This window comes from Camelus ferus, chromosome X, assembly GCF_009834535.1.
Source record: "Camelus ferus isolate YT-003-E chromosome X, BCGSAC_Cfer_1.0, whole genome shotgun sequence".
Taxonomy (NCBI): Eukaryota; Metazoa; Chordata; class Mammalia; order Artiodactyla; family Camelidae; genus Camelus; species Camelus ferus.
The window spans coordinates 46,168,365-46,312,543 of NC_045732.1; the positions used below are offsets into that span (position 1 = coordinate 46,168,365).

Below are 144,179 nucleotides of genomic sequence, written 5' to 3' on the forward strand. Positions count from 1 at the left end.
CTCCAACAAAACAAAGGTTATTCTCTATTTTGCAACTTGCCATCTCTACAGAAGTGCAGGAGTGCTAACATCCTTAAAGGTCAAAGCCCCGAGAAAAGGCTCTCTTGTATATTTCAGGCTAAAAGCAACATTGTTTCACAAAAGATGCAGAGCTAGCAAGACTAAGCCTAGAAAACAGGGCACAGTGGTCAAAACTAAAGGAACAGGTCCAATATGGAGTCAGATTTGTTCTCTATTGCACTATCTTAAGATTTCGTGAGTATCTAGTAAGAAAACCAGTAGATGAACTGTGTCAAACACCCTGGAGAGGGTTTGGGTTTCATTTCTATGGTTTCCCCCTTCTTGTCCTGGGCCCTGGGTCCTGCCTCCCTCGTCAGCACCCTGCCCCCTTCCCCATCTTCCTTTCCCCCCATCTCCTCTGCTTCCCCTCTTCATAAAGCTGTTACAGGCCAGGACATGGCCACTTCCTCTGCCTACACAGGCACCACTTGTTTATGCTGGTGTTTTTCTGTGACCTGGACAACGTGTCCCACTCCAGGGACAAGCTGGAACCAGTGCTCCAGCCGCTCCACCCCGGAGAGGGGGGAGAGCTGGTTGGCAGGAGGCCAGTCACAGGCAGGGCCCAGCTCTTCCCTTTCCCCGCAGAGGGGAGGAAGCTAGGAGCCCAGGGCTCTGCCTCCCAGTCAGGAGCCTGGGACCATAAATTGCTCTCATTTGACAGCTAGGAATTTGTCCAAGGTCATAGGAGCCAGTCAGAGGCCCTGACAGGAACTTGCTTGCTTCTCCGGACTAGGAAGCACAGCTGGGGTGGGGCTGGGAAATGAGAAAGGGTATCTACACTTTAACAAGGAAGCAGGAAGTGTCGTTGTGGTCACCACAATCAGTGCACCCAAAGTGAAGCAGAGAGACCGGCATCCCACTGCCCAGGCCTCAGTCCCTCTCTACTCTGAGCAGCGATGTTTTTACTCATTTATAAGTTCTCTGCTGCCTTCTGCCAGCCAGCAGGGTCAGCTGATGGTTAAGTATAGTAGCCCAAGCACCAAGGGCCCACAAAAATGTTTTTTTCCTATTATTGAAGTATACTCAGTTTACAATGTTGAGTCAATTTCTGGTGCACAGCATGTTTCAATCATGCATATACATACATATATTCCTTTTCATATTCTTTTTCATTATAGGTTAGTATAAGATATTAAATATAGTTACTTGTGCTATAGAAAATTTTTTAATTTTAATTTAATTGAAACTCAGAGGAAAAAAATGAATATAAGAATAGCAAAAATATAATGATTAGTCCAGCCCAGACAATATTTGTCTTTGTACCTATGCAGTTGTAAAATAGATTTTTAAATATTATTTGGGACAGAAGGGCCCGTGAAGGCCAAAGTAGCCAGGGCCATGCAAATTCATCTGCGGCCCCGGTCTCCACTCAATCCCAGGCCTTCCCCTTGGGCTTGAGGCACCATCTGCCTGTCTAGTGGTTGCATGTGGCTACCCAGGGCCCTTCCTGGGCATGGCAGGGACCCTGGGGGCAGGACAGGCCAACCCTTAGTAGGATGCAGGGGTGGCCTTTGGGCAGGGGAGGGCTGTCTCCACGATCAGTGTGCATGCCTGCAGCCCCACCCCTCTGCCCTCCCTCGTGGTCTCTCTCCTCTTGAGCCAGCTTTCCTGAATAGCTTTTCCTCTCTTGTTCAACAGCTCTCACACCTACCACTCCCGGTTCCTTCCCCACTGTTCTCCCACCACCCCCACCAACGGAAACGCCACTTCCCCCCAGCCGGCACAGCCCTGCTCCCCATCCTCCCCTCCGCAGCAGGCTGACACTACCAGCAGGAGGTAGGAGCATCTCTCGCTTCATGCTGGACTGTAGTGGGAAGAAGACAAGCTTTGGAGTCTGGGCAAGAAGTCCCAGCTCAGCTGCTTACTTGCTGTGGACCCCAGGGCGAGTCTACTTGCCTCTCAGACTCTCAGATCTCCGTCCAGGACAAGTGCACAGGGGACTTTTGAGGTTGAAAGGCAGGGCAGGGGGCCTGGTATACAGGTATGGAGTAGGCGCTCAGTATCCACACGCTCCCTCCTGGGTGGCAGAAGGGCTCAATGCCATCCTCCCTCACCCTTCCTCAGCTTCCTTTGAGCTCCTGTACACCTTCCCATCGTCACAGACCCCACGTCATGTTCTCTCATGTCTCCATACACACCACTATTTTGCTGCATTCAGCGGACACTCCCTGAACTCCCGGACACTGGCTCTTCTCTACCAGATCCGGTGCTGGCCACTGGGCCTACAGAGATGTCTCTCGCCTGGTCCCTGCCCTGGATGTTGTAGCCTAGGTGAGGAGATGAGCTTATACAGTTGAGGTTAGTTTTATGTGATGAAATTCCACTTAAAAAGTGATTCATGAGTACAGGGACAGGTTTGTTAGGAAAGGCTGGCTGAGTCTTGAAGGGTGTGAACAGCTAGAGAGGAGAAAAGGGGACAAACCAAGTCGCGGGGGCGCGGGGGTGGGAACCTTCGAGAATAAGGGCTTGGAGTGAACAAACCAACACAGTAAACAGTGAGGAAGTGCTCCCTCTACACCTGGGACTGTACTGGGTACTGTGCTGGGTGTGTGGGCTCCTTGCAACTCCCTAGTGAGGAAGGCATTCCTGTACCCATTTTATAGATGAGAAAACTGAGGCTCAGAGAGTCAACTTCATGCTGCTAAGAAGTGGCAGAGCCAGGACTTGAACCCACTTCTGTGACTCCAGATGCCATCACTGGGCCTCCCTGCCTCCCTGAGCTGGGTGCTGTGAAGGACTCAGAGATGAACTCCGCCAGGATCCTGATCCCAGGGGCTCTCAAGCTAATGGGGAAACTGGGAGTGTGACTGGTGCTAAAAGAACCATAAGAGGAGGCATAAGCAAGATGGAGGCCTTAAAACAGATGCAAAGGGCAATGACAACTCAGAGTGAGGACAGAACAAATGTTGCTAAAATTTGGGGAATGACTTTTTGGAGACATATTAGAGTTGAGTGTTGCCAGACTGGTGAGGTTGGAGGGTGATCATGCTTTGTAATAATCAACCTACCTCTCTCTGAGCATCATCTTACTTATGTATGGGGAAACTAGGGCCCCAAAAGGTTAAATTGTTGGTTCATGACTCCACAGCTAAGAACTGGCAGAGCTGAGACTTGAACCTGGGTCCTCTGAGTCCAAGTCAGTCCTACATCCACTCCAGGCAGAGAGAACTAAAGGCGCATGCCCGGGACACGTCAGGAGAAGAGAGGTGAATGGAGGAAGAAACTTGGTGGACAGGTAAAGGCTGCACTTGTGGGGTCCTGGATGCCACAGTTTGGATTGTCAACTGTGGGGGGCAGAATGGAGGCATGGGTGGTTTTTGAGTCAGAAAGACATAGGGTGACAATCGACTTTAGAGCGAATGACCTGGTACTAAGTATAGATGGAAATTGGTGGAAGAAGAGAGACAGGAGGTGAGGGTCTCTCCTAAATATCCATGTGGAAAGGAATGCCAAATGAGCTGGCTGCCACAGACCCTGAGGCTGGGGCTGGATACAGGGCACACCGTGCAGGGGGACTCAATTGGATGTGGCTACTTCCCCGTTAGGCCCAAGACATCTGGCCCTACCTCCCTGACCCTATCTCCTCCCCTTTCCCCTGCTCCCTGCACCCCAACCACGCTGACCAGCTGCTTCTCCTGGAAAATGCTTACTTTTGTCTCCACTCCAAAGCCATTGTACTTGCTCACTCTTTCCTCTCCCCTGGAACTTTTGACCCTAGATCTTTTCATGCCCCATTCCTTCTTGCCACGTCTTGGCTTGCTTACATGTCACCTGCTCAGAGAGGCACTCTCTGACCACCCTATTGGAGTAAGCACTCAGTCACTACTACCTCATCCAGCTCTATTGGCTTCATCACCCTTATCATAGCTGAAGTCAGCCTGTGTATCATCCACCTCCTTCCACTCACCCATTTACTAGAATGTACACCAAAGGCAGATGGGAACCTTATCGGTCTTCTTCCCTACTTTCTTCTCTGTGTCTCAACAGAGTCTGGCATATAACAGAGAGTTATATGGCAGAAGGGATGAGCATTTGAAGGGATGGATAGAGGCACTGGTTGAGAGGGAAGGAAGGATCATGGCTGATTTGGGGATCTGAGCTGGGCAGCCAGGAAGATAAAACTGCTTCAAATCGAGACAAAGCAGGCAGCAGGGAGCAGACTGTGTGTGGGAAGATGGTGAGTTTGGCTGGGGCCTGTTGCATTTGATACACAGGTGGGGCCTCCAGGTGGAGAGGTCTACTCCTGCAGTGGGAAATACTGGCCAGAGCCAAAGGAAGTGATGGGGCTCTTGGTACGGATGAGCGGGGCAGGGGGATTTGCACAAAGGTGTAAACAGAAGCAGTGGATGTCAGCTAGGTCCCTAATAAGCACAGTGAGGCAGAGAGGACAGGATAAGGAAAGAGTGCTTCAAGAAGGAAGTTATCTTCCTTATGGCCATGGGGCCAAATTCACAAGGAAGAAGTAGAGTGAAAACGAATCAATAGTTCAGATGCAAAGAGGTCACTGGGCTCTTTAGAGCCTGGTGAGGAGGTAGGTGTGTTCAGAATGGTGGGAGCCAAGGCTGTGGGGATCTGGGAGCCAAAAGAGTAAGTAGAGCGTTGACACCAATCATGAAAAAAATCTGCACATGCACCCCCACCCACCAAGCCCAAGCCCTCCTTACAGAGTCTAACTGGCAGGGAGGAGGCAGGAGGAGGCAGGGCAGGGAGACTATCATTTATTCATGTCTGCCATGTGTGCCACTGCACAGCCACCTTCACAACCACTGGCTCCTTTAGCCCTGATGACAACCTTGCAAGATATAAACCATCATTAGCCTCAGAAAGGTTACCTGTATCACTTAAGGTCACCCAGCTAAGTGACAATACAGTGAGATCTAAGCCTGGGTCAGTCTACCATCTCCCCTCAGCCACTCTGGCAATAAGGCACCAGGGACTAGCAAATAAGAGATTGATTGTCCAGTTCCCATGTGGGATTTGGTCTGGCTTCCTGGAGGTAGTGGGTCAGGGGAAGCATAAGAGGAGAAAGTATAGGCAATGGGGTAGGGAATTTGAGGGTGAGAGTTCTCTGGCACCAGGGAAAAGCCATCTCAACGTGGATCGAGGTACAAGACTGAGGGCTAGAAAGGGCCATGGGCAGCGCTTGTTGGGGGTGGAAGTGAGGGGCCTGGGCGGCCTCGTCCTTGTGACATCTACTCCGTGTCTCTAGGCCGTGGCAGTCCATTCACAGACTGCGTGGTGGGCCAGGCAGAGATGCAGGGATGGAGGGATGGAAGCCTCTGCTTTATGCAGGGGGGACAACACTAAGGCCTAGAAAAGCTCCCTTGCTTGATACTACCTCTCCCAAAATGCCACACATAGAGGAGCCACACTGGGCAACTGGTCCAAGGCCTCAGAGGCCAGAGCTGAAAGGTTGGAGGAGTTCTCTGGCCCTTCCAAGAGCCTCCTTTGTTACTCTTTTTCTGTCCCCTAGTGACCATCACCTAGGCAGTCATTTTTATGCCACTCATTAACAACATGCTCAACCCCATTCTCTGCACCATCACCACAGCCTCCTTCCATGACTGGGTGGGACAGCACCAGTGTCAGTAGGTCCCCGGCTGCCTGCCTTGAAAAGTACTGGCTCAAGCTTCACACCAGTGTCCCCTAACACTAGTGCTGCTTGAGTGATCTCCAATCCAACGATCATAGGCCGGATGCCTTCATTGTTTTCCCAAAGTCAAGGGGCTGATAGGCCCTCTGCTCCATCTCACTCCCTTCCAGGTGGAGCCAAGACCCTCCAGGCAGCAGCAGTGAGGAAAGGCCAGAGGCATGTAGGTACAGCTGAACCCAGAAGAAGAGACTGGTAGAAGGTAACAGAGAAGTGGGACCCCAATCTGTTCAGGCTGGGTTGGGGTGCAGACTGGGGCAGGCCATACTGAACACTGACTGAGCCAGACTTGTGATGAGGTTATCCCCAGCCTGTTTGGCCCCAGAGGAAGCTGAGGTTTGGAGAGAGAGAGTAGGACTTGTTTGCCCCAGGCTGCTGGACAGCACTCAAAAGCTATGCGGACACAGATTGGTTGCAAAGCCTGTACACTCTCTTCAGCTGCCCCTTGGAGCTTGGGGATTTTATGATTATGGCAATGTGGCAAGGAAAGCCTTTCCTGCAGGAAGTCCAGATGAGAGGGCCTCTCTTTACTGGCCACTAAAGCCAGACCAGGGGCTGCCTTGAAGCACTCAGACCTGTATTAGGCTGGCTTATGGGTAGAACAGGGTCCCCAAGGCTCCTGAGGCTGGGTCTCCACCCTTCATCTTTCAGCCTGGGTTGTGTGCAGCAGGGGAAGTAAGGAGAGCATAGCCATGGGCAATCTCTCCACAGGGCTTTTGTCAGGATGCCTGAGGTCATGCTTGTGGGCTGCTCAGATAAGGGCTTTTGGTCAGGTCAGGGAATGGGGTTTGCAGCTTCTGCCCAAGCCCTGGCTTCTCAGAATCCCACCTGCCCCACCCCCAAATCACCTCTCAAAGAGAAAGGCTGAGGCCCTTCCCATTTCTCCTGCGGTCTCCCTGAGTCCTATGCTGGTACTGCTCACAGCCTCTGACCCTAACACTGAGCCTGCATTGTAACCTGCCCCTGGTCCCTAGCCCATCGTCTCAGCAAAGACAGCTACACAGACAGAGTACGTCTCTAGTAATGCTTTATTGCTCCTCGGTGGTGGGGGGGTGTCACGTGGACCCACTCTCCACCTCCCCTGTCGCATCTTAAGTGCCCTGCCCCTTGAGGCTTTCCAGACCCCTGCTCCCAACCATAGACTATGGTACATTCATGATAGAATATGTGTGTGTGTATATATAGATGTGTGTGTGTGTGTGTGTGTGTGTGTATATATATATATGTATCTATATATATATACAAGTACATTTTTATATCCTGACTGTACAGTATTTATAGTTACAAATAAAATAGATAGGTTTAAAAATTGCAACTGGTTGGCTGGAACCCATCCCACTACAGTTTATTCAGCCAAAAAATAATAATAAAGCACCAGTTGACGTTGGGCACTCGACTCTCTACATGAACCAAGATGGCTGGTGGGTGGGCTAGGTCAGGTGTGGATCAAGCCCTGGCGGGATGAGATGACATTAGGCCCTTCCATCTGGCAGCCTGGCCACCTGAACCAGGGGCCAGATCTCTTCTTGAGGAAGGGGCTGTCATGTAAAAGCAGGAAAAGGGACACCGACACGGATAGTGTCTCCTCTCACCATCTGCTTTTGCTAGGCCTGTGTGGTAGGAGCAAGGGTGTTTACTTTCTAGACACGGCAGTGCGTGGGCAACAGATGCACAAGACCGCAGGGAGTGGCAGATAAAGTGTGGGGCCCGAGTCTGGGGAGACTGATTCATTGGTCTCCTGAGACCTGAGAAAGGAAGGTTCCCCCCTACTCTCACATCCCAAGCTATCCCAAAATCGTCATGTCGCCTATTGGGGCCTGTCAGCACCCACTCTTTAAATGAGCCTCATAAAAGTCAGCATCGTATATACACAAATCAGACAGCTCACAAGGGTTGGGGCTACCCTGTGCTCTGCCCCTGTGCCCATCTGTTCCAGTCCAATTTCTCTGTATAAGCCAGTTCCAGGCCAATGTTGGCCCAAAGGCAGGACCGTAACCTCCTGTCCAACTTCAAAGGGACCCTGGCACCAAACAGGATGGCTTGGCCTCTCAGAACACCAGAGAGCTGGGAGCACACACTGTTCTCTGCCTCCTTGCCCCGCAGGTTGAGAGATCCAGGAAGGCTTAAGACCGACTGGTGGCTTTGCAGACCTAGAGAGCAGTAGCCTTCTTCTTGCTCCAAAATGACTCCTCTCTCCCGGAAGGGCAGAACACAGGTGTAGGGGTAGAGGTGGAGTAAAGACTGTACACTGAAATTCTCTTTTCCTCCCACGTATGTGCGGAGGAGCTTCAGGAAGTAAGGAGGACCACACAGGCTTGCCTCTGCCCCTGGAAGTGGCATCCATTGTGGTGGGGGGAGAGGCTCTGCTCTCATCCCCCCACTAATCCTGATTAATGCCTTGGTGCTGGGGGAGTAGGGCTCAGTCTGGGAGCAGACTGAGGCTCACAACTTTGTCTCTGGTCCAGCTGCCTGCAGGGTAGGGAAGGAGTCCCGGATCTTTGCCACTTCCATGGCACACAGATGCCCAAAGACTTTGTTGTACCAGTCAGGAGAACGGCCCCTGGGGAGGTAGAAGCAGGCAGGTGTAAGCCAGGGGTTCTTCCCTGGAGCCCTTGCCAGGGACAAGGAAGCCAGGACTTGCTGCCCTCCCCTCACCGGGGGTCAGTGGCACAGGGCAGAGGTGGGAGGGCGTCTGGGCTGAGGAGGCTGGTACCTGAGGTCAGCACGGCAGATGTGAGTGAGCCGGGAGCGGCCTAGGCCGCAGGGCTCCATGAGGTACTGGGACGTGAGCATCAGAGCCCGCACCCCCGACTCCGGCACAGGTTGCTCAGGATCCAGGGACTGAGAGAGGAGCAGGCAACCCCCGCGGGGTAGGTCAGAGCGCCACATCCTGTGGACAAGGGAGACATGTTCAGCTTCCTGGCGCTGGTTCCCATCCCACCTCCCTGGTCCCCTCAAGCACAGCAGGCTGACAGCTAGGGCCTCTCACCGGAGCACCACAAAGTCACGGCAGGGGTGGGGTGCCATGCTGTCGGTGACGTAGTGGTACAGTTCCACCCCTGGCATCAGGGCTTCAAGCACCTGGGCCCGCAGCAGGTCCTCATCCCAGAGAGCCCTCTCCCGCAGGACACGGTGTAGCACGACGGCCGGAGGGGCCGCCACCTCCGTGGATGCCTTCCACACACGCAGAGGGTGTCCGTCTGATGCCTGTGAGCCACGGGAGTGGGGACAGGGACAGCTGTCAGGGCTGGAGAAGCCCCACTCGACCCTCTGGCCCCGGCCTGCCCTCACTCCGGCCTCGGACAAGGGAAGGCTGCACGGCCACCCCACTAACCCTGGCCCAATCCAGACAGGCCAGCCCTGCGCTCCCTGTCCTCTTTCTCCTTTCTGGGTTGTTGCTCCTCCACCTGCTCGGGAGCACAGAGAGATGATGGGACACACATTTTCTGAGGCCTACTAGGCTCTTCCGTGAAATGGGCACAGTGCTTGGAATTTCTGGAACTGAACAGGAAGAGAAGATGGCAGTCGTCCTCAAGGAACTCCCCATTTAGCTCAGGAAGTGGAATGCGTGCACTGCAACAAAAGTGGCCACTTCCTGAGCCTTTTTTAGGTGTGAGCTTCTCAGCCCCACCATCTAAGGGAGGTTTTACTGTGACTGGTTTATCCATGGCCAACCTCTGGCTTGTGGTCTTACAATCAGAATCCAAGAAAGGACATACCTAGTGTCAAGAGCTGGACAAAGAAGTGTCACCTCCAGCCTGGGGCATGGCTGGAGGCTCTGGATGGAGAGGGGGCATATCAAGTTGGGGCTTAAGATGGCTTGGGAAATAGAATGCTCGGGGCAGGTCAGTCCAGGAGGAGGACAGCAGGGGCAGAAGTACAAAGGGGAAAATGTAAGAAGCTCAGCATGACTGTGCCATGGGGACGGATGGCAGGTGAGGCTCTAGAAGTAATGATGGGTCCGGAGGGGACTTCTGGAAGGTAATTCTGGCAGGTGCTTCCTGAGAGAGATCTCTGGTCTCATTTGCTTCCCACTTCCTTAAGGTACTTGCTCTACCACCTGATGTTCTCCAAGTGTCCGACAGAAGCACAGCGAGACAGGCAGGGCAGCTCCTTCTTTTGGGGATCCCTACACACACACACACACACTAATCTGCACCAGGCCCTCTCCTGGCCCCATAGCAACTCTGGGCCGCGTGATACCCACCTTCTTGCAGGCCAGCTCTGTGTGCTGGGGCCCGGGCACACTCATCCAGCCCTTGAAGCGCTCGGCAGCATCGCGTAGCAGCTCCTGGACGCTATCTTCCATGTAGAAGCTCAGGCTCACACCAGCGACTCTGGCCTGCCGCAGCTCAGCCAGGGCCGGGCCCGGAGGGCTGAGCTCGGCCGCACTGTAGGAGCTACACAGTTGCAGCACCATGTCCTGGGGCACCTGGGAGGGCACATGCACACCAGGCTGGGGGCCGTGGGGAGTGTCAGAAGGTCAGGGACCTCCGGTCCCAGAGCCCCTTGGGTCTGTCTGGTTCATTTGAAGGGACTGGAGAAGCCTGGCTACTGAAATGCAGTGGATGAGAAACCTTGCAGGGGAAGAGTTGGAAATGGGTGGTCAAGGAGTATGCATCAAGATGGACCCTAACTCTGACTTAGGGCACAAAGATTAGGCCTGATGGTTCTCCCGGGTCTGGAGTGACTCACCTGGAAAAGTTTCTTGCAGTCACTGATCATGTGTGATAGGCCCTGGGTGGCAGCCATATTCTCACTCAGGTCCCTAGGGCCTGGCCGGCCAATCAGGCTACGTTTGCTTTTGATCCTGGAGGGAAGGGCCGAGAGGAGAGGATGGCACAAGGGCACAAGACAAGCTCCCCAGAAGCCCGCTTGCCAGCTCTAAACACAAAACAACCTGCTGCCCTTTAGAAGGACCTGCTTCACAGCATCCAAAGCCTCCCTGGGCCCCTGAGGAGTCAGGCTGACCTCTTGTGGTGCTACCTGGGAACTGCAGCGCCGGCCATCAAGGGCCAACAATCCAACGGGGCCCCAACCCTCCCTGCCTAGCCCAGCCATGCCCTGCCCTGTTTCACCTGGGTGAGGGGTTATCCTTCTTGGAGACGTTGAGGTGGAAGATGGAGGGGGCCAGGCACACTGCCAGGTTACCAGCTGTCATCTGGTTTTCCTCAGCAGAGGCAATGTCACTTAGGAAATAGAGCAGGGTCTGCAGCACCTCTCGGTTCTCATCGGGGAGCAGCAAGGTGGCAGCTTGCGCGGCTGCCAACCATTGATCCTTGGGGAGGACTGTAAGAAAGGCATGGCAGAAGGGCTTCCTTATTCCCCTAGAGCTTCTGGCAGCAAGCCTCTTCTTGCTTCGAGGAATGCAGACAGTACAGTGGTCCCAAGGGAAGTTGGTGAGGGGGAAGGGCAAAGGTGGACTCGGGTCTCAGGTGACGTGTAAGCTTGGGTGAGTCCCTGCCTCTCCTCAGGGCCTCAGTCTATTCTTTTATATAATGGGTGTGGGGGAATAGAATGTGGTCTCTCTGCAAGGACCATTCCAATTCGGGATAGTAAATCTTCCAATGAGCTTCTGGGTGTGGTTACATTTGCCTACACCGGGTTTATCTTCCACAAGCCCTGGGATTCAAGGAGAATGAGAACGGAACAGGTTATTGGGGATCGGGTCAGGGGACTCACGCTGGTAGATTTGCAGGAAAGTGGTAGTGAGCTTGCTGGTGAAGATAGGCTCAGGCAGATCCCGGAAATACTGTTTCAGCAGGTCAGCCACATCATAGGCTGACTGGCCGTCGTAGCAAACATTGTCAGGGGAAGTCTCATTCATTTGGCGTAGGTTCTGGATCCTGGACTTCACTCCAGACTTGCGGAAGATGCCCACCTGGCCCATGCAGGGGAGGGAGGGAGGGAGACAGGTTGGGGTGGGAGGGAGACTGTGAGGCCAACCCTGGACCGAGGGTCAGGAGTGTAGCACCCACCTCCCTTCCCCACCAGAGCTTTCCAAGACTGGCAGGCTTCCTGCTGGGTAGGGCAGGAGAGAAATGGCAAAACAAAAGAGAAGAATTTTTACAGCCCCAAGGCCAAGGAGAAAGATGGCTTTGCGTGGAGATGAGTCGGAAAAGGAGGACCTAGGCTAAGGCGGGCTCCTGGAAGATGGGGACTACTATGCCTGGGCCATAAAAGAGCTGGCACAGAGTGGGACAGAAGGGTGTTTTGGGTCCATCCCTGTTGGGCCTTCCTGAGGATAAGCAAAGTCTCTAGCATGCCAGCCCGACCCAGGGGGAAGCCCAGAGCAGCTCCCCTCCCCAACTCCCCAGTCCAAGGAAGCCTTGGACTTCCTTCCCAGCACCATCTCTCCTCATGCGCCCTGGAAGGCCTCACCTGTTCCAGGCACTGGCTGCGCAGGTAGCGCATGGCTTGCTGAATGCTCTGGGGCAGTGGTTGGCCGGTACGCTGCACATGGATGAGGGGTGGCACCCCAAAGACCTGCTGGCCCCGGTAGTCCGGTGTCTTGTTCCTTTTCATGAACTTGGGCATTGACCTGTTTGGAGGAGTGACCAGAGATCAGAAAGGGGGATGGGGTAGGACCGGAGACAACTTGGAGACTCTGCCGGCAGTCTCAGGGGACTCAGGTGGTGGGGAGTAGGGGGAGAAACACACCATGTCCCCAGAGTCAACATACACCTACAGTTGAGCACCTGCTCTGGGCCCATTCCCAGGGAGTCTCAGAGACACAGGGAGCTCTCAGTCTGGTCAAGGAGACGATTGCCACAACAGGCAGTGATAATACCTCTGGCCAGGAGTGGGCCAAAACTTAAGGGGAGACTCACGAGGGAGGGAAACTGTACTCAGTGGGTCAGGGAAGGCTCAAAGAGAGGGTAGAAATTCAGCAGGCTCTTGAGGGATGGGTAGGCATTGCCCCAGAGGAGAAATGGGAAAAAGTTATTCCGCATTCTACGTAGAAAGAGCAGTACGGGCAAAGGCAAAGAGACATGAAAAGAATGTGCACAGTCAGAGAAGGGTGACCAGTCCACTGGCCATGTGTTGGCATTGCTTGGGACTGGCAGGCTAAAGAGGTGGGGTCAGAACATTGAAAGGAACATGATAGGAAGGAAATAGGACCTTCTTCTTTGGCCATGGAGGACCACAGGAGGGTGTGTCAGGAAGTTGACAACCAAAGGTGCATATTAGGATAATCCTGCTAGTGGCAGCATGGAAACTGGGATTGAGGAGGTACCACTCATGGACCTGGGGACCCCCACTCCCACCCTGCCTCCCTCGTGGCACACATACTCCTGTGACTCCCATGTGCATCCCCCACAGATGTACACATGCTGCCTGGAGCCACGGTGACCTCTCCAGCCTCCTAGCACCTCCCACTGCTCCAGTGGCCTGGAGGCTCTACCTGCCTGCACCACCTCCTGAGGGGGACCCTCCCAGGGCCCTGCAGTGGGGGCAGGGAGGGATCCATGCCCTGGAAGAGCAGCTGTGCCACCACAGTGGCCCAGGAGGACTCACCAGACCCAGCCCTGTTTGTGGGGGACAGTGTACTTGTCCATGAAGGCGGTGAGCCGCAGCAGCGAGCCCTTGTGTAGGAGGTGGATCTGGCTGGCAAACTGCCGGTTGATCTCCAGTGACTCTGAGTTGAGGCTGGGCCGGTGAGAGTTCTGGAAGCTGTGCCAACGGAGCTTCCTGGTGAGGAGTGAGGGGGCGGAGAAGGCCAGAGGAACAGGTTTGGGGAAACCTTAGAAAAGGTTGTGTTCTTTTGGTTCCCCCTTCCCGCCCCCTGCCAAAGAAAGAACATACAAGGAGATGGGACCACTGTCACCGATGCTACTGGGCCCCAGGGTGGAGAAAGCTTAGTCTGGGTTTCCGGGGCTACCCAGCAGCCCAGATGCTATCAGGGAGGGTGGCACAGATCGCAGGCCCACCTAGTGCCCACAAGCAGTCCCAGCCCCCCTTCCCTTCAAGACTGCGGTGGAGGTGCTGCTCTAAGAAGCCCAGGATAGCAAAGCTGGGGATCAGAGACTGTCTCCTCTAACGCCTTTGATTTACACATGGGGAAATGGAGACCCCAAAAGAGCTACAGTTTGCACAAGGCCACAGCAGAGGCAGGTCCTGAACCTCACATTTTGGAATCCTGAGTCCTATACTCTTTCTATTTCTCTCTTGGGCCTGGTTGCTGGCAGGCAATCACCCAGCCCCTAAGAACTTGCTCCTGGGCCTTGTGACTAATAAATGGGCTTGGGGGAAGGGAGGGGAGAGAGAGGGGTAAGGGAAGAGATGAAGAGATGGGGGAGGCACAGTGGGAGTGGGGAGAGACAACAGAGGCCACTGCTCCCACCCCTACCCTGGACTCCCACCTGCAGGGTCTGGTCAGTGAGGCACCAACACCTGAGTCTCGTCGTTCACGCGGTGCTGATGCCTGGAGTCCAGCTGGGGACCCTGTGGCTTCCGCCTCGTTCATGGAGTTCCCGCTACTGTCCAGTTCACTGGATGAGGCCACAGTGTCAGAAATGGAGTGGCCTTCTTCCACAGACAGGCTGGAGGCAGAAGTGGGTTCCCCTCCTGAATTTGCCTCCTGCTCAGGATCCTGGGCTAAGCTCGGGGCCTCGGCCTCTGCCTGTGCCCGGAGCTCCGACTCAGCTGGGACTTGAGCTTGAGCCTGAGCTGGGACTCCTAGCTGGACATCCACCTGGCCCGGGGCTAAGGACTCCCTGTGGGCTGGAGCCTCTCCCTGGGCCAGAGCCTCAGCCCGACTTTCCTCTTCACCCGTGACTATTTCTATTGATGAAGTGGCCTCCTCCTCTTCTTCCTCATCTTCTTCCTCTTCCTTATCTCCAGGCCCCAGGTCTGGGTATATGGCCCGAGACCAGAGCTCTACTCGCTGCTGCAACCCCCACACATGCTGGAGGATGTCGTCCAAGTGAGTGTAGCTGTCCCCACCCTCCTCCTCTTCCTCTTCAGCCTCAGTCCCAGCCAGGACAGGCTCAGCTGGGGACAGTTCGGGCATGTTGTCATAGGTGCTGGCATGGCTACCCGTGGAGCCACAGGAGCCCCGGCGCCCTTCGTAGCCCCAGCGCCTACCTGGTTGCCAATCTGCCAGGCGGTGTCCATCCTCAGGACACAGGCTTTCAATGGACAGGGAGCGAGGGAATGTGCCTGGTTTGTGGTCCCTGGGCACATGCACCAGGCAGTCACCCCGGTGCGCCCGCTGAGGATGCTGGAACGTGGCCACAGGCCAGGCCTCCCAGGCCCTCTGAGTCTCAGCACCACCACCACTGGCTGAGGTGGCCGCCTGGTTTTTGGCCCTGTAGAATCCAGCTGAGAGGAAGCCACGGCGACTTCTAAAAGAGGAGGCTTTGGTGGCCTTCTCTGAGGTGGCCGAGCTACACTCGAGCTCTGCTTGCTGGCTGCCGCCCTTTTCCTTCCGCCTCAGAGACTCCAGGTGCTTGAGGAAGCTCCGGGAACGGTGCTTCTTGGCTTTGCCCCGAGGAGCCTCCTGGCCCCGAGAGGGGCTTAGGAAGGACTGGTCACTTGGGCTGGGAGCACAGCCTAGGGAGGGAAGGTCCACTGGCTCGGGCAGGAGGCTCACAGTGATGGCTGGCAGGGAGGTGGCACTAAGCTCCGTGAGGACGCTCTCACAGCTGGAGGTCACTGGCAGGCCAGGGCTCGGTGGGGCCAGCAGGTCAGAGGAGCCCACACGAGACCAGCATTTGCTTTCTCGCTGAAAGGCCCAGTGGTTGCTTATGGTACACTGCTCTTCCTCCTCTGAGTCTTCATTCTGGGAAGAGCACCACAGGCTTGGGTCAGAGAAGTCCAGCCTCCAAGCCTGTGCTTGGGTTCCACTCCCTGCCTCCAAACTCTTGGGGGACTTTGAGGCAAAGGGCCCTGCTCTCTGGCTGAGGGCACATTCTTGAAGGGGAAGCTGGCTCTGGCAGTGCTGGAAAAAGCCCGGAGTCACAGACAAGGCCCAGATGGAGGGTGATGGTCATCTAAGCAATCTAATCCCTCCCCGTTCTACAGATAGGGAAACCAGACAAAGGAGAAACCATTTGCCCAAGGTCATACAATGTCAGGCAGTAAGTTAGTGGCAGTGACAGACAGGGCTGGAATCCAAGCATCTTGATTTCCTGTCCTCAGCAGCCTCCCAAGTCTCTAGGCTATAGTCTCAGATTAGAATCCCAGAATGCCAGAGCTAGAAGGGGATTTTAGATTTTCTAATTTTCCAATTTGCCAAGTGGGGAAACTGAGGACCCGAGAGGGGAATAGGCTTGTGCAAGGTCACCAAGCAGTGAGTGCAGACCCAGAACCAGGCACTAGGGGTCTCCCGCTTCTGGGGCCAGGGCTGGGCAACTTGGCTGACCCACCCGACGGCGGGCCTCTGGTGGAAAAAGCCCCAGAGAAAATCCACAAAGCCTGACCCCAGAGAAGGATGGGGTCATCCGGCCCACATTCCAGGGACGCATGCAGACCAAGAGCCCTCTCAATTTCTGCAATCCCCAATCCGGCCGCATTAGCAAGGCCTTTGGAGGCTATGAATGCTGCCTCCAATTCACTGTAGAAACGGAGAAAATGAAGCTCAGTTGATAAGACCTCATGGGGGTCAGGTTGGGGACCCTGACTTCTAAGATCATATAGGCCATGTTTTTCTATCACGTTATTCTGTCTCCACTCCCTAGTCAAGGAATTTTTGCTCTCACAGAGCAGGGAGTGTAGGCAGCTGGATTTCCCTGAGGAATGGTCACCACTAGGTCAAGTTATTTGTAAACCCAAGAAGGAAGGGTGAGCAGAGGGGGGTGGGTGAGGCCATCCAAGGAACAGGGTACTTGTTCTCAAACCCTGGCTTCGAGACCAGACTCGCCAAAACCCAGCAGCCTCATAAAGCCCCTTACATCCCACTCCCAGGCTGAAACAAGGCACTTCCCTGGGACAGCCTAGACTCCTGGGGACCCTGTAGCTCAGTTTATAAGTGGTCTGTGGCTGTCCTGGGTTCCCCACAGCACCACAAGACCACAGACTCCACACTTGCCATGACTCACCTGCTTGCATTGAAAATGAACCTCCAGTTTCATCGAGGCACAGTTGTTCAAGGTCATCAGCCTCCTGCAAGAAAATGAAGCAGGGTTCACCCAAGGGTCTCAACCCTCAAAGCCTGCAGGGCAGAGCCTGCTGAGATACTCCCCAGACACCATCCACTGCTTTCCATGTCCAAGACATCAAAACTTGTCCCAAGTCCCAGACTTCATGAAGGTTTCAGTGACGGACATGATGCTGGGGAGAGTATGGCCTCTGACCTTTGGGAACTTACAGATGTGGAAAAAAAAACCACTACAGAGATGGGACAGGTTCAAGGACAGAGGAGACAGAAGGCACAGCAGGCACACAGAGGGTGGGACAAGGAACTTCCATCAAGGCAGGGGGTGCAGTCAGAGAAGGTCTCCCTGAGAACAGAAATAGGATTTGGAGGGAGAGAGAAACAGAGATTCCTATCCTAGGCTTTGATGAGAGCCCGTGACAAGGTAGAGAGGGAAACAGTCAATAAATAGACCTCTATGTATGTCAGGGGAAGACTGAGGCTGATAAGGTCGGTCAAAGCCAGGCTGCAGTGGGGAGGGTATAGCTCAGTGGTAGAGTATATGCCTAACATGCATGAGGTCTTAGGTTCAATCCCCAGCACCACCATTAAAAATAAATAAATAAGCCTAATTCCTTCCCCATCACAAAAAAAAAAAAAGAAAGAAAAATAGCTGGCCTGCAAAAGGCCTCGGGTGTCATGCTAACAAAGCTTTGGACTTTTCCCAGCAGACAGCAACGTATTTGAAGCAGAAAAGCCGCCACTGGGAAGCTGACTCTAGTGGGTGTAGGGATGCTGGATCAGAGCGAGGAGTGGGGATGCAGAGATGGATCCAAGAATGGTTTGGCCTCAAACAAGTAGAGAGGGGACACATCCGAGGAATGTCTGGAGGATCTAACTGAAGGGAGAAAAGAACTGAGGCCAGACCATGGCTTTCTAGTGACTGGGTGGGTGAGGATGTCACAGACACGGAAGACAGAGTGAACAGCGTGACTACAGCAGATGAACTCTGATCACAGGCAGGCTCTTCCTCTGTCAGAGGGAATGAGGATTGCTTTTTCCCATGAGGAAGTCCCAAGCCAGGCCTTTGACCTCCCAGGCCTGGCCCTTGGCCCCATTACCTGCACAGGGCTCCCAAAGAGTCTTCGTCCAGAAAACTGTGGTCCTTCTTCACAGAGCCAATATCCAGGGGGAACGAACCATCTGTATGGCAGAGAAAAGCCAAGATGAGTCGAGGGTGGTAGGTCACTCAGCGCCAGTGACCCTTGAGTGAGAAGAAGGGGGCCAGGGAAGTGGGGAAGCAGGCAGGCAGTAAAAGAGGGGCCGTGGAGCTCATGGTTGGCCACTGAGGGAAGGTCAAGTAGGGGCCAGGAAGGTCGAGCTGGACAAAAGGACCCATCCATCGGTGAGGCAGGTCCATGGAGGTTGGCAGGCCTGAGTCACTAGGGAGCTGCCAAGAGCCCACCCTAGCTCCTCCAGTCCCCTCTGCATCCTGGGCTGCTCAGATAGAGCCCTTCCTCCCTGGCCACGGTGAACTGTGGGGAGCAGGGAGAGAGTGAGGACAGAGGACAGAGGACAGTGGGTAGCCATATGACACTTCACCTCCCCTGCTTCTCAGAGCAAGGGCGCCCACTCCCTGGAGCTTGGGGAAGGGAGGGGAGAGAGGGAGGAGTGGGGGAAGGGAGAGAGCATCCCCGACATCCCACACTTCTCTGCCTGACTGGTAAAACAAGCCCATTTACTCATTTATTAATATTAATTGAGCACCTACTTTGTGCCAGGCTCTGGGGATACAACAGGAAATGAAACCAAAATGATCCAGGCCTTCACGGAGTTCACACTCTTATGGGGGCAACAGACAGTAAACAGTATGTGAGAGAAATGAAATACGTACTTATAAACGCCGGCAAAGATACAAGCCTGGGGTAAGGACAGGACTTTCCAAGGTGCTGACTTCTGAGCAGAGTCCTGAAGTGGGAGAAGGGGCCCACCATGCAAAGAGCCTGGGAGAAAGCCCCCAGGCAGGACTAAAACTGAGGCTCTGAGGAGGGTGAGAGCCCAGTGTGAGTGGTAGAAAGGGGCCCAGAGCAAAGTGAGCGAAGAGGAGAGGAGTTATGTGGAAGTTGGCTGATGCAGTCTTGTGGGCCAGAACAGAGTGCTGGCGCTCACTTCATTCTGAGTGTGCCTTGAAGCCAGTGGAGGAGCAATGCAGAGCAGAGCAGGGGAGGGACACAATCAGGCCTGTGGGGGCTCACAGGGTCCCTCTAGCTGCTATGCATTCAGAATAGGGGAGGCAGTGAAGAAAGGAGGATGAGGGGTGGGGGAGGACATAGCTCAGTGGTAGAGCACATGCTTAGCAGGCACAAGGTCAATCACCAGTACCTCTGTTAATAGATAAATAAACCTAATTACCTCCCCCTGAAAAAAGTAGAAAAAAAAAAAAAAAGGAGGCTGCAGCGTTAGGCCAAGCGAGCGGGTCACAGCAACATGGCAGGAGGTGGTAGGAGGTGGATCGATTCAAGAGATATTCTGGAGGGAGAAGGGCCCTGTTGGAGGTGGGGCTTGAGTGGACAGTGGTGCCATCAGAGTTCAGGTTTAGACCTGTTCCATCTTAAGACATCCGTCAGACAGCTGAGGAGAGATACTGAATTGTGAACTGAAGAGAGGAATCTGGAGCTTGGGACTGAAGTCTGGACAGAGAGACACTGTGGAGTCATCAGAATATAGATGGCACTTGGACAAGGAGCTCTTGGGAAAGAAACGTCCAAGACGGAGCCCTGAGAGCCCCAAACAGTCAGGATCAGCTAGAGGGCGCTATGTCGGCCGAGGAGACTGGGAGCAGCCAGGGGGGTCGCCAAGAGAAGAGGGAACTCCAGGAGCTGCAGGGAGGAGCCCACTGCGCTGTATGCTCTGGAGAAATTAAGTCAGGACTGGGAAGGGACTGCAGAGTGTGACCACGTGGAGGTCCCTGGTGAGCTTGACAAGGGCTGTTTTGTTGGCAAGGTGGGGATGAAGCCAGGGGACAGTAGAGGTGTGGGAAGAAGAGGGGAAGTGGAAACAGCCAGGATGAACAACTCTGAAGAGAAACAGGGAGGGGGGTGAGTATAGCTCAGTGGTAGAACTTAGCATGCATGAGGTCCTGGGTTCAACCCCCAGCACCTCTATTAAAGCAAATAAGTAAATAAATAAACCAAATTACCTCCCCTCAAACATAAAAAAAATAAATAAAATATTTTTTAAAAATAAAAGAGAAAAACAGAAAAATGAAGGCAGACAGAGAAATAAGGCTGTGGGGAGGAGAGGGGGTCAAGGTTGCCAGGTGCACCCCCCCCCCCACGTTGTGTCTATGTCAATAACGTCCTCAGAAGGGGCACAAAGCAGTGGCCCCGCTTGAGACAAGGCACTTTAACACACGGGGAACTCCAGAGCTCGGGAGAGCTGATGAGCAGTGTGGGAAAGAGGACTGAGTAGGAGAGAGCTTCTCACTACAGGATCAGGGCCAGGGTACGAAGCATCTCGCGTGGCTGGAGAAAAGATATGACTGGCCCCACTTTCCAACTGAAAAATGGAGGGATAATGCAGGTTTTGAGGTGAGGGAGGGGTAGCAACTGAGTGGCCTTACCTTCAAACAGCTGAGCATACTGAGGGAATCCTGTAGCTCGCAGCCACCCGCATGCTTTTTTGGCCTCAGTTTCTAAAACAGAATGAGGGGAGAGAGACAGGCAGAGAAAGGAGCTTAGGGATGCTGGAGCCAAGCCACCCTGGGTGTGCACTGCTGCACCTCTGGCAGGCATCTGTAGCCCTGGTGACCCGGAAACGACAAGAGAAGCATGAAGGAGATGGCACAGTCACTCCATGTCACAACCAGCTAGGATTTCCCCTCTGCTCCCCAGACCCTATTCCGTGGATGTCCTGGGACACCTCTCAAGCCTCATTCTCTGCTGGTCCAATCCCCCTCCCACTCCCCCGCACTCCTGCCCAAGAACGGAACCACCATCAGCAGCAACTCCTAGCAATATCTGGGGTCAAGAAATAGTGCCAGGGGATGAAGCCACAACTGTCTTCACCTCCCCACTTTGCAGGGAGCCATCCAATTTCCCGGCCCGGGTAGACCATCCTAGTCCAGCTACGGGTACAGGATGTTCAGCTGTTACTATTCTCTTTCCCATCATTGTACCTAAAATTCCCCAGCACCCTGATAGCCAAAACTCACTGAACACACACAATAAGCTGTGCAGAAGGTTTTCATATACCCATTTGACATGCCTCCAAACAGGCTCGTCTACCAGGCTCGCACTTAATGTGGTAGCAGTGCTGGGGCCAGACGCCAAGCTCTGACTCCCCCTCAGGGTTCTGACCCTTCTGACCTGGCAGTTTCCCCAGTGCTCTCCCTCTCCTACCCCTCACCAAGTCCCAGTCCTCCTTCCCCAAGGAGCCTCCCAGGACTGCCCTGGCTCTCTCCCGTGGTTTGGCCTCTTTGGGGCACAACCCAATGCTGACTGTCAGGCTGACGATGCTGGCTGATGGGAGTCTTGGGGGGCAATGGCTGGGTTAGCCACCAGCCTCTGCTCTGGGAGTGCCTGGCACAGGGTGGGATGCCCCTGCCAGCCTCAGTGGAGATTTGCAGCTGGACTGAAGCCACAGAGGAAGCCCTCCTGGCCATGATAAGCTGGGTACCTGCAGCAGAGCCCTACGACCTCCCAGGAAGCAATTTAGTCCCTACACCGGTGCCAGGGAGCAGTAGGGCTGGGACCATGGGATCTGGCATATGGTGGGGGTGGGTGGGAGGAGAGGCTGCTGGCTCATCAGAGGTGCTCTGGCCATGGAGTACTGTCCTCAATGTTTCTTCCATTTCCTTAGAGCCTGTGACCAGGGGATTCCAGGGAGACTGGCAGGGGTTTTGCCAAGACAGGAAGAGCTCTCCCTTTGCAGTGCTCACCCACAAGGAAATGCAGGATGAAATTTTGGCAGCCAGAAATCATAAGTTAAAGGACAAACTGGTATTTCAGAGATGCTGGGTGGGTAGACAACGGAGGGAAGAGTGCGGGGAGGTGGAGGTCAGTCAGAAAAAATAATAGGCTCCTCAAGGGTCTCACACCGATGAGTATTTGACAGGGAGAAGAGAAGGCTCTTCAGCCTCTGTAGTTCCTGAGGGTTTGAGGGCAGACTAGGGTGGGGCGTGGGTGAACACTTGTGCATTTCTGAGAGTGCATGCGTTGGTTAGTGCCATCTCAGCGTCTGTCTCTGCCCGTAACTGCAGCCAAGTTTGCTCACATCACCAGTTTACATGGATCAGTGTGGGACCAGGCACCTGTATACACACATGCATGGGCACCTGCACTTGCATCTGTGTGTACATGTGCGTGTCTTATGTTACCACAACTTTCTAACCTATGATACAGATCTAGGAGTAACCAGGACCTCAGAGGTCCTGGAAAGGGTTTGTTCCCACAGAGCCCAGGTAGCAGTACCTCAGCCCTGCTGGCAGGGGGCAATGCAGGCCAAGGAAAGGACCCAGGTCTCCAGGACAGTGGTGATCCAGGGGATACAGTCAGAGCAGCCCAAAGGGACTTCACACCAGCACAAGTAGCATTGGAGGGACATGGTTTTGCTGCTAGCACAGCTAAGCTGGCTGTCACAACCATTTCCCTGTCTCCTCCTCCTACCACACCCTTAGGGGAAGACCCTTCTCCATCCTCAGAGCCCCTCCAGGCCATCAGTTCTGCTTTTCTGTCATTAGGACAAAAGGGAGTGGCCAAAGGAAGGACCAGGTCGAAATTTCCAGAGAGTCAGACACAGATGGAGACAGTGACCCCTAAAAGGCCACAAGTCTGGAATGGCCACCCCAGGCAGGAGACCCAGTCCCCAAGGACAGGCCGACGTGTACACAACACACCCTGAAGACCCCTGCAGCCCTGTCATTCATGGCTAGAGGCAGAACACGAGGAGGGAGGAAAGAGGCATCTGGCTGCCATTCCTTAGTCTGGAGGAGGTGGGACAGTGCGGGGATGAAGTCCTGTCTCTTACACATCTGTGTCGGCTTCTGCTGGAGCCATGGAGCCCATGAGAGAAGGGCAGGCTTCCTGCTCCCCTAATGCCCGGCAGTGGCCCTGGCCAGGGATGGCAGAAAGGGGACCAGCTCACTCAGGTGGGTGCCAAGTTCTTTCATTCCCACATAGAGCCCTCTAGCCCCCAGCTGTTCAAAGTGTGATCCTTAGACCAGCAGCATCAGCATCACCTGGGAGCTTGTTAGAAATACAGCATCCCAGACCTACTGAATCAGAACCTACATTTAACTAGCTCCTCGGGTGATCTGCACATGCATTAAAGTTTTAGAAGCGCTGGCCTAAATTGCCTAGCTCAGGGATTTTCACTCTTGGGTGCACGTTAGAATCAGCTAGGAAGCTTTTAAAATATACCAATTACCCAGGGCCCCATCCTTGGAGGCTGATTTAATTGATCTGTGGTGGGATGCTCCAGATCAGTATTTTTTAAAAGCTACAGTATGGGCATACTGGAAAAGGTGCAAGGGACTTTTCCAAGTCACACAGAGTTAAGTGTCACAGTGGAGACTATGACTCTGATCTCTTAATTCCACGTCCAGCACTCTTTCCATTGCAGTATGCCACTTGCCCTCAGATGCCAGATAAACAAAGGGCTTAGACTCAAAGGAGCCAACTCCAGGCCTCCAAAACTTTTTTCAGCCCCTTCTGGTCTAGTGGAGTTACAAGCCTGAGTTCAAATCCTGGTGCTGCCAGTCACTAGCTCTCTGACTTCGGGCAAGTTATTTAACCTCCCTACACCTCAGTATTCTCCTCCATAAAATGGAGGTAAGAGAATCCACTTCTAATAGCTACTGAGAGCATTAAATAAAATACCTGAGAGGAAAAAAAAACACCTGACACATTGTATCAAGCATTCAGTAGATGAGTTCCTGCCCCCACTGACTGAAGGGTCCCAAGGAAAAAGAAAAATGGGAGGAAGAGGCCCAGCTAGTGTGTCCTTGTGGGTCTGGAAAGTGGCTGCACCCATATAACTGTCAGAACTGGAGCCAGATGGCTCAGGGAAGTGAGGTTAGGAGGCAGAAGTTTCAAAGAGGCCACAATAGAGAAAGGAGCCATGCATATAATATATGCATGACTGGGACATTATGCTGTATACCAGAAATTGACACATTGTAACTGATTATACTTAAATAAATACATAAATAAATAATTTTTTAAAAAGGACAAAGGAGCCAAGGAATTGGAAACAAGGCTCCTACTGAATCCCCAGCAGCCCTCCCTGGCAGGAATCTGGAGAATGTAATGGCTTCTTACTGTACAGGATGTCAGGGACACTGGCTTCTGACAACATACCACCTCATGGAGGGCTGAGTGGCCCTGAGGCTCCCTCTCAGATGGAGCAGTCAGGGATGTATGTCTCGGTAATTAAGGGCTGAGCTATGGTGCTTTGCTTCATCCCTCCCACTCGTCCTAGCCTGCCCAGGCCAGGGCCAGGAGTGACCATCCGCCCCTAGTAGAGTCAATCCCCCTGGGGCAGGGGCCCAGGCGGCCCTGACTGAGGATTGCCTCGTGTGCCTGGCAGGAAGAGTGACACTGGGCAGGCTGAGGTGAGTGATGGAGGAATGTCTGTGGCCCCTGGTCCTACCTCTGTGTCCAGATGTGCAGATTCCGGCACTTTCAACTGCTACATTCTGCAGGCCATGCTCTGGCCAAGGTGAGGGTAATATGCCAGGACAGCTCAAGGACAGCGCTCAGCTGGCACAAGCTGGATTCCACTGAGATTTGAGCCCAGACTATTTCCCTAGGGAGAGGTGCAGCTGATTCGAGCCATAAGAGTTGGGGGAGATGACATACTAGAAAGCTCCAGAGTCGAATCTGGCTGCAGGGCCATGCCCACAGCTCTCCCAGATAGGGTGTCAGAGAAGGAAAAGCCGAGCAGCAGTGGATGGTTTTGGGGGTCAATGACAGTATCCACACCTACACTTACACAGGCCACGTCCCGGGCTCCTCTCAGCACAGCACATTTTTCGTGCAGAGAAAGATAGAATGAGGAGAAAAGCGGGGCTTCTGTTCTTGAGAAACACTACGTGAACAAGGAGAGAGCTTACACACCCACAAGAAAGGCAGCAATGTTTCCCACTGCCGAAGTGCAATAATGCCTAAACTGAGTTGGAGAAGAAGCTTTTTCCAATCAAGCCGGCTTCCCCCACTGGCTGCCGAAGTCATCTTAGCGACTTGTTTTACTCTCTAAGCTTCGGTTTCCAAACCTATACAGAGAGGACTAACAAATTTCCTGCCTACCTCTAGGGTTACTGGGTGCATCTGGCCGGGGTCTGTCTGGTCTGGAAAGCAGATGTATGAAAGTGATCATAAGAGAGGGCTGCTTTTCCTAAGGATTCTTGAACTGTGTATTCGCAGGCTCTTTGCAGCTCAGTTCAGACTGTGTCCTAAGTGTAGAGAAGTGAGAAAGAGAGCTAGGAGTAAAAAGGGTGACAGGCAGCTAAGCTGCCAGAACTCAAGCCTCACCCAGCTACCCTCTTCACTCACCAACTCCAACCCCTTCATACCACTGTTGGGGGAGTCGAGCCTTTATGCCTTTTGGTCACCCAGTGGGCTGTGAGAGAGCTGCCCAGGCCCTTGTTCAGTGCACTCCATCCCAACCCAAAGTCCAGCTGAGGCCTAGGGGCTAGGCAAGACCCAGGGCCCAGGACAAGCAATGGGTAGATGTCACAGACGCCCAGATCAAAGTGTCCTTGTTACTGCTGGAGCAGTCTCCTCTCGACGTGGACTACTGGTTATAATCTGGGGAGCTTTTAAATGCCAGTGCCTAGGCCCTAATTAAATCTTGGCCAATTAAATTAGACTCTCTGGGGACAGGGGTGGGTATTTTTTTGTTTTTGGTTTTGAGAGCTCTCTGAAGCACAGCTAAGATCGAGAACCACTGCCCTAAACAGACATGGCCAGCTTAAAACCTTCAGCCGTAGGTCTCTGGAAAAATTCCAGCAAGAGGCCATACTCAGATCCATTCTAATCACTGGCCCGTGTTCTCTCCAGACCCAATGACAGTGATATGAATGCATGTGGTAGGACAGGAGAGGACACATCTGTGGGTGTTCATGAAGGTAATTTAATCAGACAGTTAGCTGACCTACTCTGTAAAGCAGCTTTCAACAAATGTGTTGGTTTCCTTTACCTTAATTAGCTGCCTATTTGGAAAGACATCTCCTCCGTGGCCCTCACCGCAGGATGGCTGTCTCCAGAACAAGGTTTGTTTCAGCCTGGTCTCTCCCACCTTCAGGGAGGACAGGAAGGAAGGGCCAGTGTTTGGGGGGGAGGGGAACGAAGAAGGACCTGGGGGCCACTGTCTATATGACAACTCAAGTTCCCAAGGTGGGCTCTGTGATGCCAAGCTGGTACCTAAGGTGGGCAGAGGGTCCACCTACCACTCCGGGTCCTGCTGCTGCACCTGGGAAATGCCATGTCCTGGCAAACAGCTTCTCAGATCATTTCTCTTGGCCGATGCAAGGCCCCATTCTTTGGCCCACCTCCACTCCTAGAGAGGGATGCCGCTTAAGGAGATGTCAGCCTTCTGGCAGAGGGCTCATATCTCAAATGGCCTCAAGTGCTTATGATCAGCTCCTTCCACTCTCCCACCCTCCCACACAAAGGGGTCTGGGCCCTGAGAAGTGTGCCCACGTGGCCTTGAGCCTTGGATTCCAGCCTTGAAGGCATGCTTCATTTGAATTTGCACAGAGGGGTCCTCCAGGTTCGCAGGGGCCCTTTGCAGATGGGCTGCAACAGGTGACTGCCTGGCTGTGCCGCCTTTCTCTTGGAGGGACCAAGGGAGAGGGGCCTTCACAAGGGCTGGTACTAAGAGCTGTCAAGGGTTCTAGGGCTGCCAAGACTTCCCCTCCTGACCTTGGAGCAGACATTCAGGGGGTCTATGATGCCCTGTCTGCTGGGAGGTCAGGTGCACTCATTGTCTCTCCTGTTCTTGCTGCTCTGAGCTGGAAGCACAACTCTTAACTAGATCTTACAGAGGAGGGAGGCAGAGGGAGGAAGGGAGATGAGACCAAAATAGCTCTCATCCCACATTCCAGCCCTCGCAGGAGGTACACTGCAGCAAGGCTGCCGATGTCAAGCAGCCCAGCTTGGCAGTGCTAGACACTGGCTGGCCTCTGGCTTGTTAGGTCGCTGGGCAGAACTCGGGGCCTCTGTTGCACCTGTTCAGATGCGAGCCTGGTCTCATCTGGAGCTATAGCGGATGCCAACATCCTAGGTCCATGCGGGCAGTGCTTTTGGAGTCTCCCCGTCACAACTAAGGTGCCATGATGGCATATGGCCCAGGAAGATATAGTACTGTGGGACTGGGTGGCAACAAAACCAAGCCGCTGAATCTTCTTGCTGGCCAGTGGCCGGTTCATCTGTGCGGCCCTCCAGTCTAACACCCGTCTCTCCTTAACACTCCAAGTCCATTATCAAGGCCACAGGGCCAAAGGGATTCTCAATCACAGACAATTTTACCCCCGAGAGAGCTTGACAATGTCGGGAGACATTTGTGGTCATCACAGCTGGAAAAGGATACTACTTGCATCTACCAAGTAGAGCCCAGTGATGCTGCTAAACAGCCCACAATGCACAGAACACCTCCCACAATAAAAGAAAGGCTGACTTCAGACCTGAAGTGTGAGATCCTGAGGGGCAGCCTCCACCATACCTGAGGGCCTCAGGCACTTCCAGGCAGCCCCAGCTCACCATGGGGATGTCCTGAGGAGTGAAGGGAAGAATGGGTGCAGTATTGACTGGAAGTCCCTTGTCTTTGGACACTATGGACCCCTTGCAGGATCAGCCAGGGAGAGGTGGCAGTTCCTGTTTGGAGTTTTTATAAAGACAGAAGTTCTGCAAGGAACCCCCAACTATATCCCTCCTCCCTCACAAAGCTGTGGCCCAAGCCCCAGTGCACAGCTGTAAGTGAGGGAGGGTGATGAGGGGCCCATGGCTAACCCAGGCCTCTGGTCTGCTGGAGCTGCTTGAGAATTGGGGTCCAGAGTCAGCACAGCCCGTGGTCTCCTAGGCAAGCACTTGATTCAGCAGGGCCAAAGCAGGCAGCTGACATTCCTGCCCGGCCCAGGGCTTCCCGGTGACAGTGAAGGTCAAAGCTGCCACCTGCTCTGCATCAGTGGCTCCATTAGCTTTTCTTGCCCTCAGGGGATCCCACCCCCAACCCCCTCCCAGGTGCTCTGACAAGGTCATGGTGACAGGGAAAGACAGGTGTTTTAATAAGCCACGTGCTACTCCATCCCCTCCAGTCCCCAGCCTGGAGGCAAGAGATGCCAGCCTAACCGGTCTGGGGCAGATGTTGCTGCTCTCCACTGGGGTATGGGTGGAAAGAGTATTGGACTGAAGGTCAGGAGAACTACATTCTGGCCCTAGCTCCACTAGGAACTTGTCAGGTGATCTTGGGCAGGCCAGTACCTCTGTCTAAGTTGCAGTTTCCCCATCTTCTAATGGCCACTCACCAAAGTCTAGACCCGGAACAGAAGTCTGTGTGATCTGCAGTGGCTGGCTGAGTAGAGAGACGGATCCTCTTCCTGCACTCTCTCTTCTGGGAGGCTCAAGAGAGGACCCTCCGTGGGGACCAAGAACAAACCCATCTTGCCTTCCCAATACAGATCTCCTGATTTCCTACTTTTAGAGGCCCCAAACCCTGAAGCTTAAACCTCCAGTCATCTTGGTCTGTCCTCTCTCTGCTCATGTATTTAGCCATCAAGTTCTATCAACTTTTCCGTCAAATAGTCACGGCCATCCATGCCCAATCGTGCTCTCAGTTCTCATGCCTGGATTACTTCAGCCCTCCAAATTCCCAGCCTCCAGACTCTCCTTTCAACAGGTCTTTCTGCCAGCTCCTTCTTCCAAGAGCCCAGCTCTGACCTGGCCAATCTCCTATTCTTCAACCTAACAGGGTCCTCACTGCCCACAGCCCAGAGCAGACATCAGACTGCTTTCCACCTGGTGCTTATGGCTCTCCACCCCCTAGATCCAGCCTGACTTGAAGCTGCAAATGCTTATTAGTCATCAAGATGGGGGTCAAACACCCCCTCTCATGAAGCCTTCCTTCCCTGACCTCTCATCAACTCCCTACCACCCAATGGCTTAGTTAAACTCAGTGGCTCTCTGCACATTTCCATTACCTTCTCAGCAGCACATAGGTTTGTCTCCTCCATTCAACTGGAGCTCCACTGCATTGGGTCCTTTTGGTCTCAGTATCCCCACTGCAGTGTGGTACATGCTACTGAATGTACATGTACTGAATGTACATGTACTGAATGTACATGCAACACCTAGACAGGAAGTCTTGCTCCCCAACTGAACAGCATGCAAGGCCTCTGACTCCACCCTCTCCTCCAGTATCCCCACAGCAAGGACACAGACCTGAGCCCATGTCTACAACTCGGCAGACTGGCTGACTGGCAGCACACCTGGCCTCAGGGAAGAAACTACATGGCCAGGAACCAAGGCCCAGAGGTGTGAGGAGGGAAAATGAACTCTGCCCGAGGGAGGAGGCATTCTGGCCTCAAGGAGCACTTAGCTCTCCTTCCCAAGCTCCCATGAGGGCATCCAAGCTCACTTGAGAGAAGGGACCTGAGCCACCTCCCTGCTTCCCTCTCTTGACCTGCAAAGACTTCGTGCTCGCCTGTTTTGACCACCCCCTTTTCCTAGCCCTACTTCCCTTTCCTTTTGCTGAGGCCAAATATAAACTCCTGGGCAGGAAATGCCTTGAAGAAGCCAGGCCCCACCCTGAGATCCAGAAAAAATTGTCTCTGACTGAAAGGAAGTGGGGCTGGAGAGAAGTAGCCTCTTCAGGCAGGGCCTGTGTTCCCTCTGGAACAGTAGACATAAGCCCTCCCCCCAGCCCCGCAGCCAAAGGGAGGGTAGTGACACTGAGCACAAAGTGGAGGGCAGGGGCAGGGGTGATGGCATGCATGCTCCGGTCACGCTGGGGCGAAGGGATGGAGAACCCCAAATGCTGGTCTAACGGCTGTGGAAGACCTCAGAGTGGACAGGTTTTGGGGTACAGTGAGTGAATAACAGTGAGAGAGTAACAGGCTAGCAATCTGAAGACACGGCTTGTAGTTCCGACTCTGCTACTTCTCAGCTGGGGCTGTGTTCATGATTGCTAATGAGATTTAGGATGCTGAATAATTCATAATAGACACTAATATTTACTGAGTACTGACTATGTGTCAGGTCCTGGGCTAAGGACTTTAGACAGATCATATTGGGCAAAACTTTACTTCTCTATGCATCAGGGTCCTCATCCGGTTCAAACAGGGATATGATCATAGTACTGATGACACGAGGTTTTTGCAGGTATAACATGAGATAAGAATACTAACAGCCAAAGGGTACAAGTCATCAGTTTGTCCCAGGCATTACTTTTGGTAGTTTTTACATGGTCCACATCACTGGATCTTCACAACCACCCTGTGTGGTAAAAGCTTTGATAATCTCTCTGTTTGACAAATGAGAAAACTGAGGCCCAGAGCTATTGAGTAAGTTGCCCGAGGTCAGCAGTGAGGAAGTGGTGGGCCCAGATGCAAATCTAGGCGATCTGGCTAGAGTCAGAACCAAGAAGTTAGAATCCTCCTCATTAAACAGATGAAATTACCTGGGCTGTAGACACAAAAAGCCTATACCAAGGGCTTTGAGTATGAACCGTCAGCCTTAAGGAAGTTCTCATCAGTGAAGAAAGCACCTGATCATCTCACATCTCTTTGGTCCCCACAACAGCCCTGGCCAAAGCAGGCCTGCTGCACAAATGGGGCAACTGAGGCGGCGGTCAGGTGGCTTCAGTTGGACTACAGATGGAGCCAGGAGCCTGTCTAAATGCTCATAGCCATCCTGTTTGTTTTTGGTTTGGTTTGGTTTGTCTTTTTGTGGGAAGCGAGATAATTAGGGTTTTATTTTTAAATGAAGGTACTGGGGATTGAACCCAGGACCTTGTGCATGCTAGGCATGTGCTCTGCCATTGAGCTATACCTTCCCCCCATAGCCCTCCTGTTGATCTTTTTCCAAGTCAGGCTTTCCCCTCCAAATCCACTCCCCCTTGGCTGTGCACGTATTTACCAGAGCACCTGTCCAGTACCAGGCCCTATGGTAGGCACCAAGGTCTGAAAATTGAACAAAAGGCAAACTCTCCTGGAATACTTGGCCGGAGCTGCTACCACGCCCATCCTTCTCAGGGAGGCAGAGGCTAAGATGGACTGTCCTTTGAAGCACCCCCTGGGGCTTGTTGGGAGGCAAGATAACAGAGAATGAGCTCAAAAGCAGTGGAGCTGACAGCTGGTACAGCCCGAGGGAAGGAAGACTTCAGTATCCAAGAGCCCTGAGGTAGGAACATTGAGGGAGGAATACAGCTTCTAGACAAAAGCCCCCCACATATGTACCCAATTTTAGCATGGGCCACACCAGCTGGAGGGCTCACAAAAGTGAATCCAGACAGCGTCCTGCCTGCTCCTAACCACCCACACCTTCTAAATAATGCAACCCGGTTGTCAAGAGAGCTCATTAAAATGTTTCTTCTTCCCCAAGCCACCCAGCACCCTGCTCTCCACCCTCAGTGCTGGAAAGTGCTAATCAGGCTGATGTCGGGACAACCCCCAACTCCCTCTGGCACCCTCCCCCACCCCAATGCAGCTCGCTATAGAGCATGGATACCCAGCCCTTGGTGTTTTCTCTCATCTCCATCTGTCCACTGGGGATGGGGGTACAGGGGGCAGGCAAGGACCTGGGACTGTCCACGCAGGAGTGATTGATTGCTGGCGGGTGCAGTGAGCAGTCAGGGGCAGAAGCCGTAGCTCTTGTCTCCTGGCCAGGCATCTGGGAAAGGGAAGTGGGAAGCATGACATGGTCGCTAAGGGCGGGGGTGGTGGAGTCAGACTGCCTGGGTCCTGATCCCAGCTCCATCCCTCCATAGCTGCATGACCTTGGGTAAGTTCTTCATTTAACCTCTCCTCACCTCAGTTTCTTCACACGTCAAATGAGGATGATGATAGCAGTCCCTGCCTCACCGAACTGTCACGGGAACTACGTAAATTCAAATGTGTCAAGGATTGAGAAGCATTCACTGTTAGTATTGGTGCTATCAACATTATGACAGCCTATAACAGCGTCATAAATGCCACTAAAGGAGGGCCAGAAGAAGGGAGCCCTGTAGGTGGGCCTGGCCAGGAAGAGATTTCCTGGAGGAGGTGGACTCTGAAGTGATGGAAAAGTCCATACCTAATGCCCAGAAGGTGGCCGGTTTGAGCATTGCCTGTCCCCGGGTCAGTGAGCAACAGCCATGTGACAAGGTGGCAGAAAGTTCTACTAAACAACAATAATCATGAGAGTGTTATTTATATGTTTGGATTTAGTATTCAGCAACTCCATGAGGTACATACATATCTCCATCTTAGAGGTGACAAAATGGAGGCTCACAGAGGTCAGGTAACTTGTCCAAAGTCAGCCAGTGCTGTGTTACAGCAGAGCCCCCGCTCTTCACTATGACACTCTCCTGTCCCTGGCACCCTGTGCACAATTCAGGGTGGAGGTCGCTTTGGCTCCGCTCTGGACCCTTTCCCACATGCCCCCCTCTGTTTTGCCCGTTTAGCCCATTTAACCCTGTTTAGGTGGGAGCTGCTCAGGCCAGATGTTTGGGACAAAGTACTTCCCAAGCTCGCTGCCTCTGCCCCCACCTGACTTGACCTCAGCCTGGAGCGGAGAAGCTGGCTATAAGTGCCTATCTCACACCTCAGACAGGCCTGCCTTTGGCCAGCCCCGATAAAGGACAGGAAATCCTTGGGCACTTCCCCTGGAGGTCGCTTGCTCTACCATGGGAACAGAGTTGCAGCCCAGGCAGAAGTTCCTCTGTGGTGGGGAAGCTGCCAAGTCAGCCCTAGCTGCCTTGGCTGCTAGGTGTGGTTTGGGGGAAACCGGGGCGGGGTGCTGAGCGTCAGAAGACCTGGGTTCCAAATCCTCCCTCCCTGGAGCCTGTGCCCTTCCTCTCTCTGGGCCTCAGGTGGGGATCAGCCTGGATTGCACAGGAGGGGGGAGATCCCACTGTCTGACTGACCAGGCTGCTCTGAGAACAGCATGGGGTCATAGAAGTGAAAGTGCCTTGGACACTTTAACCAAAGGGGAGGACTCATCACCATCATCGTCATCAACTGCTAGAGGAATGGCTCAGCGGGTGTTTCTCCCTGTCTGATTCACCCTTCTAGGCCCCACTGCGGGCCTGGCTCAGACTCATTTCCAGCTTCGATGCTCCTTAAAATAGCCCCTTCCCCCACCCCCACCAGCCCAAGAGACAAGAGCAAGTGGCAGGAAAGCAGGCTCCACAGGCAACTCCACACAGTACGATGCCATCAGCTCATCCTGGTGAGCACCTCCTGGACTCAGGCTTGCCCTCTGCTGGGGTTGGTGGGGGTGGGGGGCACCGAGAAGAAGCCCTACCCTCCCAGGGCTCCCTGGTCATGGGAGCTGGCTGGACTGGCAGGACAAACAAACCAGACAGAGCTGTATGAGATGGTGTTTGGGCCCAGGACTCCAGGGGTTCAGAATCTACCTTCTGGAGTCACCAGGAAAAGATAATGGAAAAGTTCAGGCTACAAATAAACAGAGGAGAATGAGGGGCTTCCAGAGCCCCATTTCCCACCCACAGAACAACATTCAGTAGCATATGCAAAGAACACTAAAGAGGCTGGGAAGGGGACTTGTCCCAGGTCCTCCCAGGAGGAGCACTTGGTGGAGCTGAGGGTGTATGGCCTGGAGAAAGCACAGGGGGAATCGGGTTCTGTCCTCAGATGTCCATAGGTCAGAGCAAGCAGACTGAGCCTGGGGGGACCAAGGGGCAGAGCTGGGACCTGGGGATAGAAGCCATAGGGAGGCAGAGATCAGCTCAACATAGGAAGAAATTTTTTGGAGATTCCATGACTGAAAGCAACTGCCTTCAAACACTATGCTCCCACTTATTGAAGACGGAAGACAAGAGCTGAACAAGTACTGGGTGGGGAAGACCCAAGCTTCAGAAGGAGAGTTAGACCCAGTGCCCTCTGAAGGCCCTTATTCCCCAAGCTCTGTCTGCTTCCTTCCTCTAGGGTGCCGTGAGAGAAGCATCAAGGTGACCGGAGCTGGCTAGGCCCTCGGCTGTTTCCCACAGAGACCCGGGATCCCAGGAGCACCTTGGGCTGGTACTACTCAGGAGGAGTAGGTCACTCATTAACTTGTGGTGGACTGGGCCAGAGGGTGGCCCCCTGGGACCGACACAAACATCAGGAGGGGCTGGAGGGGAAACTGCACAAAAGCTCATGCTCCAGGAAAACCCAAGCTGTGGTTTGTTCGAGGCTCAGCCAGCCCAAACTGAGCAGCCAGCTGAGACTATTGAGTGACCGGGCCTGGCACACCTTTGCCTTGTGGATAAGAAAAAGCTCTTGCCTGGGGACGCACACTTTTATAGCTACAAGGAAGCCTGAGAGACCACTGAGTCCACAGCACAGTCCCTGCCCATTTTAAAGATCTGGGTCCAAAGAAAGCAAATGTTTTCTTTGAAGTCACTCATGGAGAGGTAGCTACAGAGTGGACAATTGGCAGCCAGGTTTCCTGACCCTATAGTAGGCCCACAGGGTTCACTAAATGTTGGTTCCTTCTTGTCTCACTGCAACTGCAGAAAACTTCTTGTGGTCTAGAGCTTTCTAAATTGGACCTGTGTCCTAGCCTGACCCTCCCCAACTCCCACTGCTTGTCAAGATACAGGCTCTCTGAGGAAGTCCTCCTCCTCCACTAGGGAGGCCTCAGGCCTCATGCCCCAGCCCAGTGTGGAGGGACCCACAGCTATACTGAAAACAGACATACACACAGCCCCTTCACCCCACCCCCAGGAATGGCAAACCTTTGGGGTAGGCATTTCTGGCTCTTTTAGATCAGGGGGTCAAGTGCTCCCGGAAACACCCCCACCCCCTTCTGAGGCTGATGCCTTAAAAAAAAAAGAAACCTTACCCCACTGCCCATCTGAATCCCAATCAATTCAACTCCCTGCGCCTCTCAATACCACCCAAGCTGCATATGTCTCCTTAAAGCAATGTGAATGACTACTTCTGTTTGCCCAAGTGAAAACACAGGAGCAGAAGTTTAATTGGCCACAGAAGTTCTCATGACTGTATGTTTGGAAATGTCCACTTGGGGGAGGGGGAGGGCTCAAAATGGGGTCCCTTTAAGGCCTGGGGTGGACTGGGAGGTAGTTAATGGCCATCCCCTGGAGGTGACTTTCCAAAGTGGTTATTATGTGGCTCAATCATTAACCAAGCGGTGGCAGGACCCCAGGCTGGTTGGAAAGGGGCCACTCCTCTCCCAAGGACAGCCCAAGAGCAGGAGGCTCTGGGGCAGTGAGGCCTGGATGAGGGAAGCTCTCCCTCAGCTCCACATGGGGGTGGAGGAGGGCCGGCCCGGATGTGGAGGAAGTCAGCACACCCTTGCTGGGGTGGGAGGGAAAAGCGAGACAGTGAGGGTTTTTATCATGAATGAGAGCGGAAGCTCCAAGCTGGGTCATGGTGATTAGATGACAAGCTGGGAAAGACGCTCATCCTGAATGCATCCTGTTTTGCTCTGAACTAGAACTGGCCTCCAGAGCCAGGGGCAGGGGAGGGGCAGGGAGGCAAGCAGCCTCCTAGGAATTCTCCCAGGCCTGCCGACCTCAAGCTCATGGGTGGCCCTGGAACTGGGGAGGCCAGTGGGAGAGTTCGACCTCTTATTTACCACTGCAGAACCAAGGCACGTAGTTTCCACAAGAAGCCTCCACAAGTCAGCCCTGGAGTCCAAGCCTCAGAGACAGCAGCCGATGCTGTAAAACAAGGGGTTAGGGCTCCAGAATCCCACCAGCTCAGACCTTTCCTGGGCTTCTCTTTCAAGGTTCAGCTCAAATGTCACTGCCTCTGTCAGTCACCTTCCCCTTGGTCAAAAGCAATTGCTCTCTGGGCGAAATGTTTTCCTCAACAATTGGAAATATGAACACTGCCAGGATATATGATGATATCAAGGGACTGTTTTAAGGTGTGATAGTGGTGCAGTGTCCATTTTTTATGTGCCCCAATTTATATACGTATATATGACTATAGAGAAATTGATAAGGTGTCTGGGATCCATTTCCAAATAACAGAAAGAAGATGAAGTAGATGGAGGCATAAATAGGTAAGGACTGGCCATGAGCTAATGGCTGTTGAAGTTGAGTGACATGGGAAGTTAAGTACATGGGACCTTATTATATTAATTGTCTCTACTTTTATGTATGTTTGAAATTTTTCACAATAATTTTTAAAGCCCTTATTGAGGTAAAGACTTAGTTTGTCATGTATCATTCATGCCACTAACCCCCATCTACTAGATGGTAGATTCCATAAAGGTAGGGGTTAACAGGACCTAGTACCAAGCCTGAACTTAACGACTAATAATTTATACAGCACTTGGTAGTTTACAAAGCACTTAGCTGTGGATCCCCTCATTTAATCCAGTGAGGTGGGAAAAGCTGGGAGAAACCCAGAGCCTGAGAGGTTGAGTGGAGCGGCAGAGCCTGGATTTACACCTCCATGTGTTCAGCTCCCAGTCCCCTATTCCTTGTCTCACACCATGCTGGACTCCTAAGGAACTTAACATCTAGTTCTACAGTCCCTGCGTGGTCAGAGTAAACAGGGACAGCAATAGTGGGCATGCAAGTCCCCAAGGTGGGGGGCTGGGCAAGAGGAGACTCAACACACAAACACAACACTTCAGACTTATGACAAGGGCCCAGACCGTGGCCTCCAGTCCACTGATTCAAATTTACTAGGACCCTTTTCCCTACCCCAGTACACACAGAGAAACCAAGGCCCCAGGTCAGAGATGAATTAAGCCACAATAAAAATTTGACACCAACAACTGTGTGCCCAGCCCTCTGCTCAACTTCTCTGTTTAAGGTTACAGTGTGGGTTCACACATCCCATCCCAGAGCACCTCGCATCTTTCATATCTTCAATCTCTATTTTATGTAATAACAGCTTTCCAAGGGGCTGTGATGCTTGATCCTTCCTAAACTGGGAGCACAAGAAAAAAAGTTCTCCTTATTCTATTCAAACCAGAGGTAACTCCTTCTCCCAGTAAGAGACCTCGTGCCCCACCTTCCCCAAGAAGGTGGGGGCACAGCCTGCTTTTGTCAAGCCTGCCATCTTTTGAACCTGAACTTTCTGTGGCTGGAACAGGGAGCTCCAGGAGTCTCCTAGTGGAAAAGCACTGACAGCTGCCACAGCATCCTCATTAGAGACTCCATCCTCTTCTCCCCTGGGGACTTTCTTGCTTTTGTGTTGCTGCTACTATCCCTATACCTGGCTACAGGGGTCCTCTGCTCCCACTCCAATCTGTAGCCCTAAGAATGGAATTTTTATACTTTAAGAAGACAGAGAGGGTCAAAGTTCAGGCTTCTCTGCGCCACTCTCTTCACTCCTCTGCTCAAACTCAGGAGGCATTGTGCTTTAATAAGGAAGGCCCTTCTGCCGCTCCCAGAACTCACCTAGGGTATACAGCCCCTTTGTGTACCTTCAGCCTCTCTTCTTGCCCTAAGCACTTCCAGATATCATCTCCCAACAGCTTCTCCTCTCCAGATTGGGGAGAGGAGCCACAGATGCACAGAGAGGTTTAGCATACTTCTCCAAGAGTTGCTTAAGGAGTGGAGGACCCACAAGCAAATAGGGGAGACCAGACTCTATCCACGTGGTGTTTTCTAACCTAACTACAGAGATCCAGGGAGCAGAAATTCCACATCCCAAATCCAGATCATAGTTGGACAAAGGCCAGATCCCAGAAATGAGGACCAGCCCAGAATGCCCAGAGATATGGGAGATGTAGCTTTAGGGTGATAGAATCCCCTATTCCCAAACCATCATTCCCATGATACTCTTCTGGCTCACTCTATTAACCACTCAGAAACCACCTGCAGCCACCACCTTCTCCACACCCTTGGGCTGCCTGCTCTCCCATTCCCAGACAAGAATTGTGTCTCCTTCATTCCAGGAGGATGAAAGTTAAGGGAAAATTCAGAGCAGTCAGACAGATGGTGGGTGGGAACATCAACCCCTAGAGTGGGGGCGGGAACAGGGAAGAGCCAGGGTTTGAAAATAGCCCCTAGTGTGATTCATCACCCTCTCCTCCAGGGTCAGTAGGTCTAGGTGCTCTGAGTGGGATGGAGACAAGCCAGAGCCCTCCAGCCCAACCTCTGGGACCCGGGGCTCTGCACCAGCTCTACTCCCTACCTTCAGTCTGGCTGCTGTCCTGCTTGCCCTCCCCACCGCCACTAGTTTTCCAGCTGGCTTAGCTGCATAACCATCACAAGGCTCTCCATCTGCATAGCTCCTGTTGCCCCAAGCATCTCAGAAACAACCCTTTACCCGCCAGTTCAAGAGCCTGTACCCATGCACCAAGTCACCAAATGTTAGGGCGGAAAAGACTGGCCCTTTAGATACTGAAATTGAGCCCACCACCCAAGGTGCAGTTGAAAACACTGTGGCCCACAGAAGTAGCATGACTTTCCTATGGTCATATGCATTAGTGGCTGAACCTTGATTTCCTGAGTGGTAACTCGATGCTTAACTTTAAAGAATCTTGGGAGAAGAGAAATGGGGGAGAGAACCCCAGACTACTTAATCTGGAAATCCCAAAAACTTCCACTAAAAGGTCTTTCCTCAGAGGTTCTCTAATCCAAACTCCTTTTTGGATTTCATGGGGAAAGTGAGCCTTGAAAGAACCGACTTTTCCAAAGGTTTTCGCTTGATCCCCGCTGCTACCCTAATACCAGGAAAGTCCGGGCGTTTCTCAGAAGGGAAGGCAATGGCCAAGGGGAAAACCCATGCCGCCCGACCGGGGGCTTCCTGGAAATTCGCTCAACAGCAGGGGAAGGAGGAGAGGAAAGGAAAAGCGGCGTGACACGACCACAGAGTCCAAGCCCCGCCACCCCACCCAGCACCAGTCTGCCTCCCAAGCCCAGGAGCCAGGGCTCCGGACTCCCGCCAGGCCCGGGGATAACGGGCGGACCGCCGCCTTTCACCACCCCACTACGCCACTGGCGGGGCTTCCTCGGGAGGAACGTGGCCGGCGGGCTCTGGGGGTCCCCCAATTTCAGCGACTCTGGCCTCAAATCCCGGGGCTCAAGTGGCTTGGCTCGCTTCCTCCGCGTCTCCTGTGGACGCTGCGCAGCCAAACCTCTAAGAGCGGGACGGGAGCTCACCGGAGAGGCGAGGAGAGATGAGGGAGTCCCGGCGCCCCGCCGATCCCGACCTCCCCGGGTTATCGCCCCAACTCCCACCTGGAGGCCGTATCCACCGCTTTGCGTTTGAGATCCCCACGCTGCAACCGGCGGGTAGGAAGCACTCGCGGAGCTTGGGGTCGGGCGAGGGTAACAGTGCCAGCCAGAGGAGCAGCTGCCGCGGCCGCTTAGCTGTTGTCAACTTGGGGCCACTCTAGCCGCAGGTAGGGAGGGAACTGCAGCAAGTCGGGTGGCGGGGACGCCCCGCCCACCTACAGGACCTTCGACCAATGAGGGCGCAGCCCGGCCCACCGAACTCCCCAGAATGCGGCCCCAATTGTGGTGGGCGGGGCTCTGCCTTTGCGCTCCTCCAATCCCCGCACCTCTGCCTCTTCCTCAGTTCACACCGTGGCGGAATGGGGGTGGTGCTGGGACAGGGCACCGGCCGAGAGCCAGCGGCTGAGGGTGAAGGAGCCGGTTGGCCGGACGTGCAGACTAATATTTATTGAGCTCTGTATGTGTCTGGCACCATGTTGGGGATTTAAATACATATGCCATGTGTGCAGGAAGGTTCTGTGGCTTGCTGAGGATAATTTATGGAGAGGTGAGATGACACAACTTGCTGAGATCTCTGATTACTAGGGGCAACCAAGAGAACATGAGGTATTTGAGCAGGAAGTTGCCATTTCCACCTTGTTCAGGCCCCAGCATTCTGCAACTTCCCCATGGTTCCCAGTTCTCTGCCCCAGTCCAAACTCTACCTGTACAGAGAAATGCATGGAAAAACTTGCGGCATATGCATTAATCATGGCAAAAGAGGGCTCCCAAGAGGTGTAACAGCAAGTACCACCAAAAAGCCTGTTTAAATTCAGTAAGAAACGGAGTGTTAAGGTTTGACTTCTCTCTTGACTTTCCTCACAAGGGTCCAACACAAGTTCATGCTATGATTTCACTGTTGAATTGGGATGCCTGTTAGCCAGGGCTGGGAGTACACAAGACCCCATGCCATTCAATCACCATCCTCCACGTTTATAAATATAGAAACTAAGAAGAGATGACTCACTCACGTTTTTCTCAGCAAATCCATGGCAGGAACAATAACTGCACACTGGTTATTTTCTCTTAACAGATGGGATATTCCATATCTAACAGATGGGAGAGTATAGCTGAGGTTCCTAGAAAGCAAGGACTGCATCCAACTTGTTGGCTAGAGTACCCAACACAGATGAGAGCAAAAATTAATGTTTCTTAGGACTTCAGCTTTCTTAAGATCATCTGAAGCAATGACAGAGCCAGACATAGCCCTAGGTGCCCCCACCTGTCTGGCCTTCAGTCCACTAGGCCAAATCGGAATTCTCCCACCTTCTTTCTCTGCCAGCCGTGATGAGAATCAGAGGAGACGTGGTGAAGTGAGGCTACCTCCAGTGTGTACCCTTCTTTTCCTCTCAATGGCAAGAGTGCAGCTGGCACTTTGTTTAAGATGAGCCATGCCCCCTTGGGTCTTGGATGTAGACGAGGCCTGTATGCCAGAACTCACTCCTGGAAACAAAATCATACCCAGACTCAGAAACCCTTATGATGGGTGGAAAGGGAGGTGACCTCCTTCCTGAGTCTGGGTTGTTACATGTGTAAGCATCCCCAGGGCTCTGAGTTGGAGCCCAACTTATCTTGCTTCTGGAAAAGGCTAGAAGGATATAAGAATGTGAGTCCTGCAATGATTCTATAGCTTCCTTAATGGCAGGAAACCATGTCAGAGCCGATTCCATCCACCACCTGACACCAAACACAGCACCTACAGTCCTTTCTCAGTAATATTTCCTAATGGCTGGACAAATGTTAAAAGATACTCAAAGGACAACCATGAATAAATACAATCAAATGAACAGTAAGCTAAAAACCCAATTTTAGTAGATACATTTAACTGAATCAGAGATAATGGGTTGTAAGACACCGAATTCTTCAAGAAAAAAAAAAAGGCAACCAAACCAGAAAGCTACAAAAGGGAAAGCTACAGAAAGTACAAAAACTATAAAAATAGTTCAAAAGGGAGCAACTGCTATAAATAATTAGCACAAGAGCTTCACAGTGTCTGGCATAGACTAGGTACTCAATAAAAAACATCTGCTGAATGAGTGAACACAATAGTCAGCGAAAGCTACAGTCCTAATATTTGCCACCCACATTGTGACATTCTGAAATGGTTCCAGCAATGTCGAGGCTATCTCTCCGCATCTTTTCTGATCTCTTTACCTTATCCCATGAGCTTCAGAAAATCAAGGAATGCTCAGCCTCTTCAGAAAAACAGATAGCTCATCTCCTTCAACCACCACGAGCCCTTGCTTGCCAAGCTCCTCCCCCGCCCTGACCCCCAACCTAAGCCAGAGTCTTGCATAGAACAGATATTCAGAAATGGTGCCTGGAAGATGAGGACATGGTACCTTTTCATAGGCTCCTTTCTGCACTGCATCTTGAATGGCTTTGGAGATAACTGGAGCCTTGAGGCCCTCGGCACTGAACTAAATTATACTTGGCTTGGCGATTGGCACCCAGAAGGGGCTTCTAGGTGTTAGATACAGTGACAGAGGCACTGAGCAATGGTGGAGTGACGTCTGGATCAGGAAGGAAGAGAGGTGGGTGCTAGTCCCAGTTCTACTACTCTCTGGCAGTGTCACCCAGGCAAAGTCATTGTGCCACGCCAACCATCAGTTTCTTCACCTGTAAAATGAGGGTAGAGCACAATTCCTAGTGGGCAAAGTTGAGACAATGGATACTGTAAAGGGTGACAGGTGACAGGATGGCACTGAAGGTATTGCAAAGCTAAGCTTTTTGCTGGGGGCAGTCAACTCTTTGCTTCCAGGCAGTGGCAGAGAGAAAGTCCCTATGCCATTACCCTGAGCCTCACTCTGAGACACTTGGGTCCTAATAAGTGCCAAACTGAGGACTTACAACAGTCCCTATGACCCTTCCTGCCTAAGGGATTCCTCAGGCTGCTGCAGGCAGACCCACAGCCCCACTCTGAAATAGCTGAGCATCAGGAAGGAACCCAACAGACTCTTCCACTACTCTTTTCCATGCAGCCAACATCAACTGCACATAATCCCAGGGAACTCAGCTGGGAAGAAAAAAAAAAGAAGAGTAGGAGCTGTGAGGGGAATCTGAATTACACTCAGACCAGCCCCACCCAGCATGTTACCACGGGTGCCCTGACACACGCACTCATGCTTGCACACAGATTCCTGCAGGCATCATGGAAAGCCCACCAGTCAGGCTTGGGAGGGTAAAGGCCTGCTCCTCAGTGGTTTAGGGCCCCCACCCAGCCTCATGAAAGGGAGCTATTGATCAGGCTGCCACAACGTGGGACTGTTACAGCTCATAAAAAAAAAGTTCCTGAAGAGCCGTGGCCACGTCAGGGGGCTTTGCACTAAGAGGAGCAGCTGGAGTAGGGCCAGATGTGGGAGGGGGGAATGGAGGGGTGAGAGGGCCTTGCAAAGGTAAGGGGCACACAGGCACCTCACTGAGCATTGCCAAGTGGGGATGGGGGACAGACAGCTATGTCCTGGGAGGTGCACAAAGACCCGCTCTCAGCCCACAGCCCAGAGCACTCTGCAAAGGGGTAGCTCTGTGCTGGGCTGGGAGCGCTGGGCTGGCTGGAAGGGGAACTAGAGCACTGGCCTAGCCAGGCACAGGCCAGGGGAGTTTCAGGGGTCACTTGTCCTCTCCGGGCTCCCCCTCCCTAAGTTGAGACACAGAGGCATTCACTTCCTCCCACCTGCCTCCCACTCCCAGAGCCATCAAGAGGACAGAGTTGGGGCAACCGGCAACTGCCTCCAGACACTTGGACTGGGCAGCTGGAGGTGGAGAACTCAGTCACTGTCCCCAGCTCTTCCCCAGACCTCCAAGAGCCTGTCCCCCTGTCTCCAACAAACACAAGGTAAAGTGTCAGCCGGATGGCCTTCAGCATCCACCCAACTGGGCTCCATTTCACACCCCGGCTTTACTAGCCTATCTCAAAGGTGGCAGAGGTTTTCCACACCCCACTCTCCCCTCCTTCCCGCCCTATTCCCTCGGGGAGGTCGGCCTGCCTTGGCCCAAATGAAATAGGTAGGGTCACACTGGGCATAGACACCCAAAGCAGGATGTCCACCCGCAGTCCCCACACCCCATGCCATTCCTGTCCTTCAGAGGAAGGTCACTGTGCTAAAGGGAAATGAGCAAAGGCAAGCCTGCTTCTAATAGAAGCCCTCACCTTGCACACATACAAGCAGCAGAGGGCAGAGAAGCCTGCCCTCTACCCTTCCCAACAGCCCCTTCTGCCTGATTTAGTTTCAGCCCTCCAACTTGCTCCTTCTAATCTAGGCTCAGTTTCCTCATCTGGGAAAAATAGAGCTGGGTCCTGGTTTCCATGGTCTCTTTTTTCCAGAGCATTCTCTGCTTCTATGAACTTCTCTGTGGGTGCCCATGGGATGGGGATCCTGGAAACCCTACACGCAAGGGGTTTCTGCAAAGAAAGAGGGTGGTGGGGGTGTGAGGGTCTTCTGAAAATGGGGGTTAGCTGGGGGCCAGGCAAGAAAGAGCAAAGTGAGAAAAGGAAGGGGGAGAGCTGAGGTGACAGGCAGAGAAAGGGAGGCGGCTGAGGCCAAGCCAGCCCAGAGGGCTGGAAACCCAGCCTCTGCCTCCAGTGCTGCCCTCAGCTCATCCTGCAGCGATAGATGCCCAGAGCACATGAACAGAGCTCAGGATCCTGCCCCCTTGCCTGGGACCTTTCCACATGGCCCTCTGAGGAAGCAGCTCCCAAGACAAAACCTGGGAGGGTAAGGAGGAGATGGCAGAGGAGGAAAGAGAAGGCTCTTCTTCCCTACCCACAGGTTCCATCACCAGCCCACCACAGCCTGACCTCATGCTGCAGCCCACGAAGTTGGAGGATGAGGGAAGGGAGTAGCTTTTCCAGGACCCGCCCACAGCATGGCCCAGACCAATCCTGTGATTATGAGTCTGGGGCTTGGCAATCTCAATTCAGGCAGACATGCCCATCCCCTGGCCACCCATCCACTCTGTCTCCTTTCCCTGGATGATACCTCTCAGAGGCCCCAGGATGACATTAGAGAAGGCATGTGATGTACGATGTGGCTCAAGGGCACTCAACAAAAGGTATGAGTTCTTGGCGTTGGAGTCCCTGTCCCATCTCAGTGGGCCTTTGCCCAAGCACAGCTCCCCCTTCCCCAATACTCTTACACACAAACACACACACAATAAATAAATAAAAGTTCTGATCTGACTTCAGCCAGGGCTTCCCTACCCATCCCATACACATCAACCTGTCAATCAACATGGGCATCCAGGCACTGGCAGAGGCTGGGCAGGGAACATGACAGATAGGCCCAATAGGGGTCCCTGTCTTCCTGGAGCTCCCATACCCTGTGGGAGGCCACAGCAACTCCAGATGGAGAATGCCCAACCCAAGCAGATGGCCGGACAGGTTAGGTCCCAGAGGACATGAAGTGAGAGAGGGCAGCAAGTCTCCCAGGTTGGACATGTGATACCTCTAGATCCACAGACCACCAAGAAACACCAGGAAAGAAGCTCCTGGGCCCCATTTCCACCAAGGCTCCTGGATCAGGCACCAGGACACTGCAACTCTGGCTTCCACCCTGCTTCTACCACTGAGATGCTGTACGATCTGGCTGAGAGTCTGGCCCTCTCTGGTCTTTAGTGTCACATACGTACAATTAGAGCATCTGATGTGAGAATTTCTGCAGACCCTCTCCTTCAATGCATTCACGTTCTATGACAAATCTACGTCAAGGAACCCAATTCGGTTTGCTATTTCCCATCTGGCATTTGGGTGGGAGCAAGGGGGAATTTATCGGGGAAAAGGAATGGGCAGAGCCTGGAATTTTTTTTTTCAGTGTTCAAAGAAATATATATTTTTTCAATTTGAAAAAAGACAAAGTCCCAGGCACTCTTGGAGACCAACTTTAGTGGAAACAGACCTTCGAGTGGAGATTTTAGGCAATTCAAAATAAAAACATGCTGCCAAGAGGGCTGGGCTGTGTCCCACACCTAAGAGACTGAGTGGGGGCAGTAAGGGGCCCTTGGGATGATGAGGAGTGTAGGGAGCTACCGACAAGGTAGTAAAATTCAAAGACAGAACGTGGGTTAGAAGGACAGACAGGAATTGGAATGAAGAGGTAAAAATACAGACCGAGGATCAGACATATAGCGGAACAGGAAGACATTCTGGAGGGTGGAGGCAGTGACAGAGAAAGTGCTGGAGGAATAGGGAGCCAGAAACATACTGTTTATTGAACCGCCTACTATGTGTTAATAACCAAAACATTGTTCTTTCTGAAAGGAGGATGGCGGCAGAGGGAGAGAGATGGGTAGCGGCTAAGCCAAACAGACAGTAGGGATGAAAGGATGGCACACACACGGACAGAGCAAGAGCTGGCCAAGAATTAGAAGCAAGCAGGCTGCAGGGGTGGAAGGTCTGAAAATTGGGGCCTGCCAGCCAAGGGGCGGGGTTTAGGCCAACAGACAGCGGACTAATAGATGAAAACGGGACTGGAACCGCGGACGAAGCAGCGAGGGGCGCCTTGTGGAGCCGGCGGGAAGGCAGCGCTGGGGCTGGGGGACTCCGGGCTGAAGTGCAGCAGAGCCCTGACCTCCCGCAAGGTCCGCCCAGCTCTGATCACCTGGTTTCCAGCTTGGCGGGTCCCAGCGCGTGCCCTTCACACCCGATGGCGTCCAGGGCGTCCACGCCCTGAGCTTCGGAAACCGCAAGGCCGGCTCCCAGCCTCGCGCCTGGGCCATGCGTCCGCGGCGGCTCCTGAGCCCGCGGCCGAGCAAATGGGGTCGCTGGCGCCTGGTGTGGCGCCCTGGGACTGAGCGCGCAGCCGGGCAGCTTGGAGGGAGGGAGGGGCCGAGCGAGCCCCGCCCCACCAGGGGCAATTTGAAAGTTCCACGCCCCCACCTTGAGCAGGAAGTCCCTCTTCTCTATTGTACACTGGCCTCAAGTAATTTAGCTCCATGATTCTGCCTCCCCTTAGCCATCGGGCCTCCTCTCCCGTATTGGAGTCCCCCTTCGGCCTCCTCCCTCCCCCTCTGAGAGGTGTCTCACCACCGATCCTACTTCTTCCTGCTCTCCCACCCAGTGTGAGATAGCCAGGGTCTTCTTAGTCACCAGGTCAGCCTCACGTCTACCCCAAATCTCATCAACCACGTGACAGGGCGGAAGACTTTGTGCAATAGCCAGATAGAGAAGGAAACAATGGCTCCCACCATCTTGGCCAATTGACTCACCTCGTCCTCAGCCTCTTACATTCCCATATTCTCACTACCCTCTACCCTGTTTTCTTTCTGTCTGATAAGAGTAATGGACTCTGGGTTCCAACAAGGATACTCTGAAACCCTTCTAGTGCCAAGACTATCCTGGACCTTATGAGCAGAAGCATTCTTTAAAGACTCTCTTATGTTACAAACCCATAACTGAGGCCCAAGAATACGAATGACTTGGCCATCATCTAAGTAGAGCCAATTATCTCTATGTTGCTGGACTGTTGTGAAGATCTCAAGGGGCTGAGCATGGTGCCTAGCATAGAGTACAGTCTACCTAAAGCAAGCTTTGCTTTTATTATCAAAGAGATCAGCACTGGGCATCTACCATCAAAAAAGCCTGGACCCAGGACCCTAAGCTACATAACCCACTCCCTTACCCCAGCCTCCGCCTAGGCAAGCAGACTGACATGACCTGATTTTGGGATGGTGGAAAGTCCTATCTGCCATAGTTTACAATAGAGGGAAGGCAGTAAGCTGCCAGCTCTCACACCTGATCATTTCCATTCCACTTGTGGCAGTGCCTAGCAAGGGGATTGAGAGTCTAACAGTGGCTCCACGCTAATTGCAACAAAACTTGGGCCATTTTTCCTCTCTGAGCCTCAGTTTCCTCCTTTGCAACATGAGGATAATCCATGACACAATGAGAATAAGGAGAATAAGAAATAAGGAGAATAAGAATAATGAGAATAAGGAGAATAAGGGTTACACAGGTGAATTTCACAACCCCTCCTTCTACCATCTCTTTCCATTGTGCTGCAAGACGAGGGCTTAGCAGGCCCATTTGTGAGGGACAGGCTGGGCATAGGAAGAGAGATTTGTGAATTAATTTGTCTTCTTTGCCTGACACTTGCACCCGCTTTTCATAGACTCAGTGGCAGAGCTGGAAGAGAATGAGAGGTTAACATGTGGGTGATCTCCATGCCATTCACCCTTTTCCCAGGGCAGTGCTGGCACACAACAGGGGTTCACAAAATATTTATTGCATGAGTGGAGTCTTCACATGGGAAAGAGGACTTGCCCAAGGTCACACAGTGAGCTCATTTCAGAATTCAGACTGATCACCTGTCTAGACCTTCTTCCACTAGGCCATTCTGCCTTATGGAGTTCTTTTTTTTTTTCCCCCATTGGATCATAAATCAGTGGGGAGCCCATTCCTCTCTCCCAGCACCCTCTGGCCTAGCAGCAGTTTCCATTCAGGACTGGCTCAGCCAGTACAAGCAGCCATCAGGAGGCTCCTTTCTGTGCTCAGCTTGGTGCTGCCAAGCCTTTGACTTTTGAATTTCCCACAGACCCTACACAGCCCCTGCCATGGGGGCAAGTTCCCTTTTGAGGAAAAGGAGGCCCTGGTCAGCTTCCTCCAAGCACAGGAGTTTCCCTTTTGCTCTCTGGTAGGGTGGGAGTGCCGGACACAGCCCCTTGCAGCAGCAAACTAGAAGGAAGGGCGGCCGCAGCCATTTCCTACCCTGCTAAGTCATCTCCCTCCCTGGTCAGTCCCTCCCCTATTTCCTGAGTTCTGCTGCTTGGGCTCCAGCCAGAACAGTAATATGAAAGGGCTCCAAAGTTTTACTTGAATCACAGAACCTGGGAGCTGGGAAGGACCCCAGAGCTCAATGATTCCCACCTCCTCCCCACTGCAGGCACACCCTCCACTAATAAAAAGGAGGGGACACCTGACTTAACCTCTTACAGCTTAAACTTCCTTCCCCATAAAATGGACAGGATGACACCTACCTGACAACGTTGTTATGGAAAGAAATGTGAGAATGGATTCAATAAAAGCTAATGTGTAATGAGCACTAACTAGAGGCCTGGCCTTCTTCTACAGTGCTTTTTGAGGATTAATCTATTTCATTTTTACCACAATCCGATAAAGCAGTTAATTATCATCATCATCATCATCATCATCATCCCCATTTTACAGATGAAGAAACATCAACAAAGGTAATGCTACTGTGAAGTTCACACAGCTAATGGAAGAATTTGGTGATGGAAGAATCTGACCCTTGAACCTCAGTTTTCACCCATATGATCATCACCAATTCTCATCAGTGATCATCCTTACCCCAGAGAATGAGCCATTGTAGTTTCCATGAGCTCACACATGTCTGTGTTTGTGTGGCTGGAAGTTTTGTACCCAAGTGCCCCTAAGGGCTAAGGGGAAAGAATGTGACGAAACCCTGGGGGCGGGTGGCTGAAGATGTAACCTGAAGCCTTGGCTCCAAGCAGAGAATGTTTTTAAAATCCCTGCTCTTATACATCTACTTGAATTTTCCAGTTAACTCTAGTATACATCCATAATGTTTTCATATACAAATGGGTGGTGTTTTTTTTTTCTTTTCTTTAAGCCTTTGAGGAAAATTGACACTCAAAGAAGATGAGCCACATTGGTCCATTGGTCTAGCCACTGCCTTTGACCCCTGGGACATGGTAGGCACTCAGTCACTGAGAATAGCTAATAACATTTATGAAGCATTTGCAATGGATTTTTAAGAATATTTTCTCTTTTTTACTTTATTTTGTGTTTTTTGGGGAGGAGGTAATTAGATTTATTTACTTATATTTATTTATTTGTTTTAATGGAGGTACTGGGGATTGAACCCAGGACCTCATGCATGCTAAGCACACACTCTACCACTGAGCTATAGCCTCCCCGCTGAAGCATTTGTTATGTGAGTCAGCGTTCTGTGCACTTTGCACGTGTGATTATGATTTAATCTTCATGACAACTCTGTGAGGAGATCAAATTATTATTGTTGCCCTCATTTGGGGCGGGAAAACTATAGCACAGGGAGGTTTGTCCAAGGCTGTGCAGTTGGGAAGTGACCACTGGACCAGATAGCCAGATAGCCTGATTGTCAGCTTTGGCCAGTAATCAGTATACATATGGCCTCTCTGACAGCCACAAAGCCTTTTTGACCCACGCATCTCCACAACTTCCAATCAGGAAAACTGAGTTGGTTCTTGGTAGAAGCAGGCCTTATTCCAATGAGATGAGCAGCTCCCTGAGGGCAGAACTGTAGTGTTTCTCCCCTCAACCCAGCCTTCCCTGGATCAATGCTAAGCCAGGAGCTGGGCTTTGCATGGGGCTGGTCCTCCATTCTTGTGTGGCCCCTGACTGCTTCCTGACTGGTGGCAGCCTCTTGAACCCAGCACCTGTTGGGCTGGTGAAACAGCCCTAGCATTTCACACAGGAGTCCGCTACCACCCTCCATAGTAAGGATCCAGCTTCAGAAATGGCTGCCAGGTGCTCAGTGGTAGAGTGCATGCTTAGCATGCATGAGGTCCTGGGTTCAATCCCCAGTGCCTCCATTGAAAAACAAACGAATAAATAAACCTAATTACCTCCTCAAATTAAAAAAAAATTTTAAAGGAATGGCTGCCCATGGTCTACAGGGATAAGTCCACAGGTCTGAGGTTGACATTCATAGTTCTACACAAGCTCACTTTGCCAAAGCAGCTGGCATTCCCAGAAAACAGTAAACTTTGTTAACCTTCCCAATGTGTTACATGTGCTCTTTTCTCTCTCTTTCTCTCTCTCACACACAGACACACACAAATCTTATTCTTATTTCCTTGATTTATTGCACAAACACTTACATGGTGCTTTCTGTATGCCTGGTCCTATTCTAAGCTCTTTGCACATTTTAACTCATGGACTCAATATGGAAACCCTATAGGTACTATTATTATCCCCTTTAACAGATCAGGAAACTGAGGCACAAAGAGGTTAAGTTATTTGTCCTATCTCCTGCACCTGGAAAAGTCCCACAGATCCTTTTAGCCCCACCTCAGAATATCATAAGCCGTTCCCTTTCCAGTTGCTCCTACAGCTCAGTTTCATCAGCAATAATTCCATATTGAGTTATCTGTATGTCTTCCTGTCCAATAAGAGTTTGGATCCTCTGAGGGCAGGGACCATGTCTTATTATTTATGGCATATCCATTGCTTAGGACGGAGCTTGGCATGGAATTGGCACTTAAGGAATATTTGTTAAAGGACTGAATGAAGAGTGAGTTAATGGCCAGAAGCAGCCTTGACCAAACTCAGTGGTGGCAGAGAGATTTGGGGTTTTCTTTCCCCAGCATTTTGAGGTAGAGGAACCTCAAGATGGCTCAGTGACCAAGCATGAAATGCAACCATGGGTGGTGAGACAGGAAGAGAGAAAAGGCCCCTCCCCCACATCCTGCCCATTGTGTGGTTGAATCAAACCTGGCGCCCTGACCACAAAGCCATTTGAGCTGGTGGGGCATTGACCTCTAGCAAGCCATGAAATTGGGCAGCTCTGGGGTCTGCTCCAGAGAACTGACCTCACTGGCTTCTGGGTTTCCCTCCCAAAAGCCCCATGACTGCCTCTTCAATTCAGAGGTTCATCTGGAAAAGAGCAAAGGGTTTAAATGTCACCCCAGGGACTTGGGGTTGGCTGCTTTGGGTCTCAAACATCACGCTTCAGTCAACTCGTTCTGTCCTTCCCATGCTAGCACAATGCACTCTGGAAAAGTGGAGGGGAGTTTGGGCACAACTCCAGCCTCCAGTCCTTGTTCCACCATTCAGTAACTATGTAACCTTTGGCAAGTTACTGAACATCAGTGTCTTCGCCTAGAAAACAGAAATATTTTTTTTTTCTACCCTGCAAACCTCAAGCTAATGGATCTGAGAGCACTTTTGTAAGTGGAAACTGTCCAGGCAAAGGGAGAATAGCTGGGAAGTGCTGCATATAGCGGTGTTCTGTAGCTTTCCAGCTGAAGGCAGAAAGGTGAAAGACAGAGCCTCAGCCTTACCCCTATCTCCACCTAGCTGTGTCTGACTCCGGCCCAATCATTTGCCTTTTCTGGGTCTTGCTAAAATGGCAAGGATAATTCCTAGGCCCTTGCAGCCAAGTCTTAGAAGGATTATCTGATGGGCAGCAACAGTGTGTATGTTGTATGGATTTTCTCAGCTCCAGATAAAGGGCCTCTAAGAACTGCAACTCTCAAAGTAGCCTTGGATTTGCTGGGTTTTTCTTTTCTTTTCTTTTCTTTTCTTTTCTTTTTTTTTTTTTTTTTGGCCAGGGTAGGGGTAATTAGGTTTATTTATTTATTTTTAAAGGAGACACTGAGGATTGAACCCAGTACCTCGTGCCTGCTAAGCACACACTCTACCACTAAGCTATAGCCGCTCCCCATCAAAACAGCCTTGAGTTTAAACACCAGCTTCCACACTTACTAGATGACATATCATGTCACTTCTCTGGGCCTCAGTTTCCTTACTGATAAAAGGGAGACAGTAACACCTACCTTCAAAAACTGTGACATAGATCAAAGGAGAAAGCATCAGTAAGATGGGCTTGTGGATGGTAAACTCACCCCTTAAACCTTTGTCTGCCTTACTGCTTTCTTCCTGTCATTGTGTTATGCAGTCTGCTCAATTTTCTGCCCACCAATTCTTTCTGCCTTTATCTGGGAGGTAGTTACAGCACCCACCCAGAGCCACTCCCACTCCTAATCCCCAGCCCTAGTGCACAGACCTTCACCCCTGTACAGCACCACCCAACAGGAACACAGACCCTGCAGTCTGGATCTGGGGTCCAGGGCTCAGTCCATTTGAGCAAGTGGACTTGCCATGGACAAAAGCTGCTTTTGTGTCAGAAGAGCACTATCCAACTTGGCAGGTGGGGAGGGGATGGTTTGTAATCTGCCTCCTGCATTCTCACTCTTGTGTGACTAGCCAGGAGGGCTGGCAAGCCATGGCAGTGGGCAGGCTTTGTTTGTTTGCATCCCTCTTGGGGTATGTTTCCCTGGGATTCTAGCTCAGTGTGTGAGAGAATCCCTGAGCAGCTGAGGCCTCTGCACAAGCCCAGGCCGGAGCTAGTGGGCCCGCAGAGAGCATCTGCTCCACCCCGTCATGGTCCAGATGGAGATTCTGAGGCTCATCCAAAGAGGGGCAAGCAACTAAGGGCCCTGAACCTGGGCTTTCCTTCAATATTTGTCCCTGCCTTGCCCCACCCTGCAGATTAGGTCATCTTCCAGAGGTCTCACAGGTCCAGGTGGCTCGAACGATTGGGTCGGGGGAAGGGATTCCAGAGAAGTCCCAAAGTTCTCTAGGGGGAAATTCTCCTGTGATTTCTCCTCCAAGTGATATCCTCAGGGAACTCACGCCCAAGTCTGGAAACCAAAGCTGGCAAGGCACAGGTTCTGAGACAGACAGTGGCAGGTCTGGAACAGAGAGGGGTGCCCACACAGGTAGCAGTGAAAGGAGCAGGGAGCCAGGCTGCCCCCTGCCACACCCCCTCTACCACGCCATACTTCCCTGACAACAATGGGTTGGAAGCCAGTCTGCTGTCTCTGAACCCTGAAGGAGGAGGACCCTTGTGAAAATGCTCTCTCAGGCCAAGAGTTGGATCAGAAGGCCTGAATGACAGGATTTAGTCCCAGGTCAACTGCATCCCCCAGACTGGAGAGCTCAGGGACAGAGGACCACATCCCTTGTCAAAACAGAATGCCCCAAACTCCGTACAGTGAGAGGCTCTATGAGGACATCCCTTGTCTTGCTGTCTTGAAGTCCTGGGTGGCCCCAGCAGGATATGAAAGTCTTTTCACACTCAGGTCCCAGGGACAGGACCTCTGGGTCAGCCTCCCCTTCTTCCTTGATTATTCCCTCCTTTCCTAGCTCTTCTCCGTGCAAGGCTGGCTGTTCTCTGTTTTAGTTTAACCAAGGAGGCTGTTCTCTTTGACCAAGTTGTCCTCTCGGCCTGGTAGTGTCATGCATGCCCCCTTCTGCCTTTGACTTGCTGTGTAACCTTGGACATATTACATGCCCTTTCAGGTCTAAGAGCATGCAAGTGTTAGATGGACTAGATCAGTGGGCTTGCAAATTGTGCCTCCCGGTGGCTGAGGAGGAAACTCAAGTCCTACCCTGCGGATGTTGGGGGAGGGGAGAATTAGGGAGTGCTCCAGGTCCTCACTTCTACCTCACCTTGCTTCAATCAGAGCCATGCTGCTTTTCACCTGTTTTATACATTGAGCTTCCAGAGGGGATTCAGTTTTGGAAAACAAAGTCTACATCTAGGAAAAAGCAAATGGAGTAGACGTGTTCTTACACTTGGGCCTCAATTACCTTCTTTTTTTGGGGGGGTGGGTAGGGAGGTAATTAGGTTTACTTTATTTATTTTACTGGAGCCACTGGGGATTGACTCCAAGACCTGGTGCATTATAAGCACATGCTTTACCACTGAGCTATACCCTCACCCTAATGGTACAGCCACTCTGTTTTTCAGTTTGTTTGTTTGGTTTTTGGCGGGGGAGGTAATCTGGTTTATGTATTTATTTATCTAATGGAGGTACCGGAGATTGAACCCAGGACCTGGTGCATGCTATGCATGCCCTCTACCACTGAGCTATACCCTCCTCCCTGTCAGGTACCTTCTGAGTGATCATTACAGGCCACAATGTAAGTAAAACTTTCAGAGCAGTGCCCATCGCATCCTGATGATGACAAACAAATAGCTACCATTTATTGAGTACTTGTGTGCAAGGCTTCATTTAAAAGCTGCACCAGGGTCACCTGATTTGCTCCTCCCAAGTCTTCTCAAGAAGGTACAATTATTATCTTCATTTCACACATAGGACACTGAGGCACAGAGAAGTTAAGCAACTTGTCCAAGATTACACAGCTAACAAAGGGTGCAACTGGTATTTGACTCTAGGGCTGTCATTCTTGAGCAGTACAATGATTGGTTCTCAATACATACTTAGTTCTCTTTGTTATTCTCTTTTTTATTGAGGTGTGATTGATTTACAATGTTGTGTTAGTTTCTGGTGTACAGCATAGTGAGTTAGTTATACATATATGTGTTCTTTTTCATGTTCTTTTCATTATAGGTTATTACAAGCTATTGAATATAGTTCCCTGTGCTATGTGGTAGGAATCTTTGTTATTCTTGTGGTGGTGGTTGTTTTCATTGGCATGTCTTGCTACCCTTCATCTGCAAAATGGGCTGAGTTCACCTCTCAGTGTGACTGTGTGCCTGAAGCCAGACCATGGCTGTAGAGCAGGTGGGTTCCAGTTCTGACACCTGGGCCAGGCTGCACTGTGCCCTCGTGCCAAATCTGCAGTTAAAGTCTACAGTTTGGGGCCACTTCTCCAGACAGTGGTCAGTGGGAAAATGCTGAGTTTGCTAAGAAAATAAGAACTGGCTCACCTACTCAAAGCCTAGAAGAAACCAGAGAGCAGAGCTGGTGGGAACTTGTAAGGTGGCTGATGTCCCACCAGCAACAAGACTCTTCTGACCTGCTCAGTTCAGCCCTGGCTGACCTGCCACTCTAAATGTCTTCCACTCACCTGGGTCAGCCTGACTTCTTCCCTTTCTTCTCCTTTTCTGGACCCTTTTGTTCTCTTCCTCTCTCCTCCCTCTCCTTGCTCAGCAAGGCTCATAATAACTTGCTAAACCACAACCTTCATATTTCTTATATTCCCACTTTCCAGGGGACTTTCACAGCTGGTCCTGACTGCTTCTTCTAATTGATCCCCTGCCCCCGGTCCCCACCACGTCCATCTCTTCTTGGGCTCCACCCACCTTTCCCAGGCTGGTTCCCCCAACTTGAACCTCCTTAGCCCAGAGGCTTGCCCCTTCCCCCCTTCACTTGGCTGTCAGAGCCACTGACTCCCCGGGCACATCCCTTTCTTTTCCTGGGTCTCAGTTTCTCCATCTGGTAAACGTTGCAGGGGGAGTGATTGGACTAAGTGATATCCGGAGAGCTTTTTAGTTCTAATTTCCAACCATTTTATCTCTGGTCCGTTAAAAAAAATGAATCTTTTTGGCCACTTCTCTCTCCCTCTCTCTCTCTCCCTCTCATGTATGTATATGTGTGTGTGTGTATATATATATATATATATATATATATACATACACACACACACACACACAAATGTGTGTGTACGTATGTGTGCGTATGTGTGTGTGCCAAGAACTCTGAAAACATTACTTAGGGCCAGAATCTGAGGATCTGGGAGCTGAGAGAGGTAGAGGGGGTGGGAACAGGTGTTGCAGAATTTTTTAAGTGTCCCAGCATTTTAAAAGCCCAGTAACTTTAGAAAAATGGTCTTTTCAGCCAAGTTTGCCTCCAGAGGAAAGTCAAGGGACACTGTGTGCCCAGAACCAGAGCAGGAGCAAAGCGCCGACTCCTCTTGGTGTAGCACATCCCCTGGGATTGAATTCAATGTCCTACCTATCTGTTCCAGACAAGTCATCAGAACTAGGGTCACTGGGGACTCAGCCCCAAATGGGCCAAGCTTTCTGTTCTCAAAGTGCTTACAGCCAAGTTACAGAGACAAGCATGGAGATAAATAGAGCACCCCTTATTTTTTCTGAAACTCCTTCATTTTTTTGGTTTCATTTGGTCCTTACAACAACCTCGTGGGTTAGCAGGAGAAGAACTGTTAATCCATTTTATGAAACAGAGGACTGAGATTCAAAGAGGGAACAGAATTTACCCAAACTGATCTGACCAGCCCTTGGAGAGCTGAGTGAGACACAAACCCAAGTGTTTAATCTCCAGAGCCAGCGCTCCATCCAAAGCATCATGATCTCGTATTTTCAATAGCTTTGACAATAGACGCTTTCTGGGAAGCTACCAAAAACCTTCCTAACAGTGGCTAATTCTGGAAAGTTGGGAGTGAGGTGTTATGGGACTTTGGCTCTCCGTTTTATGTCCAAATATCCAGGTTGAAGTTTTTCCTTGGAGAATGTATTTTATTTCTAATCCATATGTGAAAGGAAATAGCTCCAACAAAGGCAGAACATGATCCATGCTCTAAGACAGATACTGGGTGTGCTGGGGACTTGAAGGGGGGAGCAGCCAGCATTAGAACTGAGTTTCGAAGAATGGCAAAGGTCTAAATGGACTGAGATGGGGGCAGGGAGTCTCAGAATCCCAGAGGTTGCAGCAGCTTTCCAACTCAGCAGCTGTTTTTGACTTCTGAGACCATGGCCCTGCCTAGAAGGAATTCTTCCTGAACAATTAGGTGCATAGAGTGGCAGGATTTCCTGTTTTCTTTCCTTTCTTCATTTTATATTGTGAGATACCTAGGCCTGAGCCCGGGGCCCTGGGAAACACCTGCTTCATCCCCCCACCCCTCACCTGGACTGTGATCATGAATGGCTCTGGAGATGTCCAGCTGGTCCAGTCCAGCCAGATACAGGTGGAAGGGGCTGTAGGGACCAGGAAATTTACCAACAGAAGGGTCCCAGCCAGGCCTCCCCACACTGCTTTGCACTGTCCAGGATTTAGTATCAAACTATCAGATGATCTGATGGATCATGTTTTTGGAAAATCACATTTTGGGAAAAACAAGGTCCAGCACCTTTCCAATTCAGAACCACATAACTGTAGGGTGTAGGAGATCGAAGGGCCTTAGAGACCACCCAAGCCAATCCCCTCATTTTCATGTTGGGGAAATCAGGGCCCAGAAGGAGAAGACACTTGCCCAAGGTCACAGAGCTATTAGCCGCCAAGCCACCATGCCTGGTTTTACTTTAACCCTGCTGACAAATGACCCTTGCGGTGAGTCAGGCCTCCAAGCGGCTCACTGGCAGATATGAGAAAGCAAGCACGTCTGGTTTTTGGAGACCTGAGGTGTCCAGAGGCACATCTGTTATTTCCATCACTCCACCCGAGGTTGCCCTCTGGCCTACACACACTGCCTCCGTGTAATGGGGGTGGGGCTCCAGAGCCACCATTCAACCTGGGCCCTCCCCATCCCAGAGGCCCAGGGGCTCTTTCCTGAGGCCTCAGCTCCTGCCTTTTTTTTACTTTAATTTTCAGTTTTGTTTACTTTACTCAATAGGTAGTGATAGTGTCAAAAAATCTTTCTCTTCATCAGATGTTTGATCCCCTTGCTAAGCTTTGGGTTTCCTGCCTTCTGAATCTCAACTCAGACTTCTGGAGTAGAGAAAACCTCTCTCCCTTCCTCTACTCCACTGCTTGGAATGGTCGTGGTGGTCATTTTTATCATCACTGAATACTGATTATCTGTGTATTACCTGGGAGCTTAGAGAGTGGTCTTACTCCCACTCTCATACTTAGTTCCCACAACAACCCAGGAGTTGGGTGTTTGGATCTTTACTTTCAAACTGAGAAAACTGAGGCTTGGAGAGGGGCTCACAGCAACTAAAGGATGGAGTCAGAATTTAGACCCAGAGCGGTCTGAGTGCTTCAGAAGCTGAGCTCTTTTCACCCACTTAAGGCTGCCTTTTTCACTTGCTTCTTGGGAAGGATGGATGGGCAGCTGGGTGGATGGAAGGATGGAGTACATATTCCTGAGTGCTCTCTAGGCATGAGGATACAAAGAGAAATGAGACAAAGTTTCTACCCTCAGGGAGTCTACTATTTCAGTGAGTGCTTCTCGAACTTTTGCCACACAAAAGTACCCACAAACAACTAAACAAAGTGAACTCATTCCACACACAGCTCCAAGGAGCCAGGGAAGCCCATGGAGCCAGCCACAAGTGAGAGATTTCTTGGAAGCCTCTACTTTTATCTTACAAATTCATGGGAACTTGACATGCTCTTCCACTACATATAGGTGTTTGTTTTACCAGAAAAAAATGATGTTTTGCCCCCAGATCCTTTTTAAAATTTTTTTTTCCAGTTTTATTTAGATATAATTGACATACTACACTGTATACTTTTTTACCTTTTTTTTTTTTTTTTTGGAGGGTGGTAGGTAATTAGGTTTATTTATTTATATACATTTAATGGAGGTACTGGGGATTGAACCCAGGACCTCTTGCTTGCTAGGCACACCCTCTACCACTGACCTATACCCACCCCACCTTACCCCTGCCATACCCCCACTAAGATCTTTTAGGGAGAATGAGCCATTGCGAGCAGATGCTCTTGGAAACATCTTCTAGGAAGAGGTTCTGCTTACCTCTGGCGCAAGGGGACACAGAGCAAGAGGCAGTAGGATGAGAAGCAAGAGACAGTAGGATGTTTTTGTGTGGAGAAGGTTAAGATTTTGATAAAGAGGTTATGCATGTGTGTGCACGCATTCACACATGTGACATATATAGAAGCTAAGTAGAAGCTCCAGAAGTGGCCAGAACTATTTCCTTTGCAGGACCATGTTTCTTTGGCACCCAGATGATTGACACTTCTACCCTGCCACCTAGCTGTGAACTAGCTCTGTTCCTCAGCCCAGAAACTAGAATTGGAAAGGACTCTAGGGGTTCTGGAAGGTATTTTTTCTAAAAGACTTTTTAAATTGGTCCTTTTGGTAACTGTGATCAAGAAACAAGATGGCACCCATCTCCCAGCGAGAGAACTGAGAAGGGAGAAAGTCAGGCAAACTTATGGCGGCTTATGTGGGGCGATGAGGTAGTTATCCTGAAAGAGATATTTAGAGACTGGCAAAGTGCTTCCCTGTTTTTGCTGGTTTCCTCAAGGCAAGAAGCATATACTTTTCAAAGCCGGAATGTTGTTCCACCATGTGTGTATTCGGTAATTAATTTATTCTGTTTTTCTCTTGGTTTTCAAGGAAGGTTCTGGGTGCCAGCCTACTTTGATGACCATCAAGGACACAAGAAAAGGTGCTTGGAACTTGTCTCAGGCCAAAGGTTAAAGGAAGAAGGATATCGCTGGGAGCCAGATGTGGTGATATCAGCAGTGAGATGAAAATAAGACAGCTCTAAGTGGCAGACTGTGGACAGCATTGGAGATTCTGAAACAGCTGCCTCTCCCCTCCTGAAGAGTCCTCTTTTGGCCTTTTTCTCTTTCCAAACCTTGAAGGGCTTCGTGTTTTGTTTTTAATAAGAAGACCATTCCCTTCCCCTGTGGAATGTATTCCCTGAGATATCTTGCTCCAAGGGCACATGGACACAGAGTAGGAAGCCTCTGTTCTCCAGAGTCCTACTTCTTATGTTTTCATTTTTCTTTTCAAAACGTAAACCAAATCAGCTTTTCCTGTTTCTGCTTGGGGGATGTGGAGGGTCACACAGCAGGGACCCTCTAGCAAACAGGTCAGAGGGGGCCTCAGAAAGCTGCCCCTTGGCTGGCCTGCCACGGGAGGAGGACACTTTGAATGGAATTCAGTCCCATAGAAAGAGAAGAAGGCAAACAGCATCTAGGCTGTGATGAGGCAGCAGCTCTGCTTCTGATGCCAGTTTGTCCTCCTTTGCCTTTGCCCTTACCCCAGGCTGACCAAAGCCTGGGCACCATGAAGCCTTCACCAGCCAAGCTGCTGATCTTCAGCCCTTGAGTCCCATCAAGATGTGCCTCTGGACACCTCAGGTCTCCAAAGACCAGATGTGCTTGCTTTCTCATATCTGCCAGTGAGCCACTAACAGCTCTGTGACCTTGGCCAAGTGTCTTCTTCTGGGTTCTGATTTCCCCATCATGAAAATGAGGGGATTGGCTTGGGTGTTCTCTAAGGTCCTTCGATCCCCTACACCTTATGGTGGTATGTGGTTAACCATAGGGTCCTAAACTTAAGTTTAGGGAAGAGTCATTAGTGGTGGTATGTGGTTAACCATAGGGTCCTAAACTTAAGTTTAGGGAAGAGTCATTAGGACTGTGAGAAATTATTTTAGGAGTTGGAGCTGTTCATTCTGCCCAAAGATGGATTCTGGGAGTACATTATAGATGAGTGGGGACTTGGGTGTTGTCTCCGTTTTACTACTAAGAACCTTCTGCTGTTCTGCAGATCACCTGCCTTCTCTAGGGTTCAAGTTCGTCAACTGCAGTGGGAACATTGAACTGTATGAGCTACAAGGTTCCTTCCATCTCAGACTTTGGGAAATTCTAATGCCAGCAGATTGATCATAGGGAAGAAGAAATGTCACAGCTTCCATGAGACTCCAAGGGGTGAAAACAAGATCACTGAGTGGAAGTTCCAAGGCAGATTCTGGCTCCATATAAAGAAGAACTTTCAACTGGGTATGGACCATACCTGGAGAGTTTGGTTCAAGCCTAAGTGGGCACATAGCAGGCATAGTATAAAGGGAACCTGGCAGGGGGAGGGTATAGCTCAGTAGTACAGTACATGCTTAGCATGCATGAGGTCCTGGGTTCAAGCCCCAGTACCTCCATTAAAATAAATAGATAGGTAAACCTAATTACATTCCCCTCCCCCCAAAAAAACAACAGCAAAAAGGGAACCTGTTAGCAGTTGAGCATTGGACTAGAGCAGTGGTCTCCAACATCTACTTTTATGTAGCCAGCTTCAGTCTCCAAATGAAATCTTCTTGGAACCTCCAAAAAGTAAAATAGATTTAGTTGAATGAAGCACCCCCAACTTTGTCTTCCCCTCTCCCAACAAATCTCTGGGGACTCTGAGTTCCTCAGTACTCAGTTTGAAAACCACTGGTTAATATGGCCCTTAAGTGTCCTCCTTGCCTTGAGAAGCAGGCAACCTCCAAGTTTCAAGGGTTTAGTGGAAATGTGTTTCACATGGATCTGCACCATTGGCTAAAACTATTAGACTCCTGAAGCCCTGTCTCAAGACAATTTGTTATCTGGAGCCAGTGGGGTCTCTGTGTTCATCTGTAATAGCTAGTTCAGAGCTGAAATGATAGGGAAGAAAGTCTGTTGAGAGAGAAGTCACTAGTCAAATTACCAGAATTTCTTTTGCTATGCCATCAAAAATAAAAGACTGTCCTTGGCAGATTCATTGTTTATATGAGGCCCCGTGCTTAGTTCTGGGAACACAGAGGTCAGTCAGAAGTCGCTCTTGTATACCAAGAGCTCATGGTCTATGGTAGATACAGGAAAGAAAAGCCAATGCAGAATAGTGTGCTGTGTTATAATAGAGATATGGACAAGATGGGCTTGTCCAGAGAACCAGAGGATGGCTTGACAGGCCAAGTAGGGGGACTGGCAAAGACACACCCAGCGGAGAGTCCAATAGAAGAATTCATTGTATGTATAGGAAATACTGAGCTGTCCCCTGGGGCTCAGCAGTGTGGGGAGGTGGTGGCAGATGAAGCAAGAAAGATTGGTTATTGAGTTCTGATGAACCTTGAATGGCAATGCAAAGAATCTGGACTTTGACCAAAGCTGGGGAATAATTAAAGGTTTTTGAGCATGAGCAAATTGTTCTTTAAAAGAGAGTATTCTAGCAGCTACATGGCAAGTGGACTGGAAGCGAAAGCATGGTGGCAGGGAGACCACTTAGGAAGCCATAGCAACCAGCCATGCCAGAGATGCTAAGGGCCAAGATGGAGGGCTATGGCAGTGTGGGTGGAAGAGAAGAGGTAGATTTCAGAAACATTCCAGAGAAATTTCATAGGCATGATTTGGTGACTGAATGGCAGGAAATGAGAGAGATGGGGGAGCCCAGGCAAGTTCCTTGCTTGAGTGACTGGGTAGATGATGGTACCTGAAACCAAGAAAGAGAATCCTGGAAAAGGAGAAGGTTTCCAGGGGAATGATGAAGAATTCTGGATCTTTGGCGTTGACTTTGAGGGATTCATGGGACCTGCTGGCAGAAGTGTTCAGTAGCACTTCCCAGGTCCTTTCCAGATATGTCATTCTACCTACAATTCCCACTCCTTCCTTAGCCCCTGGGTAGCTGTTCTGTGCCATGCAGTGCAGCATTTGCTCTGATCTGGTTTGGCTCAGGCTGTGACAATGGCCAACGAAGCTGTGCCTCAGGGCAGGTACCTGGCTTGTATCTGTAAGCTTGGGCTTAGCTTTCTGTTTTGCACTACTGAAAGCAAGCACTGGGGACCTGGGCTTCCCTGCCTCTTTTGACCCCAAAAGGAGCTGTTACTCTCCTCCACCAGTCTGGAAATCCTCTATCCCAAAGAACATCTTGAAATTGCCCTTTCTACTGACCCTATCCCCACCTCTCCCTCCTTTCTTCAGTCTGACTCTGGTAGGGCCAGAAGGTGGAGGATGACACAGAGTAGAGTACAGAGGACCTTGGGACCTTCTAGTTCAACCTTCTCATTTTTCATGCAAGGAAACTGAGGCCTAGGGAGGAAAGGCAACTAACTCAAGGTCACAGAAGGAGTTAATGTCAGACTGGGGGTTAGATCTTAGAATTTTCAAGTCACAGTCCAGTGTTTTTGTCTTGGCTGAATTCACTGTAGCCCATGGTTGAAAGATTTCCTGTCTCAAATGATAATCAATTCCAGATACCCCCTAACTAAGCAGATCTTTATACTACTCCAAACTGCTGGGTAAAATATCGGTCAAATGCTAGATAAGCTATGCCCAGTGAATGCTCTACATAAAATAGCAAATGTTAAATGGCCAGGTCTGTCAAGAATTAGTCACAATAACGGTTTGGTCATTTTCAAAATCAAAGAAGTTAATTGAATTAGGATGAAGAGGATGATTTTCATAGGCTGGGTGTTTCTGCCTTAGAAGTGACACCCAATAGCAACTTAAATAAATGCGTTTAAATAAATGGGTTGGTTTCTATTTTCTGCCTTTTAAATAAAATTTCTCTGCCCTCTCAGAGCTGGAGGGAGGGGTCTGGGGCAGCTGATGGACGGAGTCTGGTGCCGAAGCCAAGCCTGCAGCCAGGCTGGAGCCAGTTGGGTTGGGGAACCCAGGGCTCTTGTTACAGTCCAACTATTACCCCCCAGGTTGTTGCAGCCACTTCAGCAGAAGCCTGGAGAGGAGCCCTGAATGGCTCTGGGCAACAAAAGGCGCTTTGTGTACCGGGAGCATGGGGCCTCAGGGAGGATTTGGTGCCAGGGCAGTGGGAGGGGAGGTCGACAGCCTCCTCACCTCAGTCGGGGTCTGGGAAGGGGAGCTAATAGGTTAATCAGAAGTGTAGGGTCTACAAGTCAAGGAGTCATTGAATTTCAGAGCAGCAAGATAACTTAGAGATCATTTAGACCAAACTCTTCATTTTTGATTTGGGGACCCTAAGGCCCAGAGAGGGGAAGTGACAGGCCCAAGGTCACACAGTTGGCAAAGGACAGAGCTAAAACTGGAACCTAGAGTTTCCGGTGCCACAGTCAAGTGTTCTCACTGCAGTACCTGAGAGGCAGTTCAGAACTGTGGAGTTTGTTTAAAGGGAGGGGGCTCATTTTAGGCTCCAGAATCTATTTCCATCTCAGCAGCAATTCACAGTAAGTAGCACAATGTGAGGCTTTAGAAGGAGTATGGAATGATGCTGGAAACCTGGGAATACCTAGTGGGTCTTGGAGTGAGCCCTGAAGGCCAACGCTACCCACCCACCAACCTGCCGGTTTGTGTCACCACTGCCTCTGTATTTTCCAGTGCTCGGTATATATGCACAGGGTGATTCAGAGTGAAACACTGATGTTTTGAATTGTGATAGATATATATGTAATTCAATATGTATTAGGAAAGCTGTAACTAGTACCTCAAACCCTAATTTCATAGATATGAGGGCTTCAAGTGAGGTTCTTGTTTAAAATCCGGTTGAGTTAAAGAAAAATAATAAGTACATAATGGCACCAGATGAAGTGATAGCAAACACTGTGAGGCTGGTTCACAAGTAAGTGAAATTTGGGAAACATTGTGCTAGTGGATTCCAAGAATAGTGACAGTGATCCCCACGATAGCAGGACCATCAAAGGGCATTCAAGCCATCCTCCTGGTCCTGGGCAGCACTACATATGTTGAAGCCAGTTGGACATTTCTAATGTTCTCCCATGCAGATGGTGCCAAAGGTTTGCCCTGTCACTGAAGCCACTAGGATAGGAGCAGTAGTGTGTCAGAGAAATCTTTGATTGACTGATCTTAATAAGAAGATTATATATGTAAATCATACTCGATTGTCAGCTTTGAGTCAGTGTTGCAGCTTTTTCTTCTCTAAAAAGTCTCTGGTAGGTCCTCCTCTTGATCACTTTTGTTCTACTCTGGTGGAACTTGTAAGAATGGCACGTGAGGACACAACAGTTTATTTGTGCAGATAGAACATTGAGAGTCAGAGAGGGGAAGATTCTCAAGTTCATTCACCATGAGTTGTAGAGTCAAGACTACCCCAGGCCTCTTGACTCCCAAACAAATGCTTCTCCCACCACCGCTCCACATTTCCTTCCCCACAGTTTCTTCTTCACTGCCCTTGCAGTGCACTCCCCTCAACCCTCCCCCAACCCCAAATCAGGCAGCTCCAGCCTCCACTGAAGTCCTGTCTAGTACTTTAACCTCCTAACTCATCAAGGGCCCAAGAAGCTAAAAACCTTGGTCACATCCAAGAGGATTGCTGAGTGGTTAAGAAACAGGGGTGGGAAGAATTTTAATCGTCATACCTCTTGAATTTTGAAACACGTGAAGGCATTACCTTATCCAAAAATAAATCAATCATAAAAACAAATCAAGAGTTCTCTCCCTCCCTGAGTGAAATCTCAATAATAATCCCATTTGCTCAGCCCTTTGATGTTTTTAATGCACTATCTCTTACGATCCACCCAAGAACCCTAGGAGATAATCATCTGTCCATTGTATAGATGAGGCCCCTGATCCAGAGAGCAAAAGTCCCATGCCCTGATTCACACAGTGAATTGGTTCTGAAATTTGAACTACAATCTAGGTCCCTTGATTTTCACTGCCTTGCTGCTTCCCTTGCCACATCCATATCAACTCATAACTTGTGTCAAATTGTCTTTGGATCCTTCTGAGACAATATGTTCACATTTACCCTTAAATGGGCATTTTTCAACTTGAACTTAAAGAGGTAGCACAAAAACCAGTCCCAGCTCAGCTCTGTAGGTGGCAACCTCTTCTGCCCAGCCCTACCCTTTAAAAGACAATCCTCTTTCTTCTAGAAACCACAGAACCACTCAGCCACCTGGTGCCCACCCTCCCGGGGATTCAGCGCTGGCAACTCAGCCTGGCACAGACGTTGTGTTCTAATGAGACAACTTGGCAGCTGCGAGTGCTTTCGTCTGGGAGGGAGGGGGTCAATATTTCAGGGACTGAAGGTTTCTTTTTAGCCTTTGCAGCTGGTGTTCCTGAAATGGAGAAGTTTGTCCTTCCCCCGTTATGGGTGGCCCACAGATCTTGTGCCCCCAGAAGTCACTGTTGCAAGGCAGGAACTGTGCTCAGCAAGAAGCCCTGGAATGGTGATGGGGAGGTGAGTGGGGGTGGGTGCAGAGAAGCAGATGTATGCTGTATGCTGATCAAAGCAGTGTTCCTGCTTCAGAATAGGTCTTTTCTCATCTGCTGTCATGGCAATGCAAATAAGCACCTCACCCTGCTGGCTCTTCTTTTTTTGCCACCACCACCCAAGAACTCAGGGTCCCAAGGTGGAAAATTCCTTGGGAGGTCACCAGATTTCCTTCTCCGCCTCCTGGTAAGACTGTTTCCAAACCAGCTCCAGTGACTTGGGGAGGCCCCCGGAAGCAAGGGCTCAAGTTGTCTCTTCCAAAATCTTCCCAAGATGCCTTGCAGAGGCCCTCAGCATGCCACTTTTTATTTTTTATTTTTTGGGGGAGGGAGGAGATAATTAGGTTTATTTATTTATTTAATGGAGGTACTGGGGATTGAACCCATGACTTCGTGCATGCTAAACACATGCTCTACCACTGAGCTATACCCTCCCCCTGCATGCCACTTCTTCATTGGTGCCTTTCTGTTTTGTTGACCCCCAGCCCTCATTGCCATCTCGCAGCCATGCTCTTTCAAGTCATGAGCTCATCCTGATGAAAAACTGAAGCTGGTGGGAATGGCTGAGATTGGACTGGAGCCAGGAAGATGACCTAGATGACCTCAGCAAAGCCCAGCTGATGCCAGGAGTTCAGGCTCTGGCAGCAAATTCACTCCTGGCCAGCATCCTTCTTTCTCCTTCTCCCCAAAGCAGCCATCCCCCTCTAGACAACTGTGTCCTCTTCAACAGAAGGGAGTCACTCCAGAATGCCACCCACTTGTCCACACCCAAGTAGGACACCAGAGGCAGAAGGCAGATAAGCAGTCAGTTATATATATCCCTTCACTCCTAAGTCACCCTCTTGGAAGTCTTCCACTGAAAGCCAGTGTTGGGAATATCACAGACACTGAATGCCAAATAACAAGTCTCTTTCTTTCAACCTCCCCTTACCTGTTCCCTTTCCCAATGAATCTCCGGCCCCTAATATACCTCCCAGTGGAAAGAAGGCATCTGAGAACAAGGGGAGAATGTGGGTGGTTGCCACCTGCTGATAGCTCTACAGGGAGAGCCCTCCCTGGGCTCCCAGACCGGAGAAAACCTTTCATGTGAGAAAGAGAGAAGTTCTGCATCCCCACTCACTTCCAAAAGACCAGGCTGAGGAGCCCAGGAAATGCCCACTGGAGGGAGACAGAGGACATCTCCAGCCTCGGCATCTAGGCCAACAGCTCCACCTTCCAGGGACCTGATCAGCTAGTCTCTGAGGACCACTGAGAAGCTCAGTGCCATCGCACACCACTTGTGAGCCCCATCTCAGGCACTTACCAGCATTCTTCCTCCCCTGCAGCAATGGGAAACACTGAAAAAAAAAAAAAAGAAGAAGAAATCAAGGCATTGCAGAGCCCCAAGCAATGTCAGAACTCAAGGAATCTTTGAAATCAGCAAGTTCAATCTACCCATTTTACAGAAAGACACACAGAGGCCTACAGAAGAGGGAAATGAAGTACAAAGAGGGAGCAAAGGGAAGCTCAGAAGCCCAGAGTCCTGGCTGCTCATTCCATAATACCATCTCCCAGTCCACTGGTTCACGTCACTCTTGTGGAATAGAGAACACCCCAAGTCAGGAAATCAGAGGCAGTCTGTGCAGGTCACAGTACTATTTCAAGTCCTGACAAGCATTTGCTTGGAACAAACCATCTTGGGTATAGCATCAGCCAGGTAAGAAGCAAGGAATGCGATGTTGGTAGAAAAATCAGTATTTGGAGTTGGAAAGCTCAATTTTAGGGCTCCTGTCCCCTACTTATTGATTATGTAATATTGGACATGACCCATAACCTCTTGAGCCTCAGCTTCTGCATCTCGAAGACTAGGATTGTAATAATCCCAACCTCAAAGGCTTTGTGAGAAATTAATAGATGCAAGAGCGTCTTTAAAATGATGAAGCATATTATAAATTAATTAATTTAAGAAATATTTCTAGAACACCCATGCCTTACACTATGCTAGACACTAAGGATATAGTAGTGGTTTAGACAGATAAGGACCCTGTCCTCAGGGAGCAGGGATAAACAATAAATAGGTAAACAAATAAATCAATAAGGACATTTCAGACATCACTAAGAACCAAGAAAGAGAAACTTTAAAAAACAAGATGAGGTAGAGTGATAGGGTAGGAGACATGGGTGGGGGGAGGAGGCTTTAGAAAAGGTGATCAGAGAGCATCTCTTAGAGGAGCTGAACTTTGAGCAGAGGCTTGAATGACAAGAAGGATCCAGCAATGTGTCGATCTAGGTGCAGAAGATTTCAGGCAAAGGTTTAGAGAGTCAAGGGCCGAATTATGCAGCACTTTGAAGGCCAGGGTGAGGATTTTGGCTGTGATTCAAATAATCAGGAGAATGGCAAAAAGAAGAGGAGAATGGCAAGATCTGACTTCTGCCATAAAGAGATCACTCTGGCTGCTGTGTGGAGAATGCATCATAGAGCTCGAGTGGGAGAAGGGAGATCTCTTAGAAGGTTTTTACAGTAGTACAGGTAAGCAATGTTGGTGGCTTGGGCTAAATTGATAGTGGTAGAGATGTTAATTCAATAGTTAAAGAAAGAAAGAAAGAAGGATTCCCCTTAGAAGTAGAGGAGTTTTCTTGCCTGTTCTCCTACCTTCATGCAGCCAGTCTCTAAACCAACCAAAAGGTTATCAGGAGAGGAATTGCCCTAGAATTTGTCATCTCTCTTACCCCTACACAGTGATGGTCACACCAGGTACAGATACTTGACTATGATGATTTGTAGCCCTAGATCACCCTGAAATAACCAAAGGTCAGATCCATCCTTGTAGACTACAAGATGACCTGGTGAATCTTCAATCCACAATTGGCCACAAGAGAGAGGAAAGGTAAGAGGTGCTCCCATCTAGTGTTCATCGCAAAATCCTCAAGGGAAGTTAGTGTGAAGGCGATGGAGAGTTCTAGAATGAGATAGGTGTGACAAGAGGGGAAAGACTAATAGAGAGGGAAAGATAAAAAATTCTCCTACAAAGCTGCAAAGTGGACCCATGATTGAGCAAGTCAATAAAGGTCTCAGTGGTGGACAAAAGGTCAGTAAAAAGAAAGGCTGAGAGAGTAGGAGAGAAGGCAGAAGCAGGTCCCCAAGAGGTTCTAATGTGACAGTTCTGAAAACTGGGAGATGAGCTGATGGGTAGGACAGACTGTTACTATGCAATCCTGTTTTATTCACATTAAATTCCCTCCCCTCCCACCCTACCCCCTCACCCACTATAAGTATAAGATATCGTTCAGGAGCTAATTAGGCTTTAAATATGTACAGGAATTTATGGATTGCAAATAAGTAACCTTGTCCGACCATCACAAACATGGTGGGTTTTATTATATTTATATATATATAAATAAATATATATATTTATTTCCTCATGTGTCACATGAGGAAAATGAAGCCCAGAGAGTGAAATGACTTACCCAAGGCAACACAGCTAGTAAATGTCAGAACCAAGTTTACACTTTGGGCTTATGGGGCTTCCAGGTTTATTGCATCCTATTCTTTTCTCTGTGGGGTCCAGGATAACCTGGCCTCAACCAGGACTATGAGGCCCACTCTGCTTTGGACTCTGATCCTGGTGCTATTTTGAAATACATGCAGCTTTTTTTTTTTAAATGGAGGTACTGGGGATTGAACCCAGGATCTTGTGCATGCTAAGCACACACTCTACCATGGAGCTATACCCCCAACCCACTCTGATACTATTTTGATAGCTGAAAGGCTTACAGGGGAAAATGAGGTATGAACTTTTATGTCAGAGAGTTTTGTGACAGAGTGAAGGGTTTTTGTTTGTTTGTTTGTTTGTTTCCTGGTTGTAGAACATATTCCTCTCATGTGAGGATTCTGAACATGGGAGCCAGGAGGCCAGCAGTTGCAGAAATAGACATTCTGGAAGAAGATCAGGATTGGCAGCAACAGTATTCCCATCCAGTGGTCACTCATTCATTCATTCATCATTCATTCATTCATTTACTCACTATGAGCCTCTAAGGGCCAAGCCCCGTGCCAGGTCCTTAGGGATTCAGATAAATCAGACATGTTCCCTGCCCTTAAGGACTTCACAGCCAAGTGGAGTCCAGGGGTAGGCCATATGCACAAATCATCACAATTCCATTTAAGAGCTAGAAAAGAGCATGGGAGACAGAAGGAAGAGCATAGAAGTCAGGGAGGTGTGGAAGCATGTGTATAGTCTGGCTGGAGAGCAGAGTGCCCAGTGGAGAGCAAGAAATGTGTGTGGAGCAGCAGGTCAGGGCCAGACCCTGGAGAACTTTGTAGATCAGTGTGATAGAACTTGAACCTCCTCCAGAGCCCAGTGGGGAGCCACTGAAGGGGCCTAATCAAGGAAGTAACAAAGTCAAGCTTATGTTTCAGGATGGTACTCTGTTGAGTGAAGACTAGATGGGAAATAGGGGTGGGAGAGGTTAGGGCAAAACTAGAGACAGGAAGGCTGGAGCAGATTGGGGCAGTGGCCTTTGAGATAGAAAGGAATGGACCAATATATGAACTGTCTACATAGTAGAACCACAGTAAATCATAGGATGTAGAAGGATTAGAGAGGAGTCCAGGAGGAGTCAAAGGTTTTTGGCCTGGGCAACTGGGTGCATGAGGGTGCAAGTAACTGAGGTCTGGAACAGAGGAAAAGGCCTAGTTGGTAGTAGGTAGCAGGGGAATCTTCCTTTTGCAATGAATCTCATCTTGGACCTCTGGAACTTGAGGTGTCTGTGGAGCATCTGCTCACAACAGTGAAGTAGGCACTGTGGGGGGCCTGCAGATGCAAACTTGCACCCAAGAGGATATGCCCTCGAGGCGCTTGCAATCTAGTAGGAGATGGAGTGGCTAGACAGAGACAGATCAAGAAGCTGTGACATATTTATACAATGGAATACTACTCAGCCATAAAAAAGAATAAAATAATGCCATTTGCAGCAACATAGATGTTCCTGGAGAATGTCATTCTAAGTGAAGTAAGCCAGAAAGAGAAAGAAAAATACCATATGAGATCACTTATATGTGGAATCTAAAAAACAAACAGACAAAAAAGATGAACTTATTTACAAAACAGAAACAGACTCATAGAAAACAAACTTATGATTACCAGGGGGGAAAGGGAGTGGGTAGGAATAAATTGAGAGTTCAAGATTTGCAGATACTAACTACTATATATAAAATAGATAAACAACAAGTTTCTTCTATACAGCACAGGGAACTATATTCAATATCTTGTAGTAACCTATAATGAAAAAGAATATGAAAAGGAATATATATATGTATATGCATGACTAAGACTTTATGCTGTGCACCAGAAATGGATTCATTGTAACTGACTATACAATTAAAAATAAACAAATAAACATTTTAAAATTAAAAAATAATTTTAAAAAATTTTGGAGAGAAAAAAGGGAATCCTGTTGAAAGAGGGAAGAAGATAGAGTTAAAGCCCAAAGAGGGATGGAAACTGAGAGCTGTTGACAGTTTTCCACTCCCTACGTCTGTTCTGTTTCTTGTCTTTTTCTGCCTTCTCTGGTTTTAGCCGAGCACTTTCTGTAGTTGCCAGGTGAGAAGTCAGGAGCTCTGAAAGGAGTGGTCTGAAGACCAGCTGCAAAGGCTACTGACAGGCTCTGTCCAGACCGGAGGGGTCCTCAGCATAAGTGGCCGCTTTGGAGCTCACCTTCCCAGCATCCTCTCTGCTGGGCCTGCAGGCTCTACGACCAGCCCTTGCCCTGCTATCTGAGGGCAGGCCTAAGGGGACTTTTCGTCCTTTCCTTGCCTGACTTCTCTGCTCCCCCTCAGGCCACGGCCAGCCCAGTTCCACAGGCTCCAGCCTGGGTCAGTCATGAGAGCACGTTCTTGACATTCCAGCCTCCCCCAGCCCTCTCAGCTGGGCCACACAGAGCCCTATTCACTGCCTGACCCTCCCTCCCTCTTGAGTGGGCTCTCACCGCCCCCAGGCCCAGCCTGTGTGTTGCCAACACAGACTGTGGCTACTGTGGGAGGCAGTCTCCCCTGATCCCTCAGTGGCTATTTCCTATCCCTTGGGGGTCTCTCTGTCTGGAGGGGATGCAGTGGGTTTGGCTCCTTGTACGTGTATGAGAGTACCTGTGTGTTCTATGCACTCAGCCCACTTCCTCTAGGCTAGGCTTAGAATAAGGGTGGTGTTGGTCCAGATCTTAAAAGGGGAAGGTCCCTAAAAGAGCTCACAGTCCGGTGTGGAGCTAGCTGGCTGCATGGAGGGCAGTGTAGAAGCTGGGGCTGGATCGAGCCTACCACCAGGTCCTCAACTGGAGCCTTGGTGTCATGGTGTCACTTTTAAACCCCACCCCAGTTCTCCTGTTCAGGGTGTGATATCTGCTGAGAGTGAGGCACTTGCAGCCCCAAAGAATGCCAATCTCTTCCCTGGAAAGGGCAGAGGAGACGGTTTAAAGTGGGACTGACCGACAGCAGGCAGTCTGAGCCTGACCATGTGCCTTTGACCAGTTTTTTGCTGGGCCACAGACTTGTCTATAATGATAGGTGGGTCCCTGACAATTCTTATCCTTTCATCACAAGGAAGAGAGTGAGTGACAAGCCCAGCTGGGAAAGGATGATAGAAGAAAGGACTTCCAGAAGGCCTTTGTAGAACTCAGAGTCTGGGAGAGCATCTTGAGGAATTCCCAGAGGGGATTTTGCCCCTTCTTGGAGGATGCGAGCTGTCCCAGACTAGCTTAGAGTGTGCGAGCCTCTCAGAAGTCCTGACTCTTCTCTCCTCCCCCATCCTTGCCTCCAGAACTATGGTGGTCTAATACCCCAGTCACTCACTCACCCTCAAAAGGGTACCCAACCTGTAGCTTCAGGGATGCTTATCTGTGTATCATATTGTAACTCACCCGATGTCAGAAGTTCCTGCTGCCTTGGGCTCTTTTGGCCTTATTTCCTACCTATTTTCCTCCTTCCCTGCTCCCCAGTCCTCACTTGGCTTGTAGGATAACTCTCGGCCTGACTCCTTGCCTTTGGGCCCCCCCTCCCGCCAGCCTTCTCCAACCTCTGGCCTTACTGCCCTCCCAGCCTCCACAGCGGGTGGAGAGCTGGGCCAGAGAGGAGAGAGTGAACAGCTGCAACCCCCAGGGGTCCTCTGGATAATCTCAGGAATGTTATATCCCAAAGACTTGACTTTCCCACCAGCCAACAGGGACCCTCCTTCCTGCCCAGAGCTTGGGAGTCCTTCCTGGAGAGAAGCCTTAGACAGGGTGAATGCAGGAAGGGACTGGAGGGAAGAGACAGTGGTTCCAGGGTGGAATAGAACCTCTCTTCCAGACTCTGAACTAGTTTGGCCAGTGGGTGGGGGAGTGGGAGGGGATGGGAGGCATGGGAGGAATGGCCTAAACAACTCACTTCCTGAGCCTCAGGGTAGTAACATCAGTGTTTTCTACTGTCTTTTTATCTCCACAGGATGCCCCTATTTCTGGGCTCTCCTCAGGCAGGTAAAATTTCTCCCTATTTTATGGATGAGGAAATTGAGGACCCAATCCACAGGCTTGGGGTCACCTAGAGCCATCCACAATCTATCTTCAAATTTGCCTCAGCTTTTCTGAGTACCTCCTATGTGTCAGGCCCTTTCCTATAAGTCATCATGGCAATCAATTATGAAGTGGGGACCATTCTCCCTGTGTCACAGATGAGGAAACTGAGACTCAGAGGGAGGAAGAGGAAGCAGAACCTTCTAGCAGCTACTGCTCTGTCTCATGAGGTCACATTCTTCTCTCAAGTTCCCAGGGGAACTTGGCCAGGGGAGCTGGAAAGACCAGGGAAAGTCAACCCACACCCATTTCCAGGGACCCAAGCCCCACTCCCTAAATGCAAGACTTCTTTTCCTCTGCCCCTTGGCAGCCCCAGCCTTGTTGCTGCTGGTCTAACTGAACTCCAAGGTCTTTGGCAGCCACAGCGGCTCAGGGGTGGGCCAGAGGGGTAGGGTCCAGGAGTTCGGCTCCCCAACCCCACTGTGAAACCTCTGCCCCCACATCCTAGCATGGGCTGCCTGAGCCGCTGCTCCCTGTTATTGTTCCTGGTGACTTGGAAATGCAGGCCAGGCCCTGGTTCCCAGAGCTTCCCAGACCTCCAGCTGTTCTCCAGCCCTGGGGGATGCGGGGAGGGCCAGCTCATTTCTCTAGCCTGGGCTCAGCTCCCCTCTCCAGGGACCTTGAGTGGAAATCACTGACATTTGGGGAGCAGAGTTTTTTTTTTTTTTTTCCTCACTTGGCCTGGAAGTTCAGAGACATGGAAGGACTTTCTGAGATAAACCAATTTAAAACCTTCCTCATTGGATAGGCAGAGAAACTGAGGCACAGATTATATAATCATAGTGGATGGACTTTGGACCTTGATTACCTGGGTTTAAAATCCCAAGTTTATCACTGAACAGCTGTGTGGCCGTGGGTAAGTTTCGAAAATGTTCTGTTGTTGAAGAAAAATGAGGATGCTGAGAATAATAGCACTTGCCTTGCAGAGTGATTGTGATGGCGAAATGAGTTAATATATGTGAAGGGCTTGGATCAGTGTCTACCACATAGTATGTGCTTTACACGTGTTCGCTAATATTAGTTCTAACTTTCTGTAGTGCTTTGGGGGAAAAAAATGGAGCCGGCATTCCCAATCTGCAGGCTTTCCCACTTACTTCTGCCTCCACCAGCCATATCATCAGGCGTGTTCTCCACCCCCAGCAGCCCCCACTCATCCTCTTTTTGGCACCAAAGAAGCTGAAGGCAAAGTAAGAATTTGTACCCAAGACACAAGTCAGAGTCAAAGCCTTGCTTCTTATTCCCCGTCTCACATCCCCAGTGCTCATTCCCATCTCTCCCATTTCCCCAGAACAAAGAGTGTCCAATCTTAGATGGCTCTTGAGCAAACCTCACCAATTGTGCTGAGACGAGGCAACAGGGGGAGAAGGGCCAGGATTAGGAGTCCAGGTCAGGCAAATTCTGGAGGTTCCCCATCCCCTCCCTAGGCTGGGCCCACTTTCAAGATTGTTCTGGCTGTGCTGTTGCAGGAAGTATCCTGGACTCCATTCTTTTGCCTTGAGGACTAAGCGGGATTGCCAGGCACTGGTGCTACATAGACTAAAATTGTTAACTGACTGAACGGTTTCATACCATGAAATTTTTCTGGAATGGAATCAGTCAGACCCATGAACAAGGCATCTGGGGGTTGGAGTATAAGAAAGTCTCATTTTATATCCACTAGTCAGGAAACTCCAGGAGGTTATGGACCTCCAGTTATTTTGCTATCCATTAGCTCTCTCCTCAGGCCCTGGCACATAGTAGGCCCTGAATAAATAGTGCTTGGTTAATGGGTGAAGGAATGAATTTCTCAAGGCTATTCACAGCCTAGGGAAACACCCCCCCCATTTCATTCAAGATAGCAGTAAATAAACATTTCAATAGATCTTGTCATCATGATTTCATGTGATCCTCACCACAGCCCTATGAGGTAGGGATTATCATTTTCCCCAGTGTATAAATAGTAAAAATGCTTAATGCTCACTAACTATGTCCTTTTCTAAGCACTTTATACATATTCACTCACTGAAGTCCCGTTACAGCTTTATGAGGTGGGTACAATCATTAGTTTCATTTCGCAGAACAGGAAACTAAAGTTCCGAAGGGTAAAGTAATTTTCCCAAGGTCACACAGCTAACAAGCTGTGACTCAGTGAAGGGCTTGACTCCTGTCTTCTTATTCTAGAGGTCCTGGTCTTTCCACTGCATCAAGAGCACCAAAGTCCCACTCCCACACACAAATTTGCAAGTCTCTTATTTTGGCCCCACCTCCCATTACCATTCACACCTAATCCTTACATCCAGGGTGAATCCCCAGCTCTGTGCCTCCCGTTCACCTGTCTCCAACCTTACTCTTCTCCGAAGAAAGCTCCCTTCTCTTTTCCGACAAAGATCATCCTTTCAGATTCTGATCCAACTGCACACCTGCCATGTGCCAGGCTTGTATGTACGTCACCTCATTGGCAACTGCATGAAGTCTTATCTGCTGAAGAGAGGTGGCTTGACAAAGACAATTCAGCCTAGACGTGGCAGAGGTGTGCATGACATCCAGGTAAGTCTGATTCCATGTCCAGTGTTCTTTCCGCCACCCAAGCTGCCTTCTATTGGGAACCAGAAGCTCCTCTTGGAAAGCTTCCCAGATCACCCAGAAATCAACTCACATCTATGTTTAAGTCCATCTGTGCCAATAACCTTCAACATTCTTTCACTTCAGCCCATGGACCTGTGCCTCACAGGTATGGGGCATCTGTCAATGCCTAGGTGATTCACAATTAGCCACACCTGGACAACACACAGTGTGGATTTTTCACCCATGTTGGGAGACAGTATCCACCACTCAGCTCAGACACATTATTTGACTGGGCTGTGGAACTTCAGAGGGGGGCCCTGAGAGGTGAAGCCTCCTTCTATGGGGAATAGGACCTTGTCTTACCCTTGGTAGGTAGTTTGCCCCATCACTTGGGAGTCATGTCATACTTCTTTTCTTTGGCCCCAGTAATTGAGAAGTGGCTGTATGTCCAAGTCTCAGATGTACACGTGTACACTACCACCTACACACACACACATACACATACACACACTTAGGTTGATTTAGGGTCTTGCAGCAGTGTCCTGAAATGAAACAGGCTCTCTGAGGAGGTGGTGAGCTCCACATCATTGGAGGTGTGCAACAGTGTCTGGCCATCCTCCTGGTGAGATATGAGAGAGAGGACTCCTACATGGAATGTGAGAATGGCACCCAGAAGTATTGGAGAGTTTCTATACAAACCAACAAATACACATGGCCTGTGGCCAACTGGCCTTGCCAGGGCCAACGTCTGGAAAAGTAGAGATATCCTGGAGGCTGGGAGTGGAACTGTTGGATCACTTGATCATTATCACACTTTCAACCCCATATCCTGCCAGGCTGATTCTGGGTAGAGACTGGGAAGCTGTAGCTGGCCTGGGGGCAGAGAGGGCCTGGGGTGAGACCAAGCACATGTGAGGACATGTGTTCACATGAGTGTCTGTGTCCACATGAACGTGGGCCTGTGGAGGGGGCCTGAAAGCAGGCGCCCTATGAACAGGTGCCCAGGCAGCCAGGCATAAGAACAGCCATGTGAAAGTCCCACACACACTGCTGGAGCGCAAACAGAAGAGGGGGCTTGAGAAGGTGTCCTTGGGTGAACTCGGGAGAGCCCTCATGCACCAATGCGCTCATATGTGTGACTAAGGATGTGGGTAAGAGTGCTGTACCCTGTTGGACCCTGACTGGGTGGCTAACCTCAATGAAACTTCCCAGTTTACAAGGGATTTTTCTGTTTGTGATTTGCTTTGCCTCCCATAGAAGCAGGTAGGTGAGAACGACTTACCACCTATCACCACGTGCATTTATGTGTGTGTGTGTGCGGCATGTGTACAGACGTTGCACCTGAGACTGCTGTCACATTCTACCAGAGACAAGTTGTCTTTGGATTTTGCCACAGAACAAGTAGGGAGATTACAATCTACTGCACAGACTGTGGGTAGATCCAGCGGTATCCTGACCCTCTGGGTGACCTGGGGCACATCTCTTTCCCTCTTCAAGCCTCCGTTTCCTCCTTGGTAGTTTGGAGGGAGGAAGAGGGAGGGAGGAACAGATGACCTCTCTGGACCTCTCCATCTCTGATAATTGTATGACCACCTACCTCTGTTATAAGGGGAAATCACTGAGGGACAGCAAGGAGTAATGACTCTCTCAAAGTCATCTGGAGATGAGATGGAGCTCCAACTGGATTCTCCATCTCCTGGGCTAGTGCCCTCCAGGACCTGATATGCCCACCTGATCCAAAGTGAGTCACATGAGACGGGATCCGTGTCCTGGGCACTCGTTACATGCATCACACCATGCTAGGTGCTGGAGTAGGGCAAAAGGACATGTCAAAAAACAGTCCCGTGTGTACAAGTATGGGTGTGAGGCTGGGAGGACTCGTATGTGTGCATAGTGCTGTGCTGAGAAGCCATGGATAACTTCTTGATCCCCATTGGCCTCCAGGGAAGATGCATCACATCAGACATGTACAGAACTATTTACACTGGATTCATCTCACCTCCAAATGCCTTGCCCCTTGGCTGTCCCTAACCCCAGTGCAGCTCAAAGCAGTTGTTGGCCCTGGCCTGACCTCTTGCAACATTCCTGGCATCACTGACTTCCGAGGTGTCACCCTTCAGCCCCTCCCCAAAGTCAGCTCTTGCATGTGCCACAGCCCCTTTTCCACACAGTCATACCATTTCTCACCAGGGGACCTGGCTCAGAGAGAGAGGGTGGCTCAGAGCAGCCCATATCTTTGACTCAGTTTGCAAGCCCAGAAGGCCTGACTATCTGACTGGGACCTCAAAGCAGCAGCATTGGAAAAGGAGCCATGAAACTCAAGTGTGTCAAATGTGTGTTGGTCTGGCAGGCTGACTTTGACCCCTGAGATCTAGCCGTGTGTTGATTCATGTCTGACACAGCTCTGTGCGTGCACGTGTGCCTTTCTACTGGATGCATACTTCTGACAGTCTCCATTATTTGGTGTGTGTCCCTGCAAGCTTGTGCATGGGAGAGGATGTATTTGTGTGTATGTGTGCTTACCTTTGTGTGTGCCGACCTTTGTATGTGCCTGTGGGCATATGTGTGTGAGTCCATATGCATGTCGATATGCATCGTCTGTGTGCATGTGCGCTTATGTGCGTTTGCTTGTATGTGTGTATGTGTGGGTGCACACGCTTGAATGGCGTGTCTGTGCATATGGGTGTGTAGCTAAGAGTGTGCACAAATGCATGTGCACGTTTCATATCTGTGGACATGCACCTGAGTGAATGTGTGCATGTGTACTAGTGTCTGGGACCTGGTATAGAGGTCCTTGATTTTCTCTTGGGGTTCTCCTACCGCAACAATTTCTAAGAGGCTGACAGAGATTAGGAGTGTTTGCTAGGAGTCTGACAGATTGGAGGTAATGAGCACAAAGGGATTTAAATCCATGCCAAGCACCCAGAATGGTTAATCAGGGAGTGGACAGTGGTGCCAGTATGACGTCAGACCTCACTGGCACTTTCACTTCCCCCTTGCCCTGTTCGTATCATTAGCTCCATCTCTCTTCATCTCCTCCCCCACTATCCTCACTGCCATGTCAGCCACCTTCCTGGCCTCCACATCACCACTCGGGCTCCTCCACGCCATTTCCGCCCAAGACCTCTGGAGTTCTTTCCTTAAAACTGTCCACTTAAAACTGTCCCTACTTCACAGAAATCCTCCCCTATCCCCTAAAACAACAGTCCCCAGACTTTGGAATTTCATGGATGGAGGAAGATAATTTTTAAATAAATAAGTAGGGGAACAGCCAGTGTGTTGCAAATTATTTTTTTCAATTTTGCTGAGGACAGACATTTAAAAAAATCTCACACTCCTATTTCATAAAGGAAGGATCATTGGAACCCCATCCCCATAAACAAGATATAATCATTTCCAAATAAAGAATGGTCCTTTAAGTTGAATTAGGTTAGCTTTCTGAAAACTGCATGACATTAGCCTCATTCTTTTCTCATTTCACCCTAGCTGAGTGACAGTCTCATTTGGGACCTTTACTAGGGATGATCAACTTCAAACCCTTTTTGTTTTGTTTTTTTTTGGCAAGGGGATAATTAGGTTTATTTATTCATTTTAATAGAGGTACTGGGGATTGAACCGAGGACCTCATGCATGCTAGGCACGCACTTTACCACTGAACTATACCCTTCCCTCTATGGGAGGCAGCCCCTGGTTCCCCCTCTTTGATTCCTCTCCCCTCAGACCCTGCACTTGAGACAAATAACAAAACCAGCCCTTCCCCCAACCCACCACCACTTAACTGCCTCCAGACTCTTGCTCACGAAGTTCCCTCTGCCCGGCATGCCTGGAATGCCCTTCCCCCACTGTGCGACTGACAAACTCTTCCTTCAAGCTTCAGTCTCAGCCCAAATGTGGCATCCTGTGAAACCTCTCCAAGTCCCTCCAACGGTCCCAGCCTGACTTTCATCTTATCTTCTATATCGTCAGGCTGGTTGTTGAAAAGTCTCTCTCCCGAGTTCAGCTGTGGGAAATCACATAGTGTCAAGAAGAGTACGGACTCAGGAGTTCAGATCCCAGCTCTGCCCAGTCATATCTGGGTGACCTTGTGAATATTTCTTAATCATTCACAGTGACCTTCCCCATCTATAAAAGAGGGAAAAAAATGGCTTGTGGTGAAGTTTCCCACCACAGTTAATGAACTGACAGTGTCTAGACCAGATACTAAATAGATATCAGTTCCCTGCTTCTTGAGAGCAGAAATCACACCTTCCACATCCTCACGGGTCCCGCTGTGCTTGTGTATCCCCCGTGCCCAGGATATAGTAGACACTCAACAAACATTTATTGGATGACTATCTAGCTTCATGTATGGCATAGAGTAGGTGCTTGATAAAGATGTGTCACTTTTGTTGCCTCCTCTTTGAGGACAGAAGCCATGTCCCTTTTTGTTTTTGTGCAACTTTATGGTGCCTAGCACAGCATAGGTACTTAATATATGTTGATGGAAATTGGTAACAATAATAGTAATAATAGTTTTCATTATTTGTAAGGATGCAACATGCCAGGCATTGCACTAGGAACTTTACACACATTACATCTTACATCTGCCTATATTTAATATGTAAACAATAATACTAACCTCACCAGCTTATGAGGTTGGTGTCCCTCCTGTCTTTATTTTAAAGCTGAGGCAGCTGAGGCTCAGAGAGATTAAGAATCTCACCTTTGTTGTAAGGCCAGGGAAGCAATAGAGGCAGGTTTTAAAAGAAAAGCCAGCTAGCCAACTTATTTTCGTGGGAAAGCAGCAACAGATCACAGAGCTGGTTAAGTGACAGAGGCAAGACTTGAACCCAAGCCTTTCTAGCTACAAGACCGTCTCAGAAGCCCATTTGCCTTCCAGCCAGCATGCAGTGGTCCCCAGCTGCCTCCTTCCACCCAGAGCAGTGGGATGGGCTGGGTCTGGGCAGCCTCTTACCTTCACTTTCCTGAAGCAAGCCCAAAACACGTCCAGCAGAGGCATGGTGGTGTGCAGGGAACTGGCAGGGCCCACGAGCCTCCCCTTCTCTGGGGACCAAGCTACAGGGGACCAGGGGCTCGGGGATAGCCAGTCCTGGTCCCGTGCTCCATCAGCCAGCTCCGAGGGAAGAGGCGGAGAGCAGCGGCGGGCCTGAGCTCTGCTTGCCTGCACTCCAGGCGCGCCTCCCGGGGAGGGCCCGAGGGAGGGAAGAAGGGAGGGAGGGAGGAAGAGAAGCTAGCTGAGGAGGAGGGACCGGGAGGCGGGTCACCGATTCAAACTCAGCACCGTTAACCAGTTGGCTGGGACTGGACAGCAGTGCCAACTGAAATTCCCCGAACATTACCCAAGCTTGGAGCATCCAGCCCACTGGCCAGCTCCCCTGCACACCGGCCCGCCACCTGCACACTGGCCTGCCTGCTGCCTCCTGCTGAGTGACACCCCAGCCCTCCCTGGGGGCCTCTGGATAGAACCCAGACCACACAGGCGCATTGGAGAGAGTGCCGAGGAAAAGGGCCCAGGGAGGAGAGCCCTCAACCTGGGCAGGACCCAGGCAGGAGTTGTGGAGACAGTTGGTGGCAGGGGAAAGTCTGTGGCCTCAGGAAACCTTCTTTGATAGAAGGCTCTGGATCCTAGGATATGGGATCATTCTCCCACCTGGCCCTAACGTCGGGGATCATAACTCACTCTGGCACTTTGGGGAGGCCCCCCTTTCCTTTCTGGGCCTCAGTTTTCCCAGCTGTACAATGAGAGGCAGGCTCATAGGTCTCTTAATCTCAAGTCTGTTGTATGGCTCCCGTTCAGGGTTAGGCAGAGGGCAAGTCTGGAAGAAACTCCATTCTGGACAACAATTACTGCTCCTCTCAGAACTTCTGTGCTGCTCTGGGAAACTATAGGAAGTTAGAGAATGCCCAAAAGAGACCCCCAGCCCTCAAAGGTCATTTCATCCATCCTTCTGCCTCAGGGCATCACTGCTCTCTCCCAGCTCAGGTAGCCTGACTCTATATCCTTTCCTGAATGTTTCTTCGAGGAGACGATGGCTTCCCTCCTTTATCCACTCCCATACTCAGAACTCTCCAGATCCAGAAGTTTAGCCTGGAATCTGCTCTCAAACCCCTGCTCTGGATGCAGTGAAGTCAGCTCTTTCAGTGGAAACAGAGTTAGTACTAGGAACTTCTAGAGGCTTTCTGGGCAAGAAGCCATTGAGAAGCAACGACTCTCCACCACCCCCTCGCCCCCAAGCCTCAGCAGGCAGGGTGCCATGGCTGGTGGCCAGAAGGTTCCCAGGGACCCCATGGCAAAGGGCCAGGCTTGCATCTCTAGGGGTACATGTCATCATAAGGCCCAGAATAACTTACTCCCTCTGGCCCTACTTCCCTTTCAGAGACTCAAGCTGGTCAGGCAAAGGGCCAAATCCTGGGGCCTTAGAAGGTCTTAAGCCTGCTTTGAGCCAGCCTCTGCCTATGTTTGAGGACATCCTTATCTGTGGTTTGATCCAGAGGTCTGTCTCGAGGGTCTGTAATGATCCCTCCAGCTCTGCTTACAACATAACTCTGTGGCCCTCAGTTTCCTCATTGGTACCCTTGGGGGTTAGTGATAATGGATCTCTCACCTCCTCTCTAGCCCTGACCTCTTGGCCATCTCAGATGTCCGTTCTGTTGGGCCCTGTCCAAATGACAGTCAGCCGGAGGCAAGGCAAGTGGTTTCTTCCCACCCACCTCCAACTGCACACACATTTATGAGGGGAAGCCCCCACTGCGTGGGATGGCGAGTAACACAAAGACCCAGGGCAGAGTAGTGTTCCCTCCTTTGTGTGTATCTCCTCCTACCCTGCAGCCAGAGGTTTGAGGATGGAGAACCACAGAGTAACTGCTGGAGGAAAGGTTGTACAGCAGGAGCAGAAGCACAGGCCTCCTAGAATGGCTACATGGCCCCCTATTCCCTATAGTTCACCCCCTTCTTTAGATTCAAGCCCCTGTGGGGAGATGCACCAGCTGTGCCTTTGGACATTCATTCTGGAAGCAATAGTGCACGGCACACTGACCTGAGACACCAGGAGACTTCAGTCTCCTTTCTGGGCCTCTCGCACTGGTGTAGCCTTGAGGATAAGAGAGTGCAGTGATTAAACCATGAATTCTGGAGGGGGACTGCTTGGATTCAAATCCCAGTTGTGTTACTTTCTAACTGGGCAACCTTGGGCCTCTTATTGCCTTACTTTCCTCATCTATCAAATGGGGGAGAATAAAAGTACCTACTTGATTGAGAGGTTTAGATTAAATGAGTTAGTGGGAGGGGATAGCTCAGTGACAGAGCATGTGCTTAGCATGAACGAGGTCCTAGGTTCAATCTCCAGTTCCTTCATTAACCAAAAAGAAAAAAAAAAAGGTGAAAACAGAATACAGAAACAGGAACTATGCATCTTTGGTCTCCACGGAGCCTTTCTCCATGGTTTTAGTCATTAGTTCATCTACCTCAGAGTTCCTGTTAGGTCTAGGAATGAGCTGATTAATGGATACTCCGTGGTTGTTCAACTCAGGATCTTGCCCCCAAAATTAATCACAGATGAGTTATAGCATTTAGGACAGTGCCTGGTATAAAGTATGTCCTCAATAAATGTTATTTGTTATTATTGAAGGGCCCGAGACTTTGGAACTGGACAGACTTTGATTTGAATGCTGATTCTGCTACCTGTTATCAGTATGCCCTTGGAAAAGCCACTTCATTTCTTGAAGTCTGTTTCCTCCTCCATAAACTGTGGATTCGCTGTTTACATAAGGGGATTACTGTTAGGAGTCACTGGGATAACATTCACTTACACTCACCATGCTGGGCACAGAGTAAGCGTTCAATAGATGTGAGTTCTCTTGCCCCCTCTTCCTGTCCTGGGTGCTCCTGACCCTCCCTGCTTCTGGTAAAGCAGAAGGAGCATTGATTTGATATTATCTAGACCTGAGTTCAAATCCAATCCCAGCTACTTTGGGGCTGTGTAACCACCAGAGACAAGTTGCTTTATCTCCAGGATCCTCAGTTTCCCAGGCTATAACAGGATGAGGAAAGGATCCCTACTCATCTCCCAGGCTTGTCATTAAGGAAGAAGGAGGCAACTATATTCAATAACTTGTAGTAACCTATGATGAAAAAGAATATGAAAACAAATATATGTATGTATCTGTATGACCGAAACATTATGCTGTACCCCAGAAATCGACACAACATTGTAATTGACTATACTTCAATTAAAAATAAATTTAAACCTATAAAATGAGATTTAAAAAAGAGGAAGAAGGGACATAAAGAACCTGACGTTCAACACAAATCTTCCCTCCTCTCTTTCCTCCTTTTGCCCCTCCCCCACCCCATGGAGGGCTCTGAATCTGGGAGTATCTCCCTCTCCTCACACCCAAGGCCTCCTATAATTGGTATAACAGGCATGAAGCCTGCTTTCTTGGTGGCTGGGATCTGGGGGTGGGGAAGGTTGAGGGAGTCTGGCTGGGGCTTAGGGGTTTGGAGATTAGAGTAATTAGAGCAGCAGGAACCAGCAGGGGCTGGGAATCTGTGGACAGACAAAACAGGGAGGCTATCACATTAAGCCTCAATGGACCAGCTGCTCTCTTTCCCCACCCAGGAACTGGCACTGCCTGCCATAGTGTGTCTTGCTTAAGGCCCAAGTCACTGGTCTGTGCCAAGGAACTCAGGTGAGGAAGAAGAGAAGCCTGATAGGGCTGAGACCCATGAGCTGGGAAGAATGTCCTTTCTCCCAAGGTCACTGTGTTATTCTCTCTGCCAGGTATTGAGCAGATTGCATCTGGGACCATTGAAGGGCAAAGGCTGTACAGAATGAGACATGAAGCCAGAGACCTACTAGAACCTTCTTGGACTATTTTTGTTCTCAGGTCCCCTTTATCCAATTAAATGTTCTTAAAGACCAAGGAGTTTTTAATTACATAGGTTGTATCTATGGATATTTATTGTATTAGAAATTAGGACTGGGACGTTTAAAGAGGGTTGGTTGGGTCATTAATTTAAAAAAAAAATGATGAAAAATTAGACATGTTAACATAACACATTTTAGAGCCTATTTTAATATATTTTATGAAGAACAACAATATTTCCTATAACAAAAATAAATTTACTGAGGACAGGGGCATGGTGTTACAGTTTCTTGCTGTTCTCGTTAATGTCTGGCTTAATAGAAGACAGCTGGATTCTCACAGCTGCTCCTGCTTTCAGTCTGTTGGGATATGCTGTGTTGGTTGAAGTATATGAAGAAACTCCTGCCCCCCCACAGATATGTAGTTTGAAAAGGGAGACCTCATTGACCCTTGGAAAGGGTCTCAGGGATCTCTAGGGATTCTTGGGCTGTACCTTGAGAACCACTGTATTATGCGGGAAGCTTAACTAGACCTCATTAGAGAATCCTGGAACATGTGAGCTGGAAGAGTCCTGCAGAGCATCCAGTTTGAAATCTCTGATCTTGCAAAATGAGAAACCGAGGCCCACATAAGGAAAGGGATTACCCAGTTGCACACAGCAAGTCAACAGTAGAGCTCAGATTTGGACCCATGTCTCCTGCTTCCTGGGAAAGTTCTCTTCCCATCACCTTTACTAAATGCAGCTTTATAATTCAAAGGTAGTATGGTGGAGAGTACCCTAGTGTCTTATAGAGAAGTTTGGATTCTGGAAATGGATCTGTCATGATGCAGCAGTCAGTGCCTTACAGAGCATTCAAATGATCAGATTGTAGATCAAGAATATAGTAAAGATTATGAAGTAGGGAGCTCCCCATGAATAGATGTATACAAGGGGAAAGTTGGCCCAACCAACCTCTCATGTCCCTATCAGCCCCAAGAGCCTAACAGAGGTAACTATAAATTGTACTTGCACCAAAGTTTAGCCAGGGTTCCTGTGGCAGAGCCTAATCAGTCACTTTTCCTGATTGAAACAGCAACATGGTAGGTAGAAAGAAGTGGTAGAAGAATTATTCCACATTCATTTTATTTTAAAAACCAGTTATGGGGAGGTAAGTTACAGTGCAGTGGTAGAGCATATGCCTAGCATCCACGAGGTCCTGGGTTCAATCCCCAGTACCGCCATTAAATAAATAAATGAATAAATAAACCTAATTACCTCCCCCACAAAAAAATGGAATTAAATGAAAAATAAGAAATTTAAAAATTATTTATTTATACTCTACTTTTCACTCAACAATGTCCAAGCAGTCGTTCAACAAGTATTTATTGAACACCTACTACACATATCTTGGCATTTATATTTCATCTTGTTTTTTCCCCCCTTGGTCTCCCAGTATTTACCAATGTCAATGAATTCCACTGCGACAGGAGAGAGTAAAGCTCAATGGAAAGAAAACTTTCTAGCAATCCACAGGAAGGCAGGGAGAGAGTGAAAGGCACAAGTCTAGATTTCCATTTCCAATAATTACAGGAGAGGACAGAAGCACAAACACTTGTATTACAATCCCCTAGAGAGGAATATGCTACTATGCACAGCTCCTTGAGGATAGAAACTTTCTCCTGAGGGAACATGGCTTTCCAACATTCATGTATCTTCAATGCAAAGCTGCTCACGTTGGCCTCTAGCACTTTCTGTCAATGTGGCTCAGGATCTTATATCCAGGCCTCTTTTTTTTGGGGGGGGAGTAATTAGGCTTATTTATTTATAAAATAAAATTATATAATTAGGCTTATTTATTTATATATTTTATCTTTTTAAACTTTGTTAATGGAGGTGCTTGTGATTTAACCCAGGGTCTTGTGCATGCATTCTACCACTGAGCTATACCCTCCTCCCTATCCAGGCCTTTTACTGCTGCTCTTGTATTCACTCATTCATTCATCCAAGAGACTTTACTGATCACTACACTGTGCTTGACTCTAAGGATACAGAGATAATGATGTATAACAATAGCTAACATTTATTGAGCACTTTATGTATACTTGCTCTATTCTAAGCACTCTCAAAGCTTTTGTACATTTAGTTTCCACAGCAACCATCTGTAGACACTACTCTCATAATTCCCATTTTATAGATAAGGAAACTGAGTCTCAAAGAGGTGGAAGATCTTGCCCAAGTTCACACAACTGGTAAGTGGCATAGTTAAAATTCAAGCAAAACCCATCTGACTCCAGAGCCCATGCTTTTACACATTACTCTCTATTCAGATGTGGTCCCTGTTCTGGCGGAGGGCTGGTTCCTGCTCCACAGGAAAGTTAATCCAACAGATAAAGAACTCTGATCCAAGATAGACTGCGAGGAGGTGGAAGTAGAAAGTGTTATCAGAGGCTAGTTCAAGGTCAGCTCAAAGGATAAGAATACTTGAAAGAAGAGGGGGAAGTCAGGTTGAAGAATAGGCAGAACTGGGGGATATAATGGGATGAGTATTCCAGACAAAGGAGCTAGCATAACCAAAGGCCTAGAAGTAGGAATTCAGAAATTACATATGAATTACATGTGACACTCAGACATTCAGGTGGTCTGCAGTGTAGGTTGCACTGAATTGCCACATTGAGCAAATACAAGTACAAGATACTTAGTTAAATTTGGATTTCAGATCAACAATGAATAATTTTTCAGTACAAGTTTGTCTCAAATTCCAATGTAATTGGCATCCTGTATTTTATATATTTTCTGTTTTATGCAAACCTAAAGGTGCATAAATGATATGCTAGAATAAGAAAAAAGTAGATTAGAACCAGATCATAGAGGATCTTCAGTGTCAGGTTAGGCAGTTGCTACATGACTTTCAAAACATGCCTTCTGATGAAAAGATGCTCAATATCGCTAATTATCAGAGAAATGCAAATCAAAACTACAATGAGGGATCACCTCACACCAGTCAGAATGGCCATCATTCAAAAGTCCACAAAGGATAAATGCTGAAGCGGGTGTGGAGAAAAGGGAACCCTCCTACACTACTGATGAGAATGTAATTTGGTGCAGCCATTATGGAAAACAGTATAGAGATTCCTTAAAAAACTAAAAATAGACTTCCTATATGATCCAGTAATCTCACTCCTGGGTATTAACCCAAGGGAACTCTAAGTCAAAAAGATACATACACCCCAATGTTCATAGCAGCACTATTTACAGTAGTCAAGGCATGGCAACAACCTAAATGTTCACTGACAAATGACTGGATAAAGAGGTTGTGGTAGATGTATACAATGGAATACTACTCAGCCATAAAAGAGAATGAAATAGTGCCATTTGCAGCTACATGGATGGACCTGGAGATTGTCATTCTAAGTGAAGTAAGCCAGAAAGAGAAAGAAAAATACCATATGATATCACTTATATGTGGAATCTAAAAAATGATACAAATGAACTTATTTACAAAACAGAAACGGACTCAAAGACATAAAAAACAAAGTTATGGTTACCAAGGGGGAAAGGGAGGGAGGGATAAATTAGGAGTTCAAGATTTGCAGATACTAACTACTATATATAAAATAGATAAACAACAAGTTTATACTGTATAGCACAGGGAACTATATGCAATATCTTATAATAAGCTATAATGGAAAAGAATATGAAAAAGAATATATATGTATATATATAACCAAATCCCTGTGCTGTATGCCAGAAACTAACACAACGTTGCAAATCAATTATACTTCAATTAAAAAAATGCTTCTCTGAGCTTCAGTTCCCCATATCTGTAATGTGAGAGCACTGGACTAGACCAGTAGTTCCAAAACCTGGCTGTACATCTTTATTTAAATATACATCTTGCCAGGCCCCTCTCCAGATATCCTGAGTCAGAACCTTAAGGGCTGGGGCCTGGGTCTCTTGTGATCCTGATGAACAGCTGGGTTTGAAAACCAATGGGCCAGGCGGCTCTAAGGGTCCTCTAGCTCTCATGTTTATTATGGCTGATCCAAGAATGGATTAGACTGGAGAGGTAGAATATACCTTTGTACCTTTAAATCCCTAAGCTCCTTCTGTCTCCTGGGTTTCCTCAACCAGGGAAGCCTGACTCAGAAGACTTTGGGAATTCCCTTTCCATTCCTCTCCCAGTGACAGAAGACTACCATTTTAAGTGCTCCCGCTATGAAGAGTTCTGCTAATCATTTCTTTGCTACAAAATGCCTCTTGCCTTGGCAGGAATTTCCTCCTGCCCAAGTAAGAGGCCCAAGGACAGCTGGGAAATGAGACTGAGATTAGGATTCTGTGTGTCACAGGGCCATCAAGGCAAGCAGCCAAATATTGAGGCAGGCCTGAATGTGATCTCCAGAAAATGCATCAGATGCCCCTTGGAGAAGTGAAATTCCTGCTGTTAGAAAGTCTGGCCTCCCAGTCACCAGGGCGTGGGGTGGAAAATACCGACTTCTCAGCTCAGGAACACATTATCCCTGTCCACTGCCATAGTGGCTCTGTCCATAAGTAGTTCAGCTCAGCACCTTCTAGCTCCTGAGTCTCCTACTCCAGCCAGCCTGGTATGTTGAGAGTCAGAGGCTGGGAAGGGGCCATGAGATCCCCAGGGACCAAGCTCTGCAATGTTTCCTAGCCAGGCTCAGCCACCCCAACTTTGGGCCAGCTCCCTTCACCTCTTCGGGGAGACCTTGGGCTTCATTCTTAAGCATGAGGGTCCCTCAGGGCCACAACTGGCTTGATGGGGCCTCACAGGAAGTGGTGGCAACTGAGGGCTGAATCCCACGAGCATCTGAACATCAGCAGGATTGTTGGTCATTATCAGTCCAGCATAGGAGCAATTTTCTGCATGAAGTGGTGGCTCCCCATGCTCTGACAGAGGGGCTGCTGTCTTGGGCCTCACAGTTCAGAGTAAGCCAGGTAGGGCTAAGCACAGGATGGGAATGCCAGCCAGGAAAGGAGGAGAGGAAATGGGAGAAGGAGTCAGAGATGGGGGCAGGGGGACTGAGAAACAGGGTAGGATAAAGAAGTACACTGGCTTGGAAAAAATTCTGGGGCAATAACACAGTGGGGACCTCCTGGGGCCCCAAGTGGTCCGTGGGCACGACTCAGGCCCTAACAGAGCTCAGGGAGACCCTGGATCAGTGGTGGCCAATGCTTGTGAACTTCTTTGCCATGCTTAGTGGGTGAAGTGAGATTCCTTGTCATGGGATAATGGCTTCAGGAAACCTGGATGTCCTGAGAGATGGCAGGACCTGGGCAGGCACCATGGGGTAAGCCTTGCCACACTTGCAGGAAGGCAGGCAGAACAGGCTCTCTGAGGAGCGGAGGTAATAACCAGGAGTGGGGACAGTCAGGCAGGCAGCAGAGGTCTTCAGTTTCACGCAATGTCTTGGGGAACAGCATGGCAACTGATGAGAGGTCCGGGAGGATGCCAGGCACTCTAGGGGGCAACTTGGGGATGTGGTGGCTGGAGGAGGCCTGTCTTGGTGGCAGGATTCCAGCAAGTGGAAAAGGCTGGACTCCAGTCTGTGAACAGACCAGTAAAGGCAAAGCAGGGCTCAGTTCTCAGGTCCCCAAGGATAGAACGAAGGATCAGAGCTGAGTGGGAGAAGTGGCGATTTATTCACTGTTACCAGTCAGAGCCCAGTGACTTCAACCAGGGCACAGAACCAGGGCCAGACCACAGCAAAGGTCTGATGTCGAGGCCAGCAGGTGGGCTGGGGGCTGCCCAGTGTCAGGAGGGATGCCAGAGTTGGGGCTGGACCTATAGGTGGTGTCAAAAGATCTCAGCTATGCGGGAAAGAGATCAGCAGTGACAGTCCTGGGCAACATCAGATAATAGACTCCATGGTGCTAAGTCCAGTCCAGAAGTGTCTGCCTCCTTGTGCTCAATAGCACTCAGCTTGTGTAGCCTGACTCAGAGCCTGCCGCAGTGGCTGGAAGTCTTCCCAAGAGGCCCAGGCGCAAGGAAAGCAAGCCTTGAGCTAGGAAGCTGTGGCCTTCTTGGGGACTTGGTAAATTACAAGACCCAGGACAAAACATTGCTGGGATTCTGGGCCTTTATTTCCCCATCTACTATCAATCATTAGAGCTGAAGGAAGAAAAATGCATAGGATATATTGAAGGAGAAGAAACCAAGATAAGAGTAATGATAATGATGATGAGGATGGTTAAATAAAATAACAATACAGAGGGGAGTGTATAGCTCAGTGGTAGAGTGCATGCTTAGTATGCATGAGGTCCTGGATTCAATCCCCAGGACCTCCATTAAAAAAACAGAATAATAATAAGAAAGTATCATAATGGGTTCTCACAAAATAACCACAATTAAGTATTTACTTTGTACCAAACACCCGTCTAAACACTTTTCATTGATTGCCTCATTAACCCTCACAGTGCCCCTGAGGGGTATGTAGAAATGAGGAAACAGACTCGGTTCAGTGACATTTGTCCGAGGTCATACAGTTGGCAAGTGGTGAAGCCAGCTTTATAATCCTGGCAGGCTGGCTTCTGAGCCTGCATAAGTAACTCTCACATTCAATGGTCTCCCACAAGGAGGCTCATTGGGAGAATCATAAAAAAAAAACCCTCCATTCCGTAGGTTGTCTTTTTGTTTTACTTATGGTTTCCTTTGCTGTGCAGAAGCTTGTAAGTTTCATTAGGTCTCATTTGTTTATTCTTGCTTTTATTTCTTCTAGGAGAACATTTTTGAGATGTATGTCAGATAATGTTTTGCCTATATTTTCCTCTAGGAGGTTTATTGTATCTTGTCTTATGTTTAAGTCTTTGATCCATTTTGAGTTGATGTTTGTGTATGGTGTAAGGGAGTATTCTAGCTTCATATATCCAAAAGGAACCCTACTTCAGGATGACACATGCACCCCAATGTTCATAGCAGCATTATTTACAATAGCCAAGACATGGAAACAGCCTAAATGTCCATCAACAGATGACTGAATAAAGAAGAATTGGTATATTTATACAATGGAATACTACTCAGCCATAAAAACCGACAACATAACACGATTTGCAGCAACATGGATGCTCCTGGAGAATGTCATTCTAAGTGAAGTAAGCCAGAAAGAGAAAGAAAAATACCATATGAGATCGCTCATATATGGAATCTTAAAAAAAACAAAAATAAAAACAAACAAAAAAACAAAGCATAAAAACAAAACAGAAATAGACTCATAGACATAGAATACAAACTTATGGTTGCCAAGGGGGCATGGGGTGGGAAGAGATAGAGGGATTTCAAAATTGTAGAATAGATAAACAAGATTATACTGTATAGCACAGGGAAATATATACAAGATCTTATGGTAGCTCACAGAGAAAAAAATGTGACAATGAATATATATATGTTCATGTATAACTGAAAAATTGTGCTCTACACTGGAATTTGACACAACATTGTAAAATGATTATAAATCAATAAAAAATGTTAAAAACAAAAAACAAAAAACAACCTCCAGCTACTCCTGCTAGCCTGGTGGCCATTAGTAGGAGTGTCTCTACCAGTGGGCATGGGTTGGTTGTTATCCACGCTGTCACCTAGTCCTTCAAATGACTCGGAGGATGCTGTCTGGCCAGGCCCAAGGACTCAGCTTATGGCTAAAGCCAGAGCTTTCCTCTGGAGAAGGCAAATCGGCCATTCTCAAGACTGCAGTGATTTCCATTAGCCCAGACCACCAAGCCAAGTGCCCCTCTTCTAGAGTCCTGGCCCCCAAATCAATAGAGAGCAGCTTTAGAGCTAAGCACTGTGTAGTAGCTCGGACTCCATAAGAGCAGAGAAAAAGCTTCCCTGGGAATCAGAAGAAAGAGGGACACAGGATCCAGACCTGTCTGAAGCAGTGACTAGCTCTGTGATTTGGGACAACATTGTTCTTTTTTGTAGACTTTGATTTCCCCATTTATAGATTTCATTTATTCATTAAACAAATATTTATTGAGCTCTTATCACATGCCAGACATCCCTCTAACCACTGAGGCTTCAGTAGTGAATGAGACAACCACACTCCCTGCCTCCTGAAGCTTACATTCTAGTGGGGAAGGCCAACAATAAACAAATAAGTAAATATGCAATAAAAATAAAATCAACCACCAGATAGTGATAAGGGCTATAAAAATATAATAGGGGAAGAAGATGAAAAATGATGGGGCTTGTGGGGTGGGGGGTGGCTATTTTAGCTTGGGTGGTTGGGAAAGCAGAGTCTCAAGACCTAGGGATAATGGCCTCTCCCTCTAAGAGCTGTTGTTGAGGCTCAAAATATAAAGTGGTTAATGACCGTGGAAGCACTTTGGAAAAACTGCCCAAAAAGGAGGAGTGGTTCTTACTCTTATCCTCAGTGCCAGCAGGGTCTGCTCTCTGCCTATTAATTTTTGTCTTAACAGAGACCCCTTTCTCCCAGCTCCTGTCTCAGGGATGTTTCCCTTCCCCTGGCCAGTCCTGTGATGGTTCCTTCCCAGATGCCTCTGAAGGTCTTCTTTACACAGAGGACACTTCCCAAGGCAGGAGGCAGAGCAGATACCAGGGGCCTGGGATGTTCTGCCCATAGGCAGGGGAAGTGGCACTCCAGATCCCTGTGGCTTCCATCCGACAGGGCCAGAGAGCCAGAGTGTGAGCGGGGAGGATGGTGGGGGAAGGACTCTCCCTAGATAGCCAGCAGGACTCCTGGGAGTGGACTACAAGAGCTTGAAGGTAGGTATGGGTGCTCAGGAGGTACCCTGTGAATCGCCTTACCTAGGACTTCCTATCAAGAGGAAGAGGCCATGTGGCTGGCAGGGCCCTTAGTAACAACCCAGCCCAGCATTTCTCAATCCAGGGGCATGCAGTGGAATCAGCTGGGGCACTGTCAACAAAGACACCATCGCAGATCCCACCTCCCAGAAATGCTGCTTCAGTAGATTTGGAGTGGGAGCCTCGGGGCTTGGGCGTTTTGAAAAAGATTTCTCAGATAATGTTGATAAGCAGGTCTGGTTATGAACCAACCCCCTGGTTTAAACTTCCCACAGAACAGGGAAACTGAGGACCTGAAGTCACTTGGCAGGTCAAAGCATCAGGGCTGGAACTGGAGCCCTGGGCTTCCTTCCATTGTCCTATTCTGTCTCCTAGCCCTCCATCCTACATTTCACCAACCTCTCCCTCCAAAAGCTCTGGACTCTTGTCACATCCTACCAAGGCCAGGGTGTGATGCATGCAGTGGACTAGTTCTTCCCATGGGCAGTGAGAGATCCCTCACTAGCCATTAGGAACCAGGCTCAAATTAGCCTTTGCCTTTCCTCTCCCTTCTCCCACCACCCTGAGCTCTGGGCTCATGAACAGTAGGGCTGACCCCTAGTGGCAAGGCCAAGAAATGGATGGAGAGGCTGCTTTAAGTTCCTGGAACTCACTAGCAGAGAGCCCCTCAGCTTATAGATGGGGGTGAATCTGGACCCCGTTCAGAAAGTCAGGCAGTCAGCAACTTTTTTTTTGAGTATCAGCCACTGTGAGTTTACCTAAGATGAATAAGACACAGTCCTGCCCTCAAAGACCTTGCAACCTTTCTCAGGAACAGAACAGACATTTCTACTGGAAAGGAAGCAGCCCTAGACTGAGAGGCAGTGGAAGTACCTTGTAGTCCTTCCTAGCTCAGTCCTAAGAGGCTGAGTGATCTTGGGTAAACTTCTACATCACTCCATGCCTTAGTTTTCCCATCTGAAAAATCTGGATAACAATCTCTGTCTTGCCCACCTGTAGGGTTATTTTTAAGATTAAATGATAGGATGGGTGTGAAAGTATTGAGTGTCTTTAAAGTGCCACACAAATGGAAGCGGGTATTTATCCTGGTCTGAATAGTTAAGCTGGCTGTGGCCAAGGTTAACTAAGATAGGAGAGCTTTGTGGTTTTCAACTCATTTACACTTTTAAAAAAATGAAACTCTTTATGAAAGTAGCTTGGCTTTAACTTCAACCTCTACTACATTAATCATTTAAATCCAATGAAAAACCCACATGTGTTTTTTGGTGTTTTTTTAAACACATTTATTGTGGTATGATTCCTATACAGTAAATTACACATATTTCAGATGTACAGTTTGATGAACTTTGATAGATGTATATATGAATGAAACCACCACCACAATCAACATGGCTAATATTTCCATCACTCCTCAAGAAATGCAAATTTCAAATTCCCAATTTATCCCTCCCCACCCCCTTTACCCCTGGTAACCATAAGTTTGTTCTCTACGTCTGAGTCTGTATCTGTTTTGTAAAGTTCATTTGTGTCCTTTTTTAAGATTTCACATATAAATGATACCATATGGTACTTTACTTTCCCTTTCTGGCTTACATCACTTAGAATGACCATGTCCAGGTCCATCCATATTGCTGCAAATATTTTTTCTTTTTTATAGCTAATTTTATTCCTATATGTGTATGTGTATATATATATATGCACCACATCTTTATCCAGTCATCTATCAATGGACATTTGGGTTGTTTCCCTGTCTTGGCTATTGTAAATAGTGCTGGTGTGAATATTAGGGTGCATGTGTCATTTTTATATTTTTCTATTTTTCTCTGGATATATGCACAGGAGTGGGATTGTTGGATCATATGGTAAGTCTATTTTTAGTTTTAAAGGAACCTCCATACTGCACCATTTTTCATTCCTACCAACAGTGTAGGAAGGTTCCTTTTTCTCGACACCCTCTCTAACGTTTACTGTTTGGGGACTTTTTAATGATAGTGATTCTGACTGGTGTGAGGTGATGTCTCGTAGTTTTGATATGCATTTTCTAACAATTAGTAATGTTGAGTATCTTTTCATGTGCTTGTTGGCCATCCGGATGTCTTCTTTGGAGAGATGTCTATTTAGGTCTTCTGCCCACTTTTTGACTGAGTTTCTGGGTTTTTTTGGTATTAAGGCATATGAGCTGTTTGTATATTTTGGAAATTAGTCCCTTGTTGGTCACATCATTTGCAAATATTTTCTCCCATTCTGTAGCTTGTCTTTTGGTTTTGTTGATGGTATCTTTAGCTGTGCAAAAGCTTTTAAGTTAAATTAGATCCCACTTGTTTGTTTTTGCTGTTATTTCCATTACCCTAGGAGCTGGTTCAAAAAAAATATTGCTGTGATTTATGTCAAAGTGTGTTTTGCCTATGCTTTCATCTAATAGTTTTATGATATCTGATCTTACATTTAGGTCTTTAATCCATTTTGAATTTATTTTTGTATATGGTGTTAGAGAATGTTCTAATTTCAGTCTTTTACAGGTAGTTGTCCAGTTTTCCCAGCACCACTTATTGAAGAGACTGTCTTTTCTCTATTGTATATTCTTGCATCATGTCATAGATTAATTGACGATAAGTGCATGGATTTATTTCTAGACTTTCTATCCTGTTCCATTGTCTATGTGTGTGTCTGCTTTTATGACAGTACCATACTGTTTTGATTACTGTAGCTTTGTAGTATAGTCTGAATTCAGGGAACAAGGTTCTCCGAACTCTGTTCTTTTTTAATGCTACTTTGGCTATTCGGGTCTTTTGTGTTTCTATACAAATTTTAACATTTTTTCCAACTCTGTGAAAAATGTCATTGGTACTTTGATAGGGATTGCACTCAATCTGTATATTGCCTTGGGTAGTACAGCCATTTTAACAATATTGAGTCTTCCAATCCAAGGATACGGTATATTTTTCCATGTGTTTATGTCATTCAATTTCTTTCATCAGTGTCTTACAGTTTTCAGAGTACAATTCCTTTGCCTCTTACATAAATACCTAGTTTATTCCTAGGTATTTTATTCTTTTGGTGTTATGGTAAATGGGATTGTTTCCTTAATTTCTTTTTCTGCTATTTCATTGTTAGTGTATAGAAATGCAACTGATTTCTGTATATTGATTTTGTATCCTGCAACATTACCAAATTCATTGATGAGTTCTGGTAGTTTTCTGGTCACTTCTTTAAGGTTTTATATATATAGTATCATGTCATCCACAAACAATGACAGTTTTACTTCTTTTCCAGTTTGGATCCCTCTATTTCTTTTTCTTCTCTGATTGCTATGGCTATGACTTCCAAAACTATGTTGAATAAAAGTAGTGAGAGTGGGCATTCTTGTCTTGTTCCTGATCTTAGAGGAAATACTTTCAGCTTTTCCCCATTAAGTATGATATTAGCTGTAAGTTTGTTATATATGGCCTTCATTATGTTGAGATATGCTCCCTCTATGTTCACTTTCTGGACAGTTTTTAATCATAAATGGATGTTGAATTTTATCAAAAGCTTTTTCTGCATCTATTGAGATGATCATATGATTTTTATTCTTCAGTTTGTTAATGTGGTGTATCACATTGATTGATTTGCAGATATTGAAAAATCCTTGCACCCCTGGAGTAAATCCCACTTGATCATAGTGTCTAATTTTTTTAATGCATTGCTGGAGTCACTTTGCTAGTATTTTGTTGAGGATTTTTTCATCTATATTCACAAGTGACATTGGCCTGTAATTTTCTTTTTTTGTAATATCTTTGTCTGGTTTTGCTATCAATGTGATGGTGGCCTCATAGAATGAGTTTGGAAGTATTCCTTCCTATGCCCTTTTTTGGAATAGTTTCAAAAGGATATGTGTTAATTCTTCTCTAAATGTGTAGTAGAATTCACCTGTGAAGCCATCTGGTCCTGGACTTCCTTCTGTTTGCTGAAATTTTTTAAATTACTAACTCAATTTCAATCCTGGCAATTGGTCTATTCATACGTCCTATTTGTTCCTGATTCAATCTTGGCAAATTGTACCTTTCTAAGAAATTGCCCACTTCTTCTAGGCTGTCCTTTTTGTTGGCATATAGTTGCTCATAGTAGCCTCTTATGATGCTTTGTCTTTCTGTGGTGTTGGTTGTGGCTTCTCCTTTTTCAGTTTTGATTTTATTAATTTGGGCCCTCTTCCTTTTTTTCTTGATGAGTCTGACTAAAGGTTTATCAATTTTGTTTATCTTTTCAAAGAACCAGCTTTTAGTTTCATTGATCTTTTCTATTGCTTTTTTTTTTAGTCTCTATTTCATTTATTTCTGTTCTGATCTTTATGATTTCCTTTCTTCTACTAGCTTTGGGGTTTGTTTGTTCTTCTTTCTCCAGTTGCTTTAGGTGTAAGGTTAGGTTCTTTACTTGAGATTTTTCTTGTTTCCTGAGGTAATCTTGTATTGCTGTAAACTTTCCTCTTAGAACTCCTTTTGCTGCATCCCAGAGGTTTTGGATCATTGTGTTTTCATTTTCATTTGTCTCAAAGTATTTTTTGATTTCCTTTTTGATTTCTTTCATGATCCACTGGTTGTGTAGTAGCATATTGTTTAGTCTCCATGTGTTTACAGTTTTTGCAGTTTTTTTGTAGTTGATTTCTAACCTCATAGCATTGTGGTCAGCAAAGATGCTTGGTATGATTTCAACTTTCTTCAATTTACTGAGGCTTGCTTTGTGGGCCAAAATGTGATCGATACTGGAGAATGTTCCATGTGCACCTGAGAAGAAAGTGTGTTCTGTTGCTTTTGGATGGAGTACTCTAAAGGTATCAATTAAGTAAGTCCCTCTGGTCTAAAGTGTTATTTAGGGCCTGTATTTCTTATTGATTTTCTGTCTGGATGATCTGTCCATTGATGTAAGTGGGGTGTTAAGGTCCCCCACTATTATTGTGTTATTGTCAATTTCTACTTTTATGTCTGTTAACAATTGCCTTATATATTGAGGTCCTCCTATGTTGGGTGCATATATATTTACAATTGGTATATCTTCTTCTTGAATTAATCCCTTGAGCATTATGTGGTGTTCTTCTTGATCTCTTGTAACAGTCTTTATTTTAAAATCTATTTTGTCTGATAAAATATTGCTACTCCAGCTTTCTTTTGGTTTCCATTTGCATGGAATAGTTTTCTATCCCCTCACTTTCAGCCTGCTCTAGCTCTGAGAGGGTCTTTTGTAGACACCATATATATGAGTCTTGTTTTTGTATCCATTTAGCCAGTCTATATCTTTTGGTTGAAGTGTTTAATCCATTTACATTTAAGGTAATTGTCAATACATGTGTTCTTACTGTCATTTTGTTAATTGTTTTGGGTGTGTTTTGTAGGTCTTTTTTTTTTTTTCTCCTTCTTCTTTTTGTTCTCTTTTCTTGTGGTTTGATGACTGTTGAATTACATTGGTTTGCAGTTACCAGGAGGTTTTGGTACACTAGTAGATATATATATATATATAGACAGATAGATACATACATACATACATGATTCTTTTCAGTTACTGATCTCTTAATTTTAAATGCATTTTAGATACCCTGCTAAGAGGTTCATGGGATCTTGACCTAGTTCTGTCTTACTTCTCTGCCAGCTGTCACACATATACACCAAGAGATGTGGCACATCTCACAGAAGCGTGACTCCTTTATACTATTTATTTACCACATACTTTTCACACATGCTGTTGCCATGTGCATGCAACCCCATGTGTATTTTTATTCTTATTTTATACATGATGAAACTGAAGCTCACAGAAGTGGGTGACAGAGCTCAGATATTACTGCCATGGCCATGTGAACCTGAGTCCAGGCTCCAGAGCCAGAGAGAGATTCGTACTGTATGTTTTGCTGGAGCTGCCTGTGAGCCCCTACCACTCCTGCCATATGAGAATTCTTATCCATGGTGTAGATTAGGAGGCTTGGGTCTGTGGGGAAGGCTCTAGGCCAGAGCTGTGGGTCTATATCCCTCCTCTTTTCCTCTCTGCTCCCTTGATCAGCCCTGGGTATAGCTCTCCCACTCTGGGGATGAAAGCAGGATAGCAAAGGTGGAATGGAAAACAAATCAAGGAAGAAAGCTGCAGACTGTCCAAAAGTCAGCATTTCTCCAAGAGTAAGCAAAATGGAATGGTCTGATTATTACACAAGGTGGCATTAAACATAATATAATTGACTGTAATGTGAAATGCCCTTTTGGAAAATTCCAGATGAGGAATAAAAATGAGGCAGGTTCAAATGGATTTAAAATTCCAAAAGGTTAGAAAGTGGAAGGTTCTGTGACGTATGTTCCTCTTTTCTTTTTCTTTATCATCCTACCAAGAGCTTTTCAGCAATATTCCCTTCCAATTAATGCTGAGCAATGAGCAAGACTACTTTTAAAGGTGATTCTTATGGCATAGATGGAGTCTTCTGTTTTCTTATGTGAAAGGAATGTCTTGGGGACCAGAATGGAATTAGAGAGCAAGCCGTATCTCAAATCCATAAAGAGACCTGAGTTTGAGCCTCGCCTCCTCCATTAACCTTCTTTGTCAACCAGATCAGTTCTCTCTGGGCCACTGTTTTCTTATTTATAAAATGGGCATTATAGGAGAAGATGTTAAATGATTTTTTAAAATTTCTGGTTATAAAATATTTATGAAGGTATACTTTAAGGAATAGAGTGAATATAAAATTTAGGATCACAGTGTGAAGCAGTTTCAATCCTCTCAAAAGTCAGCCCCTTCTTCTATGCTCTGCAGATATAAAACCACTGGTGAGATTCTCTAAAAGCAACTGGATCCCTTTCTGGTTCTAAGGACCAGGCTCAGCCTGTCTCTTTCCTCTCAGAAGTCTAGTCTCTTTGTTACAAAATGGGAGGTCTCTTCCAGTTCTTCCATTTGGTATGTGATAGGAGGAGACACTTCTGACCCACCTATCCCCTTCTCCAGATCCCCACACCATGTGGATGCCCTGTCCTTGAAGCTGGGTGAGTAGCCTGGAGGAATGAAATATGTGCATGTTCAGGGAGGAAGAATCACAGCCTAGTGGGGGAAAAGCAGAATTGAGAGACGGATGGGTTCAAATTCTGGCTCCACCACTTTTCAGCTATTGTGATTTCAAGCAAGTCACATATCCTTTCTGAGCCTTACTTTACTTATTGTCGTAAATGGCTGCTTCTTTTGAGAAATTCTCCACCTTTTATTTTTTAAATGAAATCTGCCTAATTCCATCATGCCTAATTTTTAATGAAATCTGTCTAATCCCATCCAACATATTTTCAGGGTGTTTTCCATTTACAAAGAATATTTCTTTGGATTAACTTGTTTGGATTAACTTGTTTGATCTTCACAATTAAGAATAGCTGAAAAGTATAGAGAAAAGTATAGAATTGTATCTAAGTGTTTGTTTATTTAAAAATTGTGTGTGAGTCTTATCTCTTAGCCCTGCTCCTGACTGACATAACAAAAGGAGCAGTACCCTGATGCCTTACCTTACTGGGTTCTGCTGCTACTCCCAGGGGCCTACCCTTAGTCTTTTGAACCAGCCCTCTGGAAGGGTACCTTTATATTTGGAGAATGTAGAGGGGAGGGAGAATCTGGTCATGAATCCCAGGATCCATCCTGAAACAAACATATACTGGAAAAATAGAGAGGGCCTTTCCCTTGGCTAGGTTGAGAGGGCAAGTGACTTGCCTGAGCTTTTCAGATCTCTCTTCAGGCTTCCTGTCTGAGGAATTCCCTATCACAACTCTCCTTTCTCCCAGTTAGGCAGGAAGGAAATAGCAGAGGAGACAAATGTATAGAACAAAGTAGAAATGATATCAATATTATCAACATGCCAATGTAAAAGTTAAAGTACAGATGGTAAAATTGGGAGTAAATCCAAAGTAAAGGGGAAGGGAGGATCATTTTTTAACACCTGGAAGAGGTGTTATGACACCTGGAAGAGGTGTATGAAGATTTATTTTCCCTAATAATTATGATAATGACCAGAAAGGAAACACAGAGTGAAACTTATTTTTGCTTACCTCTTATTAACAATCACAGTGATATCATTTTTATTTCAAATATACAGTATGAATTCAGGAATAAACTGCACAATTTGGGAGCAGAAACTACACTTGAAGTGACTTCAAATAATCCTGAATGATTCTGAACTATTACAAAATTACTCTTGAAAAAAATACATGCCTGCTGAACCTGCAGGTTATTGGAGACTGTTTATGTAAATGGAAATCCCCAAAATTAACTTCTGTGTACAACAAAATGTTTATTCAAGGTTAAGTAACAAAATCGTGCTATTTTGAAAAGTTTAAAATCAATAAACTTTTTACGTCATTGTTTCTTTCTAAATACTGTGCACTGGAGAGCTAAGTAGTGTACTATAACACGTTTCCTTTCTTTATGTAACTTTTTGTTTTATCCTGGTGTTTGCAATTGACTTTATTTTCTCATTTAAAAAAAAACCCTTATTTTCATCTTATTCTCAATAATTTTCTTCAAACTTTTTTTCATATTAGATATTCTAGCCAGTTGCTTTTTATTCAAAGGTCTCCTCACCTGGAATCAGAGATCAGCCTCCTGTTTCTATTTGGATTGCTTGGTCATTAAGCCAGGCACAGTTTCTTTCTTTTCAGATGCAGTTTTTTTTTATCATCCTGGAACTTCAAGGTTTTCCTGGTTGTGATATAATGTTTACACTTTCTTGGTGTATTTTCACATTGGATAGAACACATCCTCAATGAATTTCCCGATAAAAAAAGTGTGGGAGAACTTAATTTTATGAGTTCTAACGAGTCTGAAATCTCTTTTCATCTTACTATTATACTTAATTTGTAGTTCTCTTGGGTATGGAATTATTGATTTAGAGCATTGTCTTGTAATTATCTCAAGGTGTTGCTTAATTGTCTTCTAGATTGCAAAGTTTTTTGATAAGAAGTCTAAAGTTAGTTTTATCCTAGTCCTTGGTATGTGACCTGATTTTTACTCCCTGAAAGTTTTTAGGATCTCCTCTTTCTCCTTAATATTCTGAAATTTTATCATACTGTGATTAGGCATGGAGTTCCTTTTTATTCCTTGGGAGGAATATTCATTGTGCCCTTTCAGTTTAGAGAGATTCATGTCCTTTGGCTCTGGGAAAATCTTTTGGGTTATTTCTCTGATGATTTTTTGCCTCTATACTTTCGTCTTCTTTCTTTATGTTATCCCTATTACTTGGATAATGAATCTCCTGGATTGGTTCTTTTATGTTCCTTATCTTTTCCCCCCTATATTTTACCTTTGTCTTTTTGTTCTCTTTCCTGGAAGATTGTCTTGATTTACTCACCAATTTCTCCATTAGTTTTTAAAATTTTAAGAATACAGTTTTTAAAATTCTAGGAGTTCTTTTTTATTCTCTGATTTTTTTATTTCCTTATCAATCTGCTTTGTTTTCTAAATCCATTTTTCTTGAATCAGTCTGGAGACAAATTAGAGTTTAAACTCACTTCTATTCTCTGAATTTTTACTGTTTCTTCCAAATTAATCTCTTTATTTATTTGTTCTCTATATTTACTGTTGGAAACATGCATCATGTGTCTGGGGATCCTTGATTTTCAATTCATATTTTATTATGAAGCATTAAAAATCTGGTTAGGAATAAATAAAATCAACAAGGATGAAAGAAAGCAAAAATGAAATATAAACAGAAACAAATAAATGTAACTACATTTCAGATGAACGATGTAATCTCACTGAAGAAGGAAATAAAGAACTAACCTACATAACTTTTAAATGCAGCATTTTGACCATATAACCTCAGGCTAAATGCAAAAAAAGAAATAAAAGCAAATATCAAACTCTAGTTAGTTGATTTTTTTTACAGTGATATGATTTATTATTTCCAAAACTACTTTAATATGTGTTCCAAGATTGAGCACATAACTAAAAATATTGTGAAAATGGGAGCCATGTTTTCACTGTTATAGAAGGGAGCTACAAAATTGGAAAGGAAATGGTTAGAATGAACCATGTGGTGCTGGATTGGAATTGGAAGTATCAATATGGCTTTTAATATATCTCTATGCCTATATGTTTATATCTGACTTATTCTAGTTTCATCCTCTGAGAGCTCTATCTGTATTGATTTCATGCCATCATTTATTAAAAATGAAGAAACGGCTAGTTTCAGGGTTAAAGCTAAGAAAATACAAGATGAGCTTGGAACATCTTGATGTGCCAAAAAGTAAGGACAAGTTCAAAGAATATTGGGGACATGTCCAAAAGCAACAGGAGCCAGTTTGAAGGGGCTCTTACTGGTCAAATCTGATACAATTTGAGTATCAAAATAAATGATGAAACTAACAGAATATTACCCATATAATGAATAAGAATCCATGAGTCCATGCAGATATAAATAAATGAATAAATGCATAAGTGGAGATGGACAAGCTCCTCCTTATAGTGGGATGCCAACTAATAAATGTAGAATGATGCTAGAATTAGGAACCTGCCATTTGGTAACCACAATAGTAATGATTGTTCCAGACAAGAATATCAATGGATGCTGAATCTAGTGGGTAAGAGCTTGATGAGAAGCAGGATATTTACATAGTCTCAAAGTATCTCCCCATAAGCTAGTTATTAATTACAAGGGAAATGTAATAACTTTATAGAAGACAGACTTAGCAAACACCACCTTAACTAGATGATTAAAGTGAACATTAGCAGTAATGGGACAAATGGACATCACATATCTGATGATATGATGCATTGAGAAAGATAAAAGATCACCTGTGTGGTATGCTTAATAAAGACACATAACCCAAGTATAATCCTGAGGAAACATCAGAAAAACTCAAAGTGAGGAATATTCATTCTACAAAATAAATGGCCTACACTCTCCTAAAATGACAAGGTCATGTCAAGAGAAAGAAAGACAAGGGAAACATCTAGATTAAAAGAGACTATATTTAATTCTGGACCAGAAAAAGAATTTATTTTTATTTTACTATAAATACATTAGTGAGTCAATTGGTGAAATCTGAATAAAATTTATAGATTAGATAATAGTATTACATCAATGTTAATCTCACAATTTTGATACTTACATTGTGGTTATGTAAGACAATGTCTTTGTTCTTAAGAAATTGACACTAAAGTATTTAAGATTAAAGGGGGCATATCGTGCCTGCAACTTCCTCTTAAATGGTTTAGAAATAATATATAAAATGATATTCAAAATTGTAGAATAGATAAACAAGATTATACCGTATAACACAGGGAAATATATACAAAATCTTATGGTAGCTCACAGAGAAAAAAATGTGACAATGAACATATATATGTTCATGTATAACTGAGAAATTGTGCTCTACACTGGAATTTGATACAACATTGTAAAATGATTATAAATCAATAAAAATGTTAAAAAAAGAATATATAAAATGATATAGATAGATACAGATAAGTAGATAGGATGGGACAAAGCAAACATGGTAAAATGTTAACACTTTTGGGAATGTGGGTGAAGGGTATATAGGAATTCTTTTAGTATTTTTTGTAACTTTTCTGTAAATCTAGAGTAATTTAAAAATAAACATTTATTTATTTTAAAATTTTTTCTTTCCTTAATTTCTATATAAAAATAAAATATATGTATGTATATATGGAATATATGTATGTATATGTATGACTAAAACATTATGCTATACAGCAGAAATTGACACAACATTGTAAACTTCAACTTTAAAAAACATTTTAAAAATCTGGCTGGGAGCTGGTGACAGGGGCTTGTTGACTGGCAGACTTCATTTTAGAATGAATAGGTTGTGAGCTGGGCAATATACCATGAAACCTCAAAACGTCAGAATATGAAGTAAATATGGAATATTTTCTCTGGAGTTTGTCATTTGCTTTAGAGAAAACTCATTTAATCTTTGGTCGAGGGGTAGACACCTGACTGCTGAGAATGAGAGTGAAAAAGTTGTTAGAGGATGAAAGGGTGGTTGGGTTCAAATACTAGTACTTGTCTTCCCTGCCTAATTTCTGAATGAACTGAGAAATGAGACAGAAGAGAAAGACCTACGGACAACAAAATACTATCTTTATACCATGAAGAAAGAAAAATATGGCATATACCAAGGCCAAATTGGTTTCCTAATTCTGAAGCCCAGAATTAGACTAGTTTACCCACTTGTCTGCAGTTCTGGACCATCCCAGACCTCCCTATAAGAGCAGGGGCCTGTCCTGCTAAGTTGGCTGCATGGTGTACATCTATTGAGAATATGCATTCTCTATGGCCAGGCTCCCCTCAAGAAGGAGAGTATAAAGACAGTCTCTTCAGCAAATAGTGTTGAGAAAACTGGACAGCTGCATGTAAATCAATGAAGTTAGAATACTCCCTCTCATCATATACAAAATTAACACAAAATGGCTTAAAGACTTAAACATAAGACAAGACACTATAAACCTCTTAGAAGAAAACATAGGCAAAACATTATCCGACATAAACCTCAGCAATGTTCTCCTAGGACCGTATACTCAGACAATAGAAATAAGAGCAAAAATAAACAAATGAGATCTAATTAAATTTATAAGCTTTTATATAGCAAAGGAAATCATAAGCAAAACAAAAAGACAACCTAGGGAATGAAATAAAATATTTGCAAAAGATGAGACTGATAAGAGCTTAATTTCCAGAGTATATAAAGAGCTCATACAACTTAGTAAGAAAAAAACAAACAACCCAATCCAAAAATGGGCAGAAGACTTCAACAAGCAATTCTCCAATGAAGACATACAAATGGCCAATAGGCACTTGAAAAAATGCTAAATATCACTAATTATCAGAGAAATGCAAACCAAAACTACAATGAGGTATTATCTCACACCAGTCAGAATGGCCATCATTCAAAAGTCCACAAATGATAAATGCTGGAGAGGGTGTGGAGAAAAGGGACCCCTCTACACTGTTGGTGGGAATGTAGTTTGGTGGAACCGTTATGGAAAACAGTATGGAGATTCCTCAGAAAAAATAAGAATAGATTTACAATGTGATCCAGCAATCTACTGCTGGGTGTATATCCAGAGGGAACTTTAATTTGAAAAGATACATGCACCCTATTGTTCATAGCAGCACTATATACAATAGCCAAGACATGGAAACAACCTAAATGTCCATCAGCAGATGACTGGATAAAGAAGTGGTGGTATATTTATATGATGGAATACTACTCGGCCATGAAGATGATAAAATAATGCCATTTGCAGCAATGTGGATTGACCTGAAGATTGTCATTCTAAATGAAGTAAGCCAGAAAGAGAAAGAAAAATACCATATGATATCACTTATATGTGGAATCTTTTTTTTTTTTTAAAAAGACACAATGAACTTATTTATAAAACAGAAAGGGACTAAGAGACATAGAAAACAAACTTATGGTTACTAGGGCCGGGAAGGGGATGGGAAGGGATCAACTGGGAGTTCAAGATTTGCAGATACTAACTACCATATATAAAATAGATAAACACAAGCTTCTACTGTATAGGACAGGGAACTACATTCAATATCTTATAGTAACATAATGAAAAAGAATATATAAACAAATATATGTATGTTCATGTATGACTGAACTATTATGCTGTGCACCAAAAGCTGATACAAGATTGTAAACTGACTATACTTATATAAAAAAATGGACAGGAGAGGAGAGGAAAGGGCTAGACTTACCTGCCTTGTTTCTCCTTCCAAATTCAGTACTTAGAGTTTTAGGAAGAAGACTTAAGTGTTTAGGAAATTCCTTCTCCTGGAAACCAAGAATGGAGAACTTACTCCCTGTAAAGAAAGGTTAGCTCCTCTCTATATAGACTTTCAATATCCCTGTCTTCAGCCTAACTTTCCATATCTGCCCAGTATCAAAACTGGTGTTTTTAAAAATCACACTGAGGAACAGCAAGAGAAGATCCCAGAGAATACATAGAATGTATAGGCAGAGAAGTGGGAGGAAAGCTCATTAACATGATGCTGGGTCATGTGGCTCACGGAGGAATCAACTGCCAAGAAAGAAGGGGTTGTCAACAATATTATGTCAATGAGAGGCTACAGGAAGATGAATACCAGAGAAAAGCCCCTGGATTGTTAGTCTAAATTAGGGTGTCAGTGACATGTGGGGAGAGGTGAGGGTACAAGTCCAAGTTGCAAGGGGTGAAAAAAAGATTGAACATTTCTCTCCTTGTGACTCAAAAACATCTACACATGAACTGCCTTCTCCTACCAAAGGTACAGACTTTCTTATCCTGTTTACCACACAGTGTTTAGGTTTCCTCTCATTCATTTCTGGCTTTTTTTCTGTTCAGTAGTGTGATGATACAGGAGGATGTGGTAAGAGACTGGCTAAGTGCTGATCACATGCCAGTTTTTCCCAGGCAGAAATTTTCCCATTCTGGATGCTGAGAAAAACTGAGAACTGCTTTACCCAAACCAGGATACAGTATCCCTTCTTCCAGAAAGTCAGGTTTGAGTTCATAATGATGTGAAGCCCACCAATGTAATAGAGGCCATGTAGAAGTAGTATGGCAGAAAGAAAAGAATATTGGCCCTGAAATCAAGTATAGGTTCAAAACATACCTCTGCTATTTACATGAGTGACATTGGGAAACTTCCTTAACTTTTCTGAGATTTAGTTTCCTCAGCTATGTAGGGGGAATAACATCTACTCATTCATTAATATTTACTGAGGATCTACTAAGTGACAAGTACTGTGAACAGCACAGCCATGTCCTCCCAGAGCTTACATTCTAATAAGAAAGCAGAGATTACCAAAATAACCACAACAAATGTTAACTGTTAACGGAATTTACAGAGAGGGGACTTAAACTTGTATAGGGAGAGTAGACTTATTTAGCCAATTGGAGTTAACCAGGAAAAATGGGGGTAAAGGGAAAGCATCACAATTAAGGGGAATTCAGTATGGAAAGATTTAGAAATAAGAGAGAATATGATGCTTTGAAGAAGGTGAAATAATTTCAGCATTATTTAAGAGAGTGCAAAGAGGAGAGAGATGAATATGGAAAGATAAGAATTGGCTAGATATTAGTGTGTTTTAAGTTAAAGTGAAAGATTTTGACCTTTTTCCCTTAGTACAGTGGAGATAGCAAGGTAAGAGGGATTTTTTTGTGGGGGGAGAGGTTTGGGGAGCAGTATTGTTTGTTTTTAAGCAGGGCTACTGAGACTAATGTTATCAAAAAAAGTAAGTAACATTTTTTCTCCATAAAGTCAATAAGAATGCTGGCAGAAATTATAAGAATTAGCTTTTTTCAGTACATTGGAAATTAAAAGTTTTCAACAATTAAAGGAGTGTTCATTCAAGAAAAAGGCTGAATCTCGGTAACAGTATACTCTGTGGCATTTTAACTTTCCTTATTGCCATACCCCTTTCCCAGCTCCACAGTAGCCTTGAAAGACAGCAGCCCATAATCACAATGAAACCAGAAGCCTGGCAACCAATGTAAGGGGCAGAAAAGAATTGGAGATCCAGTCTTTACAAGAGTAACATTTTTGTATACTATTAAAGTATATATTAATCTGAAGCAGTTTCTTTTAAATTGAGGTGTGAATTATAAGCCCCAGGGCAAAAGTAAGAGACTAACTCAAAACTATAGTAAAAGAAATGACAAGGGAATTAAAATAGTACACTGAAAATATGTATTTAACATGAAGGAAGGCAGTAATGGAGGACTAGATGAACAACAACAACAAAATACACAAGATACAAATGAAAAAAAATAGCAAAATGACAGATGTAAATCCTACCTTATCAATACTTACATTGAATGCAAATGATTGAAACACTCCAATAAAAGGCAGAGATTTGCAGAATGGATGAAAAGAAACGTAATGCAACTATGTGTTGTTTAAGAGATATACTTTTTGTCCAAAAACACAAATAAGTTGAAAGTAAAATGATGGAATAAGATATACCATGCAAATATAATCAAAAGAGAGCTAGAGTGGTTTTGCTAATATCAGAAAAAAGAAACAGATAAGACAAAAACTGTTACTAAAGAGAAATATTTTATAATTATACAAGAGTCAATCTGTCAAGGAGATATAACTATTATAAACAGATATGCATCTAAAAATGAAACCACAAAAACACATGAAGCTAAAACTGACGGAATTGGGGGGAGGGTGCAGCTCAGAGGTAGAGTGTGTGCTTAGTATGCATAAGGTCCTGGGTTCAATCTCCAGTACTTCTGTTAAAATAAACAAATTAATTAATTAAATAAGCCTAATTACCTCCCCCTCCATCCCAAAAAAACCAAAAAGATGAATTTTAAAAATCTGATATAATTGAAGAAATAGACAATTCAACAATACTAGTTGAAGACTTCAATGTCTCATTTTCAATTATGTATAGAACTAGATAGAAGATCAAAAAGGGAATAGAAGACTTGAACAATATATACCAACTATACAGCTTATAGAACACTCCATACAATAACAGAAGAATACATGTTTACCTCAAATGCACATGGAATATTCACCAGGATAGGTCATAATATAATGATACAAAAAAGTCTCAATAAATTTAAAAGTATAGAAAACATACATAGTATATTCTATAAGCACAATAGGATAAATTTAGTAACTAATAACAAGAGGAACTTCAGGAACTTCATAAATATATGCAAATAAAAAAGGTTCTAAAGAACAATGGGCCAAATTATAAATCATAGGAGAAATGATGAAAAATAAGCTTTGAGATGCATGAAAACAAAAGCACAGAACACAAAACTTATGAGATATCCTCTCTCTGGTTTCTATTACAAGGACACTAATCCCATTCATGAGGGCTCAACTCTCATGACCTAATCATCTCCCAAAATTCCCATACCTAAAATTATCACATTGGAAGGTTAGGATTGCAATATATGCGTTTTGAGAGGACACAAATATTCAGTCTATAGGATGAAATGAAGCTAAAGCAGAGCTCAGAGGAAAATTCATAGCTATACAAGTCTATATTAAAAAAAAAATAACTCAGAGGGAGAGGGTTCAAGATGGTGGAATAGAAGAACACTTGTAGCTCACCCTCTCCCACAAATACACCAAAACTCACATCCACGGACCCACCCAGCCAACAAGAGCACCTGCTGAACTCTGACAGAACATCGCCTTCTTCAAAAGACAAAGATGCCACAAATCTGGTAGGAGAAAAGGAGAAAAAGAAAGAAGAAAAAGCAAAACAGTGCATGACCAGTCCTGCGGGGAGGGGCGGCAAAGGAGGAATAGCGCTCATTCACTGGGTCTCCCCCTCTCCAACAGAGAGGTCAGCAGGATGGAGGGGGAGCCTCTGAGGCTCAAATCTGTAGAGCAGCCCTTGAACAACAGAACTAAGTTAAACAGACACAGAGGGTCTCTGCAACCCCCCAGCCCTAGAAGCAAAGTGGCAGGTTGGGGATGGGACAGGCTGCCTGAGCCAGGTGGAGGACTGAGGGAGCTGCACTGAGGCAACCCCTGGGGACTACAGGGTGCTGCACGCCATGGATGAGTGGGTACAAATGGCAAAACAACCTAGGCCCTCCATAAAACAACACAACTGATGTGCCCTGAGGGGAAGGGTGCCATACCCCCATCTCTGAAAGCCCACTGAAGGTTTTCGGGAGAAGAGAGGCAGGGCTCAGCCGCAGCCTCCATACCCTCCGGTGCTTAGTACCCAGGCAGGAGCAGGGTTAAAAACTGAATCCGTACCTAACGGCTTAACAGCCTCAAAGGTGAGATGGAGACGTACTTACAGCCCAAGGCAGATAAGATATTTCTGCCCTGGTACCTCAGAGAACTCATGCCACCAAGACAAACAAGGAGCTGAGTTTTGGTACAGAATAGGGGCAGAGCTGTTCCATCATTTTCCCTGAGCCCACCTATGGAGCACAGACCCGAGGCAGAGTGGGCATCTGCACAGAGCGGGGTAGCAATTGGCGCAGGGAGAGGGCGGATGGGCACCCGCCTTCCTGGCAGGAGCACAGCACCTGATCGCAGTACTGCAGGGGAGTGAGATCAGCCTGCCTACCTCACCCAAGCACAGCATCTGACTGCTGCATGGGGAAGGGGAGTGACCTGTCTGCCACCGTGTAAGAGTGCAGCACCTGACCACAGTGTTGGGAGGGGGCACAATCTGCTTGCCGACAGGCACTGGGAGCAGCACAAACTAGGGGCGCCAACGGAGGGCCTCTGGAAGCAGCAAGCTGAGTTCACAAAACAGAGCAAAGGCAGAAAGACCTCTTGATAAAATCATTAAGAGCACAGTCTCCATGAGAACACAACCCCCTTTTCTATGATCTGTTCTATTTTCTATTACCTTTTTAATTTTTACTTCTTAGACAATTGTATATGCTTCCAGTTTTAATCCCTTTAAAATATTTCTTTTAAATATTATTATTATTATTATTATTATTATTATTATTATTATTATTATTATTATTATTATTATTATTATTATTTTAAAAAATCCACTTAATTCATTTTCATTTCTCTTGGATTTAATCTCCTGTTACTGATTATACCCAGGTTTCAAAAACTGTTTTTTGTTCTTTCTTCCTTTTTTTTAAGGTTTTTAAAAGACTTCTCAACTGCTATTCTGATTCAACTGGCTCTTCTATTTTTTTAAACATTTTTTATTGATTTATAATCATTTTACAACATTGTGTCAAATTCCAGTGTAGAGCACAATTTTTCAGTTACACATGAACATATATATATATTCATTGTCACATTTTTTTTCTGTGAGCTACCATAAGATCTTGTATATATTCCCCTATGCTATACAGTATAATCTTGTTTATCTATTCTACAATTTTGAAATCCCAGTCTATCCCTTCACACCCTCAGCCCCCTTGGCAACCACAAGTTTGGATTCTATGTCTATGAGTCTATTTCTGTTTTGTATTTATCCTTTGTTTGTGTGTTTTTGTTTTTGTTTTTTTTTTTTAAGATTCCACATATGAACGATCTCATATGGTATTTTTCTTTCTCTTTCTGGCTTACTTCACTTAGAGTGACATTCTCCAGGAGCATCCATGTTGCTGCAAATGGCATTATGTTATTGGTTTTTATGGCTGAGTAGTATTCCATTGTATAAATATACCATATCTTCTTTACCGAGTGATCCTTTGATGGACATTTAGGCTGTCCCCATGTCTTGGCTATTGTAAATAGTGCTGCTATGAACATTGGGGTGCAGGTGTCATCCTGAAGTAGGGCTCCATCTGGATATACGCCCAGGAGTGGGATTCCTGGGTCATAACGGTAAGTCTACTCCTAGTCTTTTGAGGAATCGCCATACTGTTTTCACAGTGGCTGCACCAAACTGCATTTGCACCAGCAGGGAAGGAGGGTTCCCCTTTCTCCACAGCTTCTCCAGGATTTGTCCTCAATAGTGAAAAACTCAAAAGCTTCCCACTAAAATCTGGGACAAGACAAGGATGCCCACTAACACCACTCCTATTCAACATAGTCTTGGAAGTCCTAGCCACAGCAATCATGCAAGAGAGAGAAATAAATGGGATCCAAATTGGAAAAGAAGAGGTAAAAGTGTCACTATATGCAGATGACATGATACTATATATAGAAAACCCTAAAAGGTCTGCCCCAAAACTACTAGAGCTGATGGAAGAATTCAGCAAGGTAGCAGGTTACAAGATTAACGTTCAAAACTCAGTTGCACTTCTTTCCACTAATGATGAATCAATAGGAAAAGAAAGTAAAGTAACAATCCCCTTTAAAATAGCACCCAAAGTAATAAAATGCCTAGGAAAAAATCTAACCAAGGAGGTGAAAGAATTATACACAGGAAACTATAAACCATTGATGAAGGAAATTAAAGAAGACTTAAAAAAATGGAAAGATATCCCATGCTCTTGGATTGGAAGAATCAATATTGTTAAAATGGTCACACTGCCCAAGGCAATCTACAGATTTAATGCAATCCTTATCAAATGACTCAGGACATATTTCACAGAACTAGAACAAATCATAATAAAATTTATATGGAACCATCAAAGACCTAGAATTGCCAAAGCATTACTGAAGAGAAAGAAAGAGGCTGGAGGAATAACTCTCCCAGACTTCAGACAATATCACAGAGCTACAGTAATCAAAAGAGCATGGTATTGTTGCAAAAATAGACATAGGGATCAACGGAACAGAATAGAAAGCCCAGAAATGAATCCACAAACTTTTGGTCAATTAATCTTTGACAAAGGAGGCAAGAATATACAATGGAATAAAGACAGTCTCTTCAGCAAATGGTGTTGGGAAACCTGGACAGAGCATGTAAAGCAATGAAGCTAGAGCACTCCCTTACAGCATATACAAAAATAAGCTCAAAATGGATCAAAGACTTAAACATAAGACAAGATACAATAAACCTCCTAGAAGAAAATATAGGCTAAACATTATCTCACATACATCTCAGCAATGTTCTCCTAGAGCAGTCTACCCAAGCAATAGAAATAAAAGCAAAAATTTAAAAAGTGACCTAATTACTTACCTAATTAAGGTTTTAAGAAAACAAACAAACAACTCGCCCAAAAATGGTCAGAAGACTTAAACAAGCAATTCTCCAATGAAGACATATGAATGACCAATAGGCACAAGAAAAAAGGCTCAATATCACTAATTATCAGAGAAATGCAAATCAAAACGACAATGAGGTACCACCTCACACTAGTCAGAGTGGCCATCATTCAAAAGTCCACAAATGATAGATGCTGGAGAGGCTGTGGAGAAAAAGGAACCCTCCCATACTGTTCGTGGGAATGCAGTTTGGTGCAGCCATTGTGGAAAACATTATGGAGATTCCTTAAAAGACTGAAAATAGACTTACCATATGACCCAGCAATCCAACTCCTGGGCATATATCCAGAAGGAACCCTACTTCAAAAATATACCTGCACCCCAGTGTTAATAGCAGCACTATTTACAGTAGCCAAGATATGGAAACAGACTAAATGTCCATCGACAGATGACTGGGTAAAGAAGTTGTGGTATATTTATACAATAGTATTCAGCAATAAAGATGAAAACATAATGCCATTTGCAGCAGCATGAATGTCCCTGGAGAATGTCATTCTAGGTGAAGTAAGCCAGAAAGAGAAAGAAAAATATCATATGATATCACTCATATGTGGAATCTAAAAAAAAAAAAAGAATGAAGACAAATGAATTTATGTATAAAACAGAAACAAACTTACAAACATATAACACAGACCTGTGGTTGCTGGAGGGGAGGGAGGTGGCAGGGGATAAACTAGGAGTTTGAGATTTGCAGATACTGACAGGCATATATAAACTAGATAAATAAGTTTATACTGTATAACACAGGGAAATATATTCAATATCTTGTAGTAGCTCTTGGTGAAAAAGAATATGAAAATGAATATATATATATTCATGTATGACTGAAGAATTTTGCTGTACACCAGAAATTGACACAACATTGCAAACTGACTATATACCTAGATAAAAAAATAAAGAAACAACAAAAAATGTTGAATGTACTAAGATTGATTCTCCATGTTCTAATTTTATCTATTGCTTTTCTGTTTTTGCTGTAATGTTCCCTGACTTTATGTTATAAATTTATAACATAAATTATAAATATTTATGTAATTATTTTTTAATTTCCAAGAAGTTTGTCTGATTCATGATTGCTCTTTTGCTGTGTAAGGTTATTCTTGCTTTATCAATTTAATATATTCCTGAATCTCTGAATATACAAATTAGAAGTTTATAAAAGTTATGTCCCTTGAATGCACCTTCACATGCACAAACACACACACACTCTCTCTCTTTTTTCTGTTTTTTCCTGTTTTCTCATTTGGGAACTTCTATTTTGTGTGGTTTGTTTTCCTTAAATATAATGTAATTTTTAGTTGTCTAATCATATTTCTGACTGAATATCTAAGGTGATTAAAATATAGAGAAGAGATAACTAGGTATATAATCCCCTCCAAAACCTCTACCTTGCGTGGGAGAGAAATCTAAGTTCTATGTATATGCGTGAGTTATGCTACCCAGCAGATTTCACTTTCTGCATGTAAGGAGTAAGCAGACACACCAGGATGTTTCAAAGTGCCAGCATAAGGAAGTCTTTATTCTGGTGCTCTAGTTTCCACAGTAGAAACCCTAGCACCTTTCAGAAAGTTAAATTTCTTTAGAAAGTAGGCCTCTGGTTTTCACTCAGTCACCAACTCTGCAGCTATCAGTATAGCTCTATGCAAGGGGACATTGGTGGGGATGGGGGGTGGGTAGCCCAGCTGCTCCATATATAGTCATTTAATTAACTAACTTAATGATTAATTTACAAACCACTTTTATTTTCTGTTATACACTAAATGTTTGTGTCCAACCCACCAATTCCATATGTTGAAGCCCAAACCCCCAATGTGATGGCATTTGGAGATGGGATACTTAGGAAGTAACTGGGTTTAGATGAGGTCATGAGAGTGGGATCCTCATAATAGAAGTAGTGCCCTTATAAGAAGAGATCAGGGAGCTTGCTATCTCTCTCTCCCCCATGTGAAAACACACAGAGTAAATGGCCCTCTGCAAGCCAGAAAGAGAATTCTCACCAGAAATTAAAATCTGGTACCTTTACCTTAGAGTTCTAGCCTCCAAAAGTGTGAAAAATAAATGCCTGTTGTTTAAGCTACCCAGGCAATGGCAATTTGTTATAGCAGAATGAGAAGAATAATACATTATTCATACATGCTGTATCTGTCACAATAATCTAGGTATTCTGCACCAATAAACTCCCAAATCTCAGTAGTTTAATATGACAAAGGTTCATTTCTTGTTGACACTGCATATCCATCATAGGTTGAAGGAGGGTGGTACTCTACTGCTCTCAGTCACTCAGACTCAGTCTGAGGAAGCAACCATTATCTCAAATGATGCTAGTTGTCATGCAAGGGGTAAACAGAAGCAATGAATCTGATTTACAATAGGAGCAAAAAGAACCTTCAAGTAGGTGGGAACCACTTGAGATTTCAGAAATCAGGGTTTGACTAACATATCTTTAATATACTTCATCTAAGCATTGCTCATTTAAGCACCAGGGTAGTATAGTGTATATAGTAAATCCATTCCAACTTCTTTATCCCATAACTGCCTCTGGGTGCTAACCAAGGCAGCTCTTGATGTTAAGGAGAGCTCTCACCTGCCAAAATAAATGTTCCTAACTCTTACTTTTACTTTTATATTATGAAAATTTTTAAACATATAGAAATATAGAACACTGTAATAAACCCCCATGTAACCGTTAGTTAGTTTTAACAATTCTCAACTCATGCCCAATTTTGCTTATCCTATACCCCTACACCCCTACATGGATTACTTTAAGAAAATCCCTCAAATCATAGAACTTCACCCATGTTAATTTATAAAATTTAAAAATCACAACCATTATCATATCTTAAAAATTAACAATAATTTTAATATTATCAAATATATTGCCAGTGTTCAAATTTTCAAGTCTCATATTATTTTATATTAATTAATATTTATATCATTAATATAATTTTCATAATATGATTTTAAATTAACTACATTTTAAAGTTTTTTTGAAACAGAACTAAAACTAAATTCAAATATTGTAATTCATTAGCATGTATCTTAAATCTCTTTTAATCCATATATTTCCCCTTCCACCACTGTCTTCCCTTTCTTTGAAGTCTATGTGGTGAAGAAACTGAGTCAGTTGTTTCTCACAGCCTGGACTTTGCTTATTGCCTCCCTATCATTTAAAATATTTCTCTGATCCTATATTTCTTGTAAATTGTTAGCTGATCTGAAGGCTTGATCAGATTTGGGTTTGATTTTCTGTTAAGAATACTTCATTGGGATTTTTTTGATTTCTGGTCAAGATGGTGGTGTAGGATGACCACGAACTCTCCTCTCTTCGTGACTACAACAAAGCCATGAATGACTGCTAAGCAAACATAAAAAAAAAGACTGGAACCTAGCTAAAAGAGGTATTTCTTCAGCTGGAAACATAAAGAGGGAACCACAGCAGGATGGTAGGAGGGCCATGCTCACAATATAATCAGGTCTCATACCCACCCCGGGTGGGTGACCCACAAGCTGAAGAATAACTAAGTCACAGAGGCCATCCCACAGGAGTGAGAGTTCTGAGCCCCACATCAGGCTCCCCAGCCTGGGTTTCCAGCATCAGGAGGAGGAGACTCCAAGACATCTGGTTTTGAAGGCCAGTGGGGCTGAACTCCTGGAGCCACATGGGACTGGGGGAAACAGAGACTTCATTCTCTTGGGTATCCTACACAGAATCTTGCATATGCCAGGTCCAAGGGCAGAGGCAATGATTTCATAGGAACCTGACCCAGGCCTTCCTCCTGGTTTTGGGGGGTTTCCTGGGGAGGTAGGGGATGGCCACAGCTCACATAGGGAACATAAAAGCTGTTGGTGGACATTTGGGGAGTGTTCATATACATAAGCTTTCCTGGAGACCCAAACATCTTGATTGGATCATTAGCACCAAGACCCAGCCCCACCCAACAGCCTGCAGGCTTAAGGGCTGGGAAGCCTCAGGCCAAACAACATATTGAGTAGGAACACAAACCCACCCATCAGCAGACCTCCTGAGCCACAAATGCCTCTAGACACAGCCCTACCCACCAGAGGTCCAGGACCAATGTTCTAGCAGTGAGTAGGCCCCAGCTCCTCCTGCCAGGAAAGCCACATAAACTTCTAGTCCAGCTTCATACACCAGGGGATACATATCAGAAATAAGAAAACAACAATCCCAAAACCTGTGGAAGGAATCCGCAAACACAGGCTAGAGTCTACACTGGGACCAGCTGGACTCTGGCCCTTGGGGGAAAAGAAAGATGTGTGCTACTGGGACACATAGGACGTCTCCCACAGAGGGCCACCTCTCCAAGGTCAAGAAACATAACTAACTTACCTAACAATACAAATAGAAAGATAGACAATATGAGGTGACAGAGAAATATCTCCCAGGCCAAGGCACAAGATGAAATCCCAGAATGAGAAATAAGTGATGAGGAGATAGGCAATTTATCTGAGAAAGAGTTTAAAGTAATGATGGCAAAGATGTTCAGAGAACTCAAAAGGAGTATAGATGCACAGAGCAATGTTTTTAGCAAAGAGTTGGAAAATATAAAGTATACATAAACAGAGTTGAAGAATAACATCACTGAAATGAATAACACATGAGAAGGAATCACGAATAGACTAAATGAGCCAGAGGAACAGATCAGTAAGATAGAGGACAGATTAGTGGAAATCACTACTGCAGAACAGAAAAAAAAAAAAAGAATGAAAAGAAATGAGGATAGTTTAAGAGAACTATTGGACAACATGAAGAGCAATAATATTTGCATTATAGGGGTCCCAGAAAGAGAAGAGAGAAAGGAACTGAGAAATTTTTTGGAGAGATAATAACCAAAAACTTCCCCAACTTGGGAAAAGAAACAGTCATCCAAGTTCAGAAAACACAGAAAGTTCCACACAGGATCAACCCAAAGAGGAACATACCAAGACACATAGTCATCAAACTGACCAAAATTAAGGGTAAGGAGAAAATATTAAAATTAGCAAGAGAAAAGCAACAAATAACATACAAAGGAACTCCCATAAGGTTATCAGCTGATTTTTCAGCAAAAACTCTACAGGCCAGAAGACAGTGGCATGGTATATTTAAAGTGATGAAAGGGAAAATCTTACAATCAAGAATACTCTACCCAGCAAGGCTCTCATTCAGGCTTGATGGAAAAATCAAAAGCATAAACAAAAGCTAAAAGAATTCAGCATCACCAAACCAGCTTTACAACAAATGTTAAAGGAACTTCTGTAGTCATCAAACCATAAGAAAAGAGAACAAAAACTAGAAAGAGAAGAAGAAGAAAAAAGACCTACAAAAGATTGATTTGGCAGTTCGAGGTCTTTTATGGTCCCATATAAATTTTGCAATTGTTTGTTCTAGTTCTGTGAAAAATGTCATGAGTATTTTGACAGGGGTTGCATTGGATCTGTAGATTGCTTTGGTTAGTTTGGCCATTTTGATAATGTTGATTCTTCCAATCCAAGAGCACAAGATATCTTTTGATTTCTCTTTTATCAACTTCAATTTCCTCTATCAGTGTTTTAAAGTTTTCAGAGTAGAGATAACCTCCTTGGTTAAATTTATTTCTAGGTATTTTGTTGTTTTTAATGCAATGGAAGTGTTTATGCCAGTTGTAAAATTCTGGTTTTTGAAGTGAAAAGAAAAAAGTAACTAGAGGGCCACACATGGCAAAATATCCTTCTTTCTTATGGGTGAATTGCATTCCATTACATATATATGCTGCATCTTCTTTATCAATTTGTCTATTGATGTGCACTTAGGATGCTTCCATATCTCTGTAATTATAATGTTGCTGTTAATAGTGGTGTGTATGTATCTTTTTGAATTAATTCTTATTTTGTGGTTGGCTTTATTCCTTTGATAACTATGTAAGTTTAAAAAGGTAAAGCTCTAAACATTCTTAGAAACAATAAACAGTACATATATGTAAATTTAAAAATATTGGCAGTATATTGTGTATTTGCATGCAATATATTGTATATGTGCAGTCAAATTGTAACAATTCTACCTAATAAAACTGAAAATTGAAATAAAATACATCATTCATAGTTTTGGATTCTTCAACAGGATGCATGTAATGTCTGGTGTCTGAAGTAGAGCTGATACGTGTTGCTGATTGATTGGATTAGGAGTTTGTGGGAAAGAGAATTCAAAGATGCCTCTGGTCTGAGAAACTGGATGAATAGTAGTGTCGTTTTATCATTGGGATAGGCTGGGGGAGGAGCAGGTCAAGGTTGGAGAAATAAGGGTAATATTTTAACACAGTTTAAAATGCCTACTAGATAGCCAAATGGAGATATCAAGTGTAGAGTTAGATACACAAATCTGGAACTTAGTCAGGAGGATCAGGACTAGAGATATAAATCTGGAGTCATCAGTGTATAGATATTTAAAGCCATAGACTGGATGAGATCATCCAAGGAGTAACTCTAGAAAGAAGAGGTCTGGAAACTGAACCCAGAGTCACTTTAATATTCTGAGATCAAGAAGAGGATTTGGAGCAATTCAAGGAGACTGAGAAAGGGTGAGCAGTGAGAAGGGAGGAAAACCAGGAGGGTGTGGTTTTTTAGAAGTCAAGCAAAGAAGGTGTTTGAAGAAGGGCAGAGTAATGATCTGTGTCAAATATTTCTAAAACCATTGAATTTAGCAAGATGGTGATCTTTGGGACCTTAACGAAAGCCTGGGAGGAAAGGGTTGAAGAAGGAATGAGAGATGAGAAAGTGGAGTCAGAAGACACAGGAAATTCTTTGTAGTGCTTTACCCATAGGGGATTGCAGAGAACTGGGGAGTAGTTGGCAGTGGACATGGGGTAAAGAGACACATATTGGTAAGTGATGGGACTAACCCAGCAGACAGGAAAATACTGATAGTTGCAGGAGAGAGGGTTTATTTACAGAAGCAAAATCCTTTAATAGGTTGGAGGGAATGAGGTCCAGTTCACAGTGGAGGGATAGGCCTATGATAAGGGCATAGGGAGTTCATCCTTTGTATCAAGAGGAAAAGCAGAGAGCATGAGCAGAATGTCAGGAGAGTAACCAGTTTGGTTGTGCTACTTCTCTTCTAATTGCTTATGTTTACCCAAAAATATGAAGTGAGATTATCACTAAGAATGGGGAGAATAAGGATGTTGGATTTTTGAGGCATGAGGAAAAGGTGAGAAATAGTTATCTAGAAGAATGAGAGACTAAATGGCTCAGAAAACTATGGTTGTCAGGAAACTAGGGGCTCAAGGATTGTGATCATAAATTTAAAATGAGACTAGTCAATATATATGTCAGACAAGGGGAGCTGAAATGGGATTCAAGGAGGTGAGCGGCCCAATTAGAAAAATGAGTGAGGAGATGCCATACCGCAAAACATACTGCACCAGGAGCTGACATGGAGCAAAACAGCACTTTATTCTATTGCCACAAGATGGTGCGTGCACTCCGTGGTGCACTTGTCCTGCTTTTGTCTATTTTCTGCCTGCACATGTGCAGTATCATTTCCTTTGTTCATGAGGCTTACAGAACATCACTAGCACATGCGTACTTCTACTTTCTTTGTTCTCAAATTTATATAACTGGCGCATGCATACAATCACTATTTACTTCATACTACAAACGTTGTTGTGACCTTGGACTCGGGCCCCACAGCCTTACTCATTCAAAGACATTAACATTCCATCCCCTAGGTCATGGAGACCTTGGTCTACAGGGAAGAGCACTGTGCCCAAAGAGCACAACAATACAGAGTACAGCATATTACCATTAAGCAGGCAGCTACAATAGCCAGGACAGTTAGACTCTATTTCCAGGAGGAAGTTAAGTATGACCACCAATTCTTAAGGGGGACTTGAGTTCCATGATCTATGTGGTCTAAATCCTGATCAATTTCTTGTAGTGCCTTAGCTACTTCCTTCTGGTGATCTGGTATATAGATGCAACATTCAATGTGTAACATAGCACATGTGCCACCTTGGCTTGCAGTGAGAATATCTAATGCCATTCCATTTTATAAGACTACCTTTCCCATTTGAGTGGTTTCATCTAACAATTCCTCTATAGCTTTTCTAGTAACATTCAGTACAGCTGATATGTGCTTAGCCAAAGCCTCTGCAATTCTACATTGATGGTTCCGGCGCCAGGCAGGAATGGGGCCAGGGGACAAAATCATCAAGCTGCATGCTTTTTCTGGTGCCACCGGGTGTGTAGCAGATCCCAGTTTGCAGGGTACTCTGTTAAAGTGGACGGATATGTCCAGGCAAGTAAGCTCTACCCCATGTACAGCACCCTGTCCATTTAGCTGGGAGATAAGACCATCCGTGGGTGCCACGTACCCACAGGTACTCTGGTGGCAAGAAATTGGTGGATTTTGTGCCAGTTAAACATCATCCATCCCACCAAGTGGAGGCATTTACATTATAAGTAATATTGGCACATAGATCTGGAAGCCACCCCATTGTGCAGTTTGGAGCCTTGTGTTCAAACTGCTGCTCAATACAAAGAGGGCTTAAATTTCTCACTTTTACATGAACACTATTTATCCATCCTCACCCATTTCATATAGTCCTTTCAATTGTGGGGGCATTGCCCTGCTCATGACAGAGTGTCTTTTTAATAGTCTGCTGCCACAAGTCCCAGGGTGATCTTGCTGTCCTGTTGGCGTTCCATCAAACCAGGGTGCTCCAATTAGCTCTGGATGAGGGGTGGAGGTGCTACAGCAGTCCATCACCTGTGTCTATGGGAAGTTCAGTACAGACCCAACAGTGAGAGACGTTGTGGACTCACTCAAATGTGTGTGCCTAGGAAAATGTGGTATTTGCTGTTACCCTGGGTGGAAGGACAGAGCAGTGGTGGACACCATGATTGGCAAATTTCTCCCTTCTGGGAGGATGCAACCCATTTTCTCATCTTGCGAGAGTGCAGTGGCACCAATCCTCCCACAATAGGTTGGTTACACTCTGGAAGTGCTTCAGGAGCTATCAGTGGAATTGTCCAAAGCCATAGGGCTTTTGCTCCTTTAAGTAGGGACATTCCTGTTTTCCCTAGGGTGACCTGTACATCAAAAGCCCATTCTCCCATTCGTGGAGTTAACTGCAGGGCTTTCTTTAGCCCGTCATCCCATGGTTCCAAAAGGGCTAGCCAGGAACCTTCAGTCTGGACCTGATTCTTCCTTGTCTAAGTGTCCTGTTGTCCTGATTTCAATATTTTGGGGGCATGTAATATTAACACATTCCCCATTATTGAAATTTCAGAGGCATCCTTCATGGGCCCAACTCTGAGCCTCTGAATGGTCCCTTGCAATAATTTTTCCAGTGAGCTCATACCTGTATGGTGAGGTTGTTCATTCAAAAGATGTACCGCCTGTGGCAAGACACTGTTCTAGCCTCACCCTTGTGATTTGAGAACCCTCAGTTTGTCCTTCAATAGGCCATTGTACCATTCAATCATTCCTGCTGCTTGAGGATGTTAAGGCACGTGCAACAATGTCCAGTTAATATCATTTTCCTTGGCTCATTCTTGGGTCTGTTGGGCAGTTAAGGTGGTCCCTCTATCACTTTGTATTTCTAAAGGAGTCCAATAAAAGGACCATAAAACTTCCAATGCTGTAGTAGTAGAGTCTTGCGTAGCTCTGGGCACATGGTAAACAAAACCTAGGCCAGTAGCAGTGTCTACCGCTGTCAGCAGGTACTGTAAGCCAGTACTAGGAACAAAGGGGCCTATGTAATCTATTTGCCATACCTGCAATGGCTGAATTTCCCATGCAATCTTCCCCATCTGTTGGGGCCTTCACCGCTGGTGCAGGTGGTGCTTAGCATACCCTGGGCACTGCTGCATGGCATCCTTGGCTTCATTATGACTCAGATTCAGGCCCCACCAGTCAGCTACCTGCCTCATTGTGTATCAGCCTATATGACCAAATTTCTCATGGAGCCAGGGACCTATATTGGGTCCTGGAACCATGGCCTGTACAGGGCGAAGTTGGGCTAGCACGTCAACAGCATCATTGCCCAGTGCCAAGGCTGGGCGGTGCCCTGGTACATGGTAAATAGTATACTGACCTTCTTGGCCCTTATCCCATAACTGTTTCCACATCTGTTGTCCCCACAGAGATTGGTGCCCAATCTTCCAGTCTTGCAGGGCCCATTGGGGTATCCACAATGTGAGGCCACAATACATAGCCCAACTATCTGTGCAAATCTGTAAGGGGCTAGATTCATTTATCAACACCATCCATACTGCCCATAACTCAGCCCATTGGCTGGATTGGCCTTCTCCTGTCTCATATAAGAAGGCTTCAGTGGCAGGGTACAGTGCCACTGCAACCCAAGTGGGAGGGCTGCCCTTGCAAGATCCATCTGTGTATCAAGCAGTTCCTGGGGGTGACCCTTTCCCTTCATGAAAGGGACTGGGCATAGGATCCACCCCTTGATGTGGGAGCATCTGTATGGCAGGAACAGCAAATCTCATAGGCCCTAACACCTGCTGCAACTCTGCAGCCAAGGGGCTAGTGGTGTACTGGGCTCTCTGTTCCAAATAAGTACTCCATTTTGTCAGAGTTTGGGTCTGGGCTGTTCCTGATCAGGGTTGCTTTGCCCATCTTTGTACCCATCCTGCAATAGGGTACGTGGTCTGCACTTGGACCTCCTGCCTCCCCGTCAGGGGTTCAGTGGCTATCAGGGATGCATAAGTTGCTGACAATTGTTTCTCAATCAAAGAATAACAATATTCAGCCCCTTTCCACAACTAAGACCAGAATCCTATGGGCACTGTCTGTTGCCCATGTTTTTGCCATAAGCCCCAGCCATATCCATCATTGTCCACATGGACTGTCAACCAGAAAGGGAGGTCTGGATCTATAGTTCACAGTGCTTGCCCTTGGGCCACTGCCCTCTTAGTTTCAACAAATGCACATTCAGTCTCATCAGACCAATTCCAGACTTCTCCCTTCTTAATCAGTTTATACAGGGGTTTGGCTATTTGGGCCAAATGAGGAATAAACACCCGCCAGTATCCCAGAAGACCTAAATAAGTCTGTAACTGTTTAACTGTTTCAGGGCGGGAATATGCCTGGATTTTGTCTATTACTGCTTCAGGCAGCAATTTTGTCTTACCCAACCAGACAACACCCAAGAATTTGACAGAATATCCAGGTCCTTGTGCTTTGTCCTCATTCATGGCCCACCTCCAGCCCACCAGGGCATCTCGCAGTTCTGCGGCACTGGTTTCCAAATCTGAAAGAGAATCAGAGGTTAGCATTACATCATCTATATAATGGAACAAACAAATGGTATCTGGTTTGCTCCATGTAGCCCGGTCCTTGGCCACCAGACCATGGCACAATGTGGGGCTCCTTCCCACCCACTTTCCCCCAGTAAACATAAGATTATTTACTATGTCTGCAAGTCTGTTTCTGTTTTGTAGATGAGTTCGTGAGTGTGCTTTTTTGTTTTTTTTTTAAGATTCTACATATGAGTAACATCAAATGGTATTTTTCTTTCTCTTTCTGGATTACTTCACTTAGAATGACAATCTCCAGTCCCATCCATATTGCTGCAAATGGTATTATTTTATTCTTTTTTATGTCTGAGGAGTATTCAATTGTATAATTATACCACAACTTCTTTATCCAGTCATCCATTGATGGACATTTAGGTTACTTCCATGTCTTGGCTGTTGTAAACAATGTTGTTGTGAACACTGGGGTGCATGTATCTTTTCAAATTACAGTTCCCTCTGGATATATGCTCAGGAGTGGGATTGCTGGATCATATGGAGAGTCTATTTTTAGTTTTTAAGGAATCTCCATACTGTTTTCCATAATGGCTTCACCAACGAAACCACTTCTTAATTTTAGCATTATTTACCACTTGGAGGATCTGGGAATCTTCAAAACCAGCACATCTGGACTTCTTTTTGTTTAACAGTCCTTCTTTTAGTTTATCTCTTCTTTTCACATCCTATTATAAGCAGCATGAAGAAACAAGTCAGTACCTTCAACACTTTGGCTGAGAGTCATCCCAGCTGGATCATCCAGCTTATTGGATATATTTTCTACTTTCCAAATAATATCAGGTGACTATATTGCTAAACTTTCTGCCAATACATAGCAAGGATCCTCTTGCTTCATTTTCCAGTAACATTTTCCTTACTTCTATTTAAAACTTCACTGGCAGCCTCCTCAAAGTTTTAGATTGCTACTAACAATCAGTCCAAGAAATATTAGCCTTTCGTGAACACTCTCCTCAAAGTCCTTCTGTTTTTTTCCTGATCCTCAAGCCACTCCCACATTTTTGGGTATTTGTTATGTTGGCATCTCACCTCCAGGTACCAACATCTGTGTTAATTGTCTATTGCTGCACAACAAATTACCCCAAAACCCAATGGTTTAAAACACACAGACACAAAATGTATTATCTCATAATTTCTGCAAGTCAGGAATTTGGGAATGGCTAATCTGGGAACATTAGCTCAGGGTCTCTCATGTGGCTGTAGTCAGGATAAAAGCAAAGCTGCAGTCATCTGAAGGTTTGAATGGTGATAGAGGATCTACTTCAAAAATGGCTCACTCACATGGCTATTGGCAAAGGCTGCAATTCCTCACAACATGGGCCTCCCCTTAGGCTGTTTGAGTGTCCTTAGGACAAGGCAACTAACTTCCCCCAAAGTGACTATTCATAAAAGAGCTCAGAATAAGCCACTATTACTATTGCTTTATCCTATTCATTACAAGCAAGTCCTAAATGCGGGAAGGATTTAGGTTCCACCTTTTGAAGGGAAAGAGTATCAAAGGATGGGTAGACATATTTTTACATCATATTTTAAATCATCATACTCCTTTGCTCCCAGCATGTCATGACTAGGACAGGTGGGCAAAGTACTCTAACTTAAGCAAGAAAAAAAGGAAGGCTCAGAGACATTAAGTAGCTTGACTGATACTCCATAATAGTTTTCATTGATTAGCAGGGCTTTGAACACAGTTACCCATAGAGATGGCCAAAACAGGGTGATGAAACAGGAGTCAGACAATTCCACATCTTCTGAGAATGAGTATGTACAACATCTTCTATCTTCTCAGCCAGGAAATATCTCACCTTTACTACATGCCAATTTTTACTATATGCCAGTCACCATGATCAATGCCTTTGCATGCATTAGCTAAGATTCACAAAACCCTATGAAGTAAACATTTTTATCATATCAGTTTAGAGATATGAAATCTGTGGCTCAGATTAAGGAAGCAGGAAGTAACATGATCACAGAATTACTGGCACAAAGCCAAGATTCAAATGAAGCTATGTCTACAACTAGACTGCTTTATATAGCACACAAGATGAAAAGTTTCCATCTTAAAGATCCAAGAGAAGTTTGAGTAAAGATGTAGCATATCTATGTTTAGCCTAACTAGCAGTAGTATTATCAGTATATTTTAAGAAAATATGGTTTTAAAAGGACAAAAATTACCATTTATTGAGCATCTTTTATTCTCTAGGTGTTTAAGTTATGAAAGCTCATTTCATCTTCACAACAGATGTGTGGGGTAAGTATAGTTAGCCAATTTTACTGAGGAGGAAACATATTTTACAGATAAGAAAGCACAAAGGGATGAAATTACTTGTTTAAAGTGGCGTAAATATAGTCAAGTGTGTTTCCAAAGCCTGGGTCCATGCCAGTGATTTTTTATGAGATCCACATAAGTCTCAATGTGGCTACTAAGGCTTAATGAGGCATTCGAAGGTGCTTAACCTTACCTCAGACAGAGCTGATTCTACTGTTTTAATCTAGTTTACCTAGTGAGCTTCTATACAACATTTCATTCGAATCAAGGGCATCTTGGTTTTAAAAGAGGGAAAACAACACAAAGCATTGTCAAATATATCATAAGGCTTTCTTTGAGTCCTTAGGCTTATGAAAACTTTGCATTTATAGTTCATTCACCCTCTTCTCTTCACTTCCAACATCATCTTTAGGCAGAACTATGACAAAGGTTCCCAAGGGAAAGAAATTAAACATGAATTTAAGAAAGCCCAGGTCTTCAGGGAATAATCCACATGGCAGTTTGCCAGTAATTTAAGAATTTTTACTCTGTGTTTATGACACTGTAATAACCATATTGTTTTGGAAATAATATCAATCATTTTAAGTGACAATCATTTTGAAAAATAATAATTAGGAATTCTAGTTCTGGGTAAGCACATTTTACACTGTCTCTCCCACTGAATGCAGCTATAAAGCATAATGGAATGAATGGAGTAGATAACTGGGGACTCTGAAAAGCAAATAGTAGCAAGAGGATTGGGAAAGAAAACTGGAATTCTAAGTACCACTACTATTGATAATGAGTTTACTATTTTCTTCCCTTTACTACCTCCCAGCCTGAATTCAGTACAGCCCAAAACCCAGAAGTGGACATTAGTGTAGACAGAGTTCCAGGAGACCTCTAGTTCTGGTGCAAGGGGCTGAAAAAGGATCCCCTTGATGCTCAAAGACAGGGCAAAAATCCCCATTTCCCTTTTTCTCCTCCATTATCTTGTGCTCCAGTCTCCAGCTCAGTGGTGGTAGTGGTGGCAACAGTAGCCAATAGGGGCAAAATACAGAGGGAGGGAAATATTTCTTGGGTAAACATCCCCTGCATTTTTTCCTCTCTGTTCTGTCACTTGCCCCCGAATGTGGGCACAGGTGCAGAAAGTGCATGGCAGAACAGAGAACCTAAAGTCCCAGCTTAATGGCTGGAGGACCAAAAAGAGGAGCTACAGAAGCAGAAAGTACCAGGAAGGATCTTGGAGAGGGAATAATTCAGAAAAGTGATCTTTAAAGACATTAGTAATGCATGGACCTGATCCAAAATACATACATAGATTTTGAAAACTGAAGTAAGAGATAAAAATACTACCAAAGCCCTGGATTGGCCACTGGTTGGAACACATTTGGGCAGATCTGATTAGAGCCGCAAAGTCTTTGAGAATTGAATAGAACTGAAATGGCAACACAGAGGAGACTGGTCAGAATCCAACTAGTCAATTGTGTGTTAAAATTAAAATTATCAGTATTTTTCTTGGAATTTAAGCAGGATCTAGGGTCTCATGAAATAATATTTAAAATGTTCAGGATACAACCGAAAATTACTTGGCATATGAAGAACCAGGAAAATCTCAACATGTAAGGGAAAAGAATTAACAGACATCAACATTGAGATGACATAGATTGTGGAAATATCTGTCAAATTTAAAGCAGCTATTATAAAACTTTATATGTAAATGTTAATACTATGGAAACTAACTGAAAGCTATAAATTTCAGCAAAGAAATAAAAGATATAAAGAAAAACCAAATGGAAATTATTAGAACTGAAAATAAAATCATCAAAATTTAAAACTTACTGAATGGGCTCAATAGCAGAAGAAATATGACAAAGGAAAGACTCAGTAAACTTGAAGATAAAATAGATTGATATAAATTATCCAACAAGACCAGGACACAAGAGAGGCAATCACCTCAGGCACAAAATTTAAGGGTGTACAAAAACACTCAGTAACCAAGATAGATAATATTTTAACATAATATTTTTTTAAAATCAAAATTAAACCAAAAAGTCCATGATGAGCAAAATATCAGGGTTTTAAGTAAAGTCAGGATTAGCAAGAGTGCTATACTGAGCTATTTTGGAGCCTGAGGCAACAGATGAAGCAATACCGATTCAATCTAAGCCACAAAGAAAAAATTTTACAGAGCCTCAGGGAGCTGTGAGACAGTACCAAAAGATCAAACTTTTCTTTTTTGTATATGAACAGAATGTTTAATAATTCAGCCAAAGATTAAATATCAAAGGGGAAAACTTCACTTACAGGCAGTTCACGCAAACTTTTGCAATGTAAACTAGCAAATCCGTCTGCTTTATTATTTTGAATTTTCATATATCATATTTTTCTCATTTTTCACTTTTATTATGTAGAATTGTTACAATCTGACTGTACATATACAATATATTGCATGTAAATACATATATACAACATATTGCACATATTTTTAAATGTACGTACATGTACTGTTTATTGTTTCTAAGAATGTTTAGAGCTTTAGCTTTTTAAACTTACATAGTTATCAAAGGAATAAAGCCAACCAGAAAATAAGAATTAATTCAAAACGGTGCATACACACTACTATTAACAGCAACATTCTTCATAATTGCCAAGATAAGGAAGCATCCTAAGTGTACATCAAAAGATGAATTGATAAAGAAGATGCAGCATATATATGTAATGGAATACAATTCACCCATAAGAAAGAAAGATATTTTGCCATTTGCAGCCCTTTATTCGCTTTTTTTTTTTCTTTTCACTTCAAAAACCAGAATTTTATAACTGGCATAAACACTTCCATTGCATTAAAAACAACAAAATACCTAGAAATAAATTTAACCAAGGAGGTTATCTCTACTCTGAAAACTTTAAAACACTGATAGAGGAAATTGAAGTTGATAAAAGAGAAATTGAAAGATATCTGGTGCTCCTGGATTGGAAGAATCAACATTATCAAAATGGCCATACTAACCAAAGCAATCTACAGATCCAATGCAACCCCTGTCAAAATACTCATGACATTTTTCACAGGACTAGAACAAACAATTTCAGAATTTATATGGGACCATAAAAAACCCTGAACTGCCAAAGCAATCTTTTGTGGGTCTTTTTTCCCCCCTCTTTCTTCTTTTTGCTCTCTTTTCTTATGGCTTGATGACTACAGAATTTCCTTTAACATTTGTTGTAAAGCTGGTTGGGTGATGCTGAATTCTTTTAGCTTTTGTTTATCTGTGATGCTTTTGATTTTTCCATCAAGCCTGAATGAGAGCCTTGCTGGATAGAGTATTCTTGGTTGTAAGATTTTCCCTTTCATCACTTTAAATATATCATGCCACTGCCTTCTGGCCTGTAGAGTTTTTGCTGAAAAATCAGCTGATAACCTTATGGGAGTTCCCTTGTATGTTATTTGTTGCTTTTCTCTTGCCAATTTTAATATTTATTTTCTCCTTATTTTTAATTTTTGTCAGTTTGTTTACTATGTGCCTTGGTGTGCTCCTCTTTAGGTTGATCCTGTGTGGAACAATCTGTGCTTCCTGAACTTGGATGACTGTTTCTTTTCCCAAGTTGGGGAAGTTTTTGGTTATTATCTCTCAAAAAAATTTCTCAGGTCCTTTTTCTCTCTCATTTCTCTTTCTGGGGCCCCTATAATGTGAATATTATTGTACTTGATGTTGTCCCAGAGTTCTCTTAAACTATTCTAATTTCTTTTCATTCTTTTTTCTTTTTTCTGTTCTGTAGTAGTGATTTCCACTACTCTGTCTTCTAGCTCACTGATTTATTCTTCCGCCTCATTTAGTCAACTCTTGGTTCCTTCTAGTGTGTTACTCATTTCAGTGATTTTATTCTTCAACTCTGTTTGGATATTCTTTATATTTTCCAACTTTTTGCTAACAACTTCACTCTGTGCATCTATGATTCTCTTGAGTTCTCTGAACATCTTCACTATCATTACGTTAAATTTTTCTCAGAAAAATTGCCTATCTCCTCATCATTTATTTCTTATTCTGGGATTTTAGCTTGTGTCTTGGACTGGGAGATATTCCTCTGTCACCTCATATTGTCTATCTTTCTATTTGTATTGTTAGGTAGTTTAGTTAAATTTCTTGACCTTGATGAGGTGGCCCTCTGTGGGAGACATTCTATACATCCTAGCAGTACACTTCTCTCTTGTCATTCAAGGGTCAGATTCCAGCCAGGGCCAGAGTCCAGCCAGTCCCAGTGTAGAGTCTAGACTGTGTTTGTGGATTCCTTCCACAGGCTTTGGGATTATTGTTTACTTATTTCTAGTATCTGCCCCTGGTGTATGAGGCTTAAGTAGAGGCTTATGCAGGTTTCCTCGCAGGAGGAGCCAGTGCCTGCCCACTGCTGGGTGAAGCTTGGTCCTGGACTTTTTGTGGGTAGGGCTATGTCTGGATGTGTTTGTGGCTAAGGAGGTCTACTGATGGGTGGGGCTGTGTTCCCACCCAGTATGTTGTTTGGCCTGAGGCTTCCCTAGAGGCTTTTGGATGGGGCTAAATCTTGGTGCTAATGATCCAATCAAGATGTTTGGGTCTCCAGGAAAGCTCATGTAGATGAACACTCCCAAAATGTCCGCCAGCAGCTTTTATGTCCCCTGGGTGAATTGCAGCTGTCCCCAATGTCCCCTGGAGACCCTCCAAAACCAGGAGGCAGGACTTGCCCATGTTCCTATGAAATCACTGCCTCTGCCCTTGGACCTGGCACATGCAAGCTTCTGTGTATGCTTCCCAAAAGAATGAAGTCTTTGTTACCCCTAGTCCTCTGGAGCTTCTGGAGTTAAGACCCACTGGCCTTCAAAACCAGATATCCTGGGGTGTCCTCCTCCTCCAAATGCCAGAACCCAGGCTGGGGAGCTTGACATGGTGCTTAGAGGTGTCACTCCTGTAGGAGTTCCTCTGAGACTTAATTATGCTTCAATTTGTGGGTCACCTACCCAGGGGGTATTGGGCCCAATTATATTACGAGCACTCCCCTCCTACCAACCTGCTGTGGTTCCCTCTTTATGCTTCTAGTTGAAGACTATCTTCTTTGCTATGTTCCAGTCTTTTTTTATTTTTGATAGCTGTTTAGCAGTCAGTTGTGGTTTTGTTGTAGTCATGAGGAAGGGGAGCTCGTGGTCCTACCACTGCACCATCTTGACCCCATTGTTATTGTCAGAATCTCAGAAGGAAAGAAGCAAGAGTAAAATGCAAAAAATTTTTGAAAAAATAATAGCTAGTCCCATTCTATACTTAAGGAACTTGGAAGTTGCCACTCTTAACAAGTAAAAAGCTAAACAAACTGAGAAATCAATAAATTGTCTTGGATCCATAAGACAGAGGAGGGCACAGGGCTAACTGTTGTCCTCAGGATTGAAGAGACAGACAGGTGAATACTGGGAGGCTTGGTTTACCAAAGCAGAGACTCACAAGTGAAACTGCAGAGGAAACCAGTGTCAGGGTAGGAAAACCTGAACTTTAATTGACAGACTGCTGGAGGGTCACTGCAGACCACTAAAACAGTTAAAAACTCCAGGGGTACACAGTCATAGGGTGGCCTCACAATGTTGTGAGATTTACTTTCAGGTGCTCAATCATATTTCCACAGTAAATATTAAGGAAAAAATCCCTTCAGACTTCCAGAAGGGGGAGGGAAAAGGAAATATTTAGAAATAGCTAGAGTACTTTGCTCTTAAAAAGGCCTGCACTCAGGGGCCTAACCTTCTGGGTTATATAGGTATGTGTGTATATATATATATATATATATATATATATATATATATATATATATATATATATATATATATATATATATAGGCTTGTCTCAAGGAAGGGAAATACTCAACTCCAGCCAACTCTAACCATCCTGTGCCACATAAGGGGGTAGAAAAAAAAGGAGAAAGTCTTGTGGAGTTCACAGTTCAGAGGCATAGGCTCACTAAAAGCCTGCGACCTAATCATAGGACTGTAGAATGCTTCCCCTCTCCCCACACCTCACAACATTACTAAAGGTCTATTTATAGCAATTCCTTTTATACATGGTACAACATGTCTGGCTATCAAGAAAAAAAAAATTAGAAGGCATCCAAAAAGGCAAAAGACACAATTTGAAGAGACAAAGCAAGCATCCGAAGGGATGTTGGAATTATCAAACCAGGAATTTAAAACAACTATGATTAATATGCTAGTCTCTAATGGATAAAATAGGTAGCATGAAAGAACAGACTGGTAATGTGAGATGAAAGCCAAAAAGATATCCTAGATACTAAACAAAACAAAACAAAACAAAACACTGTAACAGAAATGAAGAATGCCTTTGATAGGCTTATTAATAGTTTGGACATAGCTGAGGAAAGAATCTCTGAGCTAGAGGATATATCAATAAAATCCTCAAATACAGAAAAGCAAAGGGAACAAGGACTGATAAAAACAGAACAGAATATCCAAGGACTATGTGACAATTACAAAAAGTGTAACATATGTGTAATGGGAATACCAGAAGTAGAAGAAAGAGGAACATAATAAATATTTGAAACAATAATGCACTGAGAATTTCCACACATTAATATCAAACACCAAACCACAGATCCAGGAAGCTCAGAAAACACCAAACAAGTTAAATGCCAAAAAACAAAGAAACAAACAACCCAACCAAACAAAAACAAACTACACCTACACATATCATTTTCAAATTACAGAAAATCAAAGATAAATTTAAAAATCCTGAAAGAGGCCAAAGGGGTGGGGGGAACACCTTGACTATAGAAGAACAAAACAAAGAATTATATCCAATGTCCCCTCAGAAACCATGCAAACAAGAAGAGAGTGGAATAAAATATTTAAAATGTTGAGAGAAAAAAAACTCAGCAACCTAGAATTCTGCACCCTGGAAAATGGTCCTTCAAAATAAAAGAGAAATAAAGACTTTCTCAGATAAACAAACAAACAAAAAGACAGAATTTTTTGCTATTAGAAGTGCTGTGCAAGAAATGTTAAAATAACTTATTTAGAAATAAAAGAATATAGGTAAGAAAATCATATCTACATAAAGAAAGGAAGAGTACTGAAGAAGGAATAAATGAAGGCTAAATGAAACTTTTATTTTTTATTATTTTTAATTAATCTAACAGATAACAATATGTTCAATATAATAATAGAAACAGTGTATTATATTATATATACTATATATCTGTCTTAGGTACATATGTACATTTATGTATGCTTATATATAAGTAAGTGCAATGAATGACAGCAATGATACAAAGGACGGGAGGAAGAAATTAGGATTATTTTGTTATTATAAGGTACTCATACTACTTGTGAAGTGGAATAGTGTTATTCAAAAGTAGAACAGGATTAATTGTAAATGTGTGTTGCAAACTCTAGGGCAACCACTAAAAATGTTTTTAAAAAGAAATATAACTGATATATTAAGAAAGGATCAAAAAAGGAATCATAGAAAATACCCAATTAAAACCACAAAAATGAAACAGAGTGTAAGATAAAGTTAGGAACAAAGAACAAGAACAACAAATAGAAAACAGTAGTGAATATGGTAGACATTACTCCAATTATATAAATAATCACTTTGAATGTCAATGGTCTAAATGCACCAATTAAAAGACAGAGATTGTCAGAATGGATCAAAAAACACAACCTAGTGGAGTAAAGGGAACTCTCCTACACTGTTGTTGGAAATCTAATTTGGTGCAACTATTCTCCAAGAACACATAAAATTCTTTATGTATATGTGCCTAACAGTAGAGGATCAAACTACTGAGGCAAAAACTGGTAGAACTGCAAGGAGAAATAGATGAACCCACTATCATAGTTGGAGACTTCGACACCCTTCTCTCAGAAATGGACAGACCCAATAGACAAAAATCAGTAAGGACATAGTTGAACTCAACAACACCATCAACCAACTGGATATAATTGACATCTATAGGCTATTTCATTCAGTAACAGCAGCATATACATACTTCTCAAGCTCACATGGAACATTCACTAAGATAGGCCACATTCTGGTCCATAAAACACACCTGAAAATGTTAAAGAACAGAAATCATACAATATCCACTCTTCAACCACAAAGGAATTAAATTAGAAATTAATAACAGAAAGATAACTAGAAAATCCCAAAATATGTGGAGATTAAACAACACATTTCTAAATAAAATGAGTCAAAAAAGGCATCTCAGAGAAAAAAATGTGACAATGAATATACATATGTTCATGTATAACTGAAAAATTGTGCTTTACACTGGAATTTGCCACAACATTGTAAAATGATTATAAATCAATAAAAAATGTTTAAAAAAAAGGAATCTCAAGAGAAATTTTAAAATATTTTCAACTAAATGGAAAAGAAAATACATCTTATCAAAATTTGAGGGATGTAATGAAAGCAGTGCTTAGAAGGGACTTTATAATATTGAATATATATATTAGAAAATAATAAAGATTTTAAATTAATAATCTAAATTTTCACCTAGAAAAAGAAGAGCAAATTAAATCCAAGGTAAGCACAGTCAGAATGGCCATCATTAAAAAGTCCACAAACAATAAATTGCTGGAAAGGGTGTGGAGAAAAGGGAACCCTTCCACACCGTTGATGGAAATGTAGTTTGGTGCAGCCATTGTAGAAAATAGTATGAAGATTCCTTAAAAAACTAAAAATAGACTTACCCTATGATCCAGAAATCCCACTCCTGAGCATATATCCAAAAGGAACTCTAATTTGAAAAGATACATGCACTCCAATGTTCATACTAGCACTATTTACAATAGTCAAGACATGGAAACAACCTAAATGTCCACCAAAAGATGATTGGATAAAGAAGTTGTGGTATATTTATACAATGGAATACTACTCAGCCATAAAAAATAATAAAATAACACCATTTGCAGCAACATGAATGGACCTGGAGATTGTCATTCTAAGTGAAGTAAGCCAGAAAAAAAGAAAAATACCATTATGATATCACCTATATGTGGAATCTAAAAAAAAAGAGAGAAACAAACTTATTTACAAAACAGAAACAGACTCACAGACATAGAAAACAAACTTATAGTTAACAGTGGGGAAAGGGGGTGGGAAGGGATAAATTTGGAGTTTGAGATTTGAAGATACTAAGTAATATGTATATATATATAAATAAACAAGTTCATACTGTATAGCACAGAGAACTACATTCAATATCTTGCAGTAACTTATGGTAGAAAAGAATATGAAAACAAATATATGTATGTTCATGTATGACTGAAGCATTATTCTGTACACCAGAAATTGACACATTGTAAACTGACCATGCTTCAATTAAAAAAAAATATATATATATATATAAACAAAACAGAAACAGACTCACAGACACAGAAAACAAACTTATGGTTATCAAGGGGGAATAGCGGTAGGAAGGGCTAAACTGGAATTTTGAGATTTACAGATACTAACTGCTACATATAAAATAGATCAACAATGAGTTTCTACTATATAGCACAGGTTACTATATTCAATATCTTGTAGTAACCTATAATGAAAAAGAATATGAAAAGGAATATATGTATGTATATGTATGACTGAAACATTATATTGTACCCAGAAATTGACACATTATAAATTGACTATAGTTCAATCATATATATATATATATGAAAACTTCCCCAAATTTGAGAAATACATTGATCTGCAAACCACAAACAGGATAACCACAAAGAAATCCATGCTGGACACATAATAATCAAACTGCTGAACACTAACAACAAGGGAAAACTCCTGAAAACAACCACAGAAAAGTGATGCATTACCTACAGGGATATAATGATCAGAATTACTGGATTTCTGATCAGAAACAGGGAGGACAGAAGGAAGTGGAACAACATTTTTAAAGTGCTGAAAAAAATAACTGTCATCCAAAATTTCTATGTCCAGTGGAAATATCCTCTGGGAATAAAAGTATTCTCAGATTAAAAAAAACTAACAGAATTAATTGCCCATAGATGTGCTCTAAAATAATTACTAAAAAAAGCTCTTCATGCAGAACTGAAATTATACCAGAAATGAACATAGAACATCAAGAATGAAGAGCAACAGAAGCTGTAAGTATTTGGGTAAATATAATAGATCATTCTCCCACTGAGTCCTTTAAAATACGCTTTACACTTGAAAAAATTATAATATTGTCTGATGGAGTTTTCAATTTATGTAGATGTAATTAATAAGACAACTACAGTAGGAATGAGGGAAGGTAAAGGGACCTATGAGGTTATAAGATTTCTAAATTCCACTTAAAGTGGTAAATATTATTTAAAAATATAAAAGTTATATATGTATACTGTAATCACTAGAGAGTCTTCAAAATATGCAAAGAGATATAATAAAAAATGATATATAAACTAAAATGGAATGCTAAAAATGTTCAAAAGAAGGCAGGAAAGGAAAAACAGGAATGAAAAATAGGAAAACAGAAAATAAATAATTAAATAGTACCCCTAAACCCAAACAAGTCAATAATTACACCAAACTAAGCATGCCAATTAAAAGATGGATATTGTCAGATGGATAAAATTAATAATAACACGACCCAACCATATGCTTGCCAGAAGAAACTCAGTTTGAATATAACGATACAGGAAGTTTAAAAGTAAAAAGATATGCCATGAAAACATTAACCAACATAAAGCTGAGTGGGCATATTATTATCAAAATACACTTCAGAACAAAGAAAAAGAGGGACATTACATAATGATAAAAGGGTCAATTTACCAAGAAAGCATAATAACTCTAAATGTGTTTGCACCTAATATCATGGTTTCAAAATATGTAATACAAAAACTAACAGATCTAAAATGAAACAGACTAATCCACAATTAGACTTGAAGACTTGGACACTCTTCTCTCAGTAAAACATAAGACTAGTAGACAGAAAATCCTCAAGGATATAAAAGAGCTGAACAACATCATAAATCTGAACTTCTTTATTAGTGCAAATAGATTTTTACTGGTTCATTATATTTTTATCTCTTTGATTTCAATCTGGATGCCTTTTATATCTTTTTTTTTTCCTTGCCTAGATTTCATGGATAGAATCTCCAGTATAATGTTGGAAAGAAGTGGCAACAGCAGATATCTTTGTTTTGTTCCTGATCTCAGGGGTCAAGGAGGAGGGTTTGGGAGGGAGGCAATCAGCCTTTCATTGTTAAGTATGGTGTTAGCCCTGGATTTTTTGTGGATGCCCTTTATTAGGTTGAGAATGTTCCCTTCTATTTCTCATTTATTGGGTTGTCTTTTTTTCTTTAATCATGGAGTTGTGGGTATCTTTTTTCTTTTTTCTTTTTTGATGCCTATTTAGATGATGAGGTGATTTCTGTCCTTTATTCTTTTAATATGGTATAGTACATTGATTTTTGTATGTTGAACCAACCTTACTGGGATAAATTCTACTTGGTCATGGTCACTCTATTTAATTTCAGGGTTATGGTCATGAAGATTATGTTGTGTTAGCAAAAGATAGACATGTAAATCAATGGAACCAAACTGAATCTAGAAATAGATGACATAAATATGGCTGATTCATTTTTAATAAAGTTATAACAGCAATTCTATAAGGGGTAGTCCTTTCAACAAAAACTTTGGAACAATTGGACATCCATATGCAAAAAAAAATGAAACTTGACCTAAAACCAACACCTTATACAAAATTATCATTTATATCTCAATAAAGTTGGGGGGAAAAACAAAATTAATTCAAAGTCTATCATAGATCTAAATCAGAATTTCTTGACCCATGCAAAATTTCCCCTGGTTAAGAACCACTGACCTAAATATAAAATCTAAAACTATACAACTTTTAGCAGAAAATATAGGAGTAGATATTCATGACCTGGTGTTATACAAATAGGTCTTAGACATGTCACCAAAAGTAAAATCCATAAAATTAACTGATCATTTAGACTTCATCAAAATTAAAAACCTTTGCTCTGTGAAAGATACTACTAACAGAATAAAAGGACAGGCTAGAGATTAGGAGGAAATATTTGCAAATTGCATATCAGACAATTGACTTTTGCCCAGAATATATAAAGAACTCTCAAAACTGAACAGAAAAAAATACAAACAATCTGATTAGAAAAAGGGTAAAAGACATAAATAGACATTTTACAAAAGATATATGAACAATTAATAGCCACATGAAAAGACGTTAAACATCATTAGCTGTTAGTCACCATGAATTGCCACTACAGACTTATTCGAATGGCTGAAATTCAAAAAATTCTGACAATACAGGGTGCTTATAAGCATGCAAAGCAACTAGAATTCTCTTATATTGCTGGTCGGAATGCAAAATTTTATAGCCATTTTGGAAAACAGTAGTTTCTTATAAACTAAACTACACATTTACCATAAGATTCAGCAATCCCATTACTAGATAATTATGCTAGAGAAATTAAAGCTTATGTTCACACAAAGACTTGCACTGGGATATTCATAGCAGCTCTATATATAACAGCACAAAACTTGAAACAATACAAATGTCTTTCAGGGGAAAAGTGGGTGGGAATGGATAAATCGGAAGTTTGAGATTTGTGGACACTAACTACTACATATAAAAGATAAACAACAAGTTTCTACTGTATAGCACAGGGAACTATAGTCAATGTCTTGTAGTAACTTATATTGAAAAAGAATATGAAAACAAATATATGTATGTATCTGTATGACTGAAACATTATGCTGTACACCAGAAATTGACACAGCATTGTAAACTGACTATACTTCAATTAAAAATATAAACACGGTACTTTACCAGAAAAAAAATATGTCTTTCGACTGGTGGATGGATAAACTGTGGTATATACTTATAATGAGGTGGTACTCAGCAATAAAAATGAAAGAACTACATATTCACACAACTTGGATGGATCTAAAATGCATCATGTTAAATGATAGAAGCCAGTTTCAAAAGGTGACACACTGTATGATCCCATTTATTTTTTGGAAGAAAAACCATAGCTGTAGAAAACAGATCAGGGGGTGCCAGTGCTTCGGTCGGGGGAGGGTGTGATAGGATATAAATGGATAGCACTATGGAGATATTTTTTGTTGATGGAAATATTCTATATTTTGATTACACTAATTTATTTCTATGTATACTCATAGAACTGCGTGCCCCACAAAAAAAGTGAATTTCACTGTAGATTAATTAAAAAAAAAAACCTGACAACTATAAAATATCTGTTCCTATTGTTAAATATGTTGGCCAAAACAATACATTCTAAAATTATATAGCACTTTATTATAAGGTGTTTTCATATAACATAGTTCACTTAACCCTCAGGATGAACTGAGAAATAGGGATATTATATTCCCATTTCACATATGGGGAATGAGACTTAGTGGGATTGACTCCTTCCAAATTGTTTATGTGTGTATATATATATATATAAAATACAATAATATAAGCAATTATATATGTATATATAACCAGTCTATATATCATATGTGTATGCATATATATATGTGTGTGTGTGTGTATATATATATATATACACATATTTTACATACTCAGTGGTCAAAGCAGGGTGAAACCCAATCTGTCTGATCCACAGTCCAGAGTTTTGTCCATTTTTCATAATGCCTCTTCCAACTCAGACCTTCAAACTTTTAGGTGTGTAATCTAGGACAAGTCACTTCACCTTAGTGTCTTAATTTGTAAAATGAGGACGATAATGCTCACTTGACAAAGATGTAGGATGTCTGTTATGTTTTTGATACCTCACGTCTCTTCCTATTGGGATCTGTTCCTCCTCCACTGTGTGATTCCCAGCTGTTATTAGTCAACAGGAGTCCATCTCCACCACCCTAGGAGGAGGCACTTGACCCAAAAAAACCTCAATCAGATTGCTCCATTTCCTTGGACACAATGTTCCAAGGGAGGGCAAATTACCTAGGCAGGGTTCATCCTTAGGGGAGGATTGTTGTTGTGAAAGAGAAGGTCCCCGTCCTTCAGAGAGCTTGACTGAACTCTAAGAATTATGTACATTGTAAACAGCTGAAGGCCATATTTGCAATTGTATGAGGACAGCCTGTCTGAGAATGAAGCCAACCTCCAGAACTGACAGAAGGCGAGAAGACACACGACAAAGCCTTAAAGACACTGCTTGAGCAAGTGTATGATCCAGTTGTGCCTGAAGTTCACCCAGGTCTTTGGACTTCCAGTTAAGTGAATATAGCTGAAGCTAGTTGATTTCCTGTTACTTGCAACCAAAAGTTTATAGATGTTGTGAAATTAAAGAGATTATACATATAGGGGGGAGCTCAAATGGCAGAGCTTGTGCTTAGCATGCATAAGGTCTTGGGTTCAATCCCCAGTACCTCTTCTAGAAACTAAATAATTAAATAAGTAAATCTATCTCCCCCCAAAATAAAATAAAACTAAATTAAATTAAGATTATACATATAAAATATCTAGCCCAGTGCCTGCCACATAGTTGCCACTGAATAAACATTAGTTCTTTTTGATATCCACCCACCCCAACCACCTCCCCCAAATATACTAAATAAACAAATTCCAAACACTATGGAATATTTTTTCTCTTGCTATTCACCTCATCTGAACATCATATCTTGCTTATTTTTCCCAGCATTTCTGCATGGATTAGGATGGAAGTTTCAAAAAAAAAAAGACATGGCAGAGCTTGGCAGTTCTCCATGCTCTGCTCCTATCAGGGATCCATTTCTTACAGAAAATTACCAGGTCACTTATTAGAGAGCTGAGGATTTACGTAGTTTGGACATTTCTTATAAATGGAATCACAATATATTACCTTTGCATCTGGCTTCTTTCATTTAGTCTAATATTTTAAGGTTCATCCATGTTGGAGCATGTAACAGTACTTCATTCCTTTTTCATGGCTGAGTAATATTCCTGTTTCTTTTTACTTTGAGTATCTTAGCTTAGTTATACACTTGTTCATTTACATCTCCATTTATTTAGCATTTATTCATATACAAGCCTTTTCTTCCCAGCATTAATTCTATTCCTTTTTCTGCCTAATGCCTTAATATTTTTCCTCACATCTCCCATTCTAGTGCCAGGGGTCTCAGATAGTGGAAAGAGCATAGGCTTTTTATTCAGACATGCCTGGGATCAAACTGTGGTTATGTAAGGGTTAAGAATATGGTAGTCAATGGGATACCACGACACATGCACTAGAATGGCTAAAATTATTAACACCAAGTTTATAAAATTAGAAGTATCAAGTGTTGGGGAGGATGTGAAACAACGGATCTCTCAAACACTGCTGGTGTGAGTGGAAAGTGGTACAACCACTTGGGAAAACTACTTGGCAATATTTTAATAAAATTAAACATACACTTACCATGTAACTCAATAGTTCCCTTCCAAGCTATTTACCGAAGAGAAATGAAAGCACATCCCATAAAAGTATTTAAACAAAAATGTTCATAGTTGCTTTATTCAAAATGCCAAATGCTGGAAATCACCTGTGTTAGTCTGAGTCCTCTGAGAAGAAGATGTCAAAAACTGGATTAAATGTGCAAGAAATGTATCAGGGAAAATCCCGTGAGAGAAAATGAGGAAAGAGTTGAGATTAGGACATCTATCAGACCATCATGCAGGTCTGATCCTGACTGTGGAAGAGAGGAAAGAAGGAAGGTTGGGTGAAAGCATCTTTAACTACAGTGCAGTTATCAGAAAAGTTCGGCAAACCTGGCCAAGAGTCCTTAAACCAAAACCACCCATCAGAGAAGTCCCCTGTCTTCCAGGAATGAACCTGCCTTAGTATTCCTATCACACTCTCATCGCAGGAAGCAGCCTGTGAGAAGAGTGGCTCTGGTGTAGAGTTTTAGAATACAGATGAAACACTCATTAACAGGAAAATGGTTTTAAAAAAACTGGAATATTAATATCATACAGTACTACTGAGCAATAAGAAGGAACAGACAGGAGATACATGCGACAATAAGGATCAACGTAAAAAACATGCAGAGTGAAAGAAATCAGATACAAAAGATCGCATGAAATCCTAGAACAGGAAAATTTTTTTGAGTTTTTTTCTTTTTAATGGGGGTGCTGGGGACTGAACCCAGGACCTCGTGCATGCTAAGCACACAGTCTACCACTGAGCCGTCACCTCCCCCTTAGAACAGGAAAAACTAATCTATGTTGACAGAAAGCAAATCACTATTGTCTGGAGGCCATTGATTATAAAGGGACACAATAGACCTTTTAGAAATGATGAAAATATTAAAAATCTTGCTTGTGGTGGTGATTACACAAGTGATTACATTTGTCAAAGCTCATCAGCCTGTACATTTAAAATGAGTACTTTATTGTATGTAAATTATCCTTAAAATTTATTAAAATAAATATTTGTGACAGAGCTTGCTTGCTGCACTCAATATCCAGTCCCTCTTCTTCTTTAATAGCAATACTCCAGTTTTATACTTCTTTAATAGCAATCCACTTGGCTGAAAGAGTACATTTCTCAGCCTCCCCCATAGCTAGATATGCCCATTTGACTAAGTTTCCTAGCAAGGTGATGTAAGCAGAAGTGCTGTGTTTAACTTCTAAGAAGGGAGCTTAAAGGGAGCTGAATTGCCTGGGAAAAACTGCTTCTTTTGTCTTCCCCTACTTCTAACTGCTGCTTGGTATGCAGATATAATGGATTGGGCTCAGCAGCCATCTTGGACTATGAGGAAGGAAACTA

At 45.3% G+C, this 144,179-nt stretch overlaps 1 protein-coding gene across 5 annotated transcripts; it reads right to left on the reverse strand.

The window, feature by feature from the left end:
* Positions 1-6,719: 6,719 nt before the first annotated feature.
* Positions 6,720-80,754, reverse strand: STARD8 (StAR related lipid transfer domain containing 8). Of its 5 annotated transcripts, XM_032476159.1 has the most exons (15): positions 80,575-80,754; positions 66,799-66,832; positions 20,410-20,481; positions 17,909-17,990; positions 16,753-16,816; positions 14,074-15,494; positions 13,229-13,402; positions 12,092-12,251; positions 11,393-11,591; positions 10,789-10,999; positions 10,406-10,520; positions 9,918-10,166; positions 8,700-8,917; positions 8,424-8,600; positions 6,720-8,270 (listed from the first exon to the last, which is right to left on the reverse strand). In XM_032476159.1, the coding sequence occupies exons 1-15, from the start codon at positions 80,617-80,619 to the stop codon at positions 8,153-8,155; spliced, it is 3,339 nt and encodes a 1,112-aa protein (XP_032332050.1). In that variant the 5' UTR covers positions 80,620-80,754; the 3' UTR covers positions 6,720-8,152. The 5 variants fall into 5 exon arrangements, with proteins under 5 accessions (XP_032332050.1, XP_032332047.1, XP_032332049.1 ...); XM_032476156.1 differs by lacking the exons at positions 66,799-66,832; positions 80,575-80,754 and adding an exon at positions 45,788-45,957; XM_032476158.1 differs by lacking the exons at positions 66,799-66,832; positions 80,575-80,754 and adding an exon at positions 45,788-45,955 and having other exon boundaries at positions 9,918-10,142.
* Between the last annotated feature and the right edge of the window lie 63,425 nt (positions 80,755-144,179).

Excerpts from the sequence above, each read along its gene's own strand:
- STARD8 (XM_032476156.1), bottom strand. The coding sequence starts at position 45,905 with ATGGCCCAGGCGCGAGGCTGGGAGCCGGCCTTGCGGTTTCCGAAGCTC. Across the intron at positions 17,991-20,409 it reads GTATGCTCAGCTGTTTGAAG|ATGGTTCGTTCCCCCTGGAT; the intron begins GTAAGGCCACTC and ends TCTGCCATACAG. Across the intron at positions 16,817-17,908 it reads TCTTTGGGAGCCCTGTGCAG|GAGGCTGATGACCTTGAACA; the intron begins GTAATGGGGCCA and ends ATTTTCTTGCAG.